Source organism: Bicyclus anynana, chromosome 16 (genome assembly GCF_947172395.1).
Source record: "Bicyclus anynana chromosome 16, ilBicAnyn1.1, whole genome shotgun sequence".
NCBI classification, from domain to species: Eukaryota; Metazoa; Arthropoda; class Insecta; order Lepidoptera; family Nymphalidae; genus Bicyclus; species Bicyclus anynana.
Genome location: NC_069098.1, coordinates 15987838 through 16130384, shown reverse-complemented (window position 1 = coordinate 16130384; position 142547 = coordinate 15987838). Strand labels below are relative to the sequence as shown.

At 42.7% G+C, this 142547-nt stretch overlaps 13 protein-coding genes across 19 annotated transcripts in view; 5 read left to right on the top strand and 8 right to left on the bottom strand.

Moving 5' to 3' along the window:
* LOC112055445 (uncharacterized) overlaps positions 1–10106 on the bottom strand; it is a 14602-nt gene extending 4496 nt beyond the window's left edge. Inside the window, exons 1-8 of the mRNA XM_052886285.1 lie at positions 9984–10106; positions 9546–9653; positions 6401–6466; positions 3021–3120; positions 2635–2736; positions 1772–1926; positions 1324–1381; positions 17–117 (exon numbers count right to left, since the gene is read on the bottom strand). Of these exons, the coding sequence (XP_052742245.1) occupies positions 17–117; positions 1324–1381; positions 1772–1926; positions 2635–2736; positions 3021–3120; positions 6401–6466; positions 9546–9653; positions 9984–9989 (696 nt within the window). The 5' untranslated portion in view covers positions 9990–10106. The remainder of the gene's footprint in view (positions 1–16; positions 118–1323; positions 1382–1771; positions 1927–2634; positions 2737–3020; positions 3121–6400; positions 6467–9545; positions 9654–9983) is intronic.
* A 4346-nt stretch (positions 10107–14452) lies between these two features.
* Positions 14453–23397, bottom strand: LOC128198863 (regulator of G-protein signaling 19). Of its 3 annotated transcripts, XM_052886286.1 has the most exons (5): positions 22052–22299; positions 21632–21879; positions 18443–18451; positions 15952–16267; positions 14642–14812 (listed from the first exon to the last, which is right to left on the bottom strand). In XM_052886286.1, exons 1-5 carry the CDS (start codon positions 22294–22296, stop codon positions 14779–14781), a joined length of 852 nt encoding a protein of 283 aa, XP_052742246.1. In that variant the 5' UTR covers positions 22297–22299; the 3' UTR covers positions 14642–14778. The 3 variants fall into 3 exon arrangements, with proteins under 3 accessions (XP_052742247.1, XP_052742246.1, XP_052742248.1); XM_052886287.1 differs by lacking the exon at positions 22052–22299 and having other exon boundaries at positions 14453–14812; positions 21632–21848; XM_052886288.1 differs by lacking the exon at positions 14642–14812 and having other exon boundaries at positions 16127–16267; positions 18373–18451; positions 22052–23397.
* Positions 23398–26773: 3376 nt separating this feature from the next.
* Positions 26774–28714, top strand: LOC112055446 (zinc finger protein 467). The gene is made up of 2 exons (XM_052886284.1): positions 26774–26887; positions 26994–28714. The coding sequence occupies exon 2, from the start codon at positions 27015–27017 to the stop codon at positions 28554–28556; it is 1542 nt and encodes a 513-aa protein (XP_052742244.1). The 5' UTR covers positions 26774–26887; positions 26994–27014; the 3' UTR covers positions 28557–28714.
* Positions 28715–32330: 3616 nt separating this feature from the next.
* LOC112055452 (rho GTPase-activating protein 4-like) lies at positions 32331–61786 on the bottom strand. Of its 2 annotated transcripts, none has more exons than XM_052886282.1 (5): positions 60995–61786; positions 42371–44428; positions 40920–41067; positions 35222–35383; positions 32331–33985 (listed from the first exon to the last, which is right to left on the bottom strand). In XM_052886282.1, the coding sequence occupies exons 1-5, from the start codon at positions 61116–61118 to the stop codon at positions 33736–33738; spliced, it is 2742 nt and encodes a 913-aa protein (XP_052742242.1). In that variant the 5' UTR covers positions 61119–61786; the 3' UTR covers positions 32331–33735. The 2 variants fall into 2 exon arrangements, with proteins under 2 accessions (XP_052742242.1, XP_052742243.1); XM_052886283.1 differs by lacking the exon at positions 60995–61786 and adding an exon at positions 45601–46846.
* A 2550-nt stretch (positions 61787–64336) lies between these two features.
* Positions 64337–81358, bottom strand: LOC112055453 (ribosome biogenesis protein BOP1 homolog). 3 transcript variants are annotated; one of them, XM_052886292.1, is made up of 13 exons: positions 81155–81357; positions 80956–81072; positions 80655–80732; positions 78958–79243; positions 77867–78029; positions 77374–77515; positions 75951–76133; positions 75151–75297; positions 74734–74901; positions 68576–68749; positions 67964–68506; positions 67380–67564; positions 64337–64831 (listed from the first exon to the last, which is right to left on the bottom strand). In XM_052886292.1, exons 1-13 carry the CDS (start codon positions 81230–81232, stop codon positions 64612–64614), a joined length of 2484 nt encoding a protein of 827 aa, XP_052742252.1. In that variant the 5' UTR covers positions 81233–81357; the 3' UTR covers positions 64337–64611. The 3 variants fall into 3 exon arrangements, 2 of the variants coding, with proteins under 2 accessions (XP_052742252.1, XP_052742253.1); XR_008251580.1 differs by having other exon boundaries at positions 64699–64831; positions 67265–67564; positions 81155–81358; XM_052886293.1 differs by lacking the exon at positions 80655–80732 and having other exon boundaries at positions 81155–81358.
* Positions 81359–82087: 729 nt separating this feature from the next.
* LOC112055448 (bolA-like protein 3) lies at positions 82088–83845 on the top strand. The gene is made up of 3 exons (XM_024095569.2): positions 82088–82358; positions 83046–83195; positions 83589–83845. Exons 1-3 carry the CDS (start codon positions 82311–82313, stop codon positions 83718–83720), a joined length of 330 nt encoding a protein of 109 aa, XP_023951337.2. The 5' UTR covers positions 82088–82310; the 3' UTR covers positions 83721–83845.
* Positions 83846–91608: 7763 nt separating this feature from the next.
* Positions 91609–96082, top strand: LOC112055449 (eukaryotic translation initiation factor 3 subunit F). Its single transcript, XM_052886291.1, has 6 exons — positions 91609–91765; positions 91993–92139; positions 93589–93869; positions 94088–94156; positions 94440–94592; positions 95940–96082. Exons 1-6 carry the CDS (start codon positions 91657–91659, stop codon positions 96012–96014), a joined length of 834 nt encoding a protein of 277 aa, XP_052742251.1. The 5' UTR covers positions 91609–91656; the 3' UTR covers positions 96015–96082.
* Positions 96083–97099: 1017 nt separating this feature from the next.
* On the bottom strand, positions 97100–109781 carry LOC112056098 (DNA repair protein XRCC1). 2 transcript variants are annotated; one of them, XM_052886289.1, is made up of 9 exons: positions 109083–109781; positions 103701–103787; positions 103065–103229; positions 101658–101832; positions 100855–101272; positions 100123–100301; positions 99723–100006; positions 98320–98433; positions 97100–97330 (listed from the first exon to the last, which is right to left on the bottom strand). In XM_052886289.1, the coding sequence occupies exons 1-9, from the start codon at positions 109131–109133 to the stop codon at positions 97187–97189; spliced, it is 1617 nt and encodes a 538-aa protein (XP_052742249.1). In that variant the 5' UTR covers positions 109134–109781; the 3' UTR covers positions 97100–97186. The 2 variants fall into 2 exon arrangements, with proteins under 2 accessions (XP_052742249.1, XP_052742250.1); XM_052886290.1 differs by lacking the exon at positions 98320–98433.
* A 139-nt stretch (positions 109782–109920) lies between these two features.
* LOC112056097 (uncharacterized) lies at positions 109921–112595 on the bottom strand. Its single transcript, XM_024096440.2, has 2 exons — positions 112432–112595; positions 109921–111971 (listed from the first exon to the last, which is right to left on the bottom strand). The coding sequence occupies exons 1-2, from the start codon at positions 112441–112443 to the stop codon at positions 111465–111467; spliced, it is 519 nt and encodes a 172-aa protein (XP_023952208.2). The 5' UTR covers positions 112444–112595; the 3' UTR covers positions 109921–111464.
* A 12749-nt stretch (positions 112596–125344) lies between these two features.
* Positions 125345–126245, bottom strand: LOC112056093 (chorion class B protein B.L1-like). Its single transcript, XM_024096438.2, has 2 exons — positions 126142–126245; positions 125345–125903 (listed from the first exon to the last, which is right to left on the bottom strand). The coding sequence occupies exons 1-2, from the start codon at positions 126151–126153 to the stop codon at positions 125466–125468; spliced, it is 450 nt and encodes a 149-aa protein (XP_023952206.2). The 5' UTR covers positions 126154–126245; the 3' UTR covers positions 125345–125465.
* A 6117-nt stretch (positions 126246–132362) lies between these two features.
* LOC128198839 (chorion class B protein B.L1-like) lies at positions 132363–133217 on the top strand. Its single transcript, XM_052886109.1, has 2 exons — positions 132363–132400; positions 132619–133217. The coding sequence occupies exons 1-2, from the start codon at positions 132389–132391 to the stop codon at positions 133090–133092; spliced, it is 486 nt and encodes a 161-aa protein (XP_052742069.1). The 5' UTR covers positions 132363–132388; the 3' UTR covers positions 133093–133217.
* Positions 133218–136270: 3053 nt separating this feature from the next.
* Positions 136271–137079, top strand: LOC128198837 (chorion class B protein B.L1-like). The gene is made up of 2 exons (XM_052886099.1): positions 136271–136424; positions 136505–137079. Exons 1-2 carry the CDS (start codon positions 136413–136415, stop codon positions 136958–136960), a joined length of 468 nt encoding a protein of 155 aa, XP_052742059.1. The 5' UTR covers positions 136271–136412; the 3' UTR covers positions 136961–137079.
* Positions 137080–139825: 2746 nt separating this feature from the next.
* On the bottom strand, positions 139826–140625 carry LOC112056092 (chorion class B protein B.L1-like). Its single transcript, XM_024096436.2, has 2 exons — positions 140468–140625; positions 139826–140390 (listed from the first exon to the last, which is right to left on the bottom strand). Exons 1-2 carry the CDS (start codon positions 140477–140479, stop codon positions 139950–139952), a joined length of 453 nt encoding a protein of 150 aa, XP_023952204.2. The 5' UTR covers positions 140480–140625; the 3' UTR covers positions 139826–139949.
* Between the last annotated feature and the right edge of the window lie 1922 nt (positions 140626–142547).

Genomic DNA, 142547 nt, shown 5'->3' with positions numbered 1-142547 from the left:
GCTGACGAGTGGTCACCTGTGGCTGCCACGGGCGCGGCTCCGCGCGCTGTTGGTTGTAGTGCTGCTGGAGCTCGTACTGCCGCCGCTGCTGCTCGTAGGCAGACGTGTAGTAGTCGTCTGCAACACGCGCCAGTACGTCAGTCGTCAGCACTCGCTCGGAGGAGCACGCGCATAGCACCCGCCTCTCGATTGTCGAGAAATCTCGGAAATACGAGCACAAGTCTCGGACGGAGCCGGACGGAGCTCGGAGCTCGGACCGAGCAGGTACAGCGTCGTCGCTACACAAGCTCGCTCCTGTGAACATTCTTCAGGAGCGAGCGAGCTCATTCCACCATAATAAACAGAATATTTATAAAAATATTTTCCTTTCATATTTTTTTTCAAATCATGACCAGAAAATTAAGTGAAGTTAGCTCTGTTTATACGTGATATTATTCCACCATCAGTTGGACTGGTCATTGCTCCAACTGATACAATACAACTAGTCTCTAGCTCACGCTCCAACTGACACAATACAACTAGTCGTTCGCTCACGCTCCAACTGACACAATACAACTAGTCGTTCGCTCACGCTCCAACTGACACAATACAACTAGTCGTTAGCTCACGCTCCAACTGACACAATACAACTAGTCGTTCGCTCACGCTCCAACTGACACAATACAACTAGTCGTTCGCTCACGCTCCAACTGACACAATACAACTAGTCGTTAGCTCACGCTCCAACTGACACAATACAACTAGTCTCTAGCTCACGCTCCAACTGACACAATACAACTAGTCGTTCGCTCACGCTCCAACTGACACAATACAACTAGTCGTTCGCTCACGCTCCAACTGACACAATACAACTAGTCTCTAGCTCACGCTCCAACTGACACAATACAACTAGTCGTTAGCTCACGCTCCAACTGACACAATACAACTAGTCGTTAGCTCACGCTCCAACTAACACAATACAACTAGTCTCTAGCTCACGCTCCAACTGACACAATACAACTAGTCGTTCGCTCACGCTCCAACTGACACAATACAACTAGTCGTTAGCTCACGCTCCAACTGACACAATACAACTAGTCGTTCGCTCACGCTCCAACTGACACAATACAACTAGTCGTTAGCTCACGCTCCAACTGACACAATACAACTAGTCGTTAGCTCACGCTCCAACTGACACAATACAACTAGTCGTTAGCTCACGCTCCAACTGACACAATACAACTAGTCGTTCGCTCACGCTCCAACTGACACAATACAACTAGTCGTTAGCTCACGCTCCAACTGACACAATACAACTAATCGTTCGCTCACGCATGTACGTACTCTGCGCTGGCGGGGCGACCGGCTCAGGACTCTTCGGGAGGTGGCTGCCCTCCAGGATCTGCGGCAGACAGAAGCGACTGAAATGCTTGCGAGCTTTCGTTCCAAGTACGATAGATGATGTGGAGTTTGGATGTTCGTGGCATAGTGGGTTTTTAAGGAAGCAGGTTTCAAGGGTGCATCGTAGAAATCTGCTACCTTCAAGTGTTGAAATTTAAAACGTATTTTTTTATATTGTTATAACTTCTTTAACACATGAAATCTTGTCCCCAGTGACCAGACACTTTTTCGTTTTCACGATAGAAAGTGTCGTCGTCGCCATATTACGTGCACTAGCATACGATATTTTTTGTTTCACTTTTTTCGTTCTAAATCGATATCTTCTTTAGAATCTTTGCATGAAACTTTGAACAGTTTCTGTAGGAGCTGGTGGGATGGAGGTGGCGAGTACCTGGAAGCCGTCCTTGCCGGCGCGGTACTTGAGCTTGACGAGGTGTCCGCTGGGGTCCTTGTACTGGTAGGCGCCGACGCGCGAGCCGTCGGGCTCGATCACCTCGCCGGCCGCCAGCCCGTTGTCCGACGCGTACTCGAAGCGGAACGCGCCCTCTGCACAGCACAAGCACGCACTGGCACGAAGCACGCGCACAGCGGGAGGAGCTTGGCGGCTCACTACCTCTGCGCCTATTTATAGTACTAGACTAGTACACTAGCAGACGCCCGCGATTTCAGCCGCCCTTAGGCCTCCTTAATCTGACCCTCTCGCAAAATCCATTATAATGTCGGATGGACTAGTAACTGTGAACTACCTCCCTGCCAAAGGGGAACGCCCGCCGGAGCAGACAATGTTGAAGTTGTATATTATTTTATTCTGTTACCAACAAGCTTACCAAACAAACAAAAGTCATATGTCTTCGTAAAACTCAGACTGTATGGTCAACGATTGTTGCTTGTCCCCATTGGGTACATTACAGATTTTAAAATGTCTTAAAACGATGTAAACTTTTTGTGTTATATACGAGTATTGATTACTAGTAAAGTAGAATTATCAACTTTTTTTAGATATAAGTAAATGGCTGGGTGGTAAGTAGCTAAAGTGGTCAGGACCGGGGGTGCCATTCCCTTTTCATCTTTGGACGTCAAACGGTTTTCGACGTATCGTGATGAGTGACCATTCGCTTCTACACCTACCTTATCCTACCCCTGCCCTATCCTACTCCCATCCTACACCTACGAGTACCCCTATGTGTAATAAATACATGCTATTGTACTGGATCAAGTATGCTGCAGCAGGGGCTGAGAAGCGGCAGCACTCACCTGAGCTCAGCGACTGCTTGTGGTGCAGGATGGCGGCTTGCTGCTCCTTGCTGACGTGCGGCGCGCGCCAGGGCTCCGCCCGCCGCTCGTCGGCCGGCGGGCCTGCCGACACGTGCCAAAACATTCAGTAAGGGAACAGCTGTGACTTGCTGATTCACTCTCCTGTCGGGCGCGACAGCTTTGCGTCAACGATGTCAAATTAAATACACAAAGATAGCTTATATTAGACGTCTAAATACTCGCTGTCACTCAGCACGCGACAGAGCGAACTGTGCCCGGAGTAAAATGTCACCAACATAGCTCAAAGTTGAAGGGGCCATGGGCGGGGAACATAGTTCGCAGAGCTCGTCCATCAGGGGAGTCGCAGGGTTGTACGGAACAGTCACCTCTGTAGTCGTCGGTGCGCCAGGAGGGGGGGGCGAGCGTGCCCTGCGCCGCCACGTCCGTCGGCCGGAACAGCGGCTGCGAGCCGTAGTACGGCTGCACCTGGGGACAGACATTTGTGTATCAGCATCGTCGGTATGGCATCAACCTAGCCTAACTGCCACCATCACGCTGACGAGTGAGGGATGACGGGTTTGGGCTTATAACGGTTAGATTGTGTAAAGATCATTAGGTCTGATGTTGATGATGATGTGGTGGTAAGGTTCCAGGAGAAAACTCTCTCCCAAAATTTTCATTGCAGTACTCGAACGAATCAATATTTGCAAATCGCAATTGGAGCACAATTAAAATCGCAAAACAAGGGCATAAAATTCAATGTTTCAAGAAATCAATCAGAACCAAATCAGTTATCAGGTCACACAATTTTTCGTTTTGACAATCTTCATTTTCAGGCCCACCTGTCCGCAATCCGCAGTTAAGTTTTTATTCGCCACTTACTATCAGAAGGAATATAGTAGGAAACCTAACTGGGTATCCTTATTGTTTCCTGTCCATCCACCGAATAAATTTTCTTTTAATTTTTTTCACCATGTCTATATACTTTAGTTCAAATGGGCTACATGTGATGGCACATTCTATACTTACGCATTGTACAACAGTTTCATAAGTAGGTATGAGTACCTAGTAACAGATTTAAAATGCTGCGATTGCCGAAGCACAAATCCAAGGGTTCTATAGACTTTAGTACGAACTTCATTTATGTGATCAATAGGTATGTGATTGCGAAATGTGAGATGTTCGGATATGTTCAAGCCTAAATCTCTAATCTCAGTTACTCGCGATATGTTTGAGGTTTGGGTCATCCAGTTGTAATTGCCGCTACTTTTCGACTAAAAGTAATTACTGGACATTTAAAATATATTTTTCACTACTCTTGCTCAAAAACACTGTCATATTACCACTCCACAGCGGGGCTAAACAAGCATTTTAGCCAAGCCAGCAAGTAATTTTGTTTTTTTAATTCTTGTCTGTTACGAGTACTAGCCAAGCACTAGCCTACTATAAAACGGAGGAGGTTTTATTCGAAAATAAAATCATTATAGGTAAGGCCCTGATTGTTTTGAAAAATAAATAAAAAACTTTAAATTAGAATGAAATGCAGCGTTCTTGTCTGTGGGTGCGTTGCGTTCTTTTTTTTATTTAATTTTTGTTTGAGTTGCGAATAGAGCTAGATTTGAAGACATGGAACATCCTGTACGGTGTAATACCTTTGCTTTATTCTCATGTGAAAGAAAAATAAAATTAAAAAGCGAGAATTTAAAAAACAATTGGCGTGAAACACTTGATCTTTTTATGAAACTTATTGTTAATTGGTGACCGTAACTTACATATTGTTCAACGTTAATTGTTATTGTTGTCTTCATCTAGTGAGAATGGTAATCCTAATTTGGAGATGGATGAAATTTTCAATCTGTTACCATCAAAGTCGAGACGCATTTACTTAAATACCTACCTAGGTAAAGTGGAGAAAACAACAACGAATGAATTCACTTACGAAAGGAGTTTTTTAAACTATTATTTCCCACGTTTACCTTACATAGTCATTATTCATCTTCACAGGAGTCGTCGAGTCGAGTGTAGACTTTATACATTTAATTTTCAATTAATATAAATAATTGAATATTGTACTAAACTATTTTATTTTCTCGCAATCGTAGTGAAAAGCAGAGTGTAACACGTGGGGCTAAACCCATTATAAACTCGGTTTCTATTTAGGCTAAAAATACCTCGTATATAATGGGTCTTTTTAGCCCCTTGTATAAAAATCTACTATTATTTGTTTTTAGTACACCATTGCAATACATTATCGACATCATCTTTAAGCAATTGAGAATCAGAAGCGCGTGCCACTTTTATAAAGAATTTTAGTTCTAATAAAATAAATAAAAAACTTTAAATTGGAACGAAATGCAGCGATCTTGTCTTTGGAATGCGTTCATTTTTTTATTTAGTTTTTATTTAGTTGCGAATAGAGCGAGATTTGAAGACATGGGACATCCTTTACGGTGTAGCCTTTGCCTTTTTCTCATGTGAAAAAAATAAAATTAAAAAGCGAGAATTTAAATAACAATTGGCGTGAATAATACACACTTGATTTTTTTCAGATAATAATTGTAAATTTGTGACCGTAACTTACATATTTTTCAACAACAAGTGAGAATGGTGATCCTAATTTGGGGAATTGATGAAATTTTCAATCTGTTACCATCAAAGTCGAGACGCATTTACTTAAATACTTACCTACGAAAAATTTAATAAGTGGAGAAAACAACAACGAATGGATTCACTTACGAAAGGAGTTTTTTAAACTATTATCTCCCACGTTTACCTCACATACTTATTATTCATCTTCACAGTAGTCGGAAATTATGGTACTGGGTAAAAGCATCTCTCTTAATATCCAAAATTGTAGACTTTGTACATTTAATTTTCAATTAAAATAAATCATTGAATATTGAACTAAACTATTTTATTTCCTCGCAATCATAGTGAAAAGCAGAGTGTAACACGTGGGGTTAAACCCATTATAAACTCGGTTTCTATTTAGGCGGCCCTCGCCTTACGTCTCGGGCCTTACGCCTATAAATACCTCGTATATAATGGTCTTTTTAGCCCCTTGTATAACAATCTACTATTTAGCTAATTGCTTATTAATTTTTGTTCACACTCAGTAGGTATGATAACACTAAAAATGAAAAAATAAAAATTTTAATTAACAAAATTCAACCGACTTCCAACTAAAATTAACCTAAACTAAAAAGAAAAAAACAACATCTTACCTATGTGCTACCTTCTGATCAGTTTCAAGGCGGTGCCAATCCAGTATCATGTTTTAATTAAAGCCGTTTCTGAAAGAACCACAGAAATTTTGTAATTTAAACGGCTTGAACTAAAACATCACTGGCTTGGCACCGCCTGCCGAGTGCCGAGTGAATCTTTACAAGCAGCGGGGTGAAGCCGCTGAAACCCATGAGAAAACAAACTTTCGTCTCCTTGACATCCACGTATACAATAAACTTAAGTAAACTTTTTTCATAATTTGTATTTCTAAATCTAACACTAACATTAATTACGTAAATTTATATAATAATCAATAATTACGAATAAAAAAATATTCCATCTTATTTCTTTAGTTTTTGAGAAAATATTTTAAAACATTTAAAAACATAAGCCATTTTTCTAGAATAATATCGAAAATGACTGATGCGATGCTTCGTGTCGTACTGACTCCAGAATGTATTATGTATTTGTGACGGGTTCCGTGCGCTCCATCTGCCTATTATTGATTAATCTGTGCATGTAAAGTTAAGGTGATACTCACGACATCAGTGTTGCGCTGCGACGAGGCCCACGGCGAGTCCTCGGGCCGGAACATGGCGCGCGGGGCCTGCGGACAGAGGCCGAGAGCACAGTACAATAGCAGTAGTTGGACTTCATACTAGAGGTCGAACCGCGAGCTATACCCACGCCCCTCGAACGTGGGGTGATCGTGGGGTGAACACAGTCGCGACTGTGCCGCGGTGACGAACGCACGGTGTGTTGGATTTATTAATTATGACGACTAGGAAAAAAAGCTGGTGGGCTATTTTCTTTATAAAGTTTGTTTAATATTTTGTATTCTAAAGGCATAATTAAAAATATATATATATGTATATATAAATAAATGCTTAAATAATAAAATTGTGTAAATACTAAATAGGTAAATGACGAAAACGGTAATATAATATTATTAAATAATTATTTATTTATTACTTCTTTTTTTTTAAATTTTTAACAATATAAGTATAAAATACAAAACATTATTAAAATTAAATAATATTTAATATTTTATTATTATTAATTAAATAATTATTTATTATTATTACTGTATTACTTGTACAGAAAATATATTAAGAATATTGTATAATCAAAATAACTACTTAATGGAAGTCTATATTTTTTAGCTTTATCTTTTTTAGGGTTCCGTAGTCCACAAGGAACCCTTATAGTTTCGTCATGTCCGCCTGTCCGTCCGTCCGCAGTTTAGCGCAGTGTCTATTAATACTAGACAGCTGTAAATTAGCATGAATATGTAATATGTAAACGCAAACAAGGTCGTACAATAAAATCTTCAAAAATACTTTTTTAGGCTAGCTTCCCTACATGTAAAGTGGGGATGAATTTTTTTTTGTTTGTTTATTTCATAGTGTGGGGTATCGTTGGATAGGTCTTTGAAAGTTTAAAGGGGTCTTTTATCAACATATTTTCATTTAGGGATCCGTTTGTAAAATATTAAGTTTTTAAGAGCTAATTTTTGTTACGAGTCAAATGTCACCAGCCTCTAACGGCTATTCATAGGCTATTAAGCCTATTAGTTAACGGCTAATAAGCAATTGCTATCTATCAAAAATAGTCGACTAGTTTATAAAACGTAATTAGAAATGGAAAATTGCATACTAATTCCGTTGTTAGTTAAATTGATAAAGTTGTCAGTACGATAAGTAAACTAAAAAGATGAGATTTAGTAAGAGTATGTATACGTCTTTTTACCACTTTATAGACGTATATGTTAATATACGTCTATAAAGTGGTAAAAAGAAAATTTAAAAAAAAAAATTTGGGGTTCCTTCCCTATATACCAAGTCAGAATAAATTTTTTATCGTCTATTCTATAGTGTGGGGTATCGTTATCGGTATTTTTGTGCATTATATAAGGGATTCAAGTGTTAATATAATCTACGGAACCCTAAACTGCGCGTGGCCCGACATGCACTTGACCGGTTTTTTATTATTTGGTCACTTAATGTGGAGGTAATACCTAAATGACATCACCTAAATAAATAGATGAATATGACCAATCCTTCAAGGTCATTGATTAGTATCAGCCTTATTTAAATCTACCAATCAAAAAACAACACGCATTTTATTGATCACTTCATATTTTACTACAATTTACAAAGTATTTTATTTGTTTATATAAGAAAAGTATAATATTTACATTTACAAAACTAAAGTTGGCAGATGTAATTAAAATGCTGGAGGCGGGCAGCCCTATCACATGTTTACGTACCGCGCGGCTGAAAGTATTTATTTCAAAAATACGGCCGAGTCGGTATACTGTTTGTAATAAGTATACTGTTTGTAATAAGTATACTGTGCTCTCGGCACAGTGTAATAAGTATACTGTGCCGAGAGCTACTCGTATGCGGTCGAGCGGCACCGCGCGATACATCGGCATCGATACTGACCCGCACACGCCGCGCTCCAGTGCGCCCGCCATTCCGCGCGCGCACTGGAGCGGCCACACGCGACCCGGCGCCGGAACCCACCACTCCGCTTATGACATTGCCATTTAACCCAATTCTTAAATTGTTTAAACACATTTGTAATCGTTTTTATTAATTCTCAATACGGAATCAACAGCCTGAGACGGAGGCACACCCGTTCGTTCATACACGATTTACTCGTATTTTGTTATTCTATATCAGTTAGGCTTGAAGTTATTTAAGCATTTGCTCAGGGCATCCCGGTTAGAGGGCACATGACAAAAAAAATAGAGCACACAAAAGTTTAGCTTAGTATAACAAAATCCGGTCGGAGGTAAATATATACGCGAATGTTGGGACAACGTGTGACGTCATGTCGTGCCGATCACACCGTCGTGGCAGACGAAGGCAGGAGCAACAACTCAAACCTTAATGTTCTATAGTTACGGTACATATTGAGAATTTTTTAAATAATGCTTCGTTCACAGCGCACAGGTTAGTACTCCGTCACTGGCGCGTGCCCCCCGTCGCCCGCTCAGCACACGGCCGATGCTGTGAAATGATGTCGGGAGACGTTGTGTGCACGAAGTCGCGGGCGTCGCCTAGCGATTCATACTTTTGTCTTTTACTTTGTCGGTAAGGTGGTGACTCCGAAAGCCTCCCGCCAGCCAGATCTGGACCGATCGAGAAAACCTCAATCGGCCCAGCCGGGGATCGAACCGAGGCGACAAAAAACGTGAAGGCACAAAGGTTCTCATCAGCGCTGAATTTATACATTTGCCGCCCCAAAGTTATAAAGTGTTTGCCGCCGCTAACAGTGTCCACTATCGACACTGTTCACAATAGTATTCAGTCTTTTTTTAGGGGAATAATCTAGAAACTAGATTATTTTTAACATTTTGGGTACATTTTTAAGCTAGGAGTAGCAAAGCTTTGTTTTTACTGCACTAGTTAATAGGTGTGGGGGACTGTGGGCGATGCCGCCGGCAGCACCACACACAGCCCGGCGCCGCCGCCGGCCGCGCCCGCGGGTCACCGCCGGCAGCAGCACCACACACAGCCCGGCGCCGCCGCCGGCCGCGCCCGCGGGTCACCGCCCTGAGCTTCAGCTTTTATGGTAAATCCAGCACTGATTCTTAGGGAGAAAACATTAAAATTGTGGCGAAATTGTTGTCTTTTCTGGATCAAAGACGCAGTTACGTTTAATCTGATTTCACTGACCTGTGCGAAAGTTTGTGGCGCGTAGTAGCCGTCTTCTGGCACTCCGCCCACCACGCCACCGCGCGCGCCCACCGCGCCGCCCAGCAACGCGCACCACAGGCAGATCAGCTGGAACACGTCAACACGAGTGTCACCCAGATGCACTTTACCACGGCTTGTTAATAAATCAAATGTTAAAATGTAACACATTTTTGTCAATTGTACCGCCCGCGCTAGACTTGTACATACTACGTATTCTGTGGTTAAACGTGACGTAGGGTATCTATTACACTAAAAAAACTAATTATTTTTAAAATACTTGATACATTTTCTAAAGATAGCAATATCAGCCATGTTAATAAAATATGTCCTATTTCCTTTGAAAAAGAAAATGAAACAAATCCCAAAGTGTAAAAGTATATAAAAATGAGGTTAAGCAGCAGCGGGTGGTGCACTCACTCTCATGTCAGTCGTCGCGTGCGCCGCTGTCGCCGCCGGTGCCAGACAGTGCCGAGCCCGCGCGCGCCGGCGCTATATACGCGCGGGGGCGGCGGCGGCGGCGGCGGCGCGCGACGGGACTGGTCGCCAATGGTGTCGACTGCGAAATGTTACTACACCGCCGGCACTGGGGCAGCACACGCAGCAGCAGATTATAACACTACTTTAATCCTGAAAATCCGCAGTTCCCGCGGGATTTGTGAAAAACGAAATTTCACCGAGAACCGAGTCGCAGACAGCTGTTAATTCCCTATGAGCAGCAAGGATGAAAGTCCTCTATGTACCTACTGTGATAAGCACTGAGCACTGAGCACTGATCAGTGAGCAGTGCGTTGATACAGTGCCTTTGGATCAGAGGTCCTGGGTCTAGTTTTTATTTTGTTTTATTTATTTATTTAATTATATATAACAATTACAATGATAAAAAAGTTGCAGACATAAACTTGTTAAAGTAAAAGTTCTGTACTATGAAATACGGTGATTTACTTCTATCTTGACAACTAATATACTCGTAAATTCTTAGTCCGGATACATTTACACAGAGTTATGAGGATTTCTCCAGCTGAATACGATAATTATTACCTATTTTTTTACACGACTGCGGCGAATCCAGAAGGAAAGGTTATAATGTTGACAGTATATGTATGTATGTACATATGCGTGTATGTTGCACCGTAGCACCAAAACTACCAAACTGATTTTACTGAATGAGGTGCCAAACGATAACATAACATGCCCGGGTAACATAGGCTATATAAATTTTATCAAAATTTTGTATGGCGGAATTTAAACCTCAAATTCTAACCTCGAAAAATGTTTTCTTTTTCCATTATAATTATAGGCAAGCACTTGTCTACAATCGTGCTTGACAGTTAGCGACGATGCAGCCTATGGTGGAACGCGCTCGCCTAGAAGATGCCTATCCACTCTTGACTTGAATATACCCATGTTGTAGGTGGTCGGGAAAACGGAAGCTGGAAGGGCAATCCATAACTTCGTAGTGCGGGTCAAGGACGAAGAACCGAAACGCTTCATACGAATCCAAGGGACATCAATTACGTATGGATGCAGACCTCTGCGATGCCTGGCAATATATCTGTAGTGAAAAGGTTAAGAGGGAACTAGATCGAAAAGTTCCTGAGCGCACTCTCTGAAATAAATCCTGTAGGACACCGACAGACAGACAACTTTTCGGCAATGCTCCGACGATCGCAATTTTGCACTAAGTAGGTTAACGGTTTCACTTCCGATAGAACCCGATTTAGATAGATATACCGAAAAATAACACGTTAAATTGTAATCAGTATTTTCAGTTCACAATATGACGGCAGATTATAATATCACGAGTGAGATTAGAATCTAACGTATTTTACAATTGAACGGTAACATATATACATATTCGTAATGTGCTCGCATGACCTTCCTTAATACCAAACACATAGTGATTATCTCAGTTTAATTTTCTTCTAGATGAGAATATGAGGTTCAAATTCCGTCATGTAATTTTTATAACAAATTTATATAGCCTATGTCATCCGCGCTATTATAATAAATTTTTTGACACCTCATTCATCAAAATCGGTTCAGTAGTTTAGAGGCGACGGTGAAACATACATAGATACATAGGTACAATATACATACATGAACTGCCTAAATCATTATCCTTCCTTTTGGTTCGCCGTAGTCGGGTAAAAAGGTGTCTACAAAGAAGGATATGCCAAAATATTTCAGATTAAAATTGAGAAATGCACATACAAAAATGGTCACGGTAGAGCCGTGGTCGCCCTACTGTATGGTCTACTGTGATTGTGTCGGGAACATAGCCTATATTGTAAACATAGGTAGATACATGCCAGGCATGTAAAGGGTGCGACCACGGCGATGCCATGACCATTTTTGTATCTATGCATTTCTCTATTTCGGTCTAAAATATTTTCTGGTTTCGTTCTTTTTAGTTCAAATACAAAAAAGTAGGTAATTATCGTTAACATCTAATAGCAGTTACACAAAATCGGTCCAGCGGTTTATCCATGAAATCGTAACAGACAGACAAAAATCTCTTATTAATATTTGACTTCGTCCAAGTGATAAACCATGTACATACATGTATTCTGTGACCATAGTAAGGACTTGATAAAAACCGCATTTAATCTATTTCGTAGTTTCGTAGCCCAGCAGATGACCTCTGCCTTTGATTGAGAGGGCGTAGGTCATTATTATAGTCGCGGAAATTAATAAAAGAAATAAAATAATTAAAAAAAACTCGACTTCACAAAGTATAAACACTGAAAAAAAAATCAAACTCAGTCTATAAGTGTAGAAAGCAATAAGGAAACAGTCGGGACCGATATCATTTTAGCCTAAATTATATTAGTCTACACTTCTAAACTGGGTTTGTCTTTTTTTCAGTTTTTTACTTTATGCAGTCAATTTTTTTATTTTATTAATTATTAAAATTGTTTTTTTATTCATTCGATACGATTATGCAGTCGAGTATAAATAAAATTCTCTCTATTTTTAGTTTTCTGGGAAGTTAAGCAAGAGCACCTACCTCTTGTACAGCACCGACCGGCGACGCGACGCGATGCGACGCGATGCGACGCGATGCGACGCGGACGGACCAATGAAACACATGTATGTAAGTATTTGAACTTCTCGTGTCACAGTGTTGCTTTGCCATTTGCCATACCCACGCGCGTGATTTTGATGATATGAATGTTTGTTACTCTTTCACGTCTTAACTGCAGAACCGAATTAGCTGAAATTTGGTATTAAGATATATTATAGCCTGGATTAACACATAGACTACTTTTTATCCCAGAAAAATCCATGGTTCCCGAGGGATTTGTGAAAAACTAAATTCCACGCGGACGAAGTCGCGGGCGTCCGCTAGTAATTTAATAAAACTTATGAAGCTACTTCACTGCTAAAGTACGAGTATATGCATGCTATCAGGGTATCGATTTTTTTAATTTTGTGAACCGTGTGCCTATATGGTCTAAGATCCGGTATTACAAATATATACCTACCCTCACTATTATTCATTAGTGATAATTGAAATAAATGATAGATAATGTATTCAGTGACAAGACATAGCAAATAGGTTGCCAGGTAAATTGCGGCCAAACACATTTTTCTAAATCTAGGTATCCATGAACTAGAAAGGCAACCTGCGAACGAATTAGCCTGCAGGTGAGAGCTGCTCAGTTGAATTGAGAACACTCAGTTGAGAGCTGCTCAGTGCTCAGTCGAGAACTGCTCAGCCTAGAGCCATGTGGTGTAGGACAGGGGAGACACTGTGCCGACGCTGTCATTATTAGGGTAGGAACGAATTCAGATTTGGAAAAAATGACTCATAATAAGCAATACCAATTTAAGTATATCTTATGACTTTAATTAAGTAGATACTGTAGGTAATGTTTATAAAAGTTTAATTGTATTTTAGAATTATGTAACTATAATACACACAAGTAGCCCGCCAGTAGACGTGTCGTGGAGCCTGCAGCGCACCGTCGTGCTGACGCCTCCGCTGCCACTGCGCACTGACCAATCATATGACACTCGATTTTATTTCTTTATTTAGAATCAATGTAAATTACAAAACAGACAAGGAAACATACTCTATAGTAGACAATGCTTTAAATACAATTTATACAATGGTAAATACATAATTATTTCTATTTTAAAATGGTAACAGTAACTAAAATACAATTTACGAGTACTTAATATTTTTTGTCAACGATATGTACAAATCCTTAAAAAGTAATTCTGTGTCGGTCCACGCGGTGCCGTGCCGGCCAGTGCACAGAGCGGCACAGCACACTGCCTATAGCACAGTACGGTCTACGCGATGCCGTGCGCGGCACAGCACAGCACACGGGCCGACGGCACAGTAAGGTCTACGCGGTGCCGTGCCGGCCAGTGCACAGAGCGGCACAGCCACCGCCCGGTGCCAAATTCAATTGCATAATTTCCCTGAAATCTGAATATATACACGAACGTTAGGGATACGTTTATAATGAAATGTGGAAGTGCCCGTCGTGTTCCAAAAATTGTATTCATAGTTTATGAGAGGACTCCAAATAAACATCTCAATGCACAGAATTGGTCCTATTATAGTTTTATAATAGTTAAGTCTAGATAGATAGATATTACAGATAACGATTGTACATCACACATTTATCTATAAAAATTGTCCTTATGATATTAATAATTGCATGATCTACAATTGCTTACTTGAAAAAACAAATACGACGGGGACTTTAGTAGATAATGACGTCGTCCTTGACGTTCATATAATTTTCAATTTTCTGGGAAGTCAAGCAAGCACCTCTCGTACTGCACCGGCCGGTCCAGGCGACGCGACACGACGCGACGCGACGCGACACGAAACGACGCGACGCGACGCGGTCGGACAAATGAAACACACGTTTACATGAACAGATTTATTCGTTGACTCGCGGGCAAACTTAATTGGTCCACCTTTATTGCTTCTAACTAGAGACGCGCCACGCGGCGGTGGACCAGTGCGCTCGCCGCCCTCTCCTAACCTAGTATGTACAGCGCTACGTGGGGGCGGCGGCGGCGGCGGCGGCGGCGGCGGGCGGCGGCGGCGGCTCGGGCGCGGCCAGGCGCGCCAGCGTCTTGTACAGCGGCGAGCTGACGAAGCGCGGGTACGAGTCGCGGTGCATGAGCGTGTAGATCTGCAGCTGCGCCTCGTCGAACGTGTGCGGCGTGGGCTCCACCATGTTGCGGTTCACGGTCTCGCGCACGCGCGAGTCCAGCGACACCTGCGCAGACGCTCGGTTACTCTGCGGCGAAGGTTTGCCACCACGCCGCCGGTGGTCAGGCATGTATGAACATGCAAAATATGATTCTGGACGTTTCAGTTATGTGATAAACGAGAAAAAAAACATCCTCACTATATAGACGTGAATAACAAATCATTGTTATATATGTCGGGGAATAACTAAATCCGATGTCGGCGGAGCCGTAGCCTCCGAGCAGGTCCTAAGCTGTACGTGTCAAGGATGGCAAATACCCAAAGTAACACTATCAATTGTTAGCGGAAGACCGCTTGACTTAGGTACTAATACCGTTCTGCCCTCTAACTACAATACTGGTCAAGTGCAGCGCTGATACTATCAGTTGTAAGCCAGGGTTAACTATCATAGGGCAGGTACAAGCACGCGCGGGGTTACGGGCTAGCAACCGCTAGTAGCAAGATTAAAGACGTCTTTCACAACCTGAATCGAAAAATAGTGTTTCGAAGACCATTTATTTTATAAAAATCTATCCAGCGATTCTCCACACTGTAAGACATACGAATAAAAAAATCATCCCCACTATCACTACATTTTTTTTTATAAGGCGGATAGACAAACGGACGGATGAAATGGCGAAACTGTACGGATTCCTTATGCACCAATAAGGGGAAGAAGCAGATTTTAATTAAATGTTCGATAGTATTTTTTTATAATTTATTATAATACTAGCGGATGCCCGCGACTTCGTCCCCGTGAAACCTTACTACTACCCTACCCTACTTCCACTCCACAGCTACCCTACCATACAGAGGATGAGTACGGACTCAACCCTACCCCTACCCTACGCTACCCCTAAACTACACCCACCCTACCCTACCAAACCCCTACCCTACCTATTTTTGGCATCAGTATCGATCACTTATCACCCCCTAGAAGAAAAAAGAAGATGTCACAAAATTTCTTCGAAATATTTTATCGCCGCTGGACTTTTACAACATTACAAGATGGCTCAATATCGCAAGCTGGCTGACTTCAGTCAATCTCTGACTGGTACGAGTGGGACAGGCAACACCCTGGAAACAATGTTAAATACTAATACTGAATAAATCGCCATGCGCTCACAAATGCACGAGTCTCGCCCGCGCACGAGAGACGCGCCTCACCTCTTTGGGCGACAGGATGGAGATGTAGTCCTCGTAGATGAAGCGCGCCTTCTCCTCCACGGCGTCGGGGTCGCTCTCGCGCTTGAGCTCCTCGCACGCCAGCCAGAACATGATGTTCTCCTCCGAGTACTCGCCGCGCAGGAAGTCGCGGAACACCTTGCGGCCGGCGGCGCTGCGCATGAGCCGCTCGAACGACTGCCCCCAGCCGCGCACCTCCTCCAGCGAGGGCGGCGCGTCGCCGTCCAGCAGCGGCTCCAGCGGGCCCGCGTCGCGCGGCTTCTTGCCGGGGCCCGCGTCCGCGCCGCGCGCCGCCAGCCTGCGGGCCAGGGCCGGCACTAGTGCGAGCGCGTGCTGCTCGCAGGTCGGACTCCGACGAGCGAGCAGGCATTGGGTTTGCCGTTGTCGAGGACATCAAATTGTTTCTTACCATTAAAGACAAACTAGTGTCTTAAGTCATAAGAATCGATGTGATGTCCTCAACAATTAAATCTTTAATTGTTGAGAACTTTTGAAAATTCTTGATGTACATTAATTTTAATATTTAATGCATAACACATACACCAATATGAAAAGTGAAGGACTTTCCTTACAAACTTTCAAACGCTATTTCACCACCCTTAGGTTTAATATTCGCACTAAAAAGTACCTATGCTATGACCTTTTTCGTAGTATGAACTCAAATCATGGAAGTGTCATTTGAATTAATTCAGTAGTTTCGAAGTGATGTCAAAATAACGAAAGAATAAAATAAGTAAAGAATTCTTGTTTACTTTTTTGTGTGTTTTTAATGATTAGTGTAAAAAATACTCTACTTGGATATTCTCAAGAAAACAAGCAATTAAATTTTCGCAAAACATATTTTGTTCTTCTATTTACTCGATATTTGGTGGGATATAACAAAAAAATTGACCAACAAACTTCTTTTGAACATCCAGTTCAAAACTGTGAACTAAAAATTTTAATAAAAAAATACAACCGACTTCAAAATTATAAAAATGTATTTACTATTTATGTTCTTCACTCAGTGCGATCAGTTTGAAGGCGGTATTTATATTCTTCACTCAGTGCGATCAGTTTGAAGGCGGTACCAAGGTAGTGCTGTGTTATTTAAATCATAGTTACAACACATCTAAATTTAAAGTTCTCATCAATACAAATTCATCGAGCCTAAACACAAGGTAGCTACTGTAATCATTTGAGGAGGTTCCTTAATTGTCCCTCGTCTCCATCATCAGACCCCTAATGGCAATCACAACCCATCTAGGTGGAAGGTTCTTGTCGAAACAAATTTATCAAGTTCAAACACAAGGTAACTGTTGTAAACCGTTAAAGAGTTCCCTCGTGTGTGTTGCGACTCCATCATGAGATCAACTCCAGACCTTCATGAAGTTGTAGTGCTTTAAAGTGGTTAATGAAAAAAATATAAAACGCTATAGTCGCCCTTACGATTTTTGAAAGTTCCCCTCGATTTCTCCAGGATCCCAACGTCAGATCCTGACATGATTACTATGGGACCAATTGGAAAGCATACCCTCTCAAAGGAAAAAAAATCAAATCTTCGTCTTCGCCTGTGAACATACATAAAAAAAAGATTCCGACGAATTGATAACCTCCTCCTTTTTTTGAAGTCGGTTAAAAAGATCTATACTGTTTCAAATGAAAATGTATTTATTCTTTTATTAAATAACGTAATCTTTTGTGTAAATATTGATTGAAGTCTAGTCAAGAACAAAACAATATTTTATTTAAAAAAAAATTAAACCGACTTCAAAAACAAAACTTACTGACTAAACTAAAAAGCGATAAATAACATCATATTATGTACCTGCTGCTTTGCTGTTGAGCACCTACTGATCAATTTGAAGGCGGTGCTACCCCGATGATGTTAATTCAATCCATGTAAAGATATCATACGGATTTAGGTTTTTCAGACAGTGTTCTCTCAGGCTAAAATTAATACTCCACAGCTTCAGCCCATAGATATGTCAAGTCAATAAAAATTTACAATACTCGTAACCACAACATACACGAAATGAGGAAAAAGATATTGTATTAATAAGAATACTAAGGGACTTTCTAGTGGAAAAGATACTACGCGGTAAATGACTGCTTGCAGTTATGATAAAGAAAATCAAAAGTGAAATCGTTTTCGCTGTCACGCACTCGACAACTGGACATCCTTAGCCTGCATTATACAGGCGTGATACAATTTATTTTATTTTATCGACTTTTGGGCAATCGTAAGAATGCAGGGGGACCTCCGGAACCAGCTAAGTTTTCAAAATGGTCTTTGAGAAAAATAAGTTTGGGAACCTCTGCTTTGAAAAACGAAAAGCTTCCTGGGCTCTCCGCCCGCAGATAAATAACGAATGTAGCACGACACCGCACCCGCCCGCCCACGCCGACAGCGCGGCTACTTACAGTCCTCTCTATACACTACTACCCCGCTCGCTCACTGCGCCGCCGCCGCTCGCCACGCGTGTGCACTCACCACTTAGCCCTGGAATGAAAGGAACGGTTTGAGTGAGAGACTACATCACTACGCGGCGACACGGCGCCGCACACTAGTTAACACCGGAAACTGGAAAACTGCGATTGCTGATGCTTCGGCAATCAGCTCAACACACGTACAACATGAGATATTCATTGAAAGCACTTAAATGAGGCCAAGGGAATTTTTTTCAAAATTAAATACTGGTGACGAATATTGTACTTACTTTAACCGTGATTTAAAAAACTCATAATAACTAATAATGCATTATTAGCGAAGTAGTTTTTTATATTAATAATATTTATAACAAATCTTAACCATAAAAAATGCTGTAGTTTCCCCGGAGATTTTTTTTTTTTAATTTAAAGGGGAACAAATTATTCTGTCATACATAATTTTTACGTGACTCAGAACTCACTATTACGCCTCGTCACGTAACGGATACGTAAGTATCTACCCGGCGATGCCGTGCTAATAGGCCGTACAGACTACTTAAGTATTTTAGTCGAGTACGAACAATTTTTGAGCGGTAAATCCAAAAATTGATCGTACTCGACCAAAATACTTATGTAGTCCGAACTAGGTCTAAGGCTGCCGACACATTGTAGGAGTGTTACAGAACTTAGTCCGCCTCCACCATATTGGACTTAAAGAGACCATCCAAGGAAATAAACAAGAAAATGAATTTCCCTTCATAAATTATCAGAGTGTAATTTATGAAGGGAATTGTTAATATTTTAATTTTCATTGGATTGGATCGCTCAACGCTCAATTCTAAAGTAATATCAGTTCAGTTACGTTATTTTTTTACACAATAATAATTTACTTTTACTAATATTATAATCGCGAAAGTTTGTGTGGATGTTTGTTACTCTTTAACGCCGCAACTACAAAACCGATTCAGTTGAAATTTGGAATGGAAATAAATACTCTGAATTAACACATAGGCTATACTTTTCATCTCGGAAAATCCATGGTTCCCAGGCGATTTGTGAAAAACTATATTTCACGCGAAGTCGCGGGCGTCCGCTGGTTAATTAATAGTAAATTATTGTTCACTTCACATAAACAAATGAATACAGCCGGTTGTCCGCAGCCTCTTACACTATAATGTTGAAGTATTATTTATTTTACTAAAATTGATCAAAAGCAAAACAATCGATAATAATTCGTCAACGCCATTGCATGCACTATGGTAAGGCGGCCACGTACAGATATAGCGCGCGCGGGAAAAACAAAGTCTATGTCGCGAGCACGTACAGGCCTCGTAGGAAAGCAATGGCGGACTTTAGGTACATACTTTACAAATGTTATATATTTGCGTTTTATCATGATACATCCAGTATCTGTCTATATTGACTGCAAGAAGGGCTTTTCGCGCGTATCTTGTATGTGTGTATGTATGTAATATTGTTTAATACCTCATATCATGCAAACCGCTAAACGGATTTACGTAATTAAGATATCGTCAGATTCGTCTTAATAACCCAAATGTTCCTAGATAGGTAAAGTTAAAAAAAAACGACTCAACACGACTACTATGAGACGCTGTAGAGGTGAAACAAAAAATTTTCAAATATATTTTTTTTTTATTTTGATTTAAAGACAATCCTAACGTTGTTTGAGTAGATTTAATAAAAATAAAAACTGTAGGTAAATAAACGGCTTGCTAATAATTTTGTTCGAACTAAATTGCGCCGTATTGTGTTGTTCGTAAGTGAATCTTCTGTACTTGTACATAATATGTTTTCTGTGACCGAGTTAAGGTGATGGTTTAATTTGTTACCACATTAGGCATTCATAAAAACTAGAAAAAAGTGTTTATTCTAAAAGTTTCAGAGCGATAGAGGAAATGCCTAGACTTGAATCAATATCGGCTAATTTATAATTATCATTGAGGAACCTACAATACAATATATCTTCCGTACAAGTGAGTTATAATTTAAACTGGCGGACGCCCGCGACTTCTTCCGCGTGGAATTTAGTTCTCACAAATCCCTCGGGAACCATGGATTTTTCCGAGATAAAAAGTAGTCTATGTGTTAATCCAGGCTATAACATATCTTAATACCAAATTTCAGCTAATTCAGTTCAGTAGTTGAAGCGTGAAAGACTAACAAACATTCATATCATCAATTTGGCTCATCAAGAGGATTTTAAAATGTCCATATAGAAAAATCTACAGTTGAAAAACGTTATGTATTAATTGCTATACAAAATACTCGAGGCGGATGACTAGGTGTGCGCAGGTTAGGCAGTCGGGTTTTTGTATTTTTAATTATTGACTTGTTCATTGTTTATTTCTCTGTCCGGCCCGAACACACACAATGTTGTATCGTGGCCATCGTGGCCGAAGTGTTACGAATTGTCGCTCAGGGTCACGTGATCCCACGGAAGTGCACAACACCGCTAAAGAATTTCACCAATTAATTAGGCGCGTTTGCTGGAAAAACTTACTTTGTAGAAGGAAAAAAATCGCGTTTCATTTGTTAGGTAGGTACCCCGTGTAGATAAATATTAGGATTATACTACTAGGTACTGAAGAACAATATTTATTTTGGACTTCGTCCGCGTGAAAATCACTGAAACTTTCAACCCCTACTTCACCCTCTTCTATTTGAATTTTCGCATGTTTTAACTTATTTACATTTCAACTTATTTTGTCGAGTTTTGGGAAATCACTGAAATTTTGCTGCAGGGGGTCCACCGTACCAGCCATGGGCCAGCTTCATAGGTAGATTACGAATAGTATTGAAACTGAGCAAAAGCATCGAGAGCAAAACACGTACGTGACTAGGTATTTGCTTTCAGTAATATTGAATGGAGTTGTAGGTATACAAGGGGTGGCACGGGGCGGCACGGGGTGGCCCGGGGACACGGGGCAGCATGGGGCACGGGGCGGCACGGGGCGCACAGGGCGGCGGGAGCTCCGTCATGGAGGCCGTTCGAACGTCACATCAAAGTCACCCGACGGGCTGTCCCCCTGCGACAGCTCGCCACAGTCGTAGTGAACACGCATTGCACCAGCGCTGCAGCTTTGCGGAAGTCTTTTGACGCACCAGTGTATGCACTGTGCACTGTGCTGCTCGAGCACAAGTTGAATGTGTGAACCGACGCAAGAGGTGCGAGCGCTCGCACTCCAGCCGTCCGCCGTGTCACCGAGTCACCGAGCCGACGAGAGGCGCTCACCAGGAGCAGGAGCAGCAGCAGCACCAGCAGAGGCAGCACGGCTTGGCGGCGGGCCGGCAGCCGCGCGCCAGCGCTGCCAGGCTGCACATCTGCGCCGGCGGCCCCACGCTCCGGCGCGCGCGAGCCGCGGCTCAGGCCTGCAGGGCGGGCCGCGGCGCGCGCATCGCCCGGCGCTCGAGCGGGGCCGGCGGGTGCTCCGCGCTGGGCTCGCAGGGGCGCGCTCGGGGGTCGCGCCGAACGTCCGTTCGCTGCGCCACAGGGAACACGACACGAGTGAGCGCGCGAGCGGCGGGCGGCGGCCCCGCTCGCGGCGCCGCGGCGCGGAGCGGAGCCGCCGCCCGAGGGCGCGGTATTTATAGCGCGCCGTCCCGCGGGCTCGGCTCGGGCCGGCGGGGCGGCGCGCGGCGCAGCGGCGCTCACCTGCGGCGGAGGCGGCGGGCCGCGCCGGCGCTAGCGGCGGCGCGGGCGCGGCATGGGGCGCGCGTAGGCTGCGGCTCTCGGACGGGCCGCGGCCGGGGCGCGACTGCGGGCCGGCGCGCCGCCCGCCCCCGCGCCCGCCCCGCGCGCGCCGCGCACGCGCCGTCCGCCCGCCCGGCGGTCGATGAACCGCTCGTATCGATCGCGCGGGGCGGCCGCGGCCCGCGGCGCGTCATCGCCCGTTTCATTGATACGCGCGCTCCGCGTGTACGCCGCGCCCGCCCAGCCGGCGACCGCCGGGCGCCGGACGCCGGACGCGTAGCGCTCCGGCGAGTCCTCGGCGCGAAAGCGCTCTGTACACATATCACAATATGGAACGATTATAACACACCATCGTTATCATTGTAGTAAATGGTAAAGCAGTGAAGTAAATGGTATCTACAAGTAACACAATTCGATGCAAGGCTGTTAGTTTTTCTGCTGTAGTACCAAATATAAAATAAATTTTTACATACACACACTACAATTATCCCTCAACTTCGTTCGCAAGAGACAAAGACGTACCGCCAAGCGATTTAGCGTTCCGGTACGATGCCGTGTAGAAACCAAAAGGGGTGTGGATTTTCATCCTCCTCCTAACAAGTTAGCCCGCTTCCATCTAAGACTGCATCATCACTTACCATCAGGTGAGATTGTAGTCAAGGGCTAACTTGTAAAGAATAAAAAAAAAAAAGATTCCTTTTTGTTAACCGAAAAAAGGAGGAGGAAATCAATGCGTCGTAATCTTTTTTTTTTTATGTATGTTCACCGATTACTCGAAGACGTCTGAACCGATTGGAAAAATTCTTTTTCGTTTGAGAGGGTATACTTTCAAATTAATCAATAATGTCGTCGTTGTGTGTTGTGTTTGTGTCATTAGAATAGAATAGAATAGAATAGAAATCATTTATTGTCAGCACAACATTAGGGGTCTGATGATGGAGACGAGGGACAATTAAGGGTACTCCTCGACGGCTTACAGTAGCTACCTTGTGTTTGGGCTTGATGAATTTGTATTGATGAGAACTTTATCTAGATGTGTTGTGACTATCATTAGGGGTCTGGTGATGAAGACGGGAGACAGTAAGGGAACTCGTCGACGGTTTACGGTAGCTACTACGGTAAAAACTTGTTGATTAAAAAGGTTTTTACTTTTAATTTATTTTAAATTAAGTAATAGACGTAGAACAATAATATTTTATTGTTTGTACCTATAGGTCTCCACGACGCTCGAGTAAGTACACGTTTAGAATATTGCATGGGCTACGAGCAGAACATTATATTGTCATAATATGTAGCGAGGGTAGCGCAGGCGGGCGCGAGGGGTGCGGGGGCGTGCGGGGGTGCGGGGGTGCGGGGGTGGGGTGAGCGGCTGGTTTACTTCGATTAATTATTGTTTTACGAGTAGGGAAGTTATGGCGCTGTAAGTAGGTCGGTGCGGACCAATGTCGTGCACAAGGTCTTTAGCTAAGGAAGGCACATGCTAGAGACTAGTTCGGCTCAGACTCCATGTCTAATTAATAGAGATATATTCTCTGTGGTGCTCCTTTAGCCACGGAAAGCGATACAATCCCGGGGGCGAGGGCCGTGAATGCGGCGGGTGCTCCATCGATTTAAAGCCAGCACCTCCATGGCAGCCCTCGCAACTTTGGACTTGTGAGCGGTGGCCGGTGAAACAAAACAAGTTATGTTTTCCATATTGTTTCTCGCGTATGTCATCACGCAATGTTATTATATGTTCCGTATATGAAGACCCCGCCATAGTGGCTCAATGACTGAGGTACGGGCCCACTGCCGGCGCCACTAGCCGGCGCGGTGGATGGAATTGCCTGGAGAAAATGGAACGCCCATCCCCGGCCCAGGCCTACCCTAACCACCCGGCAATTTACTAAATCTAAAACTAAAAAAACTAAATCTAAAAAAATCTTGATAATTCTACTTTAAACTTTAACAAAAAAAAATTACTCCTACGTTTTACATTTTTAATTCATCTTTAGTTTGTTCCCAATGGGGACAAGCAAAGATCGTCGACTATACAGCCTTAGTTTTACGACACTAAGACATAAAATTGGTTTTTTTGTTTGTTAATGCTTGTTGATAGCAACACGTAACAGAAAAAAAAATTACAAAAAAATTATACAGCTTCAAATGTTACTTCGCCGCTTTGGCACACCCGCAAACTTTTTGAAAAAAAAAAATTTCTTCAAGAAACACTTTTATTAAGCCAATTATTTAACCAAATCCTTATTTATACATCATATTATCATCTCCTTGTACTCTTATAAGAGGGTATACCGGGGTTCCCCGGACCGACGTTGTGGCCGGTGGGCATTCCCCTTTCTTAGGAGTTGGAGATGACGGTCTCTTGCAGGTTATGGACTGTTGTTCCGTTTCAGGATCGTAATGATGAAGTCAGGTTTCATTTGTAGTTATGAATCGAGACAAAAATCGGTCAGAATCTTGTTGTACTCGAAACAAATCTATACTTAATAATATAAAGCTGAAAAGTTTGTTTGTTTGTTTGATTGAACGCGCTAATCTCATGAACTACTGGTCCGATTTGAAAAATTCTTTGAGTGTTAGATAGCCCATTTATCGAGGAAGGCTATAGGCTATATATTACCCCCATATTCCTACGGGAACGGGAACCACGCGGGTCATAAACAAACTGCGCGGCATAACAAATAACTTTGTGAATATCTTGGACCCAGCGCGTTGACACTTTTTGGTGCACAAACAGTCGAGGACATTATTATGGACACTACCCATGGAAATCTTTACTTCATCGGCTATAAAACGATAATGAACGATGAACAGTAACACGATGATTGAATAAAATTATTTTTTGAACTTTTTTAACCATTTGTTCTGTTACTGTGGTCGTAGGGCATCCCGAGCTTGGCTCGTCACTGGTGGAAGCTCTTCCTCGCTCTTCCTCGCTTCAACGTGCAGTTGTAGAATATGGAGGAGCGTGGACACCTAATGTTTCCCTCAAGTCTTGATGTACCTGCTCCTTATTGAAATTTTTCATGGTATTTAACTTAAATTGTCTCCGTTTTCGCGAGCACATTCGGAAACAATTCAAACATATAACTACATTCAGAAAAAAACAAAAGAGAATCGAAAACTTTTTGCTTTATTAGTAGGTACCTACTACCTACAGACATCTGAACTATGCCTGCCTGTACCTGTACTGTTATATTTTTTCTTACCAAGAAGATATTTCATTCTCTATACTTAACGAACCCGTCGTATATTCCCGAGAAACCCTACGTAGGTACTGGTTATCCTGCGTGCCCTTTTCGCCGAAGGGCTCTCTGTCTCGGCACAGAATAGTACAAGGTAACGATCGCCCTTCTTTATACCTGCCAACCTTCCTGCTCTACGAGGATCATCGACGCTCAATCTTTATCTATCTTTTATCCTATATCTATCTTCTATCTATATCTAGACTTTTAATAAAACTGGTCGAATTCCATACATTTACTCGCAATTTTAGATTTTACTTATACCATTTGTAACAACAAACGTTATATCGGACGCCAGTGCTATCTAGAATCTATACTTAAGTATAATACGAATTCTGTACATATTGTACATTCTGTACATATTGTACATTCTGTACATTGAAGATATTTTGAAAATTTTTGTTGGGGGTCATTATATAATCGATACTGAAGCTAGAAATGTTTTTTTTGATTTTTTGTATGTCTGTCTGTGTTTTTTTCTTATTCGGGCATCACACTGAAACTAATCAATGAATTCAAATGAAACTTGGCACGGTTTAAGACCATAATACGGAGAAGGTTATAGGATACTTTTTATTGCGAAAATTTACAGTTTTAAAAATTTGTTCATAAATAATAAAAAAATACAAAATATAATGGGATTCAAAAATTTTTAAAATTCAAACTCTAAAGTGGTGAAATAGGGCTTGAAAGTTTACATTGATTTCCACGCGGACGAAGTCGCGGGTGTCCGCTAGTGGTAACAAAATGTATCAATTAGTTTAGTGTATTGCAGCGCAGGCAGTCTTAGATCATTAAAAAGAAAGGACCTGCCTCGTAAACCGTAACCCCTATGTCAAAGATCAAGAATCAATGATCTTACGCGTTTATAAAAACTGTGCTGCAGCTAAAGAATTGATGTTTCATTGTTGTAATCGTTTTCGTCGTGTAAAAATGCCGGTTTATGTAGTTGAATGGTATAAAAACAGCTAAAAATTTGTAGTTTAGTAAAAGATGGAGTAACGTTTCATTTTTTTTGTAAGTATTTCTACCATAATTTTATGAAATTTGTAATAAAAACGATTTCTAAAAAGGATTGATATTTGTGACGGGACAGCAAGAAAATCGATCAAGTAATCGAACATTCCATTTATATATTCTGTGGATAGTCTAAGCGATGTCTTGGTTAGTCTGCGTAAAAAATACGCGTGTGTGTATTGCGAGTCAATTATATAGTTGTGTGTAGAACAGACACAGAATATACTTAATGGTGTTAAATGTTTTCAATGTTTGAGTTTACCTCGTCCCCCCTCAAAAGACGACAGACTTTTTTGTTGGTGAATTTGGGTGCGAAACAGGTCCATTGTTTTTAATGGTCTAAGCAGGCAGTGTACCTACTGTGTAGTGCGTGGTGTGCCGTGTCGGCGCCGCGCTCCGGCCGCGAGGCGCAGATCGATAGCTGGGGCGGCGGCGCGGGGGGCGGCGCGGGTGGCGGCGGGCGGCGGGAGAGGGCCCGACTCCCGCTAGTAGGTGCGGACCCTCGCCGGCAGCGCGTCGCTCCCCAGCTCAGCAGGTACGCGGGTGCACGCTGCACCGGGGGAGGGGGCCCCCGCCCCCGGCACCGGCCCGTCGCGGCGAGGCCCGCTGGCAGGCCTCGCCTGACCCTCCGTCCGTTGCAGGAGCGCCGGGCGCGCGCCGACATGGAGGCGGGCGCGGGCGTGGCCTCGCTCGCCATGGACTGCGAGGACATGTTCAAGGAGATCACCAAGAAGCTGTACGGTGAGGAGGCGAGCGTGGGCGTGGGCGTGGGCGCGGGCGCGGGCGTGGGCGTGGTGGGCGTCGAGTTCCCGGGCGTGGAGCGCGAGCTGCAGGACGACGAGCTGCGGCCCGAGGAGCACATCACGGCGTGGGGGCTGGCGGCGCTGATGCAGAACGGCTTCCCGCCGCCCGGCATCCTGCAGCCCAACTTCGCGCCGCGCACCGACCCCACGGCCGAGGACCGCTGGACGGCGGCCGACGAGCCGCTGGCCTGGGCGCACTCGCGCGTGGCGGCCTACAACCCGGCGCAGCGCCTGTTCAAGTGTGCCGAGTGCGACTGCGTGGGCTTCCTGGCGCGCGTGGCCGAGCACTGGCTGGGCACGCACTCGCAGGCGCGCGCCTTCGCCTGCCCGCTGGCCGGCTGCGGCTTCGCCAGCGGCTGGGCGCGCGCCGTGCGCCAGCACCTGGCGCGCGACCACCGCTCCGACCCCGCGGCGGCCGACCAGCTGCTGCGCGACAACCCCGCGCTGGACGACCTCACGCGCTACCTCACGCGCCTCAAGGCCAAGGTGGACGCGGCGCGCGAGCGGCGCGACGAGCCGCCGCCCGAGCCCGGCAAGCGCTACGCCTGCGCCGCCTGCCCCTACGCCACGGACCGGCGCGACCTGTTCACGCGCCACGAGAACATCCACCGCGACGAGAAGCCCTTCCACTGCTACCTGTGCCACAAGCAGTTCAACCGCGCCGACCACGTCAAGAAGCACTTCCTGCGCATGCACCGCGACCAGCCCTACGACCTCAACCGCATCCGGCGCGCCGCCAAGCCGGCCGCCGCGCCCGCCGCGCCGCCCGAGCCGCGCGCGCCGCCGCGGGCCGAGCGCGCGCCGCTGGCCAAGGCCGAGGCCAAGGCCGGCGCCGCCAGCCCCGTGCGGCGCAAGGGCGAGCGGCGCTACGCGTGCTGCTACTGCGCGTGGTCGGGCGTGGACAACTGGTGCCTCAAGCGCCACCTCAACACGCACCTGAAGCCGTTCGCGTGCGCGCTGTGCGAGTACAAGGCGGCGCGCGCCGAGCGGCTGGCCACGCACGTCCACAAGGTGCACAACAAGAAGGCGTGCGCCAAGTGCCCGTTCCTGGGCGACGACCAGGCGGCGCTGGCGGGCCACCTGCGCGACGCGCACGCGGCCGAGGCCCGCGGGCTCAGGGTGCCGGGCGCCGGGCCGCCGGCGCGCGCGCCGCCCGCGCCGCCCGCGCCCGGCCCGGCGGCGGCGGGCGCGCCGGCGGGCAGGCGGCGCGAGGCGCGCGCGGCGGGCGCGGCGCGGCTGTTCGGCTACCTGGAGGCGTCGGACGGGTCGGGCGACGAGTTCGAGGCGGCGCCGCTGGCCGAGCCGTTCGCGCCGCACTACGCGCGCGACAAGGAGAACGCCGCGCCGCCGCCGCTGCACCACGCGCACGCCATGCACCACGACCACTGCCTGCGCTACTAGCGCCGCCCCCCGCCCGCCGCCCCGCACCCCGCCCGCACCGAGACCTCACCTATAGGTATCCTTACTCGTAATTATATTTATTGAAAATGAACATACATAATATTATTATTCTCACTGAATAAATGGAATTTGAATAAAAAATTAAATTAGATCATCTCTTTCTGCATTTCATTTAAATTTAAAATTGAGTAGAGGATTGAAGAATTTCGAAGTCCTTGTAGACCAGTCATGTAAGCTTAAATTAAGTAAGAATCTCGGAACCCGAGATACCCAGCTGTAAGCTGTCAGTCTGTAAATACTTGTAAGTATATTGCCACCCTAAAAGTTGTCTCAAAATCTATGTATGGTAGGGTGTACGCAACTATTAAATTTCAAGGTTAAAAGTCACAAAAATCGTTTTTTTGCGCTTTGACCTTGAACGCAATATATTTTTTTTGTTATTTTGAAATAAATAGTTACAAGTTAATCAATAAAAGAGACCCTATTACCAAAGGTATAGGCAGGTACATACAAACCTTTACCTATAGACGCGCTCTACACTCCCACCATCACGGCGCGCCTTGTTTTTGGAACTGCTGATCAGATTTAAAAATTCTTGAACTGTGACCGGATTCGAACTTACGCCCTCCGAATCAAATGCAGAGGACATCTTTACTGGGCTATAACGTTACTTACTTACTTCTTAGGTATTGTATGCTACGACGTATAACATACTTACATTTCCGTTAACACAGTGACATAATAACTACTACTTACTGAAGATTTTCGGTCTGGATAATCAGACTCGTAGACGACATATTTTCGGATGAGATGAGCGCAATAGGTTTGCTGAAGTACCCACTAGATACCTCCACACACACTCGATGCATCAGTTCAGCTGACGTGACGTAGCCAGGGCTAGGCAGCCATTTTACACGGACTACTACCAGCTACTACCTGTCAGCTGATCAGTTATCTATCAGCTATCAGATATTATGCCTATACCAACGATATTTTATACAATGGATACGTTTCGTGCCTACAAAATCACAACAAAATGATCCGAGTTTAGCGACTCCACTGAGCGCACACATGCACAGTTTTGTGTTTAATTCCTTTACATGTAAACTTGTGTATATACAATTTTTACAGTTCCTGAACACCCCACTGGACATTGTATGCGTCAGGTATTAGCGGAGCCGGTCAAACTTGGCTTTGACTTGTGTGCACTTCATCCCTATCTCTACCTACTCTACTCCTACTACCGTACACCCGTACCCTACCCCTACTCTAAAATGGTTACAAATAGTCTGCATACCAATATTTAGCTTTCTTCCTTGAAAATTGCGGAATGCTCCTTATAAACGTCCACCCCCAATTTTAGGGAAGTAGGGGGTTAAACAGACAAAAGTAGCCTTTGTCACGCTCCACCCTTTAAACTATCTCCGCTTAAAAAATCACGTCAATTCATCGCTCCGTTTTGCCGTGAAAAACGTGACGCGCATGAAAAATGAGGCGCTCAAAAGAGGAAAATAGTCAACTCAATGTTAGTTGTGGTCAACAACGAACGTTATTTAAACAAATAATACCTGAATATCGCGTACAATGTCGAGTTGTGTGTCGTGAAGTGTACAACTATACAGGGTGACCCGTAAATAGTACGACATACTTTACAGGTGACAGCTGACATCGAGGCCTACTAAAATAACGCAATAGGTAATACTATGATATATATAAGATAATATATTGATTTTTGTACAAAATATAAAAATCCCTACATTCACTGCAGATTAGTCATACCTACCATGTGCTGAAAAATTACATTAGTGTTGATTTTATACTTGGTAATTACTTTTAAAATTGTTTTTTCAAGTAATGAAAGTTTAATTTTTTGTACTTCTAAGTAATATAAAACGGGACTAATGTATTTTTTTATGTTAAACGATTTTTTTGTATGTACTATTAGCGTTCATATTGAACAAAATATGGGTAAGAGAGTTGTGCATCTAGCTTAAAAACAAGAATATATAATAAGGATTCCAAAGACATTAGTAAATTATTTTCAAACATTTCAAACAACTAGGTATGTGGCAAAATGCTGAACTGGGCGTGTATCTAGGTATGTATGCCACACATTGCAGAGCACTCTTCTTTTATTGTTCCACTGCTTGCAAACTTGGAAACTTATTACCGGCACAGAACACATATGTACAAGTGGCACCGGCTGGAACTGGTACGGATGAAATGCGGTATCACGCGTACTGGCTCTCAGGTCTCTTTCAAGGAAATCGAAAATCACATCTTCCAAGTCGAGCGCCATTCGAAGTCTGGCAGACCTTCGAGCGTGATGATGAGGCGTCTCGAACTGGCCATGATCTAGTAGCCTCTGGTCGGCTGCTAAGATAGTCCCTCTCATCGGGCACTGCGGGGTTCAGGATTCCTTGCGCTCGCAGCCTAGCAACACTCACTCGTTCGTACATTGTTCGAGCTGCACGAAAGTTTCAACGCATTTAAATAAAAGCTTATTTCTTAAAAAGGGTTTTTACTTTTCATCTATATAATTTTTAGTGTAATCCACAGGTGTAATCATACCGAGTGTTCAAAACAAAAAGCTTTAGATCGAACATTTACCTATCTGCTTAAGAGCGGGGGCACACGATCGTGTCGTGTGCCCCCGCTTTAACAAACTACAACTTACTGCAGTACAAATCACAGTCACTGAAAAACCTCCTTTTTTCTTTTAAAGTAGGTACGTTATTGTATAACAAAACCTTTTCCTGAACGAAACAAATACTTTTCTGAAAACTGCTCAAAAATCGGTTCAGCCACACGAGATAATACAATCGCGGAGAAACATACGGATCAAACCACAGGTCAAACTTTATTTACTGATAACCTTCTTTCTGTTTTTGAAGTCAGTAGGTAAGTAGGACATAAAAGAGTAAAAAATGAAATATAGGAATTAATGAATCAATGAAAAAAACGGTTGTAAGACCTGTCGTGCTGTATGGATCAGAATGTTGGGCGGTGAAAGGGATGGATAGTAAACGAATGCATGTGAACGAAATGCGTATGTTGAGATGGATGTGTGGTGTGACAAGAATAGATAAAATAAGGAATGAGTATATAAGAGGAAGTCTGAAGGTGGCGCCAGTGACAGAAAAATTGAGGAGTAGAAGGTTAGCTTGGTATGGACATGTAATGCGTAGAGAGGAAAGTCATATTACTAGAAAAATGTTGAATGTGCAAGTGGAAGGTCATAAGAGGAGAGGAAGGCCAAAGAAGAGATGGTTGGATTGTGTGAAAGAGGACATGTGTGTAAAAGGAGTGGATGATGAGTTGACGAGTAATAGAAACGAATGGAAAAGATTGACATATTTTTCCGACCCCACTTAAGTGGGATAAGGGTAAGGAGATGATGATGATGAATTAATGAATCACAGTGTGGCAACACCGCAATGAAAAAGAGACACTTTTGATAAAATGAAAAAGAGAGAGTTTTTCAGATATACAGTCGCCTGTATGACGTTCGTAATACGTAGGTACTGTTATCGTGAATAGCGGCAATCTTTCAAGAGTGAAACGAACCGTCACGAGGGGCGCAGCACCGCCGCATCAGAGGCCGCGTCGTCACTGCGCAGTCGGAGGATTCATACCAGGCAGCAAAATAACAGTTGCATTTGTCAATTCACTGACTGGAATTAATAATCGTACTAGTTATTTAAACGGTCTAAGTACTAGAGATACGTCTATTGCAAGGGTAGGTTGTGTCGAGGAGCAAATGAAAGACAGCCGTGAATAATACTGTTTATTGTAGGCGCGAGTACAGTGTGGCGTACAAAAATACTTGGTCCGCGGCGAGTGCGGGCGCGTGTGCGGCGCGTGTGCGGCGCGGGTGCGGCGCGGGTGCGGCGCGTGTGACCGAGCCACACCGAGCGGTGGCGCCAGCGGTAGACAACGCACCTGTGGTGTTGTATACACATAGTAAGCTCCTCGCAGCAGACGCGCCGTAGTTCCCGTGGGAATACGCGGATAAAATATAGCCTATGACACTTACACGTAGATTTCTATTATATAGTAAAAGAATTGCGTAAATGTCACACATATTCGTTTTATTCTGTATAACTGTTGTTTCTGAAAAAACAAGTTTCTGTTTTCAGGGTAAATAGCGCCAATAGACATTAAAAATATAAAAATAATTCATAAATATAAAAGAAATAAATTGCTAAACTTAAACGAGTTCTAAAAAAATATATACGGTCGAATTGAGGAACCTCCTCCTTTTTTTAAAGTCGGTTATTAATTCAACATTACAGAAAAATGAATGTTACAGACAGCACCCGCCGCCCGCGCCCGCCCCCGCGCCCGCGCCCGCGCCCGCTCGCCGCCGGACGCACAACTATACGACTTATTCTATAAAAGTTACTTCCAAATCAGCACCTCTCGCACTCTGGTGCGACTCACGCGACCCACCGCGCCTCCGACCGACCGACGGACCACCGACCGACCGACGCATCGACCGACGGACCACCGACACTCGGCGCCTACTATCGTATGCTCGTATACTTACTTGCATAATATTTAAAAATGACATGTACATCTTTAGCTAAAAGAATCATTTAAAATACCGAGTTACACAATTCATATTACAAACTCCCAATATACGACCGTCAACTCTTTTCACTGCTCTTCCTCAAAAACACTGTCATATTATCGTTCCACAACGGGACAAAACGGCCATTTCAGACTCTAAAATGGTCGCGGGCTATAATCATTTATTTTTTTAAATTTCGTCTGTTACGAGTATCCTACTATGTAACGAAAATTCGTAAAAAGTATAATCATACTAAAGTAATGTCCCCTACAACACGAAGAATGTTATAATCGTAAATAGAATCATTGTATACTGAAATAGAGTCATGACTGTTTGATAAAAAATTGAAAACGGAACTATTTAGGTAAACGGAGCGTTCTAATGTGGGCGTACATTTTTTTCATTTGATTATTATGTCATTGCGAACTGCGTCTGCAAAAAGAATTTTAAAACAATTGTCGCGAATTATTCCCATTTATTTTTTTTGAGAAATGAATTGCGACCGTAACTTAGTGCGCAACATTAATTGTTGTCTTCATCTACTGAGAATGGTACTCGTGTGTGTAGCCGTCGTAGGCCGTCCGACGCCGTCCGCTCGTCACGCGCTCACGGGCGGTCGGCGGGCGCGGGCGCGGGCGCGGCGGCGGGCGCGCGCGCGGGCGGCGCGTGCTGCGGGTGCGGCGTGGGGCGGCGCAGCAGCGCGGGCTTGGCGGCCAGCGCAGGCTTGAGCGAGCCGCCCGTCAGCGTCAGCTCCGCGAACTTGGCGGCCACGCGCAGCGTGTTGCGCGCCGGCACCGGGCTGCCCCCCGCGCCGCCCCCCGCGCCGCCCGCCTCGTCGCCGCTCTCCCCCGCGGACCTGCAAGCGAGCGCACAGACTCACCGACGGAACATCCAGGGCCGGATTCACCCAGTCGACCTGGCCATAGGGCTGCCTAAAGTTAACTGATGATAACAATAAATAATCTCTAGTTAGATACATAAAACATTCAAAGGAGATGGTCCATTTCAGACCCACTCTTGTACCCCGTATCATTAAAATTTTAAAAATAAAAGGATATTAAAGACAATTAGTCTAACTAAATAAAAAGAAATAAATAAAATAAAAACCCAAGATTTGAGTTATATCAAGATGGCGCCAATAGGGCAACTATGACATGAAAATTGACAGCAAACGTCAAATCGATTACTGCATTGAAAACGTCATCGATCCGCCAGTAGTACCCTTAATAATGTTGTATTTCTTGGGAGATAATAAATATTATTTCGAAAGAATTAAAGTAAATGCGTCGATTTGTATAATCAAAAATAGTTAAAAAAAATATCTTCTTTTATTGACTGATCCTGGGCTCCATCAATTTTGGACCATCTCCTTTACAATTATCTTGTAAACCTCGGAAATTACAAGCTACTAACTAACAGCTACTGTTCTTTTCCTAAATAATTGCTTATATTTTTGTATTTTCGTTTTTGCAATCATCTAACATTGTGTTTTAAATGAAATTACACAAATTCATTTTATGCAAAGTAGCAGTGACAGTAGATAACGACTGGGGTACCGCAGGGAAGTATATTAGGCCCACTACTGTTGATAATTTATATAAATTATTTTCCCACAGTGGCTGATCATCGTGTGGTTTTATTTGCTGACAATCAAGTTACATTCGAAATTGACATAAATTATACTTTAAGACATTGGTTGACATGTAACTATTTAATTATTAATCTTCACTTTAATATATTCATCACAGAACTTACGGTAATAGCATCTCTCATATGGCACTATTTCTATTATATTCTCTTACTTTAAACAAATTACCAGCAAAATTAGCTTATATTAAAAAAAAAATACTGCTAAAATAATGGCATTTATAGACTATTTAAGGAACTGTCAAAAGAACAATTTATTGTAAATTTCTTCTGACATAATAATTATTAGAGTTTAAATTACTGTACAATCCTGGCTACGCCCATGGTTGGACTTACACCTGGCCTGGTGCTCCAACGAAAAGCCGGTCTTTCGGTAGAACACCAATGTCAGAGGTCGCCGGCGGACTAGCTCCGCTCCGAGTCCGTGGCGACCGCGTGTACGTACCTGTGCGCGGGCCGCTTCTTGAGCGTGTCGCGGTTGTGCGCGAAGGTGTCGGCCGCCAGCGCGTCGGCTCGCGCGTCGGCCCGCGCGTCGGCCCGCGCGTCGGCTCGCGCGTCGGGCCGCGCCGGCAGGTCCAGCACCAGGTCGGGCGTGCTGTCCAGGCGGCTGCGACAGGCACACGTCACTGAGCGCTCCGCACCAGTCCTCCGCAACGTCATCGTTTAAACTTATTGTTAAAGAACATTCGCCATATCTTTTATTTATGGCCAATATTCCTATTCCCCTCCAACTAGTCGGAACAGAGTGGATACGACAAAAGTCCACCGGGGACCGAAGCGCGACCTCTCGGTGATGAGTTCGGCCCTTCACAGTTGAGCTATTGTGGATTTTAGTTAACTTATTTTATACTGTAGTTGCTGTTTTTAATTATTTTAGACAGTAGTTACAAATAAAAGATCAATTAAATTCCTCAAAGCAAGCTCAACACCAAATTCTACAAGCAAGCCATGAGCCAGCCCTATTCAATCCTATGGTCTGCAGCTGATGGTGTGTATGAATGCAGCAGATGTCGGCCGCTCCCGCGGGATGCGTTGGATGCACACGTACGCGCACGGATGTGCGCGCGGCGCCGCAGTATAGAATGCTATGATATTCCTGCATTGGCTTTCGATTCGTTTGTTACGTTTTCACAACTGAACACTCGGTCGGTCACAATGAAATGTTATATATTGGACATGAACACATACGAAGAATATTCAAAAAATCCCGAGAAAAAAAATTATTAAAACCATTAGGTACACTTGTTTTTTTTAATATATAAAAGTACTAGCGGACGCCCGCGACTTCGTCCGCGTGAATTTCGATGTCAACTTTACTACTACCCCTACTCTACCCTACCCCTACCCTACCACTACCCCAACCCTACCCAACCCCTACATCTACCCTACCCCTACCCTACCCTACCCCTACCCCCACCCAACCCCTACCCTACCCCAAACCTACTCCTACCCTACCCCTACCTTACCTACACCCCACCCCCATCCTACCCCTACCCTCCCCGTACCCTATCCCTTTCCTACCCCTATCCCACCCGTACCCCTATCTCACGCCTATCCTACCCCTACCCTACCACTTCCCTATCCTACCCGTACCTCTACTCTACCACTACCCTACCTCTACCCCTACCCTACCACTACCCTAAACGCGGCCCTAAACCTACCCTACCCCTACACTACCCCTACGCTTCCCTACCCGTACCCTACCCTACCCTGTAACTTCTCTATCTTACTCCTTCCCTTAGCAAAATCGGTCCAGTCCTTCGAGAGTGGTGGTATGACCAAGAGAAATAGAGACTTCTATGCTAATAATATAAAGAGGTAAAGTTCGTGTGGTTGTAGGAGGTAATCTCTGGATCTACTGGACCGATTTGGAAAATTGTTTTACCAATAGAAAGCTACGTTATTTGCGAGTGTCATAGGTTATGTTTGATCCCCATATTCACACGGGAACGGGAACTACGTAAATTAAAGCGCCGGGCGTCATATAGCGGAATTTCTGCGTCTTTTAGAAATTTTGTATTATCTCCGAAACTATTTAAGTAATTAAAATACTGTGAAGGGCAAATCTTATCTCCATAATATCCTTGTGATTATTAAATAATTTATTTTAATAAGGATTAAAGTTTAGTTGTATAAATAATGACGTAAACCTAAGTATATAAAATTAATAATTTTTAAAACACAAAAGGTCAAAATCTGCTAATATATAGAAGATAGATACATGGTGTCGCGGACTTTTTTGTAGAACTTTTAAAGATACATAAAGTCTCCATACATTAATTTCAATTTTACACAATAGTTAAGGCAGCGCATGCGAATAAGTCTGTTTTAGAGGATTTTCAGTCCGACCTGTATGAAAAAAACTGTGATAACTCGGCTAATATATATGATACCAATATAAAATATAGCCTATAGCACTCCCCGATAATGTAGCATTCTACTGGTGAAAGAATTTTTAAAATCGGACGAGTAGTTCCGAAGATTACCCCATTTAAAAAATGTGACAAACTTACAAACTTTACCTCTTTATAATATTAGTATAGATTAAAATATTGCTTTTTTTTTGGACACCAACAAATTACGATTAAATTCAATAACATCAATATTAATAAAAACTATTAAAAGATAATCTTGCCAAGAAGCTATTTTTTTAGGGTTCCGTATTCCACAAGGAACACCCCTATAATTTCGCAATGTCCATCTGTCTGTCAGTCCGCGATTTAGAGCAGAGACCATTACAACTAGGAAGCTGTGATTTAACATGAGTAAGTATACTAAAAATGTTAACAAAGTCGTAGAATAAAATATTGATAAATATTTTTAGGGTACCTCCCCTACATGTAAAGTGGGGATGAATGTTTTTATTACTCGTTTGTTTCAGTGTGAGATATCGCTGGATAGGGATATCGATTTAGAAATCAGTTTATAAAATATTAAGCTTTTATGAGCTAATTTTTGTTTGAGCCAAGTGTCCCCACCCTCTACCACTTACCGGTTATTTATGGATACGTGAAAAAGTTCACGGGAGTAGGATATATACCTAAAGAAATTACGAGGAAAACTATATCAACTAAGTTGCAATTGCTATTTAAAGAGTTATAGTGGACCAACTTAAAAAGTACCTAATTGGAAATCCAAAATTGCATACTAATTCCATTGTTAATTAAAAAAATTATGTTTGGGGTTCCTTCCCTATATGTTACGAGTGAGTGAGGATTTTTTCTCGACTACTCTACAGTATGTGATCGTAATAGTGTGTATCGCTATCAGTATTTTTTCATTGTAAGGGTTTAAAGTGCTCATTTAATCTATGGAACCCTATACTGAGTGTGGACCGACACGCACTTCGCCGGTTTTTTAAATTACATATTATAAACAACACTAATAGGTGCGTCTATTAATCAGTAACTATAGCCTGGCAAGTTCTTGACATTCCCGTTATATGCGGGCGACGGGAGGAAAGACTGCACGGGTGTGAAATCGTGCGTGCGGGGAAGTGAGGTGCGTCAGTCGTGGGATTTTCATTCACCGCTACACGCCCCCCGGCCCGCTCCCGCATCGGGAATGTTACGGATGAAGTTGATATGCTATAATGATTTTGATGACTTCTGTACTGTGAACTCAGTACTTCAGTTTCTTAGCTAGTATTTCATAATAAATCGTGTACTCGTATGTACGGCGCGCGCTACGAGCACTGCTAACACTGCTAACACTGCTAACACTGCTAACACTGCTAACACTGCTAACACTGCTATGCGCTGCACATTTGAGGAACTACAACTTTCATCGTGTTGATCATGATGGCTTCTTCGTGGACTCCTTGCGATAACGAAATATCGTTCAGAATATGTCTTGTAAATAAGTCTTTGGAATTAAAAGTGTATTTAATCGACAAGAAACGAAAAGTGTCGTCAGTCAAGTGACCCGAGCGGCGTCAAGCGAGGGCACGTAAGCAGACAACCGCTACACACAGACAGACAGGCATGCGAGCAGAAATCAAACCAAAACAATAATGCTAAATTAATTTATTTTAAAAATAACATAAAAGAAGCACCAAAATGTACAAAATATCATAATATTAGTTAAAATATTACACAGATATCACACAACCGATATATATATTCATTATATGTTCGTTCCGTACGTCACCGCGGCACAAGTCCCGACTCGACGATTCGTTTAAATACTTTATTTGTTTAATTAAAAATATATACATATTATATACTCAATAATTATATACAGAATGAGACCGCATGCATGCTCCGAGGCGCAGGAAGCGTATTTCTATACAAACATCAAAAATGTTAATAAAATCTACTCGATTACAAAAGGCGATCATAAAATATATGTTTGTGCTTATATTAACAACAAAGAGATGACCATTGGCCAATAATTGGTTGAGATCGTGCGACAGACGCTAGCGGGGAGCGACAGCGACGCGACTGTCGACACCCGGATAGCGGTCGCGTCGGGAGGCTCAGATCTCCGTCAATTTATAGAAACTAAAGGTGTGGCGCCGCACGTCGTATGTAATGCTGACATCGTCTCGGCTCTGGCAGAAGCGAAGTACCAAAGATGTATCAAGAAATCAATGCATCAAGAATTTCAAATCGTGAGTGTTATTCATTTTAAATTATCATAAAGCGCGGCTAAAATTCGCGTGACACAACGTCGAAGTAAGTATATTTAATTTTGTACAGAACGGATGAGCTCACAGCTGCCGACGCGCCGCCGTGCGTCACACGACTGCAGGCGGTCGGCCGCCGGCGCCGCGCACGCGCTGTGATAACTGTATTACTTTATTTACGTTTGTTGTTTTATCGCGACGAAAGAGTTCGCAATTCGGTCGACAATGTATCGCTCTCGCCACGACATGTGTCTGCACATATCAGGAGCGCCGATCGAATTGCAGCTTTCATAAATTGACAAAGGTCTGGCCGTGACGGGCGCGTCGCTTCATTCTATAGAATATTCTATAATGTTTTTCAGGTAGCATGGGTACGGTGACGGATTCACTCTTGCCGCGATTCATGATAACAGTACGTAGGTATTATGAACGTCATAAGGCAACTGTCACCGTGCCCATGCTATCTGAAAATCACTTCAGAGTAAGATCACAGAGTGATCTGACATTTACTTATTTTCACAAAGCTGAAACCTTGGCTTTTCACTAGAATAGTAGCCTTAGAAAGAGCCGTCATAGCCCAGTGGTTAAGACGCCTTCGATTCGCAGGGTGTAAATTCAAATACAGTCCGGAGCATGTACGTCCAACTTTTCAATTGTGTGCATTTTAAAAAATTAAATATCACGTGTCTCAAACGGTGAAGGAATAACATCGTGAGGAAACCTGCACACCAGAGATTTTTTCATTCTCTGCGTGTGTGACGTCTGCCAATCCGCATTGGGTCAGCGTGGTGGACTATTGGCCTAGCCCCTTCCATTCTGAGAAGAGACTCGTGCTCAACGGTGAGCCGAATATGACGGCGATACAGAGCCAGCCAGCTCCAACAACACGCAGATATTCAAAGCACAGTCAAGAGGCGCTACTGAAAACCTAAGATTTCATCTTTGTGAAAATATTAAGTCAGATCACTCTAAGATATAGTTCAAGATCCCGTCTTGAACTATATCTTAAGCGTCTATATGTTAGACGTAAGGAATACAATATAAACTCATCTGTTATTTATTTGGGATAAGAAATAAATAATAGAAAATATTCGCATTGACGCATTGCAAATGGGTTGCCCAGTAATATTACGGCCAGACACATTTTTCATACAAAATCTAGGAAACCTTGAACTAGATCAAACTAATATAAGGATACAGTAAAATAAAACATAAAATAAGCTTTCATTTGACATATTAGACGACTAAATATAAATATTAATTTAAATAAATAATAAAATTAACTGTTTATATTTAGTAACCCCAGTTGCAGTGTGAAAGCAGGTAACCTGTACGTTTTCAATTCTGTTGGATATTCTGCTAACTACTGTACGATTTTAATCTACTTCCTAAATGTGTCAATGTGAATATTTTCTATAATTTATTTCTCATCCAAAACAAATAACAGATGAGGGCATATATTCCTTACACCGGATCTCGCACTAGGGCGGTGCCGTGCGCCGGTCGCTCGCCTCACCTGTCGACGACGGGCGGCCGGCGGTACGCGGCGCCGGCCGCGTGCGCGTCAGCCGCGTCGGCGGCGGGCGGCGCGTCGGCCGCGGCGCCGGCGAGCGCGTCGGCGCCCTCGCCTTCGCCTTCACCGTCGATGTCGCTCACCACGTGCTCTGCAACGTTACGCACGTGAACGACTGCACTCGGTTCAACCATAATTATTTTACTTTCACTAAATTACAAGCGAACTCTCGCGACTTCATTAGCCCTTTAGACCTCTTTAATTCGGCCCTATCGCAAAATGCGTTCCATCATCCACTAACGATAAACTACCTCCCTGCCAAATTTCATCACTGTAGGTACGTCCGGCGGCGGCGGGAGTATCCCAAGATACCGCAGGTTACACCTTTATGTCCACTGGCTCGTCGGTCTAGTGTGGCGAGTACACGAGGTAGTATTCCAAAAGACTCAGCCCTTTAGCCCTAATGTTTAAAACTCGAAGTATTTTTTAGACCTCTGCGAATGGAACGCTTTTAAAAACACTCGAGTCGTGAAAAAGCCTATTTGAAGGCTTAATGTTTTGTAGTCGTAGCTTAGACTCCGGTCTTCTGATTACTAGCATTTTTATTAAAAACAATTTTTTTTTAATTTCGAAATTTGTTATTCTTGCACAGATTTCGTTTAAAATGAATATCTGGGAATCGCATAAATGGCAAAAACAGAATCTGAAGTACCTAATAATAAAAAAGACCGCTATTTTGAAATTTATAATTTCGTTCAAAATTGATATCTGGGCATTGCAAGAGTGGCGAAAAAAGATTCTGTAGTAAAAATTCAAAGTTAAATTTAATGTCCACCATTTTGGATTTATAGGTACGTAGTTATTAATCGGCTCCGCCATATTGGTTACTAGCTGACGGCGCGCGATTTCACTCGCTTGGTTCCCGTTCACGTAGGAGTACGGGAATGATATATAGCCTATAGCCTTCCTCGATAAATGGACTATCTAATACTGAAAAAAAATTGAAATCGGATCAGTAGTTGCCGAGATTAGCGGGTTCAATCAAACAAACAAATAAACAAACTCTTTAGCTTTATAGTATTAGTATAGATTCGCCATATTGTTTAAGAATGACATCACACGCACCATACATTCTCAACCATAAACGTGTATACAAAATTTCTTTACAATTAATAAACCTAAGCTTTTAAAAAGGGTCTCTTTTATCTCTTCTAACCTCTACAAGCTAGTTTTATAGTCGGGCTCGAAGTTCTGAAAACGAAGACTCGTAAATAGACGTAGACTCGAGGCTAAAGAGCTGTCTGGTCTAGCTTTCAAGTAGCCTAAAGCAAACAGAGTCCTAAAACAGGAGCTAAAAGACTCGAGTCGTCAGGAACATAAGTCGTAAGTGCGTGAGATTGTACTGTACTTCGTATCCCCCCACACCGGAAGGTGAGAGCAGTGTATGTTCGTACCGTCGTCATCCTCCTCGTCGTCGTCCTCGTCCTCGTCGTACAGCGACAGGTCGCGCGCCTCGTCCTCGGGCGCGTCGGGCGCGTCGGGCGCGTCGGGCTCGGGCGCGGGCGCGAGCGCCGGCGCGTCGGGCTCGTCGGCGGGCGGTGGCGGGCGGCGGTACAGCGCGTGCGGCGCGATGTCCTGCGGGAACACGTCCAGGTGGTGCTGGATGGTGCGCTTCACCAGCTCGTTGACGAGGTTCTGCGCCGCCACCTGCGCGCCGCCCTCGCCCCACGCGGCCAGCAGCGTGGGCCCCAGGCAGATGGCGAGGTTCCACTCGTCCATCATGTTGTGCTGCGCGTGCTCCGCCAGGTGCGCCAGGAACGCGAACAGGTAGCGCAGCACCAGCAGCTGCGGCAGCGGCAGCGCGGCCAGCGTGTCGCGCAGGCGCCGCGCGAACGCCGCGTCGTCGGGCAGCGCCGCCACGCGCAGCAGGCGCTCCTGCAGCTGCGGCGGCAGCAGCGGCGGCCGCAGCTCGCGCAGGTACAGCTTCAGCAGGCCGCACACCGAGTTGATGTCGCTGGCGTCGCGCACGCCGGCCAGCGGGTCCTGGCCGCGCTCGAACGCCGCGCGCAGCGCCGCCATCTCCACCTGCGAGCCCGACACGCGGAACACGCCCTGGTGCCGCAGCCCGTACGTGGCGATGACGCGCACGCACGCCGTCAGCACGCCCGGCAGCCGCTCGTCCAGCGGCGCCGCGAAGTGCCCGCGCCGGCCTGCGCCCGCGCGCCGCGGCGGCGACGGCGGCGCGCGCGCGCCCGCGCCCAGCCGCTCGCGCGCCGCCGCCGCCTTGCCCTCCAGCCGCGCCAGCCGCCCGGCGCACGACACGTAGCAGCGGAACTTCTGCAGGTAGTAGTCCTCCTGCGCGCGGCGCGGCGCCTCGTCCTCGTCGGCGGGCGCGCCGGCCGCCCACGCCGCGTCCGGCCCCTCCATCTGCCGCACCAGCTCCGCCTCGGCCGCGTCCAGCGTCTTGGCGGCCTCGCGGCACTCGGCGCGCAGCGCGCGCGCGCTCGCCTCCAGCTGCGCGAGGCGCTGGCGCAGGTCGCGCGCGTGCGCCTCGCCGGCGGCGTCCTCGGGCGGCGCCGCGTCGCCCAGCAGCTCGGCCAGCGCGCGGTCCTGCTCGGCCGGCGGCTCGCCCGCGTACGGCAGCGGGCGCGGCGGCGCGAAGGCGGCCGGGTGCGCCGCCACGAGCCGCTGCCGGTCGGCCAGCGCGTCCAGCGCGTCGGCGGCGGCCAGCAGCGCGGCGGCGGCAGCGCGGCCGGCGTCGGCGCAGGCGCCCTCGGCCGCGCCCGCGCCGCGCACCGCGCGCCCCACCACCGCCTCGAAGCCGACCTCGGTGCACAGCATGACGTCGGCCACGTCGTCCAGGTAGTAGCGCTGCAGCGTGGCGTTGGCCGCCTCCAGGCCGAGCGCGTAGTCGGCGCGCGCGCGCAGCGCCCGGGCGCGCGCCTCGCCGTGGCGCGCGCGGCGCTTGTCCAGCTCCTTGTCCAGCGCCTTGAGCTTCTTGGGGCGCGGCGGGTCGGCGGCGGCGAGCGCCTCGCGCGCCTGGTGCGCGCTGCGCAGCTTGCCGGCGGCCTGGCGCCAGTCGGCCGCGTGCGCCGCGTGCGCCTTGGCCAGCGCGGCGGCGTCGGCCAGCGCGGCGGCCAGCTCGTCGTGGCGCTCGAGCAGCACGTCGCGGCAGCGGCGGTGCAGGCGCAGCACGTCGTCGGCGGCGCGCTGCAGGCGCGCGGCCAGCGGGCCGGCGTACAGGTCGGCGAGCGCGGCGTGGTCGCGGGCCAGCGCGCGCGCGTGGTCGAGCGCGGCGGCCCAGGCGGCGCGCGCGGCGCAGGGCGCGGGCTCGCGGCGCGGGTCGCGGCGCGCGGCGGCGGCGCGGGCCAGCTTGTCGAGCGCGCGCGCGTAGTCGTGCTCGACGTCGGCGCGGCGCCGGCAGTAGTCCGACAGCTCGGCCGCCACGCCCGCCGCCGCCTCGGCGCGCGCCTCCAGCACGCGCGACTGCTCCGCCAGCTGCGCGCGGATGTCTGCCGGGACATATTCACGTCAGTATCTACTGACTACCCGATAATTATGTTTTTTAAATGAAAAATTTTATCAAAATTTAGTTTTGATTAAAAATCCCACAAAAAATATATTGTATTGAGATAACACACGATGGTCTCATCATAACATGACAAAATCTTTTAATTTTTTCCAATCCCTTGAAAATATATTACTGCATTAAGTTCGGGGTGCTACAGGACAAGCCGCACAGCGCAGCGAGCAACCTGTTTACCAACAAACCGTTGCTAGGCAACCAGTCACTATGCTATACTTAGTTTTGTTTTCATCGAGCACATTTTGACATTTATAAATTCGTTTATAATAAAAACTGTTTTATATATTGTATCAAATAAGTAGTAAGACAAAAGAAAAATCACGAAGTGTCTGTTTGTACATGCACTACTACAACAAACCAAATTGTCCTTGTGATGAGGTATGTCATAGGTATGTCTACAAGTTGTCCCTAGGGACTGTGGACAACATGTAAGCAGCCGGCGCATACTTTGACACTCGCCAATTGCATGGAGTCCATTGATTGTTGATCAACAATCAATTATTTGGCTAAACACAGTGCTGCTAACACGTAACACTAATTTACGGAAAATGTGCGAATATGCTGCTTTTAAAAAAACTCTATCTATCTATATAGATAGATAGATAAATCTACACTTAAGATGAAGGATTTGCATTTCTTTATTATAAATTTAAATAAATTCGAAAGTTATGGACCAATTTGAAAAATTATTTCACCAATAGAAAGCTACATTATCAGGGAGTAGAATGGGCTACATTTTATCCCCGTATTCCCACGGGAATGGCAACACGCGAGCTCTGCTAGTAGTTGATACACGGACCGTGACCTACCCCAACTACGGACACAAAGGTTACCAACAAGTTAAGGCTGTATGGAATTTTCGTCGGAACAACGGTCAGTGCTTTACCTAGCTCACTTTAGTGAAGCTAAGTAAATATGCATTTTCAAAATACAAAAAGCCGGCGAGTTCGACTCGGACTAGTCTGTTGTTACGGCCCGCAGCGCCCCCGGTCAGTGTCGGTCGACGCCCGCGGGCCCGGCGACTGGCCGCTCGTGCGGAACTCGTCCTCGCCCTACATGAGTGTCAGCCGTACTGGTACGTCGGCTGTGTATGCGTACCGGGGAACGCATCACCGAGCTCGGCCGAGCCCCAGTCGCGGCGCGGCTGCACTATGCAGTGGAACATGGCGGGCCGTGGGGCGCCGCCGGGCGACTGACGCGAGAGACGCGCAGCCTCCCCTACACCGCCGGCGATCGAATCTCCGAGACCCGATCGCTACTCGTCACTCGTGCGTGAGCGATCGGGTCCCGGACGTCTAAAAGACTCGATCATGCGTGACCCGACTGGTGACCCGCCGGCGCTGCAAATAATCTACTTAACCCGACTTACGAATGGTAGGATAAATCACATTCGTTATTGGAACAAATATCAAGTAGGTAACCCGTGATGTTCTTAAGAGTTAGTTCGAAGTATTTGAAATACATTTTCGTTCTTTTGTTAAATTTTTAACAATGTTAATGAAATACAAAATGTAATGCAAAACACTATAAAAATTTCCTTTCCCCGCTGCAGGACATTTGAGTGCCCAAGCAACCGGTGGTCAGGGCAGTGTGAGGAACCTCCTCACAATACGTGCTTACTTAAAAATCACTGCTTTCTGTATTCGACCCTTACCAGCAGTTGAGCGATAGCTTCTTAATGCCAATGTCGAAGCTATTCGCTATAAGAGCATTGACTGAAATTACTATCGGAACAATAGAATCAACAAACGGTAATCTCGTAAGCAATGTCCTACTATTTTGACACTTTTACGAGTGTAAAAATTACGTACTTTTTGTTTAATTTTTACCTATTACTATTTATATTCGTGATAATATTATATGATATAGTTAGCTAATAATTTAATTTATACTTAATTAAGTTAGTTTTTAATTTACTGTACTTGTATATTATGTATTTTGTACTGTAGTCGTAAGCACATCGGAGAGGACACAAGACCTCGCCTGACCATCAACGCTTCATGCTGAGGTGCTGAGGTTCAGGCGACTTTGGTCCTTGTTTGTCCTTAATATTGTATGTGAGCAAATAAAAGTGCCGTCATTCAAAAAGTTTATTTTTTTTATACATTAGTGTAACAATTACCTGGCTCTTAATATCGAATCGCAATTCGTAAGTGCAATAATTCCCAAATCTTTACTTTCATTTGTATTGAGGCAGACATGTCACTCTGTCTCTCTGTCGATCAAAAACTATACCTATATTATCGACCCGTGACCCGAATGATCGAATCATTATGACCAAGCGAATGGGTCGCGATCAACGTCATTCGAAACGATGGTCGACAGGTCTCCGCGCAGCCTCCGGCCGCCGGCCGCCGCCCGCCCCCCGCCCGCGCCCCGCCGCACTAACGACCCGCTCCCGGACCACTTCCCGAACGAGATACTCGTTAACTACATCTCGCACTCGTTGTCGTTCCGTTCACCCACATCGTTCGAGCTAGTCGCCGCGCACGGAATCTCTCGTCACGAATGGTTCGGTACAACAGTTTGTTCTCATCAATGTAAAACTTGTTTACGCGAATGCGTTACGTGAAGTAAATCGCTTTGGTCGATTCAATACTACTCCCTTAGCTATGCCTCTGAAGTTGTGACTGGAGAGACAGAGCTAAGGAAGTTTTATTTCAATAATACAATAATTTGGGTATAAAATTGATGTCTGTGATTTCAAAACACGTGATTATTATTTTCTTAAAATGCACATAAGTGATAAGTTGGAGTTACATGCCCTGGACTGGATTCGAAAGCAGAGGTTATATTCATTGGACTACACTCTGGGCACGGAACCCTAAAAAATTCAAGTACGGGCGTGGGGAGGTCATCTGTATAGGTAGGCGCGGGTGCAGCTCGGGAGCAGATGCGCGACGTGGCGCGGGCGGGGGGAGGTGCAGCGGTGGGGGCGGGGGCGGGGGCGGCGTCATTACAATAATTGATGGGGCTCGCGCGCCGAGTGCACGCCGCACGCCGCACGCCGCACGCCGCACGCCGCACGCCGCACGCCGCACGCCGCACGCCGCACGCCTGCGAGCTGTGGCGTCGCCTGCCGCTGCGCTGCGGAAGCGTGCACTGACTACCTGGCGGAATGACTTGTCGGCAGGATTACTCACTGATCCAGTAGCTTCGGAGCTTCAGTTTGAGCAGTCTACTTATTGAATTACTAAAAACTATCTAAGTATTTTGAAATAACAATGAAATAAAAATTAGAGAAATATATTGTGACAGACGAACACGCGAGTGATCATAAGAGGGTAACGACTAAAATCAACACCACACGGGCTTGGCACATATCATAAAAAATTAAGTTTATAAAACCCGACTATGTAAAAAGAATGAAACAAGAAAATATTTAATAAAAATTTTAATAAAAAAAATACAACCGACTTCAAAACCTAAAAACGTACCCACTAAACTAAAAAGTGAAAAATAACATCATAATATGTTCTACCTGCTAATCAGTATGAAGGCGGTGCTAAGCCGGTGATGTATTAATTCAAGCCATGTGAGAATATCTTATAGATTTAGATTTTGCAGACAGTGTTGTTTCATGTGGTCCTGTCAGAAATGGCTTAAATTAAGACAACACCGGCTTAGCACCGCCTTCATACTGATTAGCAGGTAGAACATATTATGATGTTATTTTTCACTTTTTAGTTTAGTGGGTACGTTTTTAGGTTTTGAAGTCGGTTGTATTTTTTTTATTAAAATTTTTATTATTTTTCCATTTTTAGTGTAAAATTTCATCTCAAACGAATACATCAGACCCCTAATGACAGTCACAACCCATCTTGGTACAAAATTCTCAGCAATACAAATTAATCAAGCCCAAGCACAAGGTAGCTACCGTAAAACGTTAAGGAGTTCCATTAAAAGACCTTGGTCTTCATCATTAGACCCTTAATAACAGACACAACTCATCTAGGTAGAAAGTTCTCAGCAATACGAATTAATCAAGGCCAAACTCAAGGTAGTTACTGTAAACTCTTAAGGAGTTCCCTTAATTGTCCTTGGTCTTCATCACCAAACCCCTAAATGACAGTCACAACCTATATGTATGTGGAAAGGTCTCATTAATACAAATTAATCAAGCCCAAACACAAGGTAACTGCTGTAAATCGCCGAGGAGTTCCGTCGTCTGTTTTATGGCTCCATCATCAGATCTATTTTAAACCTTCATGAAATTGTAGTGCTTATAAAAGTACTAAATGGAAAAGTATACGAACACACTAGACACCCATATAATTTTCGAAAGTTCCCCTCAATTTCTCCAGGATTCCATCATCAGATCTTGACATGATAGCAATGGGATAAAATGGGGACTATATCGTTTCAAACAAAAAAAGAATTTTTGAAATCGGTCCAGGCGTCTTTGAGTAATCGGTGTACATACATAAAAAAAAAAAAAAAAATACCGACCGAATTGAGAACCTCCTCCTTTTTGAAGTCGGTTAAAAATGAATAGAAATGCATTCAAAAATGGCCACGGCAGAGCCGTGGTGGCGCCCCAGTCGCACCACTGTACCGATTATTGCTAAAACAATGACCCAGAGATTACCCCATACATATACACAACTTCACAAACTTTACCTCTTCACAATAATACTAGCGCTACGGTCGAGCTTCGTTATGACTTATACCCTACCCCTATCCTACTGCCACCCTACACCTACCCTACCCTATACTACCCCTACCTCTATCCAACCCAATTTCTACCCTACCCCTACCCTATGTCCGAGTCCTGGTTCTAACTTCCTACCAATTTTCGGCCAAATCGGTTTATTCGTTCTAGAGTTGATCCACTACGTAATTTTTTTCTAATACTTACATTTTTAAACTTTTGATATCTTTCGAATGGAATGCCCGAATTGATTAATTTAAAAAGTTAAATAAAGGTATCGAGTTATATAAAGGTATTGAATCTGAAGTATTTTATTTTGATATTAGCGGACGCCCGCGACTTCGTCCGCGTCACAAATCTCGCGGGAACCATGGAAATTTTCGGGATGAAAAGTAGCCTATGTGTTATTTCAGAGTATTATCTTCGTTTCAAATTTCAGTCAAATCGTTACATACAAACACATAATACATGGGAATACATTTGTTCTATTTCGTGCGAATGAGGGCTAATGGTTAAAGGTTAGTTAACCTTAGTTTTATTCTCATTAGCTTCCTGTGCGATAGCTGTACTGTGTGAGGGAGTCTTTACCATGCTTTCTATATCTTTTGTGTATTCAGAGTATAAATAAATAATCAGCAAAACGCAAGCTCCACATATTCCCCAGTGCAGTGTTCCGAGCCGACATCGCTGGTGCGCGCGGGGCGAGGGCGCCGCCCGACATGCTCGCACTTCGCGCCACCAACACGTCGTGCGCCGACCGCTCACACACACGGTTCCTTCCGGTCAGCTCCCTCGTGGGAACACTCGGCCCACTCTGTCACGCGATTGTTGTTTGTTTTTTTCGACTACCGTACGAGGACGTCAAAACACGGGACACGCACAGTCTAGGGTTCCGTAGATTAAATTAGCATTTTAAACTCTTATTTAATGCATGAAAATTCCAAAAACGGTACCTCACACCATGGGACAGACAATAAATAAAAATTTTAATAAAAAAAATTCAACCGACTTCCAACTCAAAAAATAACTTTAACTAAAAAGCAAAAAATAACATCCTACCTATGTGCTACCTTCTGATCAGTTTGAAGGCGGTGCCAAGCCAGTGATGTTTTAATTAAATACGTTTAAACTACAAAATTTCTGTGGTTATTCCAGAAACAGCTTTAATTAAAACACGACACTGGCTTGGCACCGCCAACAAAAACATACATACATACAGCCGAACGTAGAACCTCCTCCTTTTTGGAAGTCGGTTAAAAATCATTCTCACTTATCATATAGGGAAGGAAAACCAAAAAAAAATATTTTAAAATGTACTTTTTACCACTTTATAGACGTAATAATTAATTTATCACGTCTATAAACATGCTCAGAGTACAGCTACGTTTTTAAGGTTGGTCGACTATAACTCTTTTAACGGCAACTGCTACTTAGCTGTTATATTTTTCCTTCTAATTTTATTGTATGTATATAACCTACTTCTGCGAATTTTTTCAAGTATCCATCAATAACCGTTTAGCTGGTAGAGGGGGTAGAGCACTTGACGCAACCCTTGACCCTAAGTTGATAACTAGTGATACAAGACCCCACATATCTTTCAAAGACGTATCATAAAATTATTATTATGTAAAGGTATATTATGTGATTCTAGTAGTAATAGTCTCTGCGGTAAACCGCGGACAGACGGTCAAACATGGCGAAACTGTAAAGTTTCTTTGTGGATTACGGAACCCGTGTAGGAACTTAGTTGTTTGTCAGCCAAGACAATCACTGAAACGAAATTATAACTATGTACCTACATATGGGTACTCAGAAGGACTAAGAGGTGCACCACGAGACGCGACACATCTCGAGACAAGAGACAGTCAATTAACGTCGAACAATAGTCGGAAATATCGCTCTCTTTCATTGCGTTGGGAACTCAGACCAATTCCGACCCACTCTGCCAAAACTATATGACCACGATTTAACATACCGTGTTTGTACAAACTGCGTTTATAGAATCGATGTTTCAGTGTGTTAAAATTACACATGTGTGTATTACGATTACAATTTATAGTTGTGTGTTGTGTTGTGTAAAGACACAAGATTATTGGTGTTCTATATTTTCGACGAGTTTACTTCGTCCCCCTCAAAACGACAGACAATCTTGTTGGTAAAAGGAAATGCCCATTCCCGGCCCAGGCCTACACTAACCACTCGGCAATTTAGTGATATTAAATAAAATCTTGATACTCCTCTCAGTAACTAAGTAAGTAAGTACTACTCTAAGTAATAATGACATAATTACCTTATCAAAAAATGTTTGCTACAACATTTTACGACATTTTTAATTCATCTTTAATTTGTCCACAACGGGGACAAGCTAAGATCGTTTACCATACAGCCGGAGTATTACGATCTTTTTTGAAGACTTATTATGGATTTGTTTGTTCGTTTTTTTTGTTAAGCTTGTTAGTGACAGAAAAAAATAATACAAAAATAATACAGCTACAACAAATACAGCTTTAAATGTTTTTCATTTTGCCCTAGGAGAGTGATAAAAAGTAAACATTATAGAAATTGAATGATAAAAATCAATACTTTTACTAAGGCAATTATTTAACCAGATCCTTATTTATACATCATATTATCATCTCCATACACTTTTATATGGAGGTATATCTGGGTTCCCCGGCTTGTATGGGCCGGGGGGCATTCCCCTTTGAGCGTGACACAAGTCCAGAGGCAATTGGTCTGAGGTTGGGAACAATAAGCTCGCACTCGGACAACTCGGCTGCTCTTGGTCGACTTTTGTGTTTTCTCTTCATAGTACGTGTCGTGACGCGAGCGAGGCCTACTGTTCTTGATAAAAAACTGATGTTTGTTTTTTTCAAAATCGACTTTACGTTTAAATGATTAAAAGTGTCCAAATATGCATGTAAATAACGAAAATCCCATCAAAAAAGGATCAACAACAAACGGGTGACGCAATGGCGCCCCGTCGTGTATGTATATCGTGTACTCCAGCCCTCCGCCCTCCGCCCTCCGCTCGACGCATTACAATAATGAATAAACAATGAATGAATTATATTGTAAGTACAGTGTCGGCGAGCTACAGCTCGCACGCGAGTACTTGCGGCTGGCCGACGTATCGTGTGCTGTGTGCTGTGGTGGAGTCAGGGACTGGCAAGTGGCAACGTTCAAGTTCACTCGCCGGTCGTCGGGCTCAGTCGAGTGGTCGAATGTTCTCACAGTCACCAGTGCTACCAACACTGAGCAGCGAGCGGCCGAACGCATCGTCATTCGTCACCGGGCGAAAATGTGATCAATCTCATCGTGTAGGAAATTACTTCCGGTCGGCTATGTGTAGTCACAGTCAAGGCGAAACTTTATGATCACTAATAAACAAATATGATTGTTTGAAACCGAAATACAACACCTTGGATAAATTGGGCATAGATACTTTTTATTCCGGAAAACCGAAAACGTATCAATCGATGTATTTATTTGCAGACACCTGTGTAGATATAAACAATGATAGGTAATAACATACACATGGTATATGTATGAATTCCCGTGGGATTTGTGAAAACAAAATCGCAGGCATCAACTTAATGAATTATAAAACATTTTGTTTTTTTTTTGTAATTTGAAAACAAACATTCCTAACCAAATAGCAAAGAGGTGTTCTCTACTGAATGGCGTGTACAAAGTATTTAACTAGGTATGCACCGTAGTAAGTGGAAAATTCCTTCTCAAATTCAGAATCCTCAGGGTGGGCAGTGCATTGCTGCACGTATAAAGCGCACGCCGCTGCCTCTATTAGCTCATGGATCGTCAGAGTAGTGTTTGAGCCCACACAACCCGTCAGCCCGTTCGGCCAAAGACTATCTGCAGGCCGCCGGTCGCGCCGCCGCCCGCCGCCGGCGCCGGCTATATATAGCGCGCTGAGTCACCGGCACCGGCGGGCGGCGGCTCATGTGTGCAGCTTCGCTTTACGCACGCTACACTTGCAGAGTAAGTTGAGAGGTCGTCCGCTTACTTTCACAAGTTCGAGCCGCCGGTGAGGATGGTCTGGAAGACGAGCTGGCGCGGCGCGCGACGCACACAACACGTGAGCTAGCTACTGGCGCCGCGCGCCGACACGATGGATATTAATCAATAGTAATATAAAAAAGCTGAAGAGTTTGTTCGTTTGTTTGAACGCGCTAATCTCTGCTACTACTGGTCAGATTTGAAAAATTATTTCAGTGTTAGATAGCCCATTTATCGAAGAAGGCTATAACTATATAGTATCCCCGTATTCCCACAGGAACGGGAATGACGCGGGTGAAATCGCGCGGCGTCAGCTAGCAATTAATATAATCGCTAATCATTTAGCGCGCACAATGGCACCGATGAGCCGCGGCCAATCCAAGGACTGCTCGTCTCTATGATGTTGCCAATGAGTGTATTATGCAAATCGCAAGTTATTATCGACTCAGTGTGATGAATGATCGAGTAAGACAGTAACAATCGATCATGCACAGTGTTACACTTCTAGTCGCTAACTGAGTTGCGGACTTCTAATTATGAAAGCCACTTCGGTTCAGGATATCATACTCTATCTCTCTCTGACTAGAAGTTACGAGACCTCGAGTCTAAAAACTAAAAAACAAAATTTGTTTATTACAGCCATTGTTAAAATGTAATAGTACATTATGATATAAGTGCGGTAAGTTGAAAATTACAACCGAGGCGATATTGCAGCTCGAGCCAAAGGCGAGAGCTATGTAAAGAAGTAGTGGCTGTAATTATCAAAGCGCACGTATGTCATACGACGTTTTATAACACATTTGCGAGGAAACACACTTTGAACACACTTTCTGAAAACGAATTTGCCTGTTTTCCTTACGATGACATTTTGATACGCTTGTAATTTTTGCACAGATAACGAAATGCGCACACCAGCGTTTGTTTTTTAGACAAATGCACCAAAAAAAGTCAGTATTACTAATAAAAGTAAATTATACAGATAATGGTTGACATTTATTGTCAAAATTATTAACTAAAGCCGATTAAATCATGAACTTTTAGGATTTAAAGCCAGTTCTTTCCCGTGGTTGTTTCAGAAACGGCTTTAATGAATACGTCACTGGCTTACTTCTAGTCATACTAATATTACTTAAGGGTATTTTTTAAATTAAAATATAAGTAATCTCTGGCTCTATTAAAGTCTAAACTGATTTTGAAAATCCTTGTAAGTACCTACTGTTAAAAAACCCCGTTATATTATGTTAGTGTCATAAGTTATGAGAATACGAGGGTAAAATAACCTCGTATTCTCACGGAAACGTGAACTACGCGAATTAGACTGAGATTTGGCTGATGGGAGGCTTCGGCCGTGGCTAGTTACCACCCTACCGGCAAACAGACCGCCAAACGGTTTAGCGTTGCGGTACGATGCCGTGTAGAAAAGTGGTGTGGAATTTCATACTCCTCCTAAAAAGTTAGCCCGCTTCCATTTCTGATTGCATCATTGTATTGAGATTGCATCATTGTATTGATAGGGTAGGGGTAGGGGGTTGGGTAGGGGTAGGGTAGGGGTAGAGTTGGGTAGGGGTAGAGTTGGGTAGGGGTAGTTGAAAGTTTACATCGAGTTTCACGCGGACGAAGTCGCGGGCGTCCGCTAGTATTAGTATGGATTTAACAAAACGTAACATAAGTTTTGATGAATGGGTTATGTTATAAAATAATTTGCACAAGTTTTCCTGTAATCTACCTATAAGTATATATTTAATTATAAAATATATTTGGGATTATCTTATCTTAACTAGCTATTTCAATTGATATGTCACACAATGCAGTTTACATTTAAGTTTTTAATCTTGCCACCCAAAAGTGAACTTAATATTCAAAAATTTCGGAGTTCTGAATTTTTCGGAAATCTTCAAGTAGTAAGCTAACTTCTGTATTTTTTCAAAATTTTAGGTTTAGTGGTTTCGGAAAAAAAAGGGGCAGGGATGGTCATTTTCGTCGTTTAATTTACTCTTTTTTTACTCCTTTTGAAATTAAAAAAAATATACATATATTAAAATCGGACTACGCAATAAAAAGTTGCACGTGTTCATACATAAAAAAATATACATGTTGAATTGTCAACCTTCTCTTTGTTTTCGTTAGTTAAAAATAAAATTTTGATATAATATTTATAATTAAGTACTTGGGTCATACAACGTACGAAAGTTTTAGCGTACTGTTTTGTGCTCAAAATTGTTTCAATTTGTTATGCGGGCTACAGACCTGCAATTTTAACTACAATTAAAAAAAATCTCTAGTGAGAACTGTGGGTACTAGGTAGGTAATAAGTAGAGTTTTCAGTTTTGCCTACACACACACGGACGTTTTAAGTGTAATACACTCGAACTGTTCACTTAGATCGTCCGTGTGTATATTGTCGGTATGTAGTCCGCATTGGACTCCCTTCGAGCGCTGACTACAGTCGCTGGTAGCGAGCAGAGATCTGATAGAAACAGCACGTATACTTATCTACTTGGCGCGAAAATGAACGTAATTCCTATAACCGATTACGGAGAGTGTTGTAACTTCTGAACAAGTGCATTGGCTCTTACGTCCCAGTACCTAGCGCGTGCCGTTGTAGGCACAAATGTTTATTATCTTTCATTCAAGTGCGAAGTGTTTCTCTCTCGACACTACAGTCTGCACCTACAGTTAGATGTACGTCGGCGACATTCGCTTCTGTACTTTGGAGTACAACTTTTCACGCCTCGTTATTAACATTTCTACGATAGCCGCTCCAGCGAAAGTAACGCTGCCTCCGACGAGAGTCACCCGATAGTGACGAACTTGTAATATCGCAGTCCAACGCGACAAACAAAGAGCGACATTTTGGTCGTTTGTATTCCTCTCGTCTCGACATAATTATGTCGTGGTGTGTATCAGGCCTACTGGATCATCACTATAATTATTCATGACCATTTCAATACAAATCTTATTCTACAAGTTTCTGATGAGTTGAGCATTGGCCCGGTGATGCTGTTGATATTACGTCCTTTATTAAATTGAATAGAATTAATGATTTCAAATAGCTAAAACCGAGCTCCGAAGTCCAAGTCCAATTAGGCTTAGTGTACAAGCACTTATGAAACGTCAGGTTATGTTATGAGATAATTAAAGTCGAAAACTTAAAATTGAAGTTGGGAGGGTTCCAAACGCGCGCCAGGGCCCCAGCCCCGGCTCGCCGCTCAGCTCGCCGCCGCGCGCCGGAAGCGGGCGCCGAGTCGTGAGTCGCCGCATCATTTATTCATTGCGTACCCTCATTACCGCGCGAGGAGGAAACGCTTTGCGCGACGGAAATATTAAATTTGCCCTAACGCCTGCGCGGCGAGCGGTGAGCGGCGCCGCACACAGCACCCGCAGGCGGGCGGCGAGCAGTACGGAGATTTGTTGTTCGTCTCTGATACCTTATCGGTTTTAGTATGGAATCACGAATGGTTCATTCACTCTAAAGTACCGCTTCAGACCTACTAGCGCTCAGCGGGAAATATATAATGTAGGTATCACGTACCACGCTACAGACGCAGTTTATGCGATTGCCCAACTCTACATAAACGGAACTGTTATTTAATGCCTGAGAAATTATTTTTGTATAACTCTTTTGACCCTTTACAATCCACTCTCTAAAATGTTTCCGAACTGAAACTTGAACTACATGACATGTCACAAAGGTACGAAGCACCTCGCGCGGTCTAATCATTCCTACCAAGTACCTACGTGTACCTACGTGTACCTACGTGCTAAAACATTAGTCGAGCGCGGCTGTTCGCTTTCCTTACTACACTACACAAAAAAAAGAATAACTGGAATCGGTGTTTGGCTTGCGGGAGCGGTGGGGCGGTGGGGCGGCGGGAACAGACGGCGGACATCTGCGCGGGCGCGCCGGGGCGGGGGACGGGGGGCGGGAAACGGAGCGGTGCACACAACTAGGCCACGACTCGCCGACATTTACAACTATACGAGTTTTCTGGACATTTTACTACAAAGGAAACTTACGGAAAAAGTTCATCTGACAGACACACATGCGAACACAAACACCTATACAATATGATACAAAATATGTATTCCTCCCACACACGACGTAGGTACTTAAATACTAATATAAAACTAGCCAAGTGTGAGTCGGGCTCGAGCACGAAGGGTTTCGTACCATTGTTTACGGAAAAAATATTTATATTTTTATTCTGTTTTTAAAAAATATATACCTTTTTGAAGTTCAAAAAGGTATATATTTTTTTACATATGTTCGCGAATAACGTCGTCGTTTATGAACCGATTCTGATGTTCTTCTTTTGTTGGAAAGAAGATATTGCAAGAGTGGTGATGATAAGGAAACCAGAATCTGATCTCTGATGAAATCCGCGACCCTGAAAGAAAATGGAAATCGGCGACCCCAAAAAAAATGGGAAATAGGCAATTTAGGGACTTGGATTTTTTTTGCTATATGGGGACAATATGTGGTGCTGAAGAGGGAACTGAACCTCATGACCATAACTAGTGATGTGCACTTTATAAATGATTATTGAATGAAGATTTTCCCAGTTTAGTTAATTTTTCTTACTAGTGCATACCCTGATCGACAACCTTATGCACGCCACTGACCATAACAAATTTAACATGGAGCAATAATCTTTATTGAATTGAAGTAATTACAAATAAGTATGTCCTATGAGTTGTGAGATAGGAAGCAGCCAGAATGCTGCAGTGCAAGCGTTATCTCTCGCATGGGCACGGTGAAGCAGAGGGCGTTGGACCAGGACGTCGCCTGCCGAGTGCCGTCACATCTGAGTGTGTTATCAAACTGTTACACCATTGCCGTAGTTTCCTTATGTGCTACCCCATGCACATATTCATTTGTTACTGCAATTTAAACTAAATAATCCAGAATGGCGGTGCCAAGCCAGTGATGTTTCAATTCAAGCCGTTTAAATTACGTAATTTCTGTAGTTCTTTCAGAAACGGCTTTAATTAAAACACTGGATTGGCACCGCCTTCAAACTGATCAGAAGGTAGTACATAGGTAAGATGTTATTTTTTGTTTTTTAGTTTAGGTTATTTTTGAGTTGGAAGTCGGTTGAATTTTTTTTATTAAAATTTTTATTTTTTCATTTTTAGTGTTAGCATACCTACGGAGTGTGAACAAAAATTGATAAGCAATTAGCTGAAACGTTATTTTTTTATGATAAGTACCTAAATGCTACAACCCCAATTTTGAGAATACTACCTTAACTCATTTACAAAATTTCACTCCCCTTTTATATCCACTCGTATATATACTTTTATATCCTTCGTCTTCATCACTAGACCCTTAATACAGTGACAACCCATCTAGGTGGAAAGTTCTCATCAATACTAATTTATCAAGTCCAAACACAAGGTAGCTACTGTGAACCGTCGAGGAGTTCCCTTCACTGTCCTTCGTCTTCATCACCAGACCCCTAATACAATCACAAACCATCTAGGTGGAATGTTCTCATCAATACAAATTTATCAAGTCCAAATACAAGGTAGATACTGTGAACCGCCGAGGAGTTCTCTTCACTGGCCTTCGTCTTCATCACCAGACCCTTAATACAGTCACAACCCATCTAGGTGGAAAGATCTCATCAATACAAATTTCTCAAGTCCAAACACAAGGTAGCTACTGTGAACCGTCAAGGAGTACTCTTCACTCGCCTTCGGCTCCATCATCAGACCAACTCCAGACCTTCATAAAATTGTAGTGGTTTAAAATACCTTATGGAAACACTAACAAACGCACTAGCCATCTCTACAATTTTCGAAAGTTTCCCTCGATTTCTCCAGGATGCCATCATCAGATCCTGACATGAAAAAAATGGGACCACCCTGGAATTAAACCCTTCAAAACAAAAAAAGAATTTTCAAAATCGGCTTAGAAATGACGGAATTATCGCTGGGCATACATATAAAAAAAAAAAAAAAAAATACATAGAGCCGAACGTAGAACCTCCTCCTTTTTGGAAGTCGGTAAAAAATGTGTCTTATTTCACCAATTTCAATATTGTAATGTATCTCATTACACACTTGTGCCATAATGTAATGTAAAACACATGGTTATTATCATCCTATACGAACAGTACTTTTTAAATCTTAGCCAAAGAGTTTTCATATCAGAAGTGCTCAACATTTAATTTAATGAATGAAAATAATTTAAATTGACTACACTTACAAGTATATCATAATGTAAGTAGTATAATGAAGACAAATTTTTCTCTTACATTAATTGAGATTTAATGTTTGAAAACTGAGAAATAAAAAAACATTTTTAATGTTATTTAATCATCATCTCTCATTGTGATAATATAATAATAATGAATGTGAGTCTGTATGGTTGTTATGTATGTATGTTAACTCTCTTTAGGACTAAAGTGCCTATTCAATTACATCACATATTTATACAGTTAGGTTGTATATTGAATTTCCCCATTCTCCCCCATTCCAAACACCCAATCTGAATTATGTTCCAAGGTATTGGAATGGTTATCTTCATAGTAAAGAGTGTATTGACCGACCCTCGCCAGTGGAGTGCCAATGGCTAGAGATTCACTAGTAGCTGCTGCATGCAAGCAGTCCGTGTGCCCCTCAACAATGAAGGTTTCATCTTTATCTATTTAGTCAACGTCTGCCACATCATTGTACATGTGGGAGTGAACTCCTCATCAGGGCAATAGTTCAGTGAAGAGATGCGTCAATCACTTGCCAGTGCAGCCTGTGTTCAATGTTAGAACTTCTTCCTTCATCTTGAGTCTTAACTGTTGCCATGAGTAGGACTCATACAGTGGCACGCACTTCACACATACAATGCATTGCCTACCCTGAGGACTCATTGGAAACCTGTATTGAAGAAGCAATTTTCTATTTTGTACAATTTGTACATATAATGCCTACCTATTAAAAACCCTGCACGCCCTGGACTCATATTATGGAGACACTGGTCATTGTATGATGTAACATCCTTTTTCAAAATAAATTACTCACTACTAGTTCTACTCATACAGTCGGATGAACTCAATAACTAGAATGTCAAGGAAAATACTAAAACTTTCAAGTTCATGAGGTAATGATGATATTGTTGAGATGACAATAATCAGAGATACCGAGATACTTTATATTTGAACGGAACTGAATTACAATTTAAATACATAATATATTAACCAAGGTGCAATAGCAATTTATCATCATCATTATCAGCCGATGAATGTCCACCACTGGACATAGGCGTCTTGCATGGAATTTTTAAAAAAACAAAACTGACTCGAGCCACCAGCAATCCACTTAATGTCCTTAATCCACCTTGTGGGGGATTGATCGACACTGTGCTTTCTGGTACATTCCAACACCTTTGGACAATTTATAACAATAGCATCCTCCTCCAAGTTAGAAAAGATGATTGAATTGAACTGAATTTGGAGATTGGAATGGTTCATTTATCAATCAGGACCCAGCAATGTACGAAAAATGCTTGGTCCCCATAAGCTGTTAAATATTCTAAATAGAATTAGATCTGGTAAGTTGTGTACCTTAACACGAGGATACTGCATAAAAGCCAGCAATATTGGTTACATTTAAGGTCTATCTGGAAAATAATGCTAAGATGTCACAATGAAACATCTCTTAGAGTAACAGATAACAATAATTTTTTATTGAACCCCTTCAAACAGGGAATGCTATTTGGATTAGGTATAATTAATGCTTTTTCCTTTTCCTTATTAGTGTAAAATAAACCAGGTACATTAGTGGCCAACAGTGGGCAGACCGGTGAAGCTCCTGGCGCGAACTTACTGTTGTAAGCGGGCAGCTTCCTCGTGGAGCCGAGCCGCTTCATGGGCGTGCGCGGCTCCAGGTCGCGCTCGTCCAACGCCGGCGCCTCGCCCAGCGTCGGCGTGGTGGCGCCCGAGTCAGACATTGCGTCCAACGCTGACCGACACTCAGCCGCTCATCACCTTCGTCACCTTCCCCGCACGCCCCTCGATCACTTGAGCACGCTCTCGGCTCAGCGATATCTCGTATTGTTCATAAAACGCCGCTACTGACCATTATTTTGAAATTCAAATGCGTCCGGATTGACCAAAAATAACGACCCAATCATAGATCACTTTTAGATTATCGACACATAAATATTTAACACAAACGTCACGAGCTTGCGTTCTTGTAACTTTTTATTTATAATAAATTATCGGCATCTGCAATAAATCGCAGAACATCCGAGATTATTACAATTTTATTCAAATAACTTTAAGAAAATGAAGTACACCGTTTTTGCACTTGCACTAAACATAAACCACAAACGTCAACTAAAGTCTAAAGATTTAAGTACAAAGTAAACCAAAGTCCAAACCAAACCAGACAAAACAAAAAGCTTAGAGCATTACATAGGTACCACATGACATGATTGACATGACCACAGTAAAGAAAAGCACAAAAAGCAAACAAAGCTTTCAACGCATAAGTTGGCTCTACACACAGATTTACGAGTCGGTACAAGTACGCTCTACTCGATAGACGTCGCAAAGCTCCACATTCACAGATGGATACTATACTACGTCTAGAGTGCGCGCACGATAAGTTGCGCGTGGCCAAAATCGGAACAAAAGTGCAGCCATCTTGTCGTTTATCCTTATCTATCTCTTGGCGGGTAAAAGAGTAACGCTGTTACGCTGGCAACTTATTTGCTCCGCCAGTCGCGCGCAGACTTATTTTGCTACACTAAGGCCTAGTTCGGATGTTCGGACTACATTAGCAGTTTAGTCAAGTAGCGTAAAATTTAGCTGCTAAACGAGTCTGAACACCAAAAATTTAGTCGAGTAGGTTAGTAAATAATTTAGTCGAGTCAATCCATTTTACTCTATTTTATCGAGCGAGAAGCGCCTCCCACCACGCGTCCACGCTCACTGGTTCGTGCGAACTAGGCTTAATGCCAAGGTTGGACTACTATAGTAATTTAGTCGAGTACGAACGATTTTTTAATTTACCCCCCAAAAATCGTTCGTACTCGACTAAAATACTAAACTAGTCCGAACTAGGCCTAAAGATTGGGGCGTCTGATGGGTTATGACCTTTAAGACGCGATATTCTTAAGATACTCAGACTAATTACATAAGGACTAGTATTGCACCCAAATACATGTACAAAATAGGGTACTTGAATGAATCAAATTTAATATTAACAATATTAACCGTTACCCCTCTAGCAAAGATCAAAAATCTATGATCTAACGCGTTTATAAAAACTGTTGCTATAGAATCGATGTTTCATTCAGGCATGCACCACTGCAGTGTTCTGTGGTAGTAGCTCGTTTCGTTCGCTCATTCAAGCAATTAGCAAACCAACAAACAAACTCTTCAGTTTCGATATTGGTATAGATTATTTTGTAAAATCTTGTGTTCATTCTGAACAGGCATTAAGTTAATATAAATAAATAAATATGGTTTATGCAAGGGTACCCATATGGAAGGGTAGTCGTAAAATAAGCAAATAAGTATACTAATTATTCGAGAGAATTTAGTCCAGTCCTTTTTGGGTTTTATCTGGAGAACAATTCCTAGTTAGCTGAGCTGAGCTTTTGTATACACTTATATTACAGTGGTATTAAAAAGATGTGAAAAATCGACATTGATATCATACTGGCTAAAAAAGTTACAAAGGTCACGAAAATCAGTTTTTTGCAAATACTTCGCGATCTATTGCTTGGAGGTCAATAGAGGTCATTATGAAAATTGTTCCTCATAAAATTGTCAACAAAAGATATCTCTTGCAGTTATATATCCTTATACATTTTAAATATGCTAAATGAAAGAGGAAAATCTTTCTATACAAATAGCCAACTATTTCGTTACTTTTATTTTGTCATTTTTTAACCGACTTCCAAAAAGGAGGAGGTTCTACGTTCGGCTGTATGTATGTTTTTTTTTTTTTTTTTTTTTTTATGTATGTCCAGCGATAATTCCGTCAATTATAGACCGATTTTAAAAATTCTTTTTTTGTTTTGAAGGGTTTACTTCCAGGGTGGTCCCATTTTTTTCATGTCAGGATCTGATGATGGCATCCTGGAGAAATTGAGGGGAACTTTCGAAAGTTGTAGAGACGGCTAGTGCGTTTGTTAGTGTTTCCATAAGGTATTTTAAACCACTACAACTTTATGAAGGTTTGGAGTTGGTCTGATGATGGAGCCGAAACACAGACGATGGAACTCGTCAAGGATTTACAGCAGTCATCTTTTGTTTGGGCTTGATTAATTTGTATTCATGAGTACTTTCCACCTATATGGGTTGTGACTGTATTAAGGGTCTGGTGATGAAGACGAGGGACAGTGAAGAGAACTCCTCGACGGTTCACAGTAGCTACCTTGTGTTTGGACTTGATAAATTTGTATTGATGAGAACTTACCACCTAGATGGATTGTGACTGTATTAAGGGTCTGGTGATGAAGACGAGGGACAGTGAAGAGAACTCCTCGACGGTTCACAGTAGCTACCTTGTGTTTGGACTTGATAAATTTGTATTAATGAGAACTTTCCACCTAGATGGATTGTGACTGTATTAAAGGTCTGGTGATGAAGACGAAGCACAGTGAAGAGAACTCCTCGACGGTTCACAGTAGCTACCTTGTGTTTGGACTTGATAATTTTGTATTGATAAGAACTTTCCACATAGATAGGTTGTGACTGTACACACGCAGTAGGTATGCTAACACTAAAAATAAAAAAATAAAAATTTTAATAAAAAAAAATTCAACCGACTTCCAACTCAAAAAATAACTTTAACTAAAAAGCAAAAAATAACATCCTACCTATGTGCTACCTTCTGATCAGTTTGAAGGCGGTGCCAAGCCAGTGTCGTGTTTTAATTAAAGCTGTTTCTGAAAGAACCACAGAAATTTTGTAGTTTAAACGTGTTTAATTAAAACATCACTGGCTTGGCACCGCCTTCAAACTGATCAGAAGGTAGCACATAGGTAGGATGTTATTTTTTGCTTTTTAGTTAAAGTTATTTTTTGAGTTGGAAGTCGGTTGAATTTTTTTTTATTAAAATTTTTTTTAAAAAACTGTTGTGAAATGTCAGACTCTGACTTGAAAATTGTGTTTTGATTTTCATAATGTTCAGGTGTGATGAGATAAAATTCAGTTAAAATGTTATTATTATTTTATTGATGATTGTACATACAAGAATGTTAACATGAGTACAACAAAGTTAGGTGATTTTGTTGGTAAAAAATTAAATTGCTTGCACAGTTTTTTTTAAACTGGATTTACAAGTGCTAGCTTTTTTAAGTTTACAACTCTAGCTGGTTTCACGGCTCTTGAAATCTAGCCTAATGTCAACTCCAGACAAGTATTATACAGAGCCAGGGCTGCGCGGGGCGCCAGCGCAGCCCCAGCACGCACACAGTCGGCGCGCGCTCAGGCGTACAGGCGCAGCGTGTGGTCGGCGGCGGCGGCCAGCAGCCAGGGCTGCGTGGGGTGCCAGCGCAGCCCCAGCACGCACAGCTCGCCGCGCTTCTCGGGGCCCGGCAGCTGCTTGAGCGGCACCAGCAGCGGGTTCTGCAGCAGGTCACTGTACACCATGCCGTGCGACACCACCAGGTACGGGTCGTCGCCGGCGGACGCGAACAGCGGGTACCTGCGACACACATTCACTGAACTAGACTAATTCACTTTTTGAAGTAAAACTTCTTTACGGACTTCTGAAGTAAGTTGAAAAAAAGGTGAAACTTTAAAAAAATATAATCGCAAAGCACCATCTGTATTAACACAGCTAAACAACGGCACAACACAAGTGTACCAGGTCGATGTCTTACGTACATTCCTCAAACCCGAAAGGCATTAGAGGAGCTCACCAGGGGAGTAAGATCCCCGCGACGAACCCCCGCCCGCTCCACGGGAGGAGGAAGACCCACACATCATACACAGCCCCAGCGCTGGATAGCGAGGAATCGCAATCTGCACTGACAACTTGACTCTTAAGCCAAGATGCCTCAGCCCCGTAAAGGTGTTGTGAAAAATCACCGAGGGAGCAAGTGGGCAACTCACTCAGGCAAAGAGGCCAAGCCTCGAGGCCTGTAAGCCCAACTGACACTCTCGGTATCTACTGCTGGAAGCCCAGTGCAGTAAATAATATAATAATAATAATAATAATAATTTCTTTATTTATGGCAACAAAGGCCCATTGGTTAGTTACATTAAGATAACTTATAAACAATGTTAGAAGATGCACAATTATATTAAAAAGGATAGAATAAATACATTAACAATCTCCTCACCGCACCAAAACAGAAATAAATTTCTGCAGGATTGGCGAGTCAGTCTTGCTTGCTAACATGTTCAAGATACTATTGGGGCTCGCCCGCAGTCTTGCCAGGAGGGATGACAAAAGTAAAGCAAGTCCTACTTACTAAGCGTTAATAATTTTCAAGTTTTGGTCTTTCATGTATTGTAAATGACACTAAATGTAGAAAAGACATGTGGTCAGATCCTCAAAAGAAAAATGGTTCAAAGATATAGATAATGGAGGATAAGATAGGAAAAAGAGGCAAGGACGACGACACAAAAGATGGGAAGTCAACCTGCTGAAGGGATGGTGATGAAAAGCTAGAGATCGAGCAGAGTGGCAAAGTCTGGAGGAGGCCTATATCAAATGTCTGAAGCTACGGCAGGATCCTCATGTACTGATAAAATAGCTGTATCATACGAATAAGTAGCAGTTGTGGTATCAGCATGTGTTGGCGGGTCAGCAGTGAATAGTAGATACAATAGTGGTCCCAATATACTACCTTGAGGCAGCCCTGAGAGAATTTCATTCAATGACGACGTTTCGTTTCAAAACGAGTGTGGCATCAGCTTATTGAGTTTGAAGAGTAGGCCTTTGTGCCACACTCTATCAAATGCCTGACTGATATACAAAAAGGTAGCAGAAAAGAACTCCTTGCGTTCGAATGTGCGAATTATAGTGTTTGTTATGTGATGGATCTGTTGAAGCCTTGTTGAAAGCTTTTTTATCGCAACGGTATCGTGTTGTATGCCATTTTTTTCGCAACTGTCTTCTCTTTATCTTTTATTTGTTTGGAATAGAGTTGGTGTGTGGTTTCCTTTTTCAAAAGGAGTGTGGATTCTATTGCCGTTAAGTGAATGAACTTATTTAGTGATTCGAATGCCGTTTCTACTTGATCCTCACTACTTATTATGTTTTTGTATTATTTCATGTTCTAATTCAGATTTCAGAAAGCTCTTTTGTTATAAGATCTATATCTTCTGATGAATGCAGTCCACGTAAAATTTCTTGATAGGCCCGTTCACTTTTGAGATTATATGTGATTACATTTTTGGGTATAAAGTTTTCTTTTAACTTTTTACATGATTGTGTTCAATATCTGTGTATCTGTGGGCAATATTTTACTGTGTGGCCAGATCTCAGAGTCGTCATAGTGTATTTATCAGTGTCTACAATTGCGGAGAGCACCTCTTTGAGTGTTATAATGTCAATGACTCCGGTGACAAAGATTGGTTCTGGTTTTGGTGGTTTGGTTTTTGGAGGTGTGCAAATCAGCGATTTTTTTAGTTTCTAAGCTGCCATATCTATTTTGTGTTGGTGTTGTGAATGCTGTCTTGGTTATTTTAGCATTTTTATTTATATATTCAGGGCTTGAGTCAGCTTTTCTTTTAGAACGTACCTGATCGTTTTGCCAGTGCTGTGTTGTGTAGATAATAGTGTCTTCTTCACAATTGTCGTTGGTGTTTATGTTCTTTGGGTTTTCAGCTGGTAAAGTCCCAAGTGAATTGCTCTAAGTGCGTGCAAACATGCTTTTATGAAATAGTTGTCATTTTCTTTGAAATATGTTCCGTAAGGCGATTTTGTTGTTTGTCCTGTTCACGCTTTTTCATCTATAGTTTCCTCTGCAATCTTTTTCTCCTGAATGGGTCTTCTTTTTCCTCTTCATAGTCTTCATTCTTCTTATTTTTTTTTGACTTCTATCTTCTAGTGATGATTCGGGTGAGCGGAATTTGAATGCAGCAAGTGTACGAGGGGCAGGCCGCGGTCGTATCGCACGTCAGTCACCTGCGGTGAAAGTCGAGCGCGCGCACCGCGCCGCCGTGCAGCCGCAGCGTGCGGTAGGGCGCGCATGCGGCAAGTGTACGAGGGGCAGGCCGCGGTCGTGTCTCACGTCAGTCACCTGCGGTGGAAGTCAAGCGCGCGCACCGCGCCGCCGTGCAGCCGCAGCGTGCGGTAGGGGCGCGCCGACAGCTCCAGGTCGAACCACACCAGCTTGCGGTCGTACGAGCCCACCAGCAGGTTGTCGCCCGCCGGGTGCGCCGCCACGCAGCTCACCCACTGCGCGCCCGGCTGCAGCTTGCGGACCTAGAGTAAACGAGCGTGCTTCAGATTACACTACTGCAAATTAAAATAATACATGAAAGTGAAACTTAAAAAATTCTAGCGGCTAGTAGCGCCATCTGTCGTGTCGGCTTTACTTCATAAGCCTCCTACTAGTTCAGACACAAAGACTCCACCACCTTAGGTGCAGCGAACATTCTGGGAGCTAGCTGCTGGCGCAGACTACGTCGGCCACATCAACATGAAACATCGCGAGGCGAGGCTTATATAAAGCCGAGCCTCACCGAGGAACATCGAGCTACAGCCACGCGACCAGCAGTTCGGTTTCCGTGCCGCTTCAAGCGACGAGGGCATGATGATGATGATGATGATGGATGATGATGGTGATGATGATGATGATGAGTATAATGAATGAGTTGTCACCAGCTCCTGGCGCAGCAGGTCGTAGACGCGCACGGCGCGCTGCGTGGCCACCAGCAGCTGCGGGCGCGTGGGGTGGAACAGCGCGCACTGCACCAGCCCCTTGGCGCGCCGGAACGGCAGCTGGCTGCGACGCCGCGACAGCTGGTGTACCACCACGGCGCGCGACGCGGCGTCGGCCAGCGTCACGCACACGTAGTCGCCGCGCGCGTGCCACGCCACGCGCTCCACGGGCCGGAAGTGCGTCAGCGCCAGGCGCACGCCGCGCGCCCACTGCGCCGCGTCCGGCGCCGCCCACGACACGGCCGCCGCCGTGCGCGCGTCGGGCGCCGCGTCGTGCGCGGGCGGCGCCTCGGCCAGCAGCTCGTCCGTGCGCGCGGCCACGCGCGCCGCGCCCACGTCGGCGCCCGGGTTGAGCAGCAGCAGGCGCCGGCCCAGCGCCACGGCCACGAGGCTGAGGCCGGCGGCCGGCGTCCAGGCGGCGGCGCGCACCGGCTCGCCCAGCTCCACGGTGCGCAGGCAGCGGCCCGTCGCCGTCTCCCACACCTGCGGGACGACGCGCGACACATGAGTGACCGTCCACGCAGAGTCGCTCGCGCCACTGCGGCGGCGTACCTTCACGGTGCCGTCGTCGCTGGCCGACACCGCGTACTGGCCCGACGGGTCAAAGTCGGCGCTGCGCACGGGCCCCGCGTGCCCGCGCAGGCGCAGCACCTCGGCCGTGGGGAAGGGCTGCAGCTCGCGCGGCGCCGGCAGCTTGGGCACCAGCTCCTCGGCGCTGATGGTCAGCTGCGGGCCAAGTGTCGGTTCAGTGGCAGCCCGTCAAATCAAAAAAATCAAAATCATAAAAATCATTTATTTCAAGTAGGCTCAGTTTACAAGCACTTTTGACAGTTCAGTTGACTATTTGTAAACCGGTTCGGAAGACAGGTTCTGCTGAGAAGATACCGGCAAGAAACTCAACAGTTGCTCTTTTGAAAAAGTCATACAGTATTATAATTTACATTTGATAACAATTACTGTTTACATTTCTTATAGTTTTACTTCCTGTGTGAAGGTGGAAGCTGATCCAACGGGCTCCAAGCATCTTTATCATTAAGGAACTCATCAATGTTGTAGTACCCTCGACTAAGTAAATGTTTTTTAACACATTGCTTAAAGCTATGCATTGGCATGTCCATCACAGTCTTGGGGATCTTATTATAGAAGAGTACACCCAAACCTACAAAAGATTTTTTTAATCTTTGGAGACAATATGCAGAAATAACTAACTTATGCCCGTGTCTAGTAAGACGTGGGTTTAAATCTCCTTTCCGTTTGTACAAATTAATATTTTGTCTTACATATACTATACTGTTATATATATATTGACAGGCTACTGTTAGTATACCTATTTCTTTAAACTTTTGACGAAGGGACTCGCGTGATTTTAATTGATATATTGCTCGAATTGCTCTTTTTTGAAGTACAAATATAGATTGTATATCGGCAGCCTTGCCCCACAATAAAATACCGTAAGACATTATGCTGTGAAAGTACGCAAAATAAACAAGCCTAGAGCTGTATCAACATCAGTAAACTGTCTTATTTTTCTCACGGCAAATGCCGCTGAGCTAAGTTTACCAGACAGTTTTTCTATATGAGCACCCCACTGAAGTTTACAATCCAAGGTTACTCCCAGGAAAACTGTGGAACTCTCCATTTCCACTGTTTCACCATCGATCATTATAGACTTATCTAATTTTATAACATTTGGCAGTGAAAACTCAATACATTTAGTTTTCTTGTGTTCAGACCTTGTAAATGTAGTTGCCGAGTCGCATACTAGATGGCGTTATTACCACTTGTACCAAAATTGTATCGCGCTAAGATGATTTTCACCTAGTAGTATAAGGCCACAGAAATTATTCATAATAAAAGTTTTTACACGCAAAAGTTGTGCAGTGTGTTAAATCGCGGTGAGTGATCATTGGTCCTTCGAGCCGGATAAACTGTAAGTTAAGTGAACAGTGATACACAACAAACAGTAAAGTGCAAAAAGACTTAGAAAATTCACTAGTATTCGGTAAAGTGCAAATACTTTCAAAATGTTTCATACGCAAAAGACTTAGTAAATTCACTAGTGTTCGGTAATCGGTACAGTGCAAAGACTTAGAAAATATTTTATTTACTAGTGTTCGGAGTTCGGACTTTAAAATATTTCATACTAAACACGCAAAACACTTAGAGAATTCATTACTGTTCCAACTTAGAAATTATTTGAATTGCAAAACATAAAACATAGAATATTCACTGATGTTTTGATGAAGATGAATGGAATTTAGTTTATCCATTGATGAATAAATTTTATTACATTTGTTTATTACTTTGAAAATACTTAAAGAAGATTTGGAAACTTGTTTGAAAAATGGATATTTTAAAAAGTCAGGAAGAATTAAAGGCACAAATTCACCAACTTGAATTTACTTTTAAGAATAGTGCTAAAGAACGAATTACTAAACAGTACATTGAAATCCAATTACAAGCACTCGAGTCAAAATATGAAGATTTTACAAAAAATCATGTAGAATTAATAAAAAAACGGCGTACTTTGAGCACTGATTACTTTAGCAAAGACGTGTTTGGATCCATAGAAGAATTCTATTTAGATTTTAAAACCGAATTGTTAGAAGAGTTGGATAGTAGTTCGCCAAACAAAAACACTTTCTCGTATAATTTACCACCAATCGAACTACCCACATTTTTTGGAAATTATCGAGATTGGATCTATTTCAACGACATGTTTACTTCACTCATCGATAACAATCCTTCGTTAAGTGATATAGAAAAACATCAATGTTTGCGCTCAAGTATAAAAGGCGAAGCCGAACAACTCTTACAACACATTGAATTAACAGCACAGAATTACGAACATGCGTGGATGTGCTTGGTTAATAAGTATGGTAACCCAAGAATTATAGGTAACACAATTGAAATGGTGAACACTACTCAGAGAAAAGAAGTTATTCACTCACAATCTACTACACAGGCACCTAAACTTGAGATGGTTAAAAGCCTCACTACTGAAATAAATACCGAATGCACTTATTGCACTAAAAATCACTACATATGCCATTGCCCAACTTTCACACAACTCAACATGGAACAGCGTCGAGATTTTGTCAAGAATAACAACCTTTGTTTTAACTGCTTGGTTAAATTTCATTCAATTAAGAACTGCAGACAAAATACAGTTTGTCGCCGTTGTAACCGAAAACACCACACACTTTTATGTCCACAAAATAAACTGGTTGAGAAGCCAGTGGATGTAGCACAAGAACAGAACGTCAAGCCACCAATAGGCCCTGATAAGAAAATGACTAGCACGAAAGTAGCTGTTGGCGATAATCAAGTTAGTTTACCTACTGCTCGGCTAGGAATTCAGAATAAGAATAGTGCTATGACTTACCTCCAAGCACTAGTCAATCAAGGATCTATGGCCACTTTCATTACAGAATCAGCGGTGCAATCTTTAGGCTTGACTAAGAAACAATTCGAAGTAAAGGTTACCGGCATCACCAACGACGTTGTTAAATTCAAAGATACAGTCCGCTTAGATATTTATTCACCCGTAGATGTACAGCACGTTATGCAAATCAGTGCACACGTGCTCACCGAGCTACCTACACTACTACCAAGAAAATTCAACTCAACAAATTGGCCAGAGCTCACAAGAATTACACCTTCAGTCCCACACATTAAGCGCCCTGGGCCAATTGATGTTCTATTAGGAGCAATACTACAGAAAGGGTTACACAAATATGGATCTCTCATTGCACCAAACACTAGAATGGGCTGGTTAGTTTCCGGCAACACTAAATCGTTAAATGATCTTCCTGAACACCATATCACAGTTACTAACACACTAGTTGAGGCAGATCATTCACCAAGAAGGTTTTGGGAGATCGAAGAAACTTCACAAAAGGATAAACCCTTAACACAATTAGAACAGAAATCTGAAAAGCACTACGAAGAAACTCACACAATTAAGGAAAGTCACTATAAGGAAATTCACAAAGAAAAACACTATGAAGAAACTCACACAAACAAGGAAAATCACTATATAGAAACTCACAAACTTAAAGAAAAACACTATAAAGAAACTCACAAAGAAAAACACTACAAAGAAACTCACACAAATAAGGTAAATCACTATAAAGAAACTCACAAACTTAAAGAAAAACACTACGAGGAAATACACTTACCTGTCGAAGATGAAATACATTTATCTGTCGAAGATGAGACACACTTGACTTTTGATAATGAAATACACTTGTTTTTCGGAAATGAAAAACACTTACTCAACGTTGAGGAAAATACACTAAACCTAAGAGAGCCCACACCTCTTGCTGTCAGACGTTTGTTTGAGATGGGAAAGAGATTTGCACATGATTCTAGATTTGAAGACCCATACATTCAGTTTTTGCAGCATTATGAGTCACAAGGTTACATGAAAGAAATCCCTGAACCTGAAAATAAAAAAGAGAATGAGGTAAAAGAGAAAGTAAGAAACACTAAGAAATATTACTTACCTCATCATGCTGTAATTAATGATCCTCAAGTTAGCACGAAGTACAGAGTAAGTGTTGATACAAGTGTTCGTCCTGTGAATTGTAATGCATTCAATGATGAACTATCAATTGGTCCTTCACTGCAACAAGATTTGAGAGGCCTCGTCACTGGATGGCGAAGTCACAAAATATATTTAGCCGCACAAGTTCAAAGCATGTATCGACCAATAAAAGATACCAATTATCAAAGAATCCTTTGGAGAGAACATCGAAATGACAAGATACAGGAATATCGACTACTCACTGTAACTTATGGAACTTCATATGAAAGAACACCATATCTTGCCATTAGAACTTCATTGCATCCGTTAGCGAAAGATGAAAGCAAAGACTTTCCCTGTGAATCTCATATTTTAAAAACTGATGTATACATGGATGACTTGCTCACTGGTATATGCAATGAACTGGATGATGTAGAATTTCAAAAACGGCTAACTAAAAGGTTTGCTCGAGGTAGCTTTCCTCTTCACAAATGGGCCTCTAGTAGTAATTTAGTCTTAAGTAAAATACCACAAACGCTTCAGGTATCACAGAACAGTGTTAATATAAAATTAGACGAATCCGTAAAGGCACTTGGAGTAACTTGGAACCCACAATTGGATGTTTTTGAAGTAAACACTTATGTGAATTATAAATCATTACTGACACATCCCACACAATATCAATCTCACTTCACATTGACGAAACGAAACATACTGTCTGTGATAGCTAAAACGTTCGACCCGTTAGGTTGGCTTGCACCACTCTTATTTGTTTTAAAGATTTTCATGCAAAATCTATGGCAAGCTGGCTTAGACTGGGATCATGAACTTCTGTATGATTTGTTTAGGAAACCTTGCTAGTTTATGTGTATAAATTGTATAAAATTACCACGTTGGTTAGGAATTACAAATTGTGAAAATTAACATCCTTAGGGTTTTGTTGTGTTTCTGCACTATTCATATCATCAGAATTTGTTTAACTGTAACTACACCTTTTTTCTATAAAGGACCATCCGTCCTTTGGGGGCCGGAATGTTCAGACCTTGTAAATGTAGTTGCCGAGTCGCATACTAGATGGCGTTATTACCACTTGTACCAAAATTGTATCGCGCTAAGATGATTTTCACCTAGTAGTATAAGGCCACAGAAATTATTCATAATAAAAGTTTTTACACGCAAAAGTTGTGCAGTGTGTTAAATCGCGGTGAGTGATCACTTGGCATTCAAAAGTAGATTATTTGCAGTGAACCAATGCGACACATGCGATATGGCACGATTTACGTCGTCAGAGTTATCTTTATTTCTGTCGGACTTAAAAATTAAGGATGTGTCATCAGCAAACAGTACAATCTCACATATGCCGCTGACATGGTATGGTAAATCGTTTATGTACACTTAAAATAGAAAAGGACCCAGAATTGAACCCTGTGGGATGCCCATTATGGTAGCGGAACCGTGCGACTTTATATCATTTATGCATACCTTTTGTGTTCTATCACTGAGATAAAAGGCAATGAGATCGAGTGCAACACTTTTGATGCCATAGTGGCTTAATTTGAGTAGAAGGATGTTATGGTCAACACAATCGAACGCCTTGGACAGATCACAGAACACACCAATAGCATTCTTAGAACCTTCCCATGCTTCATAAATATGTTTTAAAAGTTTAGCCCATGCATCAGTTGTATTGCGACCTTTTGTAAACTATACTGTTCAGGATGGAACAAGTTATTTAAATTAAAATGACATAAAAGTTGATTTAATATGATTTTTTCAAAGACCTTGCTAAGTGTTGGCAATATTGTAATCGGTCTATAATTATTAAGATCTGATTTGTCTCCTGATTTAAGAAGTGGTATCAATTTGTCATGCTTCATTAGGTTCGGAAAAATACCTAAGTCCACACATTCATTAAAAATAATGGCTAAGTGGGGAGCAATGACATCAATTATATTAGATATTACTTTCACTGACATGTTCCACAGATCTCCGGTTCTTTTTAATTTTAATAAATTGAAAGATTTTTTTAATGTCTGATACAGTTATGTGGTGAAATTCAAAAAGAACGTTGCACTCTTTAACATTGCCCCTTAATAGTCTCTGGGCTTCCGTAGCAGACGAATCTAGTGAATCAGTTAACAACACAGTGCACTGTACACCAGCAGTGTGCGGCGGCGCTCACCCGCATCTTGATGGCGCGCGGCGCCAGGTACAGGTCGAGGCAGCGCAGGAAGCGCTCGCGCACGAAGCGCGGGTAGGCGGGCACGAGCCGCAGGCTGCCGTGCGTCGTGGGCAGGAACGTGTACTTGCGCTTCCACGGCGTCTCCGCCAACTTGTCCCACTCTTTCATCTGCCGACGAACAAGGACGACTCTATTGATTTATTTTTGAAAGAAGTGTTACTCGTCGTAAGGTCTACGGCACATTCGTTTCACTTTGATCGTGTGAGAGCCGGAAGGAGACCGGAGGGAGAGCGGACGCATTTTGCCGATGGGAACCTAAAAGTGACGGCAGAAGAACAAACGCTAGTCTAACGTGAGTCATTATAATTTCTAGGACCGGTGCGAGCCGTACAGACCTCGCAGCGAAGGGGCACTCACCTCGCGCTTGTCGAGCAGGTACTCGGGCGGCGGGTTGTAGCTCTCGGCGTGCGTGGGCAGCGCGCGGCGCGGCGCCGGCAGCGAGCGCGGGCGCTGCGCCTGCTCGGCGGCGTCGCCGGCGCCCCACAGGTTGTAGAACTGCCGCTCCTGCGCATGCGAATGAGGCAAATCATCCCCGTTGCCTATCATCAGCGGCAAGTTTGAATGGCCCTCCCTGCTTATAAGACCTAGTTTCGAGAAGACATATTGTTGAACAATAGCGGCTGAGTTGTCCCAGTCGTGCGAGCTCTTTTGTCCCAACTCAAAGGTAGCGATTTTTTAATTCAGCCGCTATTGCAAGAGCAGTTTCGCCATTTATGCAATGCCTAGATATCGATATAGAAATAAATCGATGCAGGAATACGAAATTTCAAAATGGCGGTCTTTCTTTATATTTTACTTCAGAATCTCAATTTATTTTGAACGAAATCAGTGCAGGAATACGAAATTTCAAAATGGCGGCTTTTTATATAATAACTTACCTGCATGTCAAAGACAGAAATATCTTTAAGTAACCTTATTTTTTTACGACTCTAGTCTTTTTGGCTTTCTATTGGCCGAGCTCTAAAAAAGACTCCGAGTCCTGAACATCAGAGCTAAAGAGTTCGAGTCTTTAGGATTACTAGTCCGTATGCATCGCGTCGCGATCAAGGCGGCTGCGCAGGTCGCGGCGATGGGCGTCAGTAGCGGAGTGCGTGTCACCCAGCGTCCACAAGGCCGAGCCCGCCCATCAGCCGAGCTCTATCTGTAGCGGCACTCACCCGCTTCTTGCGGCGCTCGTCCGCGATCTGCTTGCGCGTCTTGGTCCAGCCCATCTTGAGCGCGTGCACGATGCGCGCCACCTGCAGCTGCTCGGAGCGCGACGGCAGGAACGAGCGCTTGTGCTCGGGGAAGGCGCGCAGCGGCGTGGCCAGCACCTCGCGGGAGAACCACTCCACCCACGGCTGACGAAACAAACAAAGACATTCAATTCATTTATAACTTTTGCCACAGAGAGTTGAGACGAACATCTAGCACACCATGGATGCGGGTGCGGTTCCAGCTTGTGGTAGAGAAAATCTCTGAGCAGAGGATTAAACTTGTGACTCGTAGATGTTGCATTCAGGAATTCCTTTATGATCGTTTAACACTGGTCAGGGAGAACACTCTCAGTAAGACCTGCAGAGAGGTCCTCGGTCGACAGCAGCACGTCCTGGCCGGTGTGTACAGACTCAGACACTTGACTACACCACGCTCGTACCTCGTACTCGTCGTGGTCGGCGATGGGCAGGCGCGCGGCGCGCAGGCGCTCGATGAGCTGCAAGTCCTCGGTGGACAGCAGCACGTCCTGGCCGGTGTGTACAGACTGGGACACTTGACTACACCACGCTCGTACCTCGTACTCGCCTTGGTCGGCGCTGGGTAGGCGCGCGGCGCGCAGGCGCTCGATGAGCTGCAAGTCCTCGTGGACAGCAGCACGTCCTGGCCGGTGTGTACAGACTGGGACACTTGACTACACCACGCTCGTACCTCGTACTCGTTGTGGTCGGCGCTGGGTAGGCGCGCGGCGCGCAGGCGCTCGATGAGCTGCAAGTCCTCGGTGGACAGCAGCACGTCCTGGCCGGTGTGTACAGACTGGGACACTTGACTACACCACGCTCGTACCTCGTACTCGTCGTGGTCGGCGCTGGGTAGGCGCGCGGCGCGCAGGCGCTCGATGAGCTGCAAGTCCTCGGTGGACAGCAGCACGTCCTGGCCGGTGTGTACAGACTGGGACACTTGACTACACCACGCTCGTACCTCGTACTCGTTGTGGTCGGCGCTGGGTAGGCGCGCGGCGCGCAGGCGCTCGATGAGCTGCAAGTCCTCGGTGGACAGCAGCACGTCCTGGCCGGTGTGTACAGACTGGGACACTTGACTACACCACGCTCGTACCTCGTACTCGTCGTGGTCGGCGCTGGGTAGGCGCGCGGCGCGCAGGCGCTCGATGAGCTGCAAGTCCTCGGTGGACAGCAGCACGTCCTGGCCGGTGTGTACAGACTGGGACACTTGACTACACCACGCTCGTACCTCGTACTCGTCGTGGTCGGCGCTGGGTAGGCGCGCGGCGCGCAGGCGCTCGATGAGCTGCAAGTCCTCGGTGGACAGCAGCACGTCCTGGCCGGTGTGTACAGACTGGGACACTTGACTTCACCACGCTCGTACCTCGTACTCGTCGTGGTCGGCGCTGGGCAGGCGCGCGGCGCGCAGGCGCTCGATGAGCTGCAAGTCCTCGGTGGACAGCAGCACGTCCTGGCCGGTGGCAGGGTCGCGCACCGTGCGCCAGAACTCGGGGTCCTCGCACTTCCTGCGCACGGAAACATGTTGTTCATTTATTTAACTAGTTTGCACTATTTTGTATAATTATTGAAACTGAATGAATATTGTGAAGTTTCCAGTAGGTTGTCGACACCTGCTTGCACCTGATTGGTGGTACACTTGAACCGCGAACTAACAAATCGAGTTTGACTCTACTAAAGTTGCTAAACATGGAAATATTGCAAAAACTAACATTTTTTATGTACTATATGTGTATGTAAACCATTTTTCCAAATATTCGAAAATTTCATCAGAAAAAAGGATAGAAATCCCTAGACGTCCGGTGGTATACCACCCACGGTATATACGACAGTTGGCGCGCGCAGCGTGCAGGGCTCACTTGAGGAAGTCGTCGATGTGGTCGCGCTGCGGCGGGCGGGCGATGCGGCGCGCGTCCAGGTCGTAGCCCACGTGCGGGTACTCGTTGTACCACCACATGGGCACGTCGCCCGCCGTGTTGACGCGGTCCTCCTCGTCGGACGTGTCCCCCGACTCATATTCATCTGATCATGATCAACAAACACTGAGACTTTTATTGAACATACAATTATGGGCTCTGAATCTGAACTGAAATGCGCTCATCAATGCCCACTGGACTTTTTAATTTAATTAGATTAGACATGACAACTGAAACTTGCTCATTTTCAAAAGATGTAGCAGCAAATTAAATACAACCCTATTCTCCAATTATTAATTCCAGTCAGTAAAATGACAAGTGAAACTGTCACTGAAATGTCATTTTACTAGTAATTAAAACCAGTCAGTTTTATTTACTAGTAAAATGACATTTCAGTTTCATTTAATAATTAATTAATTAAAAAATAGTAGAATACAAAGTGTCTCCCGATTAAATATTACAGTTGTATAGTACATGTGCATACTTGCCTCTTTGATAAATAGTGTTAAACTTAATCGTTTGAATTATAATAAGCTATATTTTACTCTGTCCTGTGACTAGTGTTAGCAATTTTAAATATTGGTCCTACTATGTCAATTGTGCTGGTATCAATAACGCTTGGTTGTTGACAAAGTAGACAGTATGTCTCAAAACGTTAGAAAGTAAGATCACTGCAAGATTTTTCAGTAATCTTAATAAAAAGAACCAGTTAAATGTGGTAAATTGAAAAGTACTTGAAGATAAAATGTATAGTTTTTTACTTATGTTTAATAAATAAATATACTTAAACAATACACATCAACATCTAGCCCCAAAGTAAGCATACAGAGTAGCTTGTGTTATGTGTGCTAAGATAGTTGATATTATAATATTAATATACAATTATATACTTATACAATGTATAAATATACACAGACACTGGAAAACACCCATGCTCATCACACAAATATTTTCCAGTTGTGGGAATCGAACCAACGACCGTGGATGCAGAAAGCAGGGTCACTACCCACTGCGCCACGCGGCCTTTTAAATACCTTTTTGCTGCACAGGTTCTACAACTTTAGTCTCTTTGATCTTGTCAGCGAGCTTGTCTATAGTGGACTTATTCTTGGTCTGCTTCTTGTTAGGCTGCTGAGGCTTCAGCCTTGAGGTCTGTGTTTTGGTTTTATTCTTGGGAGCCTCATCACTGGAGCCGGCCGAAGGCGCTGTCCCTGTACCAGCCCCACTGTCACTGCTGTGCTCTTCTTCACTGTTGTTACTGTTGTCACTGTCATCTGAGTTAGCATCGCTTTCATTATCATCTTCTGAGTCTGTAAGCTCCTGAAAGATTATTTTTGTGCTTCATCAGGTGTTGCCTGAGCAATATGAGACTGTTAATAATTAAGTGAAGTGAAGAAATTACATGTGAACAATTAGTTGCAACGATAATACGCTTACGTTAAACTTTAATAAAACAAAACTAATGAATTTTCAGAATATAAGGAGCCATATCACATATGATTTAAACATTAAATATTTCGACAAAGTAATTGACGAAACTTATGAAACAAAATTTTTAGGATTAAATATTGACAAACATTTTTCATGGAAAACGCATACTGAATATGTGTGTTCTAGGTTAAATCAGCTTTCTTACATGTTATTTATGCTTTCCAAGAAAGTTGATAATAAAACCTTACTTGTGGCATATCATGCCCAAGTTGCTTCGATTCTGAGGTATGGGATAGTTTTCTGGGGTAACGCTAGCTACATTACAAATGTCTTTGTTGCACAAAAAAGATGCATAAGAGCAATATGTGGATTGCAGAAAAGGGAAAGTTGTAGACCCTATTTTAAAAAATTAAAGATATTTACTGTGACATCCCTATATATATTTGAAATCGCATTATTTCTGAGAACGAACGACAGATTATTTCAAAGGCATAATCGTTAGCGTTGCAGAGATAGATTTCGGTTTCCTCCCCACCACACTGCTTTCCTAAATAAGAGCATCTGCATGATGATTATTAGAATATATAATAAATTACCAAAGCGTATAAGACAGGAGAACAATTTAATTAGTTTTAAAAATAATCTGCGTAGGTTTCTCCTGGACAATGCGTTTTATGACATAAATGAATTTTTAACTTTGGCATTTTAATATAAATTTATTCTTTTGACAATATGATGTAAATTGATTTTTGATTCATTTATTTTTTATTTGTATTTTCTTTTTTTCAAATTAATTAATATTGTTCTTCTATTCATTATTAAAAGTAATTTCTGGAATGACATAATATTTACTGTAAATGTAACTAATATTTTGCATGCCAATCGGGCGTGATACAGAACAGATTATATTTATTTGTTAAGACCTTGTAAACTGTATCAGCAAATAAAGGATTGTATTGTATTGTATTGTATTGCAAGACAATCTATAAGCAAATTTTTAAGTTTGCAAGCTACACACTTTAATCCCCCTAGCAATGTGTTGTACACATTGTTTAAACTTTTTTTTCTTGATTTGATCACCAACAAAATTGAATTTTTATTTCAATTTAAAAAGTTTTAAACTTTTATTCTATGCGGACTTAAAGTCCTCATTTTATCCTTTTACTTATAGTCAATAGACTATAAGTAAAAGGATAAAATGGCATCAGCAAACCTGGGGACTTCAAGTCCGCATAGAATAAAAGTTTAAAACTTTTTAAATTGAAATAAAAATTCAGTTTTGTTATAAATATATCCTTACAGACGAGTCATCTCCCGCGGGGGCAGATTGTTTATCGTCAAGCAGGGAGTCCGCATCATTGTCACTGAACACCACTTCCTGCAAGAATAGTGACCACTGTACAGATTTTGTCATTTTATACACTCGTATATATTTTAAGTCTAATAGTCTGTATAATTAAATATAAGATTTTATATTTAATTATACGGGTTAGAAAGGTTCCCAAAATAGTTTACAATTGAAGTTGATACGCAGAACGAATTACTATCACGGCGGCGTACATTATCACAACCACAATCGCAACCCAAAGGAAGGTGCTTACATCTCTTTCGGCATCCGATTCGGCGTCGTCTTCTCCGTGTTCTGAGTCGGTGGCATCGCTTTCCGCGTCCAACTCACCTTGAATTAAGTTCTCTTCATCATTACTACTACTTTGTTCCTATAAATCACAAAAACATAAAAAAACATATAATAATAATGGACACTAAAACGAACCCATGCATGCATTCATAAACCCATACTTTGTCGTCTGCAGAAGTTGAATTTGTTTTATTTGAATCGATTTTCCTTTTCAGTAATCCTGCTTTATAGGGAGGCATTTTTATTATCTTATAATTATTCCTGAAAGACACATTTCTGTAAATATATTATTGAATGAATAATAAAGTTGAAATTTGAAATTGCAATAGCATGCCAAACACGTGTTTTTGACGTTTTGTCATAGATTAATAAATACTACATTTTGTTTTGATCTGTGGATCAATACAGTATCATATATTTATACTAGACTATAGATTTAAGAGTCTATACAATATCATTGTACAGACTCGTAAATCTAGTTAGTATCTATTAATCTGTGCGTAAATCTATGAATCCCTCAAAAGTAGAACCACAAACGTCAAATGAATATAACCAAAAACTTTCTAAGTAACATATATTTATTAATGAAGATAATACTTAAATAGGCTAAACTTATTATAAAAATAAAATATAAGGAAATATAACTACAACTACAAAATTAAAATAAATTAAAATTAAAACTAATACCTAGAAATATTTATCAAAAATTGCCGCCCTTGGTAGTGTGCCCATCACGCAGGCAGCATTCCCGCGCTGAATTGCGATTGAAATTCTTTGCGCAAGAAAGCTGCCCGCCCGAGGGTCGCCTATTGCCTCTCTGAGGCGTTTGCTGATCTCCTTATGGAGAGTCTGAGCGCTCCTGCCCCACGGGCCTAGTGCCTCGACGCCAAACGGGACGAATTAAACTTTCTGATTAATCTGTGGCAAGGACTCAGGATTTGATGGATTTTGTATGTTTGACGGTGATTTGACGGTGATTTGTGGACGTCCGTTGGAAGAGCTGACAGCTGAGTTGAGTGGTTGTCGTCTGTAGCATAGTAATCTGTATAAAAAGTACTCTGTGATCTGTGTTCTGTATTTGTCTTTGTCTTTGTCTTTGTGGTTGATCTGTGATCATTGATGTTAAATTGTTATGTAAAATTGTAATCATAATTTTTAAATCTAATTATTATCTTAACATAATAATAATACATTTAATAATTTCGGAAACCGAAAAAGTTAAATTTCACGTTATTGCTAAAATTTTGAATATGCGATGCGTTTATTTGGGGCGATAGTAGAGTTACTTGTGTAAAGTTATATCGGAGTCTTTACAAAATGTTTCGTAATTTTATTAAAGTTTTAGCGCCTTACAGGGACAAATTAGTAAGTGACCATTGATGACGATAACGGCATATAATTATTATAATTACATTTACTTCACAACTAGTCTCAGAGTTGAGTTAAATTATTAGTTGGGAGGTTAGAATTCTAAATTTGTAAAAACTTTTCACCTAACAAACCTAGGTTCTCTACATTCTCAATTTGGGATAACAATTATGTACAATCGTGGACTTGGCTAGGTTATAACTGTGATGGCCAAAAAGACAAATTTGTAATTGTAGTTTTAGATAAGAAAGTGAAATATCTGTTTTCTACCTCTGAATAGAACCTGCTATGGATGGTCTAGCAGTAGCAGATCCTAATTAGAAAGCACTATCTGTTCAATTGCATATTAATATAATTTCTCAAAGTATCAAATAAATTTCTATACTTAATAAATTATAAATAAAATAAATAATTTTATAGTCTCTAACTATTGGAACATCTTAATTAAAATGTAAAGAAAATTTACAACTGTGTCATTAAAATAATGTAACAATTAAATATCTATTTAATCTACATAACTTTTAATGAGTAATATAAATACATTATATGAATTAAAAGTAGGGCTGTAGTATAGATAGTTAGGTATGTACTTGTCATATTAAGTATAGTATATTTATATTAATATACTGCCTATTATTGTTAAAAAAAGAAATGTATATAAATACATTAAAATTTATTTTTCAGAGTCGTGCAGTGGGTGGTAATGGAACTGCTTTTGAAAAAAATGCAGTGTCAAAGGAACAACAACTTACAGAAGTTCTGAGGAAATCTCTTCCTGGCATTACATATGTGAGTGTGCAGGACATTTCAGGAGGCTGTGGAGCTATGTTTGAGGCAAGAACTCGTGTTTAATTTTATACTTCTTTATTGTATCACAGCCCAATGTTACCAATGTCACCTGTATACTTCTTGAATTTAGTTCAGTTCATAAGAGGAAAAGGTTTCCACCTGCCTGTATCTTACGAAACTTATTGGACAGTTAGTTATTCACGCTAACAACAATACAAGTGTATGTTCAAGTCACCTATGGCAATGAGCAGGGAAATATTTTAGTCACAACTGTTTATTCACTGAAAGACAGCTACATTTGGAGAAAGAATTTAACATGGACTGTAATTGTTATTTATATCAAAAGTTATGGACAAAGTACTACAATAAATACATACTATAGTTAAACTACTACTATCATAAAATATAAAATTGTGAATAAATAATTTTTTTTTTCAGATTAGTATAGAAGCCAAGGAATTTGTGGGTCTCTCAACTGTGAAACAACATAGACTCGTCACTAGCTCCTTAAAATATGAAATAGCTGAAATGCATGGCATTAGAATCCACACCACACCATCATCAGATTAGGTTTTTTAGTTACAGTATCCTTGGTTACCTTTGCTATGACTCTAATTTTGTTTTGTAAATATTTCATGTTGAATTTAGAAGTTAAAATATATATATATAAATAAAAGTGACTTTTTGAACAGTCACTCATGTTTTATTTCATACTAATTTTCTTTCTTTACTTCAATAGAGTAAGTACTATAAGAAACCTGCGCCGAGCACTAACGTAACTTATAGTACATCCATTTATTTTTATGGAAGGAATTAGTATATGTGTCATAAATTGGTCTGAGTCAAAGAATATATACTCCAAGGAGAAGAAGTGAAAGCGCTGCTATTTCCGCAAACGGAATAATTTAGAACTAAAACGGGTAATTTTTAATGGAGATTTTTGCTTTTAATTTTTTTTCATCGAGGTACACTTTTAAAACCAATTGAAAAAAATTGAAAATATTTTTAATTGAACCCGGGATCTAACTCATGATTATTTTAACAAACCTTGATATTTCAGCATTACACCACAATAAGACCATGTACTCATAGTATTTAGTTGAAATGAATGTACGTTTACAGTATGATTTCTGTACTTACTAATTTATTATCGCAACCAACACATGCATTACTCTCATACGTCCAAAAGTCTTGGTACTAAAGATTCGGCCCCTTGGTCTGAGTATACATCTGTGGCGGGCGGGTGGAATAATTTATACATTTTCGTCTGAGACGAATTATGGTGAATAAGCTCAAAATTGAGCTTTATGTGTTACCGTTACATTGTAAAATATGTTAGTTTATAATCTCACTCGTGATATTATAAAGAATGAAACACATATTGTGTCAGTCCAATAAAAAACTTTATGAATTGTGACATCACATATCTATTTATTATACCTAAAGAAAATGAAAATATTTAACGCCTTAAATATAATATTGTATCCATTGTATCTCATTTTGATTCACAATACACACACGAGTAATTTTTACACAGAGTAACAAATTCATTGCTTAGATTTGTTACACAGAATATTCGAATACTATAAAATAACTGACGTGTCAAAAGTGCTTGTAAACTGAGCCTACTTGAAATAAATGATTTTTGATTTGAATATTGGATCGATGTTTAGCTGTTCTGGATGAAGAATCGATTCTTTTAGATATTTTTTTACACAGATTTCTTTTAAATTTAGAAATACTTGCCAATGAAATTTGACTTCCTCTTTTAGTGAACTAGAGGTTGTTAACCATTTTGCCATTTAACTACTCAAACAGTCTCTTTCATTATTATCAACCTATATTTGGCTCACTGCTGACGGTTAGGACAATAGTTCACCACGCTGGCCTAATGCATTGGCAGACTTCACACACGCAGATAATTAAGAAAATTATCTGCAGGTTTCTTCCCGATGTTTTGTCCTTCACTGTTTGAGACACGTGATATTTAATTTCTTAAGATGCACACAACTGAAAAGTTGGAGGTGCAAGCCCCGGACCGGATTCAAATCTGGAATCGGAGGCAGAGGTCATATCCACTGGGCTATTACGGCTCCGTCTCTGTACATGATGAAAACGATTACAACAATAAAACATCGATTCTGTAGGAAAAGATTTTTTAGTGGCAATAGGTCGTTGAAGCCTAGTTCTGACTATTTTAGTCGAGCACGAAAAATTTACCACCCTAAAGTTGTTCGTATTCGACTAAAACACTAAAGTAGTCTGTACGGCCTAGAATTTTGATCTTCGACACATGGGTAATAACTAGCAAGGAACGTCCCTTTATAATTAGTCCGAGTACGTAGTAGATGTAATTTTTGACACTTGTTTGTCGTCTGTGGGAGTCTAGATAAAAAACATACTTAAAGCCGAACGTAGAACCTCCTCCTTTTTGGAAGTCTGTTAATAAAGTGACCACAGAACAGAGATCGCTAAAAGCTAACGCTTTTAGCAATAGAAGTAGCATAGGGGCGTGGCCCGCTTACACCCGGGTGTGCGGAGCTTCGCAAGCCTATCCACGCATGTACTAGCAGTCTTGTTTCGTTGACTGACACGTTACGTCCTGCGGTTGTCAAATTCGGTAAATGAAAATAATTAAAAACTATTAGAAAAATGCTGTATTGTGCCGTTTTGGAATACAAAAATGATAGCCGCCACAAACATGTATCAAATTATGGTGTTTCGTACCATCGTTAAGACGTATTTTATTATATTTTCATTAAAATATGAAAAAATAATTTTACTCAAAGTCACAAACTAAAATAAACTTTAAGGGAAAAGTTCGATTTTCTCGATGATTCTGTTGACACCAGTGGGCATACATTTGCTGCGTCAACAACAACAACAAAACTATCGTAGATCAAAAATATACAAAAATGATTTTATTGCAATAATTCTTCTATTCCTAATTAAATGTATTAATTAGTAATATTAATAATCCTTGTTATTTTATATAATAATAAATAAATATACGATTATTTTATTGATTTCAAAGCCAAAGGTTTCAATTGAAACCAGCATATTTGTTGAAGTTATTGGCAAGTTTTAATATATGTTGACGTTAGAAAAAAGAAGTAGTTTAAACGTCACATTGTAAACAACTCTAGAATAAAAAGCTACATGTTATATCTAATATGAGTTTCTTTATTTAATTCAAAAGGCTTAAAGCTTAAGCCATCAGGTTATGGACCTTCAGCAAATAAGGTAAACATGAGTAATACCGATAATAAAAACGAAAATACTCTAGATGTTGAGAGATCGCGATTTTCCTATACGATGTCGAGTCTTCCGTGCATAGAGAAATTGGACGGATGCATGGATTACAGTACGTGGAAGTTCCAGATGGAACTTCATCTAATTCATGAAGATCTATGGGAATATACGACGACAACACCAACTGATGTACAAGGTAACAAAAGAGATCAAAAGGCTAGAGCTAAAATCTGCTTAATGGTAAAACCACATTGTTTAGTACATGTTCGTCAAACAAAGACAGCTAAAGAGGCATGGAATGCTTTAAAGGATGCGTTTGAGGACAAGGGTCTAAACAACAGATGTAGGTTGCTGTCAAGATTAGTTAGCATGAAATTAGAAAATTTCAAATCATTACGTGATTATGTGATTACCATAATGACAGTAGCACAACAGCTGCGTGATTTAGATAAGCAGATTGATGATGAATTACTAGCAGCCTTGATACTACAGGGCCTCACTGAAAAGTTTCAACCGCTGAGGATGACGATTGAAAATTCTAATACAGCACTCACTACGGACTACGTAAAATCCAAACTGTTCCAGATGGAAGAGCATTATATTCAAGGAGAGTCTTCTAGTAGCACAAACGCTTTAATTTGCCAAAAACCAAATACAACAAAAAAATCTAAGAACGTGGTCAAAAAGATCAAATGTTTTATCTGCGAGGGTCCTCATAAGGCTAGAGAATGTCCTATGAACCCGAAGAAAGGACATGCTGCTGCAGCACTGGGTGTACGGCAGATAGCCACGGATGAGAAGATGGAGTGGATCCTAGACTCAGGAGCGTCAAATCATATGACAAGCCAAAGGGATTGGTTGAATGAGTTTGAGTCGTGTGAAAGACGTATGGAGATTGCGTGTGCGAATGGCGACAGAATGTACGGTGAAGGGTTTGGTAATGTAGTGAGAGGAGGTCTGAAAGTTAATAGAGTTATGCTTGTAACTGCTCTGACGTGTAATTTACTGAGTGTAAGTCAGATCGTACAGAGTGGAAATGTAGTTGTATTTTCGAAGAATGGTTGTCGAGTTTTGAAAGATGAAGGATGTAAGATAAAAGGAGAGGTTTCTCATACAGGTGTTTTGGAAAATGGTGTATTTAAACTAAAATCCATATTTCAGAATCAAGCTTTAGCCTCGACTACATGTGCAGACGTGGAGTTATGGCATCGGAGGATGGCGCACCTAGGAATACGAAATCTTACTCTACTTAGAGATAAACTGGCAACTGGAGTTAGTTTTTCTGATAAGACTACAAATTTAGAGTGTGTAGCTTGCTTAACAGGAAAACAAACGAAACAACCATTTCAGAAAAAGTCTGCAAATCGAGCGAAGCAAATATTAGGTTTAGTTCACACTGACGTGTGTGGTCCAATGAGTGTCGAGTCATTAAATGGATACAAATATTATCTAATCTTTATAGATGATAAGACACGTAAAACCTTTGTTTATTTTCTCAGAAACAAGAGTGAAGTTTATGAGAAATTTAGAGAATTCAAAACATTTGCAGAGTTGCAGAGTGGACGGAAGATAAAAATTTTGCGTTCAGATAATGGTACTGAGTTCGTTAATAAGAGGATGAACCAATTTCTGTTGGATAGTGGGATTACTCATCAGCTCACGGTAGAGTACACACCTGAGCAAAACGGAGTTGCGGAGCGCGCAAATCGAACCATTACAGAGAAAGCTAGGTGCATGCTACAAGAATCGGGTTTAGATAATAAGTATTGGGCTGAAGCTGTCAATACTGCCGTTTACTTGAAAAATAGATCACCTACAATAGCAGTCAAAAATATGACGCCAGAACAAGCTTGGAGTGGTAAAAAGCAGGATCTGGGCATAATTAGAGTATTTGGCTGTAGAGCGTTCAAACATATTCCGGATGTGTTACGTAAGAAGTGGGATCCGAAAAGCATAGAACTGATTCATGTTGGTTATTGTGAAGATTCGAAGGCTTACAGATTAATCGAGCCTAAAACTGGAAGATTACACAAAGCGAGAGATGTGGTTTTCTTTGAATCAGAGAGATGCAATAACTCTAATGCAAAAGATACGAAATCAGAAGAGATTCAAGTTATAAGCATTGGAAATTCTGACGTTACAGAGGAATCAGTTGAAACTGAAGAAACAGAGGTTAATTCAGCGCAATCAGAAGCAGAGGCTGATGATAGTTTTATATCTACATCTGATATGGAACAAGAGGTATATACTCAAGAGAATATATCAGAGATTGTGACAGAAATAGAAAGAAGATATCCATTAAGAGATAGAGTTCCTAAGGATTATTCTGATTATGTCACGTACAAAGCTGTTAAAGATATCGAATATCCTTTGACTGTGAAGGAAGCTTTATCTAGAGAGGATAATCACATGTGGAGAGCGGCAATCCAAGAGGAGATAAAAGCATTAAATAAAAACAACACTTGGACTTTAGTGAAGCTACCCACAAGTAAATGCAACTTAGTTGATTCTAAATGGATATTTAGAATTAAAGAAGAGGCGGGGGGAAAAAGATATAAGGCTCGCTTAGTTGCAAGAGGCTTCAGTCAAAGAAAAGGAATCGATTATTTCGAAACTTTTGCACCTGTGGTTAGATACAGTTCCTTGAGACTGCTTATAGCCTTGGCGGCGAGATTAGGACTTCATATAGATCAAATGGATGTGAAGACAGCTTTTCTTAACGGACGTCTAGAAGAGACAGTCTATATGAAGCAACCTGAAGGTTTTGAAACGAGAGAAGGATACGTCTGTCGTCTAAACAGGTCGTTATACGGTTTAAAACAAGCGCCAAGAGCATGGAATAAGAGACTCAATGGGACGTTAGAGAGACTTTGTTTTCTTAGATCCAAAAATGAACCATGCGTTTATTTTAGAGGTAATAAGCAAAATATAATTATTCTTGCTATTTACGTAGACGACATGCTTATTTTTTGGAAGGATGAGCAAGACATGAAGAAAATCAAAGAGGAGCTAACGTTGAGTTTTGAAATGAAAGATTTGGGAACTGCTAAGCTTATGCTTGGAATAAATATAACTCAGGATAAAGATGGGATAAGTCTTGATCAAGCAGACTACATAAGAGAGGTAATTCATGCATATGGAATGGATGATGCAAAACCAGTAGTTACACCTGCAGATCAAGGACAAAGGTTAGAGAAACCAGGCCATAATAATGTATTGCCTGATGTACCATATCAAGCACTGATTGGCTCACTTTTATATATAGCTGTGTGCACGAGACCAGACATAGCACATACAGTGAACAGTTTGAGTCAGTTTAACGGATGTTATGATAATAATCATTGGATAGCGGCAAAGAGAGTACTCCGATATCTAAAGGGAACAAGATCCGTCAAGCTAAAGTATTCTAATGTCTTACAAAATGAGATTATAGTGGGATATGCGGATGCTGACCACGCAGGAGACAGCGATAGAAGATCATATTCTGGTTCAGTATTTCTGTCTCAAGGAGGAGCTGTGTGCTGGAATAGTCAAAAACAAAAGACTATTGCACTGTCAACTGCAGAGGCAGAGTATGTAGCCCTATCAGAGAGTGCCAAAGAGGCTGTATTTCTACGTCGATTCATTACTGAAGTACAACAAGAAGCCTGCGGTGCGATAACTCTACATACAGACAGTCAATCTGCAATGGCTATTGCTCAAAATCCTGTACATCATCAGCGCACCAAACACATTGATGTGCGTTATCAATTTGTCAGAGAGGCGATTGAAAATGGTGAAATTAAACTTGAGTATGTTGAAACCTCACGTATGGTTGCTGATATATTTACCAAACCGTTAATGAAAGGTAAATTTGAGTGGTGTGTAAAAGGTATGGGATTAAGTGTATGAGTGCAAATGAGTGAGAAACTTGCGAATAAGGAGGAGTGTTGAAGTTATTGGCAAGTTTTAATATATGTTGACGTTAGAAAAAAGAAGTAGTTTAAACGTCACATTGTAAACAACTCTAGAATAAAAAGCTACATGTTATATCTAATATGAGTTTCTTTATTTAATTCAAAAGGCTTAAAGCTTATGCCATCAATATTTTATGCTTTTAATATCTCCTCTAGCATTCAGTTTATCAGAAAACTGCAAAACATTTTAAAAATATGATTCCAATGTATATATTATATTATGCTTTATATAAAATAAGACGAAAAATAGACCAAAAAATTATTTTTATTTTTCTTGTTTTAGTTCTCCTGAAAAAAGTGTAATTTTGATTTATGTTAGTTTTGAATTTAAGCAGCTGCCATATGTCATTTGGCTATTCATTTAGGGATGTCGATAATAATATATCGATATTTTATATCTACTACTATTATGATGACACGATAATGATGAAATTTTCGAAAATTTTTTTTAGGAATCCGGAGAAGAAAAAAATTAATCGAGGCGACTAGGAAGCAAAATTTGTTTTATGCAAAACCGCATTGTAATTTGTTCCAAACATTTTACGCAGTCAGACACGTTAATGTAAAGTGGAAACAGAAGATATTTTGTAGTCACGGCAGTGCCAAACAAAAAGATTTTTTTTTTCCAAAAGTCGTATTCGTGTCTTTTAGGATACAAATAAAGTGACATACTTAAAGTGTCAGGAACGTCAAGTCTGAGTATTTGTAATTGACCTATTGACTACTAACGAGTTGGAAAATAATCTACTGGTAACATTCATCATGAAACTCATTATAGTTAAATAGGAAATAATTGAGTTATTTTCTGCAAAAACCGACGAATTAAAAAAAAATATACTATCGTGTTTTTTATATATTTAGGAACTATTTTTACTTTGTGGAAAAGAGTGAATCTGTTAATTGTTTTGAGACAACAATAATAAATAAATTTCAACTCTAATATAAGGGTAACATATCTCTTTTTTCACTAAATATTAAACAGCCAATTAAGTGAAGAGTTTATCAGTGTGATTAGTATTATTACACTATAAATGTGTCTGTAAGGCCACGCCCCCGGGTATGCTGGTTTCAATACAAAGAATTGGCACTTTATAAATCTAGTTACTTCTTATATCTGTGAAAGTGACAGTCTGCGGCGTGTCTGTAAAGTTAAAGCTCTGTGATGACTTCCTGAGTAATTATGTTCCTTGGTGATAACCGTGATAACACTTACAGTGACAGTTTACTTTGACGTTTGTATTATTTCTGTATTTTTTACTAATAACTAATCTGTGGTGCTGGTGGTCTTTCAAATCAACATGGCGCTCAATCTTACTGTTAAAGTTCATCCCGTTGTTTTGTTTCAAATAGTAGATGCATATGAGCGTCGAAATGCGGATTCACACCGGGTCATTGGCACATTACTGGGTAAATAATTATTTAATGTTTGAAAACCTCAAACAGTATAGACGCAATAGGTTTGCCGACTGAGCAAGTTAAGTTAACCTTTAACGGGTTTGTTTTGTTTCTCATGGTTTGCCGTGTGTTTTCAGTAAATATTAATAGACAGAATGGTAATACAGAGTTAGTAATTAGAAGATTCCGTGGTTGTTACGGTACATTCAGGAGGTTACTTTTGCGTTGGCACTCGGCAGGTACCCAGGACAAGGGGGTGGTGGAGGTGACGAACTGTTTCTGTGTACCGCACAAGGAGCACGCGGACCAGGTGGAGGCCGAGCTCAACTACGCCATGGACGTGTACGAGCTCAATAGGAGAGTCAACGCCTCAGAGAATATTGTTGGTAGGTTACAATTTACTTCACTGACAGTTGATACTGGTTTTGCTCTACAAGCGGACGCGGACAAAGTCGCGGTATTACCTCCTCTATCATGTAGTGAAAATCCCATTAATATTGGTTTAGCTGTCAGATGCCTTAATAACTCATAATAAGTAAGTTTTGTTATATATACACTGTGTCCGCCACCCCTACATTAATGTATCCAATACTAGAAATCACATAGCTATATCAAGAATGAGCTCAAGCAAACTCACACGCTATCAAAAATAAAATTAAAATTGATAAAAAAATTTCAGAACATCCTGTTTCATTCTGTTTTGGAAGAAGGTAATGAACTTTGATCTAGTTTCAGAAATTTTGTTGTTTCATACCTACATACCTACTATCTTTGATACACCCAGTCAGCTGCAGTGCCTTTACTAGGGCTGTTGATAAAATATTGATATATTGAAATATCAACATTATCATTTAAAATTAGTTATAAGTATTCATTATTAATATTTTTATGGATGATGTATCAATACTTGCGCAGCAATGTTGAAACGTAGATATCAATACTCGATATTCTTAACAAGTTCTAATTTTATTTATTTCTTGCAAATTATTTAAACTAAAACATTATCAAACATAATCTACTGTACTTTATTTATACTTTATTAGGTTTTTCATATTTTATTTAATTGCATTTTATCGAAAATGTCATTGAAATAACTAAATGAAAAGTAATTTTGTATAAAATAATACTGTATTCAGATACTAGACTACTTTACCATCAGACAGAACTTTACCGCTCAAACTGCTAAAGAGATACTTAACTATATCTACAGTATGGTCTGTGTTTAGTAATGAGAAGTTAAAAAGAGAGGATACAAAAAATTACTGTCTTGTGGAAGTGCAGCGGATATGTACATGTTTAATCATATTAATTTACTTGTCAATCTAGTTACTTAAAAAAATAGTGCAGTTTAATAAATACAAGTGTTTAAATTTTTTAAGATTAAAATTGATTTTGAAATTATCAAAATATTGAGAATAAGATATTTTAAAAAATAGCAACAGCCCTAGTCTTTTGTGGTTTCATTTTTGATAATGCTGCTCGCCCCCTAACCCGTAACTATTGTCGGCATTGTCCAACAATAGGTATGGTGTCTTATGATCGTTTAACGCAAGGTGATTGGGTCTTAATAATTCGATCATTCGGGTCACGGGTCTTTCGTGTTTTGTGTAAACTAGTAAAAAGTATGTAGGTAGGGTGGTAACGAGCCACCGTCAAAGTCTCCCACCAGCCAGACCTGGACCAAAACCTCAATCGGTCCAACCAGGGTTCCATTCCACTTAAGTTCATGCAATGTTTGCAAGCAAGTGGAATAGGAAAGACTGGCGACATAAGGGTATAGGATTCCCAAGTGGACTTGTCAAGATATGGGTGGTTGAGTGTGACCGTCGGCGCAGGCTGGTGGGCGACGGGCAACGAGGTGACCAACCACTCGTCCGTGATCCACGAGTACTACTCGCGCGAGTGCCGCGAGCCGGTGCACGTGACGCTGGACACGGGGCTGGGCGGCGCGCGCATGGGGCTGCGCGCCTACGTGTGCGTGGCGCTGGGCGTGCCGCGCGGCAAGCAGGGCTGCATGTTCACGCCCGTGGACGTGGGCCTCACGCACTACGAGCCCGAGGTGGTGGGGCTGCAGCTGTGCCAGAAGACCATGGGCGCGGGCGGCCGCGCGCGCCAGGTGAGCGCCTTTGAATATATCCTGGAGCTTCAAACGTTTCTCTTTTACAAATTATTAATAATAATTAGCGGACGCTTGCCACTTCGTCCACGTGGAATTCAATTTTTCACAAATCCTGAGGTATCTATAGTACAGTATAGACAATTTTCCAGTGAAAGTTGGAACTTGAAACCTAATTAGGTGAACGAAATCCTTTCATAGTATATTTATATTTCCAGGTGCAGCCCCTGGCGGACCTGGCGCAGGTGGCGGAGGCGGCGGCGCGGCTGTCGGCGCTGCTGGAGCAGGTGTGGAAACATGTTGCGAGTCCCGGCGGGGCTGACGTGCGACCAGATGACGTGTTGTGTGAAGAGAAACAGACAAATGTCAAACCAAACAGCACGCCTGGAAGTATTGATATGACTTTCATTGCATTGGGATGAAAGAGATGGAACTGGCACTACTGGTCGATATTTTATCTACTTTGGTTCATGAGATTTGTCGTCGGTCGCACGCTAGGCGTCTGGGTACCTTACAGAACAATGATCAATTGATCACATAAACTTTGACACGTCATGTCTGTCGCCCCAGGTGCAGGCGTACGTGGAGGACGTGCTGGCGGAGCGCGCGGCGCCCAACGACGCGGTGGGGCGCCAGCTGCTGGAGCTGGTGACGGCGCTGCCCGACCTGGCGGCCGACTCCTTCGCCGACGCCTTCAACTCGGGCGTCAAGGACTTGCTCATGGTGCGTGCAGCTCTACTGACGTACACTTTGTTCTTAACCACTGAAACACTTCCAGCAAGTGACAGGCTATATTTCATCCCCAAAAACACTGTGTGGGTGAAACCACAGGGAGTCGTTGGTCAGATGTAAAAATTTAATGTTTTTTTTTATTTTGTACTAGCGGACACCCGCGACTTCGTCCTCGTGGAATTTAGTTTTTCACAAATCCCTCGGAAACTAAAAATTTTTCCGTGATAAAAAGTAGCCTATGTGTTAATCCATGCTATAATAAATCTCAATACCAAATTTCAGCTAATTCAGTTCTGTAGTTGAGGCATGAAAGAGTAACAAACATTCAAAGCCATCAGTTTTTGCAAATCTCGGGAAACCATGGATTTTTTTGGGATAAAAAATCCATGGTGTTATATACTAGAGTTCGAGGATTTGGAATACAACATCTGACGACCCTATTCCACTCTTTAATACAAGTACAAGATACAACTTCCAACTTCCAACTGTAGATCAATCGTAGTCCAGAATCATAGCCAAGTTCACTAGTTTCGTGGAGATGTCACGTGGTAACTCCTCCAAAATAGATCACCTCAAACTCTTCACAAACTCGTCTATATAAATAGATGAGTTTGTGAAGAGTTTGAGGCGAGATAAACTTCGCCACCAAGTATAAACTTGGTGGCGAAGTTCAAGAGAATTCTCGAAATGTTTTAAGGTCGAATGTCAGTGAACAATTGATTCCACGAAATTGTAGATACCTCCAAGCTGGTGTTAACTATCTTGTAGGCATAGCTGGGCATTAACTAGTTAATCCGTTAATCGTTAATTAACGAAGTTAACATTTTGATTAACGGATTAACTTTTAAGTTAATTTTTAAAAATATTAACGGACACGTTAACTTCCGTTAATATGCAGAAGTCCGTTAATCGTTAATCCAATGCCTACTATTTACCGCGCGACGCGAAAAACAGCTTCAGACAAGTAAGAAATGATGAATGATTTATTTTTCAAAAAAATCAAGAAGTTGCTATATTTATGTTAAATATAGATAAAATCAACAAAAACAAATTATGGCACTTTTCCCCAGTGCTCATCCTTATTTTTCCAATGGTGATCTCACACAATCATATAAAAATGTAATATTACACAGTCATATTAACGAATTAACGATTAACGTTAACTTGCGTTAATTCTTCCGGAATGTAGCGCTTAACGTTTAACGAAGCTAACTTTTTTTGTAGCGGATTAACGATTAACGAAGTTAACTGTTTGATTAACGGTGCCCAGCTATGCTTGTAGGTGTATAACATTGCCAACAAGGCCTGCGTACCAGTAGTAAGGTGCCGTGCCCGCAGGTGGTGACGCTGGCGCAGCTCATCAAGACGCAGCTGCAGCTCAACGAGAAGCTGACGCTGCTCACGTCGCAGTGAGCCGCCCCCCGCCCGCCCCGCGCCGCCCGCCCCCGCGCTCCGAGACAATAAACATCTGCGGCACACTCGCACTTCTTTCATTTGCCTCTTTTTATTTTAGTTAACATTTCTAACTTTGATTCCTGAAAATAAATTGACAGAATTGGGTGTATAATTGTAACAAACCTGCTCACGTGATTACGTCATACGTCTTGATTACGTCATAACTTCATAAGAAAAATGTATGAAAAGGAGATGGCGTATTTTCCAAACACTGTTTGCCCCAGAAAAAGAAAGTTAATGTGTCACAATGAAACTTTTACCTTTGGATTGATTTTCCTGTTTAGATAGCGGCTATTGGTCGAATATCAAATAATAACTATTGGTTGATTGATTTTGAAACCTCAGCTATTTGTTAGATTTTTTTTTGTTAATTGCCTTACAATTATTATTTGAAAATAATAATTGTAAGGCAATTTTAGTACATTTATGTAATGAAGGTGGTGTCAGACGGTTCAGTCGAGTGAACATTCACACAAATGAATGCTTCATTTTTCTTTCATTCCATGTTCGTACGACTTACTGCAAATGATAAAGAAAAGAACATTCATCTGTTATTTACTTTAAAAATGTCATCGGGTGAAGTCTTGCGTTGAAATTAATCCATTTAATTCCATAAACATTGATAATTCTTAAAATGTTTCAAAAACTGCAGCGTACAGCGTCTGCTGTAGAGCATGACACAAAGCGGTCAAATCAGAGTGAACGTAATTACTGTGTGCAGACCGTTCATTTTTTGTTCATTTGCAGTTGGAGTGAAAGATGCTGAATGATGAAATCTAGCATCATTGGATCGGTTCATTAATGAATTCATTCGGCACTCGTGTTTCATTTGAGTGTTCAGACATTTCATTTCGAGTGAAGGGTACCGAATGAAAGGCGAAAATGAACAGTCTGATATCACCTTTAGGTCATTTGGCGCTTTTCATTTCACCCTACTCAGGCGGAGCGGGATACTGTCGTGCGTGCCGCCCGTTATCTATTTATAAGATTAAGTATAAGACGTCAGAAGTTATGCTGGTGGTATTGAAAATAAATAAACAAAATGTTAAAAAAGTAGTTTATTTAGTTAAAAAACTAGTCGGCATTAGTTGGATCAGTAACAACAAGTCGACGGCACGGTGTGGCACCTCTCACGGCGGCGCGGCGGCGAGCCCCTGGCGCGCGTGCTGGCGCCACACCCAGGCCGGCGACACGCGGCGCGCGCCCGCCCCCGCCGCCTCGCCCGCCCCGCCCACCACGTACTGCACGCTGCTGTCTGCTTGCAGCTGGCTCTCCTGTGGGATAAAATGGTGTCCATATGGGCAAAAAAATAAGGGCAGTAAAATTCGATGAACGAATGACAGCGTTCCATCGCAACCTATTCTGCGCACATTTCACCGTATTTTACGCTGTTGGCGGGCGCACACGCCGCGGCCTGCTGTCCTCAGTTGCGCACCTTTCACTTTTCAGGCGTAAGTATTGAGACGTACATAGTGTATTGAAATAAATGAATTTTGAATTTTGACTTTTTTGACTATGCTGCGGGGCAACGTACAGCTATTTATACAGTCGATCTGATAGAGCTCCATTCGTGCGTTGGCACTGACACACACTATTATTTTTACAAGTTAGCCCTTGACTATAATCAGTGAACTTGATGGTCAGTGATTGTAAGGACCCTCGTCCTTACTACAGAAGAAGCTAAACACTGGCTCATCTCTACACTGGTAAGGCAAGCAGACCGCGCACGACCACTCGGGTCGAACGCCGGTGACAGACTGACTCATCGCCCCCACTACCAATGTACATGAGATAGTGTATGTAGTATTGTAGGTATCTATTTAGTATACACAAACACTACATAGATGATGCAGTCTCAGATGGAAGCGGGCTAACTTGTTAGGACGAGGATGAAAATACACTCTTCTATCGATTCGGTACGACATCGTACCGGAACGCTAAATCGCCTAGTGGTACGTTTTTGTCAAATCATATAAAATGAATCATTATTATCGACTGAAATCTGTAATCACTAGAAAAATTAAAATCACGCTATTTTGTCATTTAAGAAAACTAATGTCTTATAGTGTATTAGTAATAAGGTTCAAAAGAAAAAATATTGTGACACCCCTAGACAAGATTTTTCCATATCTCTGGTAAGTTTTGTTTTTCCATATATATATATATATAGGGGCTAAAAATACCCATTATATACGAGGTATATTTAGGGCACGAGCCGAAAAGTGGTTTAGCGCCGCGTGTTAGGGGGTGTGTGTAGTGTGACCTGCAGCACGAGCCCCCCGTAGGCGCGCACGTAGCGGGACAGGCGCGCGGCGGCGCGGGGCGGCAGGCGCGCCGCCAGCAGGAACGTGCGGCCCGCCCAGAAGTGCGGCAGCTCCTGCGCAACCCACTTCATCACCACCTCGTTGACGCGACGAGAGCATGAAGAAGCTTAACTTTCAATTATCGACCAAGATTTCTTATGTGTATTTTCCGCCATCTTGAAAAAAGTTATAAATCCAGATTTCTTACAATAACTCTGTTCTCTGTTGAGATATGAAAAATATTGATGCAATACTTCTTTGTTGCTCTATGTACGCGCTACTGTAAAAATGTATTCATTTCGGCCATGGTGGAAGTTGATTTGTCGCCAACTCAATTCCTGAGAAGGAGATCTATGTCCAGTACATAGATCTCCTTCTCAGACGACTGAAATCGAGCTTGTTCAATTGCTAGGGTTACAATGACGGTATCAGCTTCCTGAAAAGCCTACTTTAATTCCAGTTTTTTGAAAATAACGGCAAACAACTTCATATTAATCTTGTTGTCAAATCTGAGTTGTCAAAGTTGTCAGTATTGTCGCCACTCGCCAAACAGACTCGGTAACGGATTTTTTATACTTTTTTCATTGATATATTGATTCCAATAACTGTGAACAATATGTAAAAACTGTAAGAGACCGTAATTAGCTACAAAGTAGTATTGCATCAATATTTTCGCGTATGATATAGGAGAACAGTTATTGTAAAAAAAGTGGATTTAAATTTTTGTTCAAGATGGCGGAAAATGCACATAATTATGCTTTCCTCACGTCACATTAAAAGTTCAGCTTTCTCGGTTTATTTGCATACCAAATATTTTAGAATGTATAGTAACTGAACTAATACAAAATCTAGGCAACCCCACATTTGGGCCATCTTGAGAGCAGTTCTCTTTGGTATATTCTTTTACCTAATAAACAATTTTTTTTAAATAACAGATGAGGGAAGTTAACCAAAAATTTTCAGTTAAAAATTCAATATTTTTTCATTGTATGGTCACAATTTAACAAGGCATCCTATGTGATATGAGTAGAGGTGAGTATTATCTATCATTTCTTTCTGATCACATAACAGATGGGTAGGGTATATATTTGTAATAACGGATCTTAGACTAATGAGACTGATGTATCACAATGTACGTACGAGTAGAAATCTATGTAGTCTAACTTCTATACTACCTCATATTATAAAGTGGAAAGATTTGATTCACGAACCCTGCAGTCGCCCGGCACTCATCTAGAACGGCCCTGTAAGCCGAGGTCCGAGTCTCCTTCTTTTCTGAGTCGTTCTGCCCATTTATTCTACAACTGCCTTCGGGGCCCATGACGTGACGCCGCTGAGATGCCATTAAGACAATCAAACGAACCCTCGTGATGAGCTCGCTGTCGGCGTGGTGCGCGCGCTCCTCCTCGTCCGTCGCGTCCGAGTCCGAGTGCAGGCTGATCTGTGCGCGCACGCGCTCGTCGCGCACGAACGTCACGTCCGAGTCGGTGGACGCGTCCATCTGCCCGGCGCCGTCCGCCGCGTCCGTCGAGCCGCCGGCGTCCACCGCGTCCGCGGGGCCGGTAGCGTCCGGCGTCCCGCTGCGCCGCCGCTTGTTGCCCTGCTGCTGCTCGAGAACCTTTTCTATTTCGTCGTCAGTGTCTCCCTCTGGAAGCAAATTAAAAGTTTGTTTAGATTTTGTCGCCAATGAGCTATTTTCTCTAAAAAGTATAAAAAAAGTCCGCTAGGTTCCTGCGTCTACTTTCACTATCTACGGTACACACCGGAAGCGTCGGAGAGCGGTGGCGCGGGCTGGCGCTGCTGCGGCTCCACGGCGAACCAGCGCCACGGCAGGCGGCGCCGCCGACGCACGCACTGCTCCAGCCACTCGCCCGTGACGGCGACGGCGCACCCGCCGGCCGCGCGCAGCGCGCGCAGCTTGGGCGTGTTGGGGAACGCGCAGCTGCAACACACGGATCACTGATTTTTTTCATACAAAAAACTGAGAATTAAAGATATACAATTCCGTAGTACATTGATTATATCTATTTCGTAAGGTTTAGCCGCAAAAATAAGTTTGTTACTGTAAGGACCCTCGTCTTCACTATAAGATGAGCAAATCACTGGTTCATTCCTACACTGGTATGGAAGCAGACTGCACACGACCACCCCGGTCGAGCGCCGGTGACAGACTGACTCATCGCCCCCACTACCAATGTACATGAGATAATGTATGTAGTATTGTAGGTATCTATTTAGTATACACAAACACTACAGTTACGATATCACATTATAAACTTGAAATTTTTTAGTTTCTAAAATATGTTTACATACTATAAACATTGACCTCATACAACTTGATAACTTTACTTGAAACACTTTACCTATTACTGAAAATTCATTGGATAGTGTAGAATATGACTTTATTTTATACACCAGGAATATCGATCAGTATTTTAAAATACAGTAGGGGAGGCGGCGGGTGCGGCGGGTGTGGCGGGTGCGGCGGTACTCACACGAGGTGCGTGCAGGCGGGCCCCCAGTCGCGCAGGTAGCGCGCACCCAGCTGCAGCGCGGCGCTGCGCAGCGCGGCGCGGCGCGGGTCCACGTAGCCGCTCAGCGCCACGGCCGCGCCCGCCAGCACCGAGCCGAGCTCCGCGCACACCGGGCCCGGCTCGTCCGACCTCTTGCGCTTGTGCGCGGCGGCGGCGGGCCCAGCACTGCTCCCGGCGCGCTCATCGGCAGGCGGTCGAGAGCTGCCGCCCGTGCGTCCGCCGGCGGCGTGCTCGTTGCCGCCGGGCCGGGCGCCGCTCTGCTGGTCGGCGCCGCGGGGTGCGGGCGGGGCGCGCCGCTCGATGTGCGCGCGGGTCAGCTTGCTGGACGCGTCCGAGATGTTGTTGAGCGCTTGCGACGAAGCTTGGCGAATTTGAGAATCTGATCATGAAATATTAAACTAATTTTACTATTAGAAAATTATAAAATGACCTACTTTATCCCTTATAGTCATAATCACAACAATTCCGCAGAAGAAACAAAGTCTCTATCATAGCTGAGCAAGTCCCGAAGCTGTAATAAGCTGTAATGGCCACACAGTGTGAAGAACCCACATTGGGGACGCTGGAATGGAGACCCCCTACTAGGTGGAACGAGGACATCAAGTGGATCAAAGGGAGCTGGATGCTATGCTGGCAACCGTGACCGGACTGCGGTGTTTGGAAGTCCTTGCACGAAGGCTATGTCAGCAGTGGGCGACGGGCGTTCATCAGCTGTTAATGATAATAATGGGCGGACTACAGTCCCCAGGACTGAGCAAGTGCACCTGTGCTCTGGCTGCCGCCCTGGCGCCGGTGCGAGGCGAACAGCTCGCCGGGCCGGAACTCCTCGTCCGACGAGCCGTCCGCGCCCAGCTGCAGCAGACGCGACACCGGCGGCGCCGGCGGCGCAGGCTGCGGCTGGCTGTCCGAGCTTGATATGTGCACGAACGCCAGCCCGAACTGTGAAACAGCAACAATTGGGTATTAGACCACCTTCAAATACATTGATTTTGGTGATACCATGGGAGTGTCACCAACAATTTTGCCAAGCTATATAGCATTTTGTTAATATTTCCATTCAGCATTTTAAAGCACTACAATTTGATGAAGGTCTGGAATCGATCTGATGATGAAGCCCAAACACAAAAACTCATCAACAGATACAGCAGTTACTTTGTGTTTGGGCTTGATTAATTTGTGCTGATGAGCACTTTTCACCTAGACGAGTTGTGTCTGTTAGGGGTCTAGTGATAAAGACAAAAGAAAGTTAATGGAACTCCTCAACGGTTTACAATAGCTACCTTGTGGTTGGACTTAATTTATGTGTGTTGATTTGAACTTTCTACCTAGTTGAATTGTGACTTTCGTAGAGGTCTGATTATGAAGTTCGTTTTCATCATCAGGCAGAACAGGTAATGGAACTTCTCAATGGGTTACAGTAGCTACATTGTGATTGGGCTTGATTAATTTGTATTGCTGAGGACTTTGCACCTAAATGGGTTATGACTTTCATCAGAGGTCTGATGATAAAGACGAAGGACAGTTAATGGAATTTCTCAATGGTTTACAGTAGCTACTTTGTGATTAGGCTTAATCAATATGTATTCATGAGGACTTTGCACCTAGATGGGTTGTGACTGTCATTAGGAGTTTGGTGATGAAGCCAAGGGACAGTTAATGGAATTCTTCAATGGTTTACATTACAGTAGCTTGTGATTTGGTTCGATCAATTTGTTTTGATGCGAAAATACGACCTAGATGGGTTGGGACCGTCATTAGGGTCTAGTGATGAAGACAAAGGGCAGGTAATGGAACTCTTCAACGGTTTACAGTGGCCACATTGTTATTGGGCTTGATTTATTTGTATTGATGAGAACTTTCCACCTACATGGGATGGGTTGTAACTGTCATTGGGGTCTGGTGAAGAAGATGAAGGATAATTAAGGAAACTCTTCATTGGTTTACAGTAGCTACCTTTTGTCAGACAACGCTGACAAAAGGTAGCTACTGCTTCCATCTACTAGCTATTCGGACTTTCATCCCATATTTAATGCACTCATGAGCAACTACAACAATAAAAATGGAAAAATAAAAATGAAAAATTTAACCAACTTCAAAATGTATGTACCGACTAAACTAAACAATAAGAATGATGTCAAGTTAAAGTCATGATGGCGTGTGACGTCAGTAACCTGGCAATGCTTGTTGTAGGGCTGCGAGCACGCCAGCCGCACGCGGTCCCAGCGCCGCGCCGCCGCGCCCGCTAGCTGCGCCGCGCCGAACGAGCGCACGCACTCAACGCTGTCGCCGCGCCGACTGGCGGCCGGCGCCAGCAGCACGCAGCTCGGCACCAGCACCTGCCGCGACCGCCCAAACGCTGCTTCACTTCATAATATGTACTCGTATACTCGTAGTCATGTAGGCTAATGAGGTAACAAGTGCCAAGTGTTTTAGGGGCCTACAAATGGAAATACTTTGGAGTGTGCTTGGGAAATCTATGATCTTGTTCCTCTTGTTGCATCAAATTATTTTGCATCAGCCACTTAGCCGAGCTGCTAAAGTGTGGAATGCCTTTCTGGCGTCTGTTTCCTGCCACCTACAATTTAAACACCTTCAAGGCTAGAGTGAATAGGCACTTTGGGCAAGGTATATTGTTTCAAAAGTTGAAATATTATATCTTTTAATTATGTCATCATTAACAAGATTTCCAGTCCAACCAGCACTCAGTTTTTTTTGTCAAAAATTTTACTGTTAAATTTATATTTAATTATGTTCAATTTGAGTATAATTCACAACAATTATTCACTTTAAGAAAAAAATGAGTATACCTCAAATGGGTCATTGGGTTTCTCGGAGGATCCCACCAACACTTCTATTACAGCAACATGGTATGCACCAATTGTTATAGAGTTTATCTGAAATTAAAATGGTCTCAAGTTATTATTTTATGAATTAGCTTGATTGAAAACTAAATGAAACAAAACATATATACAACTAACTAAACCTTCTACAGTAGACTTTTAAACAAAATAGCAAATTATCACATGTATTACTATGAAGGCAATCTTACACTATTTATATTACAAAAACAATATATTGTAGATATATTCTTAAGCAGTAGTTTAAGTTACAAAAATTACAATTAGTTTAACTATTTAGAGTCTGCTATGCTGCATTATGGTTTCAACAGCAAGTTGCTGGCGGGGTGCTCCTGTGGGCACAGCACCACATACACTTCACTATACCTTGCAGGCACTCTTCAACTGCAGCACCACGGAGCAGGACGGCTCGCCCTTGGTACAGAGCCACTTGCTGGTCACGTCCGTCGACAGCAAGTTGCTGGCGGGGTGCTCCTGTGGGCACAGCACCACATACACTTACTATACCTTGCAGGCACTCTTCAACTGCAGCACCACGGAGCAGGACGGCTCGCCCTTGGTACAGAGCCACTTGCTGGTCACGTCCGTCGACAGCAAGTTGCTGGCGGGGTGCTCCTGTGGGCACAGCACCACATACACTTCACTATACCTTGCAGGCACTCTTCAACTGCAGCACCACGGAGCAGGACGGCTCGCCCTTGGTACAGAGCCACTTGCTGGTCACGTCCGTCGACAGCAAGTTGCTGGCGGGGTGCTCCTGTGGGCACAGCACCACATACACTTCACTATACCTTGCAGGCACGCTTCAACTGCAGCACCACGGAGCAGGACGGCTCGCCCTTGGTACAGAGCCACTTGCTGGTCACGTCCGTCGACAGCAAGTTGCTGGCGGGGTGCTCCTGTGGGCACAGCACCACATACACTTCACTATACCTTGCAGGCACTCTTCAACTGCAGCACCACGGAGCAGGACGGCTCGCCCTTGGTACAGAGCCACTTGCTGGTCACGTCCGTCGACAGCAAGTTGCTGGCGGGGTGCTCCTGTGGGCACAGCACCACATACACTTCACTATACCTTGCAGGCACTCTTCAACTGCAGCACCACGGAGCAGGACGGCTCGCCCTTGGTACAGAGCCACTTGCTGGTCACGTCCGTCGACAGCAAGTTGCTGGCGGGGTGCTCCTGTGGGCACAGCACCACATACACTTCACTATACCTTGCAGGCACTCTTCAACTGCAGCACCACGGAGCAGGACGGCTCGCCCTTGGTACAGAGCCACTTGCTGGTCACGTCCGTCGACAGCAAGTTGCTGGCGGGGTGCTCCTGTGGGCACAGCACCACATACACTTCACTATACCTTGCAGGCACTCTTCAACTGCAGCACCACGGAGCAGGACGGCTCGCCCTTGGTACAGAGCCACTTGCTGGTCACGTCCGTCGACAGCAAGTTGCTGGCGGGGTGCTCCTGTGGGCACAGCACCACATACACTTCACTATACCTTGCAGGCACTCTTCAACTGCAGCACCACGGAGCAGGACGGCTCGCCCTTGGTACAGAGCCACTTGCTGGTCACGTCCGTCGACAGCAAGTTGCTGGCGGGGTGCTCCTGTGGGCACAGCACCACATACACTTCACTATACCTTGCAGGCACTCTTCAACTGCAGCACCACGGAGCAGGACGGCTCGCCCTTGGTACAGAGCCACTTGCTGGTCACGTCCGTCGACAGCAAGTTGCTGGCGGGGTGCTCCTGTGGGCACAGCACCACATACACTTCACTATACCTTGCAGGCACTCTTCAACTGCAGCACCACGGAGCAGGACGGCTCGCCCTTGGTACAGAGCCACTTGCTGGTCACGTCCGTCGACAGCAAGTTGCTGGCGGGGTGCTCCTGTGGGCACAGCACCACATACACTTCACTATACCTTGCAGGCACTCTTCAACTGCAGCACCACGGAGCAGGACGGCTCGCCCTTGGTACAGAGCCACTTGCTGGTCACGTCCGTCGACAGCAAGTTGCTGGCGGGGTGCTCCTGTGGGCACAGCACCACATACACTTCACTATACCTTGCAGGCACTCTTCAACTGCAGCACCACGGAGCAGGACGGCTCGCCCTTGGTACAGAGCCACTTGCTGGTCACGTCCGTCGACAGCAAGTTGCTGGCGGGGTGCTCCTGTGGGCACAGCACCACATACACTTCACTATACCTTGCAGGCACTCTTCAACTGCAGCACCACGGAGCAGGACGGCTCGCCCTTGGTACAGAGCCACTTGCTGGTCACGTCCGTCGACAGCAAGTTGCTGGCGGGGTGCTCCTGTGGGCACAGCACCACATACACTTCACTATACCTTGCAGGCACTCTTCAACTGCAGCACCACGGAGCAGGACGGCTCGCCCTTGGTACAGAGCCACTTGCTGGTCACGTCCGTCGACAGCAAGTTGCTGGCGGGGTGCTCCTGTGGGCACAGCACCACATACACTTCACTATACCTTGCAGGCACTCTTCAACTGCAGCACCACGGAGCAGGACGGCTCGCCCTTGGTACAGAGCCACTTGCTGGTCACGTCCGTCGACAGCAAGTTGCTGGCGGGGTGCTCCTGTGGGCACAGCACCACATACACTTCACTATACCTTGCAGGCACTCTTCAACTGCAGCACCACGGAGCAGGACGGCTCGCCCTTGGTACAGAGCCACTTGCTGGTCACGTCCGTCGACAGCAAGTTGCTGGCGGGGTGCTCCTGTGGGCACAGCACCACATACACTTCACTATACCTTGCAGGCACTCTTCAACTGCAGCACCACGGAGCAGGACGGCTCGCCCTTGGTACAGAGCCACTTGCTGGTCACGTCCGTCGACAGCAAGTTGCTGGCGGGGTGCTCCTGTGGGCACAGCACCACATACACTTCACTATACCTTGCAGGCACTCTTCAACTGCAGCACCACGGAGCAGGACGGCTCGCCCTTGGTACAGAGCCACTTGCTGGTCACGTCCGTCGACAGCAAGTTGCTGGCGGGGTGCTCCTGTGGGCACAGCACCACATACACTTCACTATACCTTGCAGGCACTCTTCAACTGCAGCACCACGGAGCAGGACGGCTCGCCCTTGGTACAGAGCCACTTGCTGGTCACGTCCGTCGACAGCAAGTTGCTGGCGGGGTGCTCCTGTGGGCACAGCACCACATACACTTCACTATACCTTGCAGGCACTCTTCAACTGCAGCACCACGGAGCAGGACGGCTCGCCCTTGGTACAGAGCCACTTGCTGGTCACGTCCGTCGACAGCAAGTTGCTGGCGGGGTGCTCCTGTGGGCACAGCACCACATACACTTACTATACCTTGCAGGCACTCTTCAACTGCAGCACCACGGAGCAGGACGGCTCGCCCTTGGTACAGAGCCACTTGCTGGTCACGTCCGTCGACAGCAAGTTGCTGGCGGGGTGCTCCTGTGGGCACAGCACCACATACACTTCACTATACCTTGCAGGCACTCTTCAACTGCAGCACCACGGAGCAGGACGGCTCGCCCTTGGTACAGAGCCACTTGCTGGTCACGTCCGTCGACAGCAAGTTGCTGGCGGGGTGCTCCTGTGGGCACAGCACCACATACACTTCACTATACCTTGCAGGCACGCTTCAACTGCAGCACCACGGAGCAGGACGGCTCGCCCTTGGTACAGAGCCACTTGCTGGTCACGTCCGTCGACAGCAAGTTGCTGGCGGGGTGCTCCTGTGGGCACAGCACCACATACACTTCACTATACCTTGCAGGCACTCTTCAACTGCAGCACCACGGAGCAGGACGGCTCGCCCTTGGTACAGAGCCACTTGCTGGTCACGTCCGTCGACAGCAAGTTGCTGGCGGGGTGCTCCTGTGGGCACAGCACCACATACACTTCACTATACCTTGCAGGCACGCTTCAACTGCAGCACCACGGAGCAGGACGGCTCGCCCTTGGTACAGAGCCACTTGCTGGTCACGTCCGTCGATAGCAAGTTGCTGGCGGGGTGCTCCTGTGGGCACAGCACCACATACACTTCACTATACCTTGCAGGCACTCTTCAACTGCAGCACCATGGAGCAGGACGGCTCGCCCTTGGTACAGAGCCACTTGCTGGTCACGTCCGTCGACAGCAAGTTGCTGGCGGGGTGCTCCTGTGGGCACAGCACCACATACACTTCACTATACCTTGCAGGCACGCTTCAACTGCAGCACCACGGAGCAGGACGGCTCGCCCTTGGTACAGAGCCACTTGCTGGTCACGTCCGTCGACAGCAAGTTGCTGGCGGGGTGCTCCTGTGGGCACAGCACCACATACACTTCACTATACCTTGCAGGCACTCTTTAACTGCAGCACCACGGAGCAGGACGGCTCGCCCTTGGTACAGAGCCACTTGCTGGTCACGTCCGTCGACAGCAAGTTGCTGGCGGGGTGCTCCTGTGGGCACAGCACCACATACACTTCACTATACCTTGCAGGCACTCTTCAACTGCAGCACCACGGAGCAGGACGGCTCGCCCTTGGTACAGAGCCACTTGCTGGTCACGTCCGTCGACAGCAAGTTGCTGGCGGGGTGCTCCTGTGGGCACAGCACCACAGGCTCTTACACTCATTCAGTATCAGTGCAGCTACACACAATAGACACAGTGGCGTGCACAGAACTTTAACTAGGGTATGAACTATACATACAAATTGTACAAAATGACAAATTTGTTCTCCAATACAGGTTTGTTGTGTGTCCTTAAACTAGTATGTGAAGTCTTACATACTTACACAGAGCTGCACGTGGTCGTCACAGTCAAACAATAAACACAACAGTGTTGTCAAGTTCACATTTTAACAACACCAGTTCAGTAGATGCACGGTAAGGTAATAACAATCTCCTTAAAGAACGAGAATTTGTTTTGATAAATAAATTATTTTGTAAATTAGCTTGATTATCGAATACTTTTGATTGTTTGTTTGTTTGAATTAAATAGGCTTTGAAACTCAGCTTCAGCGTTATGTGTCCAAATTCAAATGGTCACATAGCATTATGCTGAGCTGGGGCCATTCTGGGTTATGCCACACATCACAGGGTATTGTCCTGGATGTCCTGGTGTACTGGAGATACTGTGATGTGTGGCATAATTTCGAAATAAACCCATATTTCTTTCTTTCTTTCTTTCAAACTACAGTTTATAAATTCCTTCACCATCATAATCCTACATTACCCCTGATGAATATAGGCTATCTCCGTATTCCCATAGGAATAGGAAGTACACGGGTGAACTCGCGGCGCGTCAGCTCTTCTATACTATTTACATTAATTTAATCTCACCGGGTCTTCGCTGCTGAAGCTGACCACATAGTCGATCTTTACAAGAGGCATACTGGCGGCTCTGTCACACGATTATTCATTATCATTCAAAGGAAACGAATTACTCGTCAATTTTGTAACTGTAACAAATTATCAGTTGAATGTAATAATAATTTGAATTTACAAGTTTGTTTTGGTTTGGTTAGATTTTTGTTTTGACTTTTGACATTTAAGTTGACAATTTGACATTGACAATATCACAAATCACAGATTAATATGGTATGGTTTTGACGGCATCTGTGGCGCAGTGGTAAGTGCGGTGGATTTACAAAATGGAGGTCCTGGGTTCGATCCCCGGCTGGGCAGATTGAGATTTTCTTAATTGGTCCAGGTCTGGCTGGTGGGTGGCTTCGGCCGTGGCTAGTTACCACCCTACCGGCAAAGACCGGTTAGCCCGCTTCTATCTTAGACTGTGTCATCACTTACCACCAGGTTAGATTGTAGTCAAGGCCTAACTAGTAAAGTTGTTCTTTTTTTGTTTATGACTACTTAACATGCTAATTTAGAGCATGCTCCCCACTGTGCATATTATTCACGATATACGAGTACCTACCTTTTTAAAATTAAGGTACAGCTACAGTTAAAAAAGCTAAAAATATTGAGCTTCATTCGGTCCTTCGGATAATTAAGACTTTAATGTAGTTGCGTTTTATTTTTTTTTTATTTTTGGAATTGTTATGCATGAAAATAGGTAGGATATGTGTTATTATTTTATAACTTTTGATAATAAAATAATTGTTCAATACAGATATAAAGTTCATTTAAATTTTCAAAGGAGCAATACAAATAAAAAATCAAAAACGTAAGAAATTGTATGTATTTACAAAATATAAGTAAAACTAAAATATAATAGCTAAAAACCTCTATAACTGTCACTCGTACATTCGAACTTTCATTATAGAAATTATATAATATTTATTAAAGCCATTGGAGTGTACTTAACGTTGAATAATATAAACTGTATCTTACTTTCTACGAAAAATAAATACCTTCCTACTTATATATAAATGTAAAGTGAGTCAGTAATATTTTTCAAACATCAGTGTGAATTTCAATGTGCAACAAACATGTAGACAATGTATTCCCGTGACATAGTACCCGCAGCTATGTACTACACTACTAGTAGTCCTTTATAGTGTAAGAGCCAGCGACAGCCAGACCGCCGAATTTAGCGACTCCACTGAGCGCACACATATAATTTTTCGTTAACTTACATTAAATATTATATATGATAAACAGATTTTAGAAATTAAGACAATTATCCACCTTTGTTCGCCTCAGTTTCGACGCGTTAGTGACATGTGTAATAGTATAAAATCTTTGGTTTTAGCCTGGACCCCTGAAGCCTGCTACCTTCCGCAGTGAGCACGGTCGAAACTCATCATACTTACTTACTTAAGGTAAAGGAGCGTATACTGACAAACTTTCAAAGTCTGTCCGTCGCTAGCTGTCCGCCTATACTGTTGTGCTAATATATTTTACTGATTACACTACTGACGTATTAGCTGTATGGCGCAGACCAATCTGAAATACTGTCAGCGTTACTAACACGAGCAGCTAGTTATGTATACACTGACTGCGCGCCAGCTACACTTTCGTTGCTTCCGTGCAATTAAATAGCTGTCCCTAGTTAATTTATGTGAAGCGCAGATATACTTTTCGAATAGTTTTTATATATCAAAGTAATACATGTTAACAATGAGCTCTAGTAGGTCTGACGTGCAACCAATGATATATGTTGTGAAGAGAAATAGACAAAGTTGACCAGCTAACCCGCTTGGCGGTACGTCTTTGCCGGTAGGGTGATAACTAGTCACGGCTGAAGCCTCCCACCAGCCAGACCTGCACCAATTAAGAGAACCTCAGTCGGCCCAGCCTGGGATCGAACCCAGGACCTTCGTCTGGTAGATCCACCCTGAATACCACTGCGCCACGGAGGTCGTCAAAATCTATTACCATTGTCCATTTCTTTCGACCCAATCGCAATAAAAGATATAGTACTACTTCCGGTTCCGCTGCAATTGGTATTTTTTTTAGACAAGATCGCGTTTGACTGTGATCTCATCTGATGGTAAGTGTAGATGAAGTCTAAGATGGGGCGCCTGTCTAGAATATGCCCATTCACTCATGCTTAAAGACTGCAAGATAGAAGAGCCAAACGCCAGCCATGTGTATGATAAAGATGCAAAGCATTTGTATGAGTCCATAGGGACATCAACGACGTAGGGATGAAAACCCACCCGGTGTCTTGCGGTGCGATGGTTGAAAGGGGAAGGTTGATATTTGTCTATTTTTCTTCACCGATATGTCGTAGGTCACATGTTAGGCCCAAAAGTTGCAGGGTTAGTGAATGACCCGGTACTTGTGGATCCTGATGATGACGGGTTCCCGCGTCTCCGGCAGCAGGCGCGGCGGCGCGGGGGTGGGCACGGCCGGCTTGCGGTACGAGAAGCCGCCGTGCTTGTTGGGGCGCGCGTACACCACCACCGAGGAGGCCTCGTCTTCGTACTGGTCCCGCGCCTTGTGCTTGGTGTCGGCCTCGTACGACTCCTCGTATTCCTCGTAGGGCTCGTACACGGCCTCGTAGCGCACGGGCTCGTACGCGCGCTGCGGCTGGGAGGCCTCCAGCGCGTACAGCTCCTGGTCGGGGCGCGGGCGGCGAGCGGGGCGGCGCGGGCGCGCGCGCGGGGCGGGCGAGACCAGCTGCAGCAGCGGCAGCGGCGCGTGCAGCGGCAGCGTGGCCACGGCGTAGGGCTCGTACTCCTCGCCCGACGCGCTGGCGTACAGCGGGTAGCGCGGCGGCGGCAGCAGCCTGCCCGCGGCGTACGGCAGCAGCAGCACGAGCGACATCTGGTGAGACACGCTTTCTGTTCAGCTACGTTATTTATTTACGTCATCTAGATTACAGCCAAACAAATAAAGATGCTATTTTTTGGTGGATATTATTTGTCTTTAGTAAATAGAGCTTTTTCTAAACTATGATAAGTTAGGCCTCGACTACATCACAATATTATTAGGTGACAATCTGTGTAAGATGGAAGCGGAGTTACTTAGCAGAGGTCTATTTTATCCATACCTTTTTTTTCTATGCGGCATCGTACCGAAATGCCAAATCGCTTGGCGGTACGTCTTTTACCCGGTAACTCCTCCTCCTCCTTTCGAACCTCTCTTTTGGAAACTACAGTACAACAAACTGCGTCAGAGAAGTCGTCAAACAAAACTATATGTATGGTGCAAGGCAAAGATAGTTTCCGAAATGTATTTAGGCTTGAAGATGCAGTAACACTGGGAGAGGAGCTCCGCTACTCACCAGGTGGCGCATGGTGGCGGCGGCGGCGGGTGGTGCTGGTGGCGGTGGCGGTCGCTCGGGGCGGCGGGCGCGGCGCGACTGGTGCGGCTCCTTTTACTGCAACTGTTGAGTCGCGTTACGCGGTCGGGGCTCCTTCCTTTCCTCGCGTTTCAGCGATATCAATGTCAGTAGTGCGTGACATTTCCGATCGCGATTAAAATATGCATCGACGTTATGTAAGGGTGGAAATTTAACTGTGAGATTCCTACTGCTTTGTTTATATCAGGTGTACCAATATACATCTTATCATTAAATCGTGACACAGTAGACGGGCAATAGTTACTGTTATCGACGATGGACAGCATACACGACAAGAACCTAAGCGTTATGACCTCAGCAGAGTCTCGCAACTGCTGGGCTCTACATATTATTGCTACGCGATTATTGCTTACGAAAGGAAGAATGTCTTTATCTCCACGCAACACTTTCAGCTGATATTTAGTGGTTACAATTCTGAAGACCGACGGATTGAGGGATAATCATTAAGCAATTAGAACACTGCAGGTACATCGTTTAACCATTAAAAGTAACTCCTGCATTTGGCGACACTCCGCATTACCGAACGGTTTCAAATCAACATAGATACTCGTACTTACTTGTCATCTTCATCATCATCATCATCATTGTCAGCCGATGGACGTCGACCGCTGGACATAGGCCTCTTGCATGGACTTCGAAACGGTCTCGAGCCGCCAGCATCCAGCGGCTCCCTGCAACCCGCTCGATGTCTTCGGTCCACCTAACTACCAACTAACTACTAACTAACTACTTACTTGTACAATGATTGTATTAACTGTTCGAAGTTGACTGGGCTTTACGATGAAACTGGTGACTGAATTCAAATGAAACTTCATCGAGGTCATTGGTCGACTCTCTACCAGATGGATTGGCGACTGGGGGTGGGGGGACATCAAGGGATCGCAGATCCGCCGCATGCAGGTGCCCTAAGACAGTGTACAGCACAATAATACACTGTAATGTTTGGTACAGCAGTCCTCACGAGTTACGAGAGGTCTATGTACAGTAGATAGACGTCCATCGCTTGAAAATGATGATGATGCTAATCCGTTTCAATAAAACTAATATTGCGAAATTAATTTTATCTATCTGTCTAATTGTCTGTTACCTTTTCACGACTAAACCGCTGCACCGATTAAGATAAAAAAGACCTTAGAGCAAAACATAGGTCAATTTTTATCCCAGAAAAATCCAAGTTTCCCGTGGCATTTGCGGAACACACAATTTCACGCGAAAAAAGTCGCGAGCGTCCGCTAGTCTACACTAATAATGTAAAAGAGGAGAGATTTGTATTTTCGTTTTCTTCTATGTAACGAATAAACTAATAGTTACTCGATCGATTAATAAAATTCTTTTCCAATAAAGTACGTATACTTAACAACGAGTAAAACAGGCTATTTATATATACGAGTATATTATTTCCATTTTCTGACGGGAATGGGAACTACGCTGGTGCTATCGCGCGGTTCTGCTTGTTGTCTATAAAGTAAAATATCGTCTATGCCGACGTCGTAGCGGACATGCCAACAGATAGCACCAGGAGCCGTGTGGCACGTCCATTTTCTTTCTACAAACGCTAACTCTTCCAAAATTCAAAAAAAGTATGGAAATGACATTCATTATCGACAGGTCACGTCATAAAGTTGCCGATCATATCTGCCATTCTCCTATACACTTTGTTAGTTTTCGAAGCGTAAGCGTTTGTAGAAAAATAATCGACGAGCCACACCGCTCTAGGCCCAGCGCCAGCGATCGCGCGGTCACGGGCCGGCGGGCGCGCCGCTTCCCTGCGTGCGGCCGCGCGCGCGCGCTCGTAACTAATCGCGCACATTCATCTATAGACCTACTCGTTACATTCATTATTTATATGCTGACAATTACTTGCACACGTGAAAAATTATGTAAAAGAAAAAGTTCAAACTGTACCATCTGGCTCTGTTTAGTATTCTAAGCCGACTCGACACAGCGTGCTGCGATCTTGCGCCAGAGCGCGCATGTGAGACGCGCAGCCGAACTGTGCCGCCATAGACGCGCCGAGGGAACTTGTTGATGACCTTTTGGCGCAGTTGGTAGCGCTGTGGTTCTCAACAAAGAGCTCCGGCATTTTTTTCAAGTAAACGATATAACGTTGTAACGAAGTTCCTAAGTTGAGGTAACGGGATAGGTCACAATAAAAATACATATTATTATTTAAAAACTATACATATATTTACTTAAAATTAATTTTGGTTACATTCAAGTCTCAGACATAAAACTTTAATTACAACATATATTATATTCTTTAAGAGTCAAACGCCTATATAAAAAGCTATTGAACAAAACAATCCTTAAAAAGACTGTTCAGGGCCTGTGGCCAAGTGGCACGTCGATTCTCTTTCTACGATCGCAAGCGCTTCGAAAATTCTAAAATGTATAGGAATGACATTTGCTATCGACAGGTGATCAAGTTGTCGAACGGATCTGTTATTTCTTGTTATCTGTTAAAGAGAATGGACGTGCCACTTGGCTACAGGCCCAGTTCACAATATTTCGTTCACATTCGATGAGTGAAGTCGAACAGTCTAGATTTATATAAAATAATTAACCGTGGGTGGGGCCATTTGCAAATACTTGCATATTTCAATCGTTTGTAGCATTGAGTAGGTACCGGTATTTCGAATCTGCGTTCGCGGCGACGGATTAAATTATCAAATGACTGATGTTACGGTAGCCAGCCTGCTGGACTTTCGGTCATTCGAGTATATCAAATTGCAGATTAAACATAACGTCAATGTGGTAATTGTTATGTATTGTTTGTTGAAGTAAAACTTTGCTCACGCTTGACTCGGGGAGTGAGCTGCTGAATGCTTTGCGCAAAGAGTGAGTAAGTGAGTGACGGGCGAGGTGAGTAGACGTTGAGAGGGAGAGCTAAAAAAGTTTTACTTTGGTCGTGTGGGGTAAAGAACACTCGTTTTTTATGTCCGAGACCCTGAGGGCTGGGAAAGTGGAGGCTGTTGGAAGAGCGAGCGGGTGCTTTACCACCAGCCCGAAGAGAATCCCGAGGAGTGGCCAGACGAGTAGCCGGACGAGTAGTGAGGAGCTTCTACGATCTTGGATACCTTCACTATCTCAGGAACGGACACCACTTTTGGAACTACCTCTACCTTACCCTGCTCGTAAACCTACCCAACCCTACCCAACCCTACCCTACCCTACCCCTATTTTACCCTACCCTACCCCTATTTTACCCTACCCTACCGCTAACGCTAACCCTTCCCTCCCCCCACCTTACCCTACCCTAACCCTACCCGTAACCTATCCATACCCTATCCTACCCTACCCCTAATCTACCCCTACCCTACCCCTACCTTACTCCTACCCTACCGCTAACCCTAACCCTTCCCTACCCCTACCTTATCCCTACCCTAACCCTACCCTACCCGTACCCTACCCCTACCCGACCCTAACCCTATCCTACTCCTCCCCTACCCTATACGTTCCATATCCTTCCCCTACCTCTACCTTGCCCCTGCCCTACACTACCCCTACCTTATCCGTACCCTACCCTACCCTACACTTTCCCTAAATTACCCCTACCCTACCTCTATCCTACCCCTTCCCTACCTCTATCCTATCCCTACCCTCAGCAAAATTGGTCCAGCCTTTTGTGCGTGGTGCAATGACCAAAAGACTATAATTTCCCAAGCGACTTCTATGCTAATACTATAAAGAGGTAAAGTTTGTGTGGTTGTCGGGGGTAATCTCTGGATCTACTGGACCGATTTGGAAAATTCTTTTACCAATAGAAAGCTACATTATTTGCGAGTATCATAGGCTATGTTTGGTCCTCATATTCATACGGGAACGGGAACCTCGTAATTGAAACCGCGGGGCGTCATATAGCGGCATTTCTGCGACTTTCAGAAATTTTGTATTATCTCCGAAACTATATAACTAATTAACATACTGTAAAAGGCAAATCTTATCTCTATATTATCCTTGTGATTATTAAATCATTTATTTTGATAAGGATTTAAGTTTAGTTGTGTAAATAATGACGTAAACCTTAGTTTAAAATTTAAATAATTTATTAAAGTACTAAAGGTACTATATCTGCTAAAATATAAAAGATAGATATATGGTGTCGCGGACTTTTTTGTAGAACTTTTAAAGGTTCAAAAAAGCCTCCATACATTTATTTCAGTTATACGCAATGGTTGAGGCAGCGCATGCGAATAAGTAAGTTTTTCGGTCTGACCTGTAAGAGAAAACCCGCGATATCTCAGTAGTTATATATGATAGAAATATAAAATATAGCCTATAGCACTCCCCGATAAAGTAGCATTCTACTGGTGAAAGAATTTTTAAAATCGGTCCAGTATTTCCGAAGATTACCCCATTTCAAAAAATTGTTACAAACTTACAAACTTACAAACTTCACCTCTTTATAATATTAGTATAGATTAAATTCAACTAGGCAAACTATTGCAATGAGTCAGTATTATCTATGATTTATTTCTTATTGGTAATAAATAATGTATGAGGGTATTGCTTACGTCATATCTTGAACTACTAATCTCGATTCAACAGTAAAAGTAATAAAGTCAGTAAGTGAGCCTCACCTTGGGAACTTCAACGATTTTGTTGACAGTGACGATGTGCGCAGGTGCGGAGTACGACTCCAGCTCTAGCCCGTGGCCAAAGCCTCCGCCAGAACTCCAGCCTCCGTGGCCTAGGCCTCCGCCGGAGCTCCAGCCTCCGTGTAGGAAGCCGCGCTTGTCGCGTGCACCCTCGGGCGCCGCCAGCGCCGCCGCCGCGATCAGCACTACGCAGACCTGGAACCGAAGAGGGCTAGACTTCATATACACGATTACTAGAAATTCCTCGTTTGGGGGTGATAATTGCAAACCCCGAACCCAGCACTAAGGAGTTTTGCGGGTAGTCCGGGCCTCTAGGCCAGCTACAACATTTCACGAACCACTTCATTGGAAAGACAGTCGAAAGAAGACGTTAACTTTATTCGTGATTCGGAAGCCATTACTTGCTCTATTAGTTTCCTCGCACGATTACGTTCAAGTGTACGCTCGTGTCTGGGAGCATCAATCACGCGGGCCGGCGCCGCCTGCGGTGCTCGTTGTAGGTAGCTTCTTTGTTGTTGACTGATGTGTCTCTGGATTATTTTTTATTTAATTAAGTCTACGGTACGATGTCGTGTAGAAACCGAAAGGAGTGTGTAAATTCATCCTCCTCCTAATGTTAGCCCGCTTCCATCTTAGACTCCATCATCACTTACCATCAGGTGTGATTGTAGTCAAGGGCTAACTTGTAAAGAATAAAAAAAAAAAAAATCTCCTGCAAGACTGGCGACCGATGTCCAAGCTATATTTTAGGCACAACTATGGTAGATACTAGGAAAATTAGATGTAGGGGTGAGTTTACTTACGAAAGTTTTCATTGTGATCGAGATTGTGGTGTTGCTACAGGAGACTGTGGACAGTTGACTGGTACTCGGCGGGTGCGGCGGGCGCGTATATATAGCGGGCACAGGCCGCGGCGCGGGCGAAGTCGGGGCGTTGCGCAAACTCGCGCCACCCGATACTTACGCACTACTACGAGCTTGACCATTAGACGCTGTTGCGGGCGTTGGTTGTTCTAATGGTATTTTGTCAATTGATTATTTTTTTTTATTTTGCACTAGCGGACGCCCGCGACTTTGTCCGCGTGAAACTCGATGTAAACTTTCAACTATCCCTACCCTACCCCTACCCTACCCCCTACCCTACCCTACCCCAAACCTACCCTACCCTACCTCTACCCTGCCCTACCCCTACCCTACCCTACCCCTACCTTTTCCTGAATTTTCTCTGCTATAAACCTCACGGAGCCCAAGACCTTTCCAACGAATGCAAAACCGTGGAAATCGGTTCGTGCGTTCTGGAGTTATAGCGTCAGGAAGGAAACCACGACTTATTTTTATATAGTAGAGATAAGTTAGAAGATTAGCCCTTAACTACAGTTTCGCCTGATGGTAAGCTAAGATGGAAGCGGGCTAACTTGTTGGGAGGAGGATGAAAATCCACACCCTTCGGTTTCTACCCGACATCGTACTGGAACGCGAAATCGCTTGGCCGTACATCTTTGTCTCTAGGGTGATAACTAGCCACGACCGAAGCCTCCCACCAGCCAACTATGATTCATCTAAAGGAGTAAAATCTTTTTCTAAATTAAATAGTTTTGTCCGATTCTAAGAATGTAACTGTTTATCATAGCATAGCAGTTGAAGTTATTCTATGGACGCCACAATGAAATATTGGTGATGGCGGATGTTGTACATACGAGTAGTCTGCCTGCTCTCTGTTGTACTGTTGAATGCTTTTTCAATCAAATCATGTAAAAGTTATACTTACCTGGTTTTTGTTTATCATCATCATTATTAACAAACCATATTCGGCTCATTGTTGAACACGAGTCTCCTCTCAGAAAAAAGGTTAGGTAAATTTTCATTTCAAACCTACACCCTCAGAATCGACGGCAGAGGTCATATCCACAAGACCACACGTACCTACTCGTTCGTCTCGCCTGATTACATATTTCGTAACGCATTCACCAGCTTACTCCCCAAACCAAGTGTTCGTAAAGAAGTTTTACTCAAAAAAATGCGTTGCTTTTCATCTAGGTTAAAAGTTTGTTTTAACTAAAAAACAGGTGTTTCAAATCAAAATTATCGCACCGTACCGCCGTCTTTTGTGCCGACGCATGGCGCACCTGCGCGCTGCCGAGTCTTCGCCACCAGCCACAGCAGGGCTCCCGCAGCTCCTGCTCATGGCGCACGCAGCGGCAGGTGCCCGCTCGCAGTAATCAAAATAATTACCAACTTACTTCATTTGACCGCGCAGTCATTTTAATAAAATAATAATAATTTTATTGTGGTGTCGCAACTGTGGTATAATTATTATTGTGTGCTCATGTGTGTGTGTACGTCAGTGTTGCAGTCGGGTTGTTAATTAGACGGACTTTGACAGTTCGTCCTTGTACGTACGAGGCTTTGAAATAAAATTGATATACGCGTGAAAGTGTTCTCGTTTTATTTTATTACCGTGTTGAACGAACGACCGATGACGAGTTTCGACCAACTGAGGGCGCTTGTTTGGATGCTTATCAATAGTTGTCTACCTCTGTAAGATTAAATCATCATTTAACATCCAGTGCGATAAGTCAAGGGGTATCTGTAAATGACAAAACTATTTTGTTACAGCGTCGTCAGCCCGAGTCGCTGTCTAGTCACAAGATACCATGTTTAGAGTTTTCAATCTCTCGTATAATTCTGTCTTAAACCTTACTCTACTTCACTTGTACTCAAGGGGCCTTATTTATAAACAATAATTAAGTCTCAATTTTCGTCAACATAAAATGAACTTAAACTTTAAACAGTAGTGAATAGGTCTACTTTACTTTGGAGAAAATTGAGGTCTAAATCTTAAACCATGTTTATAAATATGGCCGAAGAAGATCTGTTTCTGGTTATCCACCCATTAACCCGTATCTCAGAAGTCCCTCGCTAGTGACAGACGAAGCCTATGTCCAAAGCCTCGACGTCACAATGTTTATTACTTGTATAGCGATGACAGACAATGTGCCGCTGTATAGTGTTGCGTGCTAAGCGCTTCACACTGGAAGAGGTAGCGACATATTTCTTTCTGTCACACTTTTTCCAGCAATCAGTATAGTTAATGTGCGGCGGAGTGGCGCCGGCCGCTAGTTGGCAATTAATTAATTCAGCAATATGTAGCGGCGGACGCGCTCAATGCGTACTTGACTCATTAACATATTACAATATGTTTTTTCGCACACATTTGATACGAGTATACAGCGCGACACTGCGCGGCGATCGTTGAGCAACATATGAGAAATTTGTTACAATTGAAAAGATAATATTTCGTTACAAAGATAGATTAATATTGTGATATTAAAGTTCGGTTATGTAACTTATCCTATTTGCAAAGAAATTCTCGGTAAATGTAAGATTTTGGCGACGTCGGTGTCGGTCCATCTTCTTATTGTGGTAGCAGTGTGAAGTGCAGTAGAAAGCGACCAGATGCAGTGTCAGTGCTGCACCGGGTCGCTTTCCTGCCAGATCAGTGTGCTTCTCGTCGGCCTACGGAGTGAGGGATCAGGATAGTTTAGAACGTACAGTTTAGCGCTCATATTTATTTTGTGCACTATAAGTGCTTCCTCAATTAATTGCTGCTGTTAGGGTGGTGGCCATAGGAGAGACATAATCGTGAAAGGTTTGAGGTGCGAGGGAGGAGGGAGCGTTCGGCCGATGGGGTCTGTGGCCGGCAGTTCGCAACAAAGTACCGCGCAATACTTTCTTGATCCAGATATTGATATGAAACGGAATCTGTGATCGCGTCAGTTGACCAATCTCGATATTTGATAGTACAGCGGGCCGGCGCGCACCGCGCGGCGCACGGCCGGCCGTCGTAGACGATCAATTATAGAGATTAATATTGGAACAAGAATTGCTACCAGTCACCTCGCCGTTGCGACATGTTAAATATTCCACATAATGCTAATGTATATCTAGGTGCTAGTGTTTTTCCCGACTTCATAATTATTGTCCGCTTATTGTGGCCAAGGTTCGTGCTAAACGGCGAGTCGGAAATAGACGGCACAAATCGGTCGGTCTGTCGGCTTGTAGAATATTTGCCGAGTTTTTCTTCCTTACAAGAAATTTTTAGTCGAAATTCTCAGTTGGAAGTTCCCTAATCCCATCAAACCCACCAACCCAAATTGGATCAGCATGGTGGGTCTAAGTTTCATATCCCCCCTCCTTACAACAGTAAGGAGGGAGGCCTGGCCCTGCGGTAGGCCATTCAAATAGCTTGATAATAACTATAATTGCAAACGAGTTATGTTTATTGTAGCTCAAAGTACTAGAATCACGTCAGAAAGACGAAGAAATTGAGACATATTCCACAGTTTAGAGGTCGATGGTAATCCTATGTGATGTGTTGTAATACAAAGTGTAATGTGAGGCGAGACGTGTGCGCCTCGTTCATAGGAAACTTCATAGCGCCTCGAGATGTGAGCAGCCGTCGTGCGGATGTAGTCACATTTGAAACAATGGGGTGGTATGATAGAGACTGATCATTGGAAATTTTCCTATTTTTTTTAATACAAACTTAGTATTTCAATTTCAAATTCAATAAAAAAAACCATTTAAAAAGTTAAGCCTGTCTCTTAGTAGCGACTACTATGATTTTAGAATACAGATTATGTAAGGCTATCGAACGGTAACGTTACATATGAACATATAAGTAATCTGCGGGGAATAGGGCCCGTCCAGTCTCTTAATTTTTAGAATAACTCAGTAAAGAGATTAAGTAACAAAAGTACAAGTAAGTCTTGTTTATTTGTAATCCGTTTACTTGAGATCCTGATTAGAAATGTCTCGGTGATCTCGCGCGCGGTGTCGCAAGTGGCGCGCGGTGAATACTGAAGCGGGTGCGTCGCGCGCCGCGCACTCCCTCAACTATTTCGACGATATGGATTACACACAAATGCCTTGATTAGTATAAATGCTTCTTATCAAGGTCCTTGTTGATTTTTGTGTTTGCCTTTTTTGGTGTCGGTTACGCGATCCCGATCCATAGTATTGGCGTCGCGTCGAAGTGTAGTAACATAAACTTGAACTTCGAGAAGTGAGCCGAGTCATTGATCGCACTAGCTTGTTCAGACCTGATGAAGCTAAGTAAGTATTTAATATGGCTCGCATAATTTTTCGCTAAATCAAAATTTCATAATTTTGCAAGTATATATTTTTTATCATTGAAAATACGTGGTTCTACCGACTGATGGGAAGTGTCCCGTGTACATTTTACTTTTTGAGACTTTATAGAACCTAAAAAGTTACAAACTAAAAAGGTAACAAAGTTTAAATTTTTAAAATATAAATAAAATTTTTTGTGTTCTAAAACCGTCAAATGTAAGGAATGTATACCCAAGTAAGTAACTGCGTCGTTATTGATTTGTTATTTCAGATCAAGAGGTCCTGGGTATGAATCCTGGCTCGGGCTATGAGACGCTGACTTATTGTTTCCATCAAACATATTTACAGTTAAAATTCTCAGCCCGGATTTGGGAAGGAGTTTATCACATCCCCGTGCCAAGGAGAGCACGTCGGTCCCGGTCATACTCATTAACATCTGATTGTTGTTGTTAAAGGAACATTATCACCCTAATACCCGTTATACCCGTCCACCCGCATTGAAGCGGCGTGGTGGGTCTACGCTCCATATCCTCTCTTCTATAAGAAGGGATACCTGGCTCTATAGTGGGCCGTTAAAATATAAAATACGATAATGATGATACCCAAATAGAACCATTTATCAGTTGTCCGACCATTTTCATAATTATCTACAATAGGCTAGTTGACACTTTTTTAAATGGTTTTAAATTTTTCATTATACTTCTACTAGATTGAAAATTTTTTATTATAATATTTTTTTTTAAACGTGATTATATGAAAATTTTAGTTTTTAAATAAGTTTTGACAAAACGAGCGAAAACGCCTGTTGGTGTCGGCCATGACGGTCGTTATTTCAACTGTTTCATGACGTCACTCTAATAAATCCCTTAGAAACAGAGTGTTTGACTAATATTAGATAACAATTAGTTTGGATTAAGTACATCAAGTGTGTTAGTGACGTCACAACATGGACGACAGCATTTTTGATGTTTGGAAAATTTGCAAAAAAAACGTGAAATTTAAATTAAGTTTTATAAGAAATCCTTAACTATGTATTTCAGACCTTTCCATGTACTACACGAAATGAATATTGTTTATATTAAATGTTATATGAGTCAACCACCCTATCAATATAATTAACATTATATTTTCATAGTACACTTAAAAGTGTATGTGGCAAGCTGTAGCTGCAATGAAGGGCGATCGAGATTAAGTTTATGGCACTAGGCTATAAACGTCTAATATTTCACGGAGGTATCCATAAACTCTCAATGTCATCATTCATGTCAAGTTACACCACTCGACTTAGTTTTGTACAGTGGTCAAAATAATCGCAATTAAGTGTAACTGGTCGATGGAATTCATAGACGTTGTAGGGGCATCCCCAGGGGATCATTCAGCCGCTGAGTGTCGAATTTAACCTCTGTTTGTTTGAGAATTTGACACTCAGCGGGTGAATGATCCCCTGGGGGTGCCCCTACAATGTCTATGAATACCACTGTAAGGATTAGTTTTTTATATAAAGAATTGGCAACTGGACTGAAACTTAATAAACTTTTAAAAAAATCTTTCATCAATGGAAAATACATTATCAGTGAGTAACATTTTATGCGATTAAAAATTCCAGCAGAATGTGGAATAAAATTCCCGCAGAAAACAAGAGCTACGCGAGTGCAACCGCAAGAGTCTGTTAGTATACTCGTATTACAATATCGAAAATTACATGAAGTTACCATGTACTACTAAGACTAGAATATTTACAAATATGCAGTGGCGGATTTACAAATTTGCCATCAGTAAGCTGTCCAATTTTTGCCGCCCCTACTATTCCTTTTTATCAGATACAGTAGTTCGCAATAATATTAATTAATTAAATTTTTTCGTTTAATATTTTTTACTACCCACAAAGACGTATCGCCAAGCGATTTAGCGTTCCGGTACAATGTCATGTAGAAACCGAAAGGGGTGTGGATTTTCATCCTCCTCCTAACAAGTTAGCCCGCTTCCATCTTAGACTGCATCATCACTTACCATCAGGTGAGATTGTAGTCAAGGGCTAACTTGTAAAGAATAAAAAAATAAAAATAAAAAAACTTACAGTACTACAGTCTGCATTCTGCACAGTACTTACAGAGTAGCACTAAAACATAAAAATTATCCTTAAATTTTCAAGACGTTTTTCTTTAATTCTGTAAGACTAACATTTTTTGGTCAAAGTTGCCGCCCCTTAAGATCTGCCGCCCTAGGCTCCAGCCAACTTAGCCTGCTGTTAAATCCACTACTGCAAATATGTAACGAATCGCCTTTACAAACCCAACGCCTGCCGTAAGAAAGACATCAACGCGCGTGCAGAGCGCGACTTCTCTAAATTTGCTTCGGTTGCTAGAGTAATAATATTATTAAAATAGAATTAATTTACATAACTTTCCTAAATTGGTTTGCTAAATACATTATGATTTTAGCTTATCAATTTTAATGATCACCAAGAATGTATAAACTTTATACGTATATAATATCACAAACAATGACTGAATTTTTAGATACTTGTACCAAATCTGTTATTTTGGACAATTTTCTGTTAAAAAGAGGTTCAACTGTCTAAGATGGTAAGAGTTTTCATGACTTCCATCTCTTTCTTCTTTTCTTGTCTCTTGGTATCTTTTCTTAGAATTTTCGACATAGTTCATCGTATATCCAGCAAACAAAATAGTACATAAGTAACTTTTGTATTGCTTATGTTGCTAATTTTATTATTTTTTAATAAGAGTCTTACGATACTAATTTTTGCAACTTCCGTTGACAAACTGTTATTTTAATATCATCAACTTTTCATTCATTAAACACATTTACATATTATTTTCGTTCATGTTCCGTTGTTTTTTTAGATATATTTCTTCTTCTGAATAGTTTTTAGAATGATACCGATTGCTCAAAGTACAACGTATTTTTTTTAAATAAAAATACATTAGAATTAAATGATGGAGCAGGCTACGAAAAATTTTTAGTTTTAGTTAAATGTACCTACCGTTTTTATTTACATTTTTATGTATAAGATCTTTATAAAAATTACTTTATGAAGTAAGTATTGATACAAATGTAAGGCTTAAAATAAATTAAAGAATATAGTAAGAAAAAATAAAATTTATTTGAAATTAAATATTTAACAAGTCTTAAGGTGAAACTAAAGTAAACTTAAAAGAACAACAGAATCACAGATGCTTTGAAGTGGCATTCGGTAGCTCAGCGCTCACCACCAGCCGGCGTTGGAGTAGCCAGCGCCGGAGTAGCCGTGGCCGGAGGAGCCTGAGTAGCCTGAGTAGCCTGAGTAGCCGCCGGAGTATCCCCCGGAGTAGCCCAGGCCTGCGGAGTACCCGCCGCTGGGCGCCGCCACCAGCTTGTTGACGGACACCACCTGCGGCACGGAGACCACCTTGCGCACGTTGACCACCTGCGGCACGTCCACGACGCGCTGCGTGTTCACCACCTTGTTGACGGTGACGAGGCGCGCGGCGGGCGCGGAGTAGCCGCCGCCGTATCCGCCGAGTCCGCCGTATCCGCCGAGTCCGCTGTATCCGCCGTATCCGCCGAGTCCGCCGGAGCTCCAGCCGCTGCTGAAGCCTCTCTTGTCGCGCTTCTCGCTGCTGTCGGCGGCGCAGGCGCACGCCACCAGGGCGAGGATGACGATCTGCAAAAATTTTTTTTGCGTGAATGATTTTATGTGATTCATAATAATATGAATAATTTGACAGTTCATTAGGAATATTTCATTATCAATTAATTAATTTGCATAAATATAAGCTGTTTTTGCAAATCCGAGTGACTTTGACCCGTCAAATTTTAATTTGGACCGGACTATGAATCATTTATTTGAATGTTCTAATAATAATGTAAAAGTTTTGCTATCGTAAAGCGGCGGAACTTACGAAAGATTTCATTTTGTTAGTTGTTGGTTGTCGGACGTTGGCAGCAGAGTATGGCGTGTGCGCGCCGCGACGCGTTATATACTACGAACGTGCGCGGTGAGGCAATGCAACCTCGTCCCTGCGGACTGCTCTGCTAATATTAATCCTTGGCTGCTCAGATTTGACGATTAATGTTTATTTAATTTTATCTTTATAAGGTTACTTTCTATACATATTTTAAACGTTTTAAATATAAGTAATTATTTTAGCTGCTTTGCTGGTAAATCTCTTCTGGTAAAACTTCAAAATCTAAAACATCGCCAGAAGGATTCTAGGTATTTTAAAGAGTGCGCAGGTGCTATTAGAGCGTACCACACTTACCATTTTACCATCGCACTGCAGCACTGGGTAGGTTTTCATTTTTATCGTTGACACCCCTAGAGTTTTGCTTCCTCATTTCTTGTCTAGGGTATGGAAGACTCTCGCAAGCATAATTTCATGAAAAAAAATGTCAAAAAAAATCTATTCTTTTCTCTCCCACTTTAAGTAAGAATGTTGTCCTAGGATCCAGAGGAATGAGTGATCATTGTACCTAAGGTCATTTGGATTATTATCGACCTTGAGCTGTTTGGCTACAAAGGATTATTGAATAATGCCTGAGGCCGGATTTACGTCCGCGTGAAATTCTGTTTATCACAAATCGCACGGGAACATAGGATTTTTAGGATAAAAGTATCTTTATGGTTAAGCCATAATATCTGCTTTGAATATCACCGAAATCAGTCCCGTAGTTCGACTGTGATGGTGTAACATACATACACACTAACAAACTTTCCCCATAGTAATAGTAGTGTCTCTTTATTACATTTCATATACGTTACTTATCTGCTTTATAAAAAGCAAAGACTGAATCATTTATTGGTTTATAATTTTGTTTGCACTTTGCAGTCAATGGCCGAAATGAATCGCTCTAATCACTCGACAAACCTGCGAGTAAAGTGGTCGCATCACTACAGTTCTCTCGAAGTGGTGGTCTTCTAAACCGCCTTGTTTCTTCGCGTATCCTCTTTAGTTAGATCGACTTTAACGAATACAAAGTTAACAAATCCTACGCGTACAACTTTTTATAATCATTTTTATCAATTATTTATAATTACAAAAACAAATAATAATTAATTGATAAAATTAAATGAACGATTAGGGCCACCCGAACGGATTTCTTCGATTTAAAATATACCTAAATAAAAAAAAACTACTTTAACGAACCTCCTATATTCTTCGACCGGCATGTAACTTAAAAAAAATAACAGTTATCTGAGTAGGTACAATTAAAACCAAAAGTATTAGACACGTGCTCTGTGGTGTCCGGGTATATTTCATTTAATTTTCTTAAAAGAAAGGAAAATTCAGTATTTACGACATACTGTACGACCAACCAATGGACTCGAACCCTGACGCTCACGATCCGAATCCGCACAAGCTAACCACTGGACCATCAAGGCATATTTTTTATCATTACATTCGTTAAATTGCGTGATTAATTTGCTTTTAGTTTTATTTCTTTTTAGTGAGCTGTTTACTCGTTAAACGGCTTCACCTTGTGCTAAATACTGCGTCGGCTTACGAACATCTTCCAGTTTGTTATACTTGTAAACGTTTCCTGTAGTCGAGGTGCTGCGACGGCGACTTCTGCGACGACGCTGGTCTTACAACAGCTGCCATCCACACCCCTTTCGGTTTCTACACGACATCGTACCGGAACGCAAAATCACTTGGTGGTACGTCTTTGCCGGTACGGTGGTAACTAGCCACGGCCGAAGCCTACCACCAGTCTGAGCCAATTTAGAAAATATAAAATCCTACTAATCCGTGCTGGGACTCTAACCCAGGAGCTCTGTGTTGAGAACCACAGCTCTACTATCATCTGCACCAGAGAGGTCGTTGATCTTGATGGCTAGCTGAGGTGGTGACCGAGGCTGACCCCCTTTTCTTTGGAGAGACGAATTACGTTACGTGAATTCACCGTGCGGGTGCGGGGTCCGTCGGTGGCAGAGAGAAATAATTCGTGCAGACTTGTGACCAACAAATGTAAGGTTAAAGATATATTTTAAAATCAAATACCACTCGTATTGTTCTCCCTACTCAGCCAAATTTGTTAAGTTCCTAATATAATAGTTTTTGATACGCGTTTTGTTTAAGAACTTGCTACAGTTCGAGTGAAGCCAAGGTGTTTAAGCAAGTTATAAAGAGATTTTTCTAATAATCCTATCGCACCCTTACTGCGTACTAACTAACCACGTAATACATTTTCATGTTGCTTCATTTGTTAGGTTACTTCCGACTTAGAATCTTTTTAGTTTAATTTATTTTGAAAACATAATCAATTTTTGTTAGGTTATATTTATTCACTTATAGACTGTCCTTCCTAATGTGTGTCTCACACGGCGGTTTAGTTTGTTTGCAAAAAATAAGTCATCCGTAATCGTCGATGAGTTTGTCTATAGCACCTTTGGATAAACAGATGTTTCAGCTGTTGACGTGACGTACAGTTCTCTTGCGGCACAACGTTGTCCTGACAGGCTAAATATGAAGACAGAATGAATTTGTTTATTTTATAGTTTTTAGTCAATTTATGCCTTTTAATAGTTAAATTGAACCTTTTGTGTTTTAATAAACCAATTCTAATCTTTACATTTGTTTATTAGCAAAAGCAATATTTTATTTCTATTTATAATTAAATTTTTTTATTCATCTCTTTTTATCATAAGCGTAAAATATATAAAGGTGTGCTAGAGTTTTGAGGTTGTACAAGATAAAGCACTACCTCAAGCGCGTCGCATTTTGAGTCACACAGTTGTTGAGAGTAATCAGTTACTGAATTTTCATAGATTTGTATTATTAGTAGCTACTGTGTAGTAGAATTTTATTTAATCGAATGAACTCTATCTTTGAAAAGCTATCCATTAATGTTTCAGAGTTTGCATAATGTATGTAATACACACCACTACATATTAACAACTAATTTATTGAATACTAGCAGAACTTCGCGGCTTCGCCCACGCAACGGTGAGTAGGGATTTACCGAAGCGTATCTCTCGTGTATAAAACAAGCTATACAATGATATCGGCATAGGTTCTGATCATTGATTGTTATATTTTACTGTTCAAATTGAATTTAATGATGACTTTGTACTAAATATGGCCAAAAGTACGAGTACCGTAATAATATCGACTTTTGGCAATTATAGCTACAGAATAATTGTCAAACTTCGATATTGACAGAAGCTTGTTACAGTTACCAATTGTAGTTGCAGGTATGGTGCACAGAGCATAAGTAACACTTCATAAACTCGGCGATTAAAGACAATATGAAGGCGTTTTATTGAAATGAAAAGTATGTAATTTTAAAACATGTACAATTTATTTCTATAAAATATAATATATAAAACATATAGTCATATAGGTATAAGTTTTTAAATAAAAAATTAAATAGAACAATTGGACTAGAACGTTATGTTCACCACCAGCCGGAGGAGTAGCTGGTGTAGAGCGCGGGCGCGTGCACCACCTTGTTGACGGCCACCACCTCGGGCACGGCCACCACCTTGCGCACGGCCACCACCTGCGGCACGTCCACCACGTGCGCCGTGTTCACCACCTTGTGCACGGTCTGCAGCTGCGGCGTGTACACCAGCGGCGCGTAGGCGCCCACTTCGACGCCGTGCAGCTCGTCGGACACCCAGCGCCGGTCGCGCTTGTCGGCGGGCGCGGCGGCGGCGCACGCGACGAGGGCGCAGATCACCAGCTGTGCAGGGAAAAAAAGTTACACTATTTGTACACGATCGACAGAGACTTTAGCACGACTGTGAGACAGGCGGGTAGACCCTGATGATCACTTCATTCATTCCTCTAGCGCACTCGCTCTGTGAAACTTGTGTGATGTGAAATACCTTATCATGCCTACAAAATTTTGTAAAAGCTGATTTTTTGCAGGTGGATACTGCTGCCGTAGGTAGTCATATATGCGGTGGAAAGTTATTTAATTTGGATTGCGGTGTCTTTGGGAAATAGCCGGTAACTAAGATCCAAAACTTAAATCATAGTAACTATCTATAAAGCATAATTTCTAATAACATGGTGTTTTGATGTGTATATTACGTACTTGGATTTTTGACGACCAATGGAGCAATTGGTAGTGTGTACTGTGGTTCTTGAAATAAAAGCCTTAGGTTCGATTTCTGCATATATGTCAGTTTAGGATTTAGATTGCATCGTCACTTAACATCAGGTGTCATTGTCAACTAATCTTCATCAGTTGGCCCGCTGGCAATGTGGGCAATGTGGGCAATGTGGGCAATGTGGGCAATGCGCTGAGATGTGCACAAATTCTGCTGTTTTGAACTTTAATTACAATTTCAAATATGTTCAGGAGAGACTTACAAAAGCTTTCATGTTGATTGTGGTTTTGGTGGACTGTTGTCTTCTGAGCTGAACGTGGAAGTGAGTGCGCCACACGAGCGTGGCCGACACGTTATATAGCTCTACTCTATACATTATGTATCCATTTCACAATGTGTCGCGCGAATATTACACAAAATGTAAACAAATTAAATCCCTCAGCCTTCGCCAAATTTACAATAATTACCATAAAATCTAGATTAATTTTGACTTTATTATTTTTTTGGCAAATAAACAAATATTCAGTGTCGACGAGACGGACCAAAGTGATCACAATGAAGTACACAATAGGAAGAGGAGGAAAGTATATACGCTACAATAAATGCATATAATATGAAGTGCACGTCACTACTCGTATATTCCATAAGGACATTATAAATATATATTTCCCCGACTAAAGCGGATTAATAAGCTCGTGACTGCTCTTAGGAAAGCTTCGTTATCAACCCGTATTCGGGTCACTGCTGAGCTCGAGTCTCGTCTCAGAATGACAGGGGTAAGGCCAATAGTCCACCACGCTGGCCCAATACGGATTGGCTGACTTCACACACACAGAGAATTAAGAAAATTCTCTGGTTTCCTCACGATGTTTTCTTTCACCGTTAGAAAAGCTTAATCGATAATTCAATTCGCTTCTTCCACGATACTCGTATAGCTTGAAAATATCAGCAAATAAAGATACGAATAGTAAGAGGCTTGTAAGTTGAGCTATACGCAAAAACACATTTTTGGGCGACTAGTGATGTACATAGGAGGTTTACGAGTAACCAGGACAACACGTTAACGTTATTAGCGTAAGAACTTTTATTTACTGAACATCTTTAATGTACGGAAACCTTGGAGTTTTTAACACTTTTGTTCATTTGTATCTGCGCTTCATTTTTGGAGTAAAACTTTTTAAATCATGCATGATTTTTGGTGTAAGTGGTGAATGCGTTACGAACGACGAACGGAATTTGAGAGGGAGAGCTAAAGAAGTTTTACTTCAGTCTGCAATTAAAAAAAAAACCGAGTATGCGGTTTTTTTTTAATTTCAGTCGTATTACAATTTCGACACTTTGTATTTGTATGACACGTTTCTTAGTTTGATTCACACTTGACTTAAATATTTATTAAAAACCACTGAAGCGATTTTGATGTTTGCATTGTTACTTAAGTAGGAGTCATCTTGTCCAATTACAATTTTTTTATATTTCTTTGATAAGATATGTGCGATCAAACATACAGTCATATAAGCATACATTTACATTCATGAAATTTGGCACACATGCTTAGTAGCTACTAGCTAGTATAAATTAACATATACAAAACTGTGCAGTGCTGACACTATTGCATGCGTACGGGTCGGCTTGATATCCTTCATTTTTTTAAATGGGTAAAAAATCGGAAATCGGTAAATGTTTTTGTATATTTTCGTATAATAAGTTGTAGTGGGTAGATGATAAGATAAGATGATATTGTATGAGACTGAGCAAATGAAAACATCTAGTTCTCTAGATAACATGTTTATGACATAGAGACAAAATATCATTATATATTTTGATCATCTAGGTAAACTCTATCGGTTTCAGATTTCGATATATTTTTTGTAAAACAGGCCTCTAATTTGTGTGTTAATACTTGTGTTATAATGGGTTTATTTTTGTTCAAAAAACGTTTAGTAATATTAATTATAACATGATCTTCATCATATATACGAGTGATGGTCATATTGAAATCAAAGTCAATGTCAGAGGTGAGTGTATAAAAGCGCGTCGCGCCGCGTCTCCTCACTCGTCGCTCGCTGCTCGTCGCTCCTCGCCCACTCAACATGAGAACCTTTGTAAGTTCGACCTTTGACTGCCACTCAAGCTCCAATCAAAATCATATAAAATCTTGGAAATAACTGCTGTCCAGGCATGGGCATTACTATCTCTACAAAATCTGAAACTGTAACAGAGGTTATTGACCCAAAAGAAAAAAATATTTTCTATTACACACTTCAAAAGTTATTTATTTCAATATTATGCAACAGTAATACATGTCATTATTTTATCTCAGATCGTCATCCTCGCCCTGGTGGCGTGCGCCTGCGCCGCCGACAGCAGCGAGAAGCGCGACAAGAGAGGCTTCAGCAGCGGCTGGAGCTCCGGCGGACTCGGCGGATACGGCGGATACAGCGGACTCGGCGGATACGGCGGACTCGGCGGATACGGCGGACTCGGCGGATACGGCGGCGGCTACTCCGCGCCCGCCGCGCGCCTCGTCACCGTCAACAAGGTGGTGAACACGCAGCGCGTCGTGGACGTGCCGCAGGTGGTCAACGTGCGCAAGGTGGTCTCCGTGCCGCAGGTGGTGTCCGTCAACAAGCTGGTGGCGGCGCCCAGCGGCGGGTACTCCGCAGGCCTGGGCTACTCCGGGGGATACTCCGGCGGCTACTCCGGCGGCTACTCCGGCTACTCAGGCTCCTCCGGCCCCGGCTACTCCGGCGCTGGCTACTCCGGCGCTGGCTACTCCAACGCCGGCTGGTGGTGACGTCACACACTCTAGTCACTCCCGCCCTACTCCTACTCTTAGTTTGGTTTCCGACCTCCCAACTGTAATATAGTAATGTACATGTGCTTTATTTATTGTTAAATAAAATTCTTATTTTCTGATATTTTTCCTTCATTCCAAAAAAAATCCAATACAATGTAAGAACAAACAAATAGCAGGATTTACCAAACTCACGAGTGCGGTGTTAAATACCGTGAAACCGAAGGATCTGTAAGATTGAACCGCGGGCAAAGCGATGGCTCAAACAGGAGTTATGAGGTATTCAACATGAAAAAATATTTTTTGGTTTATTTTTGATTTAGGTACATGTAGAAAAAAACATGAGCAAAGTGAACACCTACAGAGCACTGTCTTCATAGGTGTTTGTAGTGTAAACAATTCGTTATGCCGACATGAGTATGGTTTGGTAGCTCCCTTCATTTGAGATGAAAAATTACTGATGCAAATAGTTGTAAAGGACAACGGGCACAATCTGATCCGATTTGTGAAAAATCTCTTACCTAACACTTACAAAATAGATTTTAAATTATTACAATAAATAAAACTTTTAATTTTATGTATTTTTACTGTAGAAATAAAAAGTTACAATTATGTCAATGAAAAATCATTGCTATACGAGATTATCATATTAATTATATTATCAGCTTTTATTTAGTTAATTGAAAAATTACACTTACTACTATTTGATAGCCAAATGGCGCAGTGGGTAGTGAACTTCATCACTTATTCTACATCCAAGGTCGCTGGTTCGATCCCACAACTGGAAAACATGACAATCCCTGCAATAACTCGACCCTTATTATCGTAAACTGGAACCCTTATTTTGTTTTACGGTATATTTTATCCTTGTGCAGCCTGGGTATAGTTTCATACTGTAGAGCCCGCTGTCCCTTATTTACTTGTCGTAACGTTGACTCCTTCACAACGTTTTTTAAACCCCTCTGTGCCGTGATTCAATCTGAGGATCCTTTGTTTGCTTATACAATACAAACACTCGCTGGTAACAACAATTTGAGCAGCATTATCACAGAAAACATATGACATTATGACGGTTTCTTATTATACGTTTCTTTTGTGACGTCATTTTTATTGAGCCGATTTTGCAAATTCTTTTACGACTAGAAAGACACATTATTTGTGAGTGACATAGGCTATATTATATCGTCGTATTCTCACGGAAACGGGAACTACACGGGTGAAACCGCGGAGCATCAGCTATAATATAATGCTGTAGTTGACTAATTCTGTAAAATTCTTTACCCCAGACTACCGCAGTTTTAGAGGAAACAGACCAAAAACATTGATAAAAGTCGTGGTTACTGCGAAATAGACCCTGTATAACATTGTTTAATGTACAGTAGTAAATAATTATGTACTTTTTGATATGGTTAGTATTAGATCGAATAGCACTGGCAGAAAGTTTAGTTGTAGCGTAGCGAATGTGACAATCTATACAATTAATAAGAACAACTACTTCGCCGCGTCTGTGTGTTTGTCTGTCGCCACAAACCTCAAAATCACCGAACGTAATTTCCTGCAGCTTACACCAATAGAAAAAATAATTAATGTTGAAAATGTTGGCATTTGGTTTGACAAAATTAATTGAAATATGAGGAGTTAAAGTAACTTTCGGAATGTAACAGAAGAATATAACTGAAAAAGAAGTTACCATATTAAATATCTACAGAAAACTTTCTTCTATCTATCTTTTTTGTTTTTTTTTTTAAACTTTTATTATTATTTGTCTTTTTAATGCTATTTGCATTGAATAGACAAATAATATAACAAATAACAAACCAAATTGTCAAATCTTTCCTCTTTATAATATTAGTATACTCGTAGATGAGTCATTCCACAAACAAGTTTAAGATACTACATATCTTTCGTTTATATTTTTGCAGATATACCTAAATGTTATGTTTTCATTCTTACGCCACGGAGGCCGTCAAAAGTAGTATAAAAATCTAAAATGTAAATGAGCCTAAAAAGGGAATGAAAGCATATACTAATTTTGTCGAGGACGAAGTCGTGGGCTTTTGCTGCTGTGCTGTTATAGTGTGATGATCATAAACCGGCCCACAACAGAACTATAACAATTATTCATTTTGTTGACCTTTTTCGAAGTAAACAGATGACTGGCCCGCGGTAAATTAATGAATTGATACTTAGCTACGAACATTATTAGCGTTATAAATATTAAACTGAAGTAAACTTGAGAAACCTCGACACAAATATGGAAACATTGTACCTTTTATTAAATTCAACACAATATTTAAAATTATGAATTCATATTTAATAATAGATTTACATAATATTGAAATAAGTGATCAGCATAAATCTTTAGCTTTATTTTTAGGCCTATCTTAAAATAAATTAATGGAAGCGTTGTGAATTTTGTCTCTTAAAATCCGTACAAAAGTTTGAATCAGAATCAGTGAGTGCCCTGCATTATCAAAAGAAACGATGCTTTTCTTGAAGAACCTTTGCGTCGACGATAAGAGAAACATCTTTTGGATATGTCGACTTCAATTTTAGAAACGCCTTTATCTTCACTTTCCTTAATTTAATGTTGATGGCGTAATCTCTGCAGATACAGACTCGCTATTGTCAGCCGATGGACATCCACCACTGGACATAGGCCTTTCTCAAACTAGTGGCTATACACAACCCGCTTGATAGTTTGAGACAAAGCACGCTCTACTGCCATGTTTATTTCTGACGCCACAGCATTGCTGAAAGGCTTTATTGGCGGTGTGTTACAAGAGTTATGGACAGGGCCGCACTTAGTGCGACGTGTTCTTAGCGCGTGTAACGAGTAGGTATATTATAGGCAATAGATTTCCACTCACAATAAGGACCGCCCGCTTGGTCCCTCAATTATTATCTATATTCTATATACTTCTTAATATGATGACTTTGAATACCACATACAAACCTGTGTAAAAGTTGTCATAAGCTACTATGGTCTCCAGATGATTTTGATTTGATTTGATAAATAGCCGCCGTCGCCAGAGTTCGATTACCGAGCAGTACTAGTAATAAATGTTATTAATCTGTTTCAATGATAAACTTTTGCACACTTCCTTTTACATTAGCTCTGCGTTTTTAATAAATAAACTAAATACCAACCTCGGTATACATAAACCATGAAACTGAAAACATACTCGTATATATATAACAGTTTCTGAAGACGAGATAATGAAAAGTTACCGTCAGGCGGCGTCAAGGCGAGCGCCCAGTATATAACCGCGCCGCGCGCCGTCCGCTGCATCACTCGCTGCTCGCTCCTCCCACACAACATGAACACCGCCGTAAGTGTCGCGCCGAGCTGTCTGCCGCTGCCTCCACGCGTCCGTCGGCTCTAGCTCATCTCTCCTCCTCTCTGTTACAGATCGTCATCCTCGCCCTGGTGGCGTGCGCCTGCGCCGCCGACAGCAGCGAGAAGCGCGACAAGAGAGGCTTCAGCAGCGGCTGGAGCTCCGGCGGACTCGGCGGATACGGCGGATACAGCGGACTCGGCGGATACGGCGGACTCGGCGGATACGGCGGCGGCTACTCCGCGCCCGCCGCGCGCCTCGTCACCGTCAACAAGGTGGTGAACACGCAGCGCGTCGTGGACGTGCCGCAGGTGGTCAACGTGCGCAAGGTGGTCTCCGTGCCGCAGGTGGTGTCCGTCAACAAGCTGGTGGCGGCGCCCAGCGGCGGGTACTCCGCAGGCCTGGGCTACTCCGGGGGATACTCCGGCGGCTACTCCGGCGGCTACTCTGGCTACTCAGGCTCCTCCGGCCACGGCTACTCCGGCGCTGGCTACTCCGGCGCTGGCTACTCCAACGCCGGCTGGTGGTGAGCGCTGAGCTACCGAATGCCACTTCAAAGCATCTGTGATTCTGTTGTTCTTTTAAGTTTACTTTAGTTTCACCCTAAGACTTGTTATATTTAATTTCAAATACATTTTATTTTTTCTAACTACTTTTTTTAATTTCCTATTAAACTCCTCATAACTATTTTTAATGAAATTAGAAGGTGTTGAGTTAATTCAACATATCTTTGAAGCCTGGGAAGAGGTACGCAGGAGGAGTTTTTTGTGATTTGTCCAAGGCATTTGACTGTGTGCATCATGTAACATTTGTCAGGAAACTACATTACTACGGAAGTACTGATAAATCCCTAAACTTGCTGAGTTCGTATTTAATGAATAGAATTCTGAAAGTAGAGATCAATGTTAATAAGTCTATCGGGTCTGTTGTAAAAATGGGGGTTCCTCAAGGATCTGTACTAGGACTATTTCTTTTTCTCTTTTATATTTATGACCTTCCTTATCTTGAGAAGGATAATCATGAGATAGTTTTGTTTGTAAATGTCACATCACTTACGTTTAAAATTAATAGAGGAGAAATAAATTATAATGATGTAAACAATTCTCTCAAGCAAGTGGTACATTGGTTTGAAGCTAATAACTAAGTGCTCAATAAGAATAAACAAAATGCATTAAATTTACATTATCTTATGTCAAGCAAGTAAAAGCTACTTTACGCTTTTTGAAAGCGCTTAGTAACTAAACTTTATTGAAACATAAATTTTGAAAAATTTAAAAAAACTGTTCTATGAAGGTCGTAGCTAACTACAGCTGTGGGAGCCTTGCGGTGACATCACGAGCGCAAAAAACAGTTATTAAAAAAACATTTAAACAAACATAAAAGAAAATAAAATATAACCAAACAAACAATGTCTAAGAATATTAAATCAACTGTAATACAAGCCTGAGAAAATCATGAAGACCTCAAAAACATAACTACCTAGTTCTATTCAATGTAAGGAACGATGCTGCGTTATTCAATATTTCTTCAATTTAAGTTTTAAAATATTAAGTGATTTAACAGACTTTATTGGTGGTGGCAAATCGTTCCAACATTTTTCCAGCAAATTTAAAGCTTCCGTGAAGCAGAGTAGATGGGCGGAACGACTCTCTAAGGGCGTCTAGTCTGAGACTCGGTTCTCGGCTTAGAGGGCCGTTCCGAAAGGGTTTTTGGCCTGAATATATCAGTCCGGGCGCTCCTGAGATCGTGAGTGAGTTGAAAAGCCCAAGTCCGGGTGAGGTCAGATATAGGGTACCTTGTCTTCGCCGACAAAGACGCTGTGTAGCTTTTGTTTGTGTTGTCTGGGAAGCACAGTCGTTCGTTACGTCATCATCAGGATCTTAAACGTCGTTTTTTTGACATCTAGATGTACAATCATCTTTGGGAACAGGGGTGTAGTTGCAAGTCTCAAGCACTATTTGGTTGGGGTGAGTGGCGGCTCTCAAAATACGTTTTTAACAGATGTTTCATATATTGTGCTTTTATGGGGAGATATAGGTTTCTAGGTAGTTCAGTCGTTATTGCGCACAAACCACGGAGCGTCCGTGGCCTGGTGCATGAATCGGTTTTGAAGAGCCTGGAGGGGTTTTAGAGTCACCTGAGTCTTATGAACAGGTAAAGGAAGTCCGAGTGAGGAGTGTCGTGCAATTGCATGTCGATCTCGGCCACATCAATTTATTACGTAGGTATTCTGGTATCCCGTTATGCAATACGCCAAAGAGTAATATGGCTTGGTGTAACCTTCTTCGCCCTCCCATCCGCAGGATGTGGTGGAATGCTAAAGCAAAACCTCGCACATGCATTTTGCACACGTTGTATAATTCACAAAGTTGAATGCTTAGCTTAACACTGATATAAGGTCTCATTCTATTTAGCACTTACGATATAGACTGTTACGGATAGCCTAAATAACGTGAGCCTCTAAACGCAGAGAAGTGTCAAAAATAACACCTAAGAATTTATTACGTGCTTCATTAACTTTTAAATGTTACTGTAATACTAAGATTAAGCGGGTATTTTATTAATTATTAGATTTAGAGCCAAGAACCATATATTTTGAGTATATATTTAATGATGCAATCATCATTATCAACACATATTCGGCTTACTACTGAGCTCGAGTCTCCTTTCAGAATGAGAGGGATTAGGCCAATAGTCCACCACGCTGGCCCTATGCGGATTGGTAGACTTCACACGCAGAGAATTAAGAAAGTTCTCTGGTTTGCTGGTTTCCTTACGATGTTTTTCCTTCACCGTTTGAGACACGTCGTGATATTTAATTTCTAAAATACACACAACTGAAAAGTTGGAGGTGCATGCCCCGCCCGGACCGGATTCCAACCCACACCCTCCAGAATCGGAGAAAAAGGTCATATCCACTGGGCTATCACGATTCTGGCTATGATGCAATGATATATTCAATTTTCCGATTAGTGAATTAGAATGTTTTAACTTATTACAGTTTTAAGTTATTAAATGAATAAAAAATATTGATTATTTCTTCTTAAGCATGTTATCGACTTTGATCAACGACAGATTTCAGTTACCAATAAAACAGTTACATTTGGTTATGTCTCTTCAAGTTTCCAGCTAAACCGTGTCAAAATAAAATTATTTTATCAATAAAAGTTCATTTTTTATTTGTACGTTCACAATAAAACAATATCTAACCTAACCTAACCATTGGTTTCTGAGCTACTCAAGTTCCGGATCTTAGGAGTATGTACTCGTAAGTAGGTCTAGTTCACAATCTATCGACAGTTCATAATCTCGCGAGATAGATTACAAACTAACGGTATTTACAAATTTACGGTGACGTAGACATTTAATTAGGAATGAAATTAAAGTAATTAACGTTTGTCAGAAAATATAGTTTTTATTTAACAATAAATAAAGCAGTATGTACATTATATTACAGTTGGGAGGTCGGAAACTAAACTAAGAGTAGGAGTAGGGCGGGAGTGACTAGAGTGTGTGACGTCACCACCAGCCGGCGTTGGAGTAGCCAGCGCCGGAGTAGCCGTGGCCGGAGGAGCCTGAGTAGCCGGAGTAGCCGCCGGAGTAGCCGCCGGAGTATCCCCCGGAGTAGCCCAGGCCTGCGGAGTACCCGCCGCTGGGCGCCGCCACCAGCTTGTTGACGGACACCACCTGCGGCACGGAGACCACCTTGCGCACGTTGACCACCTGCGGCACGTCCACGACGCGCTGCGTGTTCACCACCTTGTTGACGGTGACGAGGCGCGCGGCGGGCGCGGAGTAGCCGCCGCCGTATCCGCCGAGTCCGCCGTATCCGCCGAGTCCGCTGTATCCGCCGTATCCGCCGAGTCCGCCGGAGCTCCAGCCGCTGCTGAAGCCTCTCTTGTCGCGCTTCTCGCTGCTGTCGGCGGCGCAGGCACACGCCACCAGGGCGAGGATGACGATCTGTAACAGAGAGGAGAGATGAGCTAGAGCCGACGGACGCGTGGAGGCAGCGGCAGACAGCTCGGCGCGACACTTACGGCGGTGTTCATGTTGTGTGGGAGGAGCGAGCGGCGAGTGATGCAACGGACGGCGCGCGGCGCGGTTATATACTGGGCGCTCGCCTTGACGCCGCACACCTCTGGCCACTCTTTACTAACTAGAATTAGTGAAGAATACAATAATACTAGTCAATCCCATACTTGAAGTCACTTCAATATCATTAGTGTGTGTAGCAAATATTTTTAGTAGTCGCCATAGTCAGTCATATTTAGTACATATGAGGATATTCTGACGTCAAAGATCGTCCGTACCCGCCCTCTATGATCAAGTAAAAACAAATTATCATACTCGAATACTAGCGGATGCACGAACCATTGCAACTCCATTTCTATTTCCATTTTCTTGATACTCAATTTACCAATTACCGTGAAATATTAATTAATTAATTAATTTGAATCACGTTATAATATTTTATATTCATCTTACGATTTACGCATAAATTTAAATAAATATGATTTTATAAATCTACAGTTTAGGCGGTAGTAGGAAAAAACTTACAAAAAACCATTTTTAAAATCCTTCGAGACCTTTCATTTGATGTGTCACAAGAAAATTCTTGAAAATTCTTTTTTTTGTATTTTCCACCTTACCCTCCAAAAGTGACCTCCACAAAAAGCTCATTTCTGTACTTTGTCCAACATTTTAGATTCAGTAGTTTCGGAGAAAAAGTCTATTTGTTTATATAACTTGAAAGCTATTTTTTTAATGCCAAAAAAAAAAATATATTTTTAACAAGACCGACACGATGAAGTTTGTAAAAGTTTTTTGTTCAACTTTCCATCTTACCCCCATAAGTGCTCCCCCATATTCAAATAGTTATTCACGATACATCCCTGTATTTGGGATACAAGAATTGATATGTGTAAATTTCAAAATTTCAATCGGGTAGCTCTAGTACATTCGGAGAAAACAGACAGACATTAAAATGTGCGCGAGTGATATTATAAGGGTTCCGTTTTTGTACTACGTTCGGAGCCCTTAAAACCGAAACAAAGACTTACCTTGAATTTCTTGAACTAAAAAGATTAGTGGATGAATTATTAGTGATTTTCTAAGTTTCAGAAAATATATTTTATTTTGAAATTGTGTCAGATTCATGTGGCTCTTTGTCAGCCGAATCATTGCCCACTGCATCGGTTGTCAATGTAGGCTTTGCAGCGGGCGCTGGCAGATGTTGATGTAAACCTCGAACTCAACGGTAAGAGCCGTCGGACTCATCTTAATACAGTCTCTCCCGAATAGCTGGAGGGAAATGGGAATATTGGTATAAATAGGTATGACAAATATACTTTTTAAATAAAAAGAAAAAATGATGCGTGGACCAACTCAAAGTGCTTTCTGATTTTGAATTCATCTCATAAAAATGTGTTATAGCCTGAACCAGAATGTGAACCCAGAACCGTCATGATCCGGAGTGGCTTACACAAAGAACTAACGAAGTGATTGTCCAAAGAGCATATACAATTATTGATTGTTCAATATAATCATCCAACAGTAATTACTACTGAACTTGAGCGGATAGCGCCTCGCGAACGAGGTTAGCATTCACGACGTCGGATGAGTCACCCGCCGCGCGCGGGGGAAGCCGCTACTCACTTTACACCGTATTGCGCATGCACTTAGCGCTGGCTATGGAACTGCTGAGTGGTATTAGACATAATAACTTAATTTGGGGGTTTTGGTAATATAAAATTTACCAGATAATAAAGCAAGTAAGGTATAATTTGTTTACTTAAAAAAGTAGGTACTTGGTTTTTAAAATAGGATTTTAAGATAAGCTGTTTCAATGTTAAGCTGTGATAAGAAAGAATTAAAATAACAGCTATCAGCTGCAATGAGTCCGGTGCTCTGGAGTAGGTGTACGCGGTACTGCAACTCATCAACATCGCACGCAGTACACCTGCAGCTCGCCCGGGGCTAGCGACACTTGGCCTCTGCAGACAAACCGTCACACGTACATCTCAGAGCAAGAGTACTTCGCCTCTCTATAATTGTTTTACACAAAGCCTCTATCATACTCGTAATATGCTAAAGGCAGCTATTCTCAGTAAATTTAAA

Excerpts from the sequence above, each read along its gene's own strand:
- LOC112055453 (XM_052886292.1), bottom strand. The coding sequence starts at position 81,232 with ATGCCTCCCTATAAAGCAGGATTACTGAAAAGGAAAATCGATTCAAAT. Across the intron at positions 80,733-80,955 it reads AATCGGATGCCGAAAGAGAT|GAAGTGGTGTTCAGTGACAA; the intron begins GTAAGCACCTTC and ends CTATTCTTGCAG. Across the intron at positions 79,244-80,654 it reads CCGCGGGAGATGACTCGTCT|GAGCTTACAGACTCAGAAGA; the intron begins GTAAGGATATAT and ends ATAATCTTTCAG.
- LOC112055452 (XM_052886282.1), bottom strand. The coding sequence starts at position 61,118 with ATGTCTGACTCGGGCGCCACCACGCCGACGCTGGGCGAGGCGCCGGCG. Across the intron at positions 44,429-60,994 it reads GAAGCTGCCCGCTTACAACA|ACATCCGCGCGCAGCTGGCG; the intron begins GTAAGTTCGCGC and ends ATGTCCCGGCAG. Across the intron at positions 35,384-40,919 it reads CGGCCGCCCGTCGTCGACAG|CCGCCTGGACAGCACGCCCG; the intron begins GTGAGGCGAGCG and ends TGCCTGTCGCAG.
- LOC112056098 (XM_052886289.1), bottom strand. The coding sequence starts at position 109,133 with ATGCCTCTTGTAAAGATCGACTATGTGGTCAGCTTCAGCAGCGAAGAC. Across the intron at positions 98,434-99,722 it reads ACAGCGAGCTCATCACGAGG|GAGCTGCCGCACTTCTGGGC; the intron begins GTTCGTTTGATT and ends TGGGTTGCGCAG. Across the intron at positions 97,331-98,319 it reads ACGGGGGGCTCGTGCTGCAG|GAGAGCCAGCTGCAAGCAGA; the intron begins GTCACACTACAC and ends TTTATCCCACAG.
- LOC128198863 (XM_052886286.1), bottom strand. The coding sequence starts at position 22,296 with ATGAAACGGGCGATGACGCGCCGCGGGCCGCGGCCGCCCCGCGCGATC. Across the intron at positions 21,880-22,051 it reads GCCCGCCGCCTCCGCCGCAG|CGAACGGACGTTCGGCGCGA; the intron begins GTGAGCGCCGCT and ends CCTGTGGCGCAG. Across the intron at positions 14,813-15,951 it reads CCATCCTGTCGCCCAAAGAG|GTGTCGCTGGACTCGCGCGT; the intron begins GTGAGGCGCGTC and ends GCGTCTGCGCAG.
- LOC112055446 (XM_052886284.1), top strand. The coding sequence starts at position 27,015 with ATGGAGGCGGGCGCGGGCGTGGCCTCGCTCGCCATGGACTGCGAGGAC.
- LOC112055448 (XM_024095569.2), top strand. The coding sequence starts at position 82,311 with ATGTTTCGTAATTTTATTAAAGTTTTAGCGCCTTACAGGGACAAATTA. Across the intron at positions 82,359-83,045 it reads CGCCTTACAGGGACAAATTA|AGTCGTGCAGTGGGTGGTAA; the intron begins GTAAGTGACCAT and ends TTTATTTTTCAG. Across the intron at positions 83,196-83,588 it reads GCTGTGGAGCTATGTTTGAG|ATTAGTATAGAAGCCAAGGA; the intron begins GCAAGAACTCGT and ends TTTTTTTTTCAG.
- LOC112055449 (XM_052886291.1), top strand. The coding sequence starts at position 91,657 with ATGGCGCTCAATCTTACTGTTAAAGTTCATCCCGTTGTTTTGTTTCAA. Across the intron at positions 92,140-93,588 it reads CGCCTCAGAGAATATTGTTG|GCTGGTGGGCGACGGGCAAC; the intron begins GTAGGTTACAAT and ends CCGTCGGCGCAG. Across the intron at positions 94,593-95,939 it reads GCGTCAAGGACTTGCTCATG|GTGGTGACGCTGGCGCAGCT; the intron begins GTGCGTGCAGCT and ends CCGTGCCCGCAG.